Genomic DNA, 107602 nt, shown 5'->3' on the forward strand with positions numbered 1-107602 from the left:
CTGTTGGCCAGCAAGTGGGAGGATTTTCAGCGGTTGAATAAAATGTATTCAGACTGTGGAAGGGAACCTTGCCTGCAAAGCCAGTTAGAGCCTGCATAAAGTCAATCTGAATACCAACGACTGAGAAGTGCAAGGTTAGGTCATGCGTTGGAAAAGCGTACATTTCCTAAATCTAAATCTACTCCATTATGCATAAAACGGACAACATACCCCATGGACATTGGCTCAAGGTTACCCCAAGGCAAACATTGACTATATTAGCCCACACAGCTACAAGGATGCACTTTCATGCTAGGTTTAGGACCTCTTCCTAAATATTTAGTCACATTATTCATTTTGTGTATGGTTTCCTCGAAACAAGTGGTGGTTCAACGAACCCTTTGGCTCAACTTCACCCACTATCCCCTACAGTTTAGCTAGCATAAGGCCTGGGCAGCAATTTTTCAAACAACCTTTACCTTCAACTAACATTACTTCCTCTCAACCTGGAAGTTACCGGTGTCTTCATCTCCCATCAATAGTTACAGGTGGAAAGTAAGAATTTGGAAAATTATCTTAATAAATGAAATCAATTTTTGCTCCATGAGGTAATCCAATTCATGTAAATACATTATAGTGAGTGAGAAGCGGAAACTCTCTGATTGGATAAGATGTCTGCCGATGTCATCAGTGCGGGTTTGTTTGCATGACCACCATGGTAACAGCACACAGTAACATGTCTCATAGCCTATATGACTGACTATGCACTGATTTCTGCAGATGAGCATATGCTCTTAACCTCTCAACCAGGCCCAACATGATTGATTGTTCTCTATCGTAAAGGGCCTGTGTGGTTGCAAGCTTTTATTCCACCCCAGTAGCATGACGAGTCTGAAGGACTTTTAACATGATCATGTAGACCCCTCCCACAGTATCACATCCTACATCCACTCTATCCCTAATGTATCAAGCTAGAAATGGGAGACCACTAGGGCCAACACAACAGCATGCCTGCCAGTGGTGTTCTGACATATTATTTAAAGGGTAATTCTACCACTTTTCAACCTCATATTCATTATCTCCACCAAGAAACGATGTATTATTGTCGATATATAAGAAATAAAATAATATTCTATAAAGAGCTAGGCACAGAGGATGTATGAGTGGAGTGACTAGCAGGACTCTACTGCCATCTGGTGGCAGCATGCTGCAGGGCTATAGAACCCTCTTCAGGATACAGTCTTGTCTGTCGATATGCATAGTGTCACGAGATGGCAGACCAGTCTGCATCAACACACAGCGAAATGAGCAGGTCCTGGGGGCAGTGGCAATGTCAATCTTGGTGGGGCAAACTCCCCCCCCAAAATGTTGATGCATGCCAGCAAAGCCACTACACAACACTAAACAATACATTCATGGCACTATAATGGTGACAAACAGTGCCCACAAACCTGTAGAGTCTACATAAATCTGTCCCAACAGCAGAGCTTTCTTTTCAGAACCATGGAGTGAATCCTTACCACCGCTACACCTGGCTATCAGCAGAGCCTTGTCTGGCAGCGAAACAGTTCATTCAGACTCATTTCCTTCCTTTAAAAATACATAGCTGATATGGCTGACTTGCTTAAACAAATGTGGTTTCTACTGACAATTGAGATGTACAAACTATGGCATAAGGGAACGATGAGTGGATCAGATGCAATCCGTAATTTCAATGAAGACATTACTGAGAGAGCTAAGACGGATGCAGGCAATATCACTATTTGTTCAGCACTTTTGAAATGAGCAGCGACAGAATTCAGAACATGGACCGTTCTTCCAGTATTCTCCCTGTACACCAAGTCAGAATCATATTATTAATAAAGGGGGCATATACGCAGACAATAAAAGCTCTTACAATATTCGATAATTACATTTCTCTAAAACAGGCTACATGTGCACCACCAAGTCAGAACAGTAGGCTAAGTTATGAGAGGGAAAGGGACCAAATTATTAGGGTGAGGCACATACACTTAGTATTGCTTTCTTAGCTACAGCATAAAATACATTTTTGGACTCACCTTGATATGCTGTGCTCACTTGAACAAGAAGGTGGAGCGGCAGTCCTTCTTGTGGGCAAACTTTGTCACCAAAGTCTGCCATTCTCTGGATTTATGGTGCTTTCAAGACAACTGGGAACTCGGAAAAACTTGTTTACATGCTGCTGTGTGGTTTGTTGCTAACCTTACTTTAATACCTGCCAACTTTACGGTTTTTACTTTTTAATTACCGTTTATATTTTTAGTTTATCCCTCGCTCAACTTTTTTCATTACATTTTTTCACCCTGGACGCTTTATCTGGACGTGGTTCGTCAGGACCTCCACCAGCCGAAGCTAGGTAGTAACATTAACATGATGCCTTCTAATTGCAGTCGCTGTACTCATACTATACAGGAGAACGATCGCCTGTATATAGGATATAGTATAGCTGTGCTGCAAGCCCAGCTTCAGACGCAATCGTTAGGCAAGGGTAATTTATGTGTAGGAAAGGATGAAACAGTGTCTGTGCCACCAGTAAGTACAGGTAGTAGTATAAATCCACTCGCACAGTTTTCTCATGGCTTCTGGAAGGAAATGCTGTAGGAATGCTCAACCGGTGTCGCTCATTCAGCCAACAGAATCTTTCAATCGGTTCTCTCCATTAAGCAACGGGTCAGAGTTAGAGGCAGAGCCTTCTCTGGTCTCTACTCCTCCCGTTACGGGGTCTGAAACGCTGAAGCCTCCCACCATTAGCTCTGACAGATTGAAAATCCTAGTCATTGGTGACTCCATTACCCACACTATTAGACTTAAAATGAATCACCCAGCAATCATACACTGTTTACCAGTGGGCAGGGCTACCGATGTTAAGGTTAATCTGAAGATAGTGCTGGCTAAAGCTAAAACTGGTGAGTGTAGAGAGTATAGGGATATTGTTATCCATGTCGGCACAAACGATGTTAGGAGGAAATAGTCAGAGGTCACCAAGCACAACATAGCTTCAGCGTGTAAATCAGCTAGGAAGATGTGTCGGCATTGAGTAATTGTCTCTGGCCCCCTCCCAGTTAGGGGGAGTGATGAGCTGTTAGCCAGCCTGCCAGCATAGTGGAGCCTGCCACTAGCACAGTCAGTGTAGTTAGCTCAGCTATCCCCATTGAGGCCGTGTCTGTGCCTCGATCTGGGTTGGGCAAAACTAAACATGGCGGTGTTCGCCTTAACAATCTCACTGGAATAAAGACCTCCTCCATTCCTGCCATGATTGAAAGAGATTGTGATATCTCAAAATAGGGCTACTTAATGTAGGGCTACTTAATATAGGGCTACTTAATGAACTAATAACTGATCATAATGTTGATGTGATTGGCATGACTGAAACATGGCTTAAGCCTGATGAATTTACTGTGTTAAATGAGGCCTCACCTCCTGGTTACACTAGTGACCATATCCCCCACGCATCCCGCAAAGGCTCCGTGTTGCTAACATTTACGATAGCAAATTTCAATTTACAAAAAAGAATGACGTTTTCGTCTTTTGAGCGTCTAGTCATGAAATCTATGCAGCCTACTCACTTTTTTATAGCTACTGTTTACAGGCCTCCTGGGCCATATATAGCGTTCCTGACCGAGTTCCCTGAATTCCTATCGGACCTTGTAGTCATGGCAGATAATATTAACATTTTTGGTGACTTTAATATTCACATGGAAAAGTCCACAGGCCCACTCCAAAAGGCTTTCGGAGCCATCATCGACTCAGTGGGTTTTGTCAAACATATCTCTGGACCTACTCACTGCCACAGTCATACTCTGGACCTAGTTTTGTCCAGTGGAATAAATGTTGTGGATCTTAATGTTTTTCCTCAATCCTGGACTATCGGACCACCATTTTATTACGTTTGCAATCGAATAAATAAACTGCTCAGACCCCAACCAAGGATCATCAAAAGCAGTGCTATAAATTCTCAGACAACCCAAAGATTCCTAGATGCCCTTCCAGACACCCACCTACCCACGTCAGAGTACACAAATCAGTTAACCACCTAACTGAGGAACTCAATTTAACCTTGCGCAATACCCTAGACGCAGTCACACCCCTAAAAACATTTGTCATATGAAACTAGTTCCCTGGTATACAGAAAATACCCGAGCTCTGAAGCAGGCTTCCAGAAAATTGGAACGGAAATGGCGCCACACCAAACTGGAAGTCTTCCGACTAGCTTGGAAAGACAGTACCTTGCAGTATTGAAGAGCACTCACTGCTGCTTGATCATCCTATTTTTTCAACTTAATTGAGGAAAATACAGTGCCTTGCGAAAGTATTCGGCCCCCTTGAACTTTGCAACCTTTTGCCACATTTCAGGCTTCAAACATAATGATATAAAACTGTATTTTTTTGTGAAGAATCAACAACAAGTGGGACACAATCATGAAGTGGAACGACATTTATTGGATATTTCAAACTTTTTGAACAAATCAAAAACTGAAAAATTGGGCGTGCAAAATTATTCAGCCCCTTTACTTTCAGTGCAGCAAACTCTCTCCAGAAGTTCAGTGAGGATCTCTGAATGATCCAATGTTGACCTAAATGACTAATGATGATAAATACAATCCACCTGTGTGTAATCAAGTCTCCGTATAAATGCACCTGCACTGTGATAGTCTCAGAGGTCCGTTAAAGGCGCAGAGAGCATCATGAAGAACAAGGAACACACCAGGCAGGTCCGAGATACTGTTGTGAAGAAGTTTAAAGCCGGCTTTGGATACAAAAAGATTTCCCAAGCTTTAAACATCCGAAGGAGCACTGTGCAAGCGATAATATTGAAATGTAAGGAGTATCAGACCACTGCAAATCTACCAAGACCTGGCCGTCCCTCTAAACTTTCAGCTCATACAAGGAGAAGACTGATCAGAGATGCAGCCAAGAGGCCCATGATCACTCTGGATGAACTGCAGAGATCTACAGCTGAGGTGGGAGACTCTGTCCATAGGACAACAATCAGTCGTATATTGCACAAATCTGGCCTTTATGGAAGAGTGGCAAGAAGAAAGCCATTTCTTAAAGATATCCATAAAAAGTGTTGTTTAAAGTTTGCCACAAGCCACCTGGGAGACACACCAAACATGTGGAAGAAGGTGCTCTGGTCAGATGAAACCAAAATTGAACTTTTTGGCAACAATGCAAAACGTTATGTTTGGCGTAAAAGCAACACAGCTCATCACCCTGAACACACCATACCCACTGTCAAACATGGTGGTGGTGGCAGCATCATGGTTTGGGCCTGCTTTTCTTCAGCAGGGACAGGGAAGAAGGTTAAAATTGATGGGAAGATGGATGGAGCCAAATACAGGACCATTCTGGAAGAAAACCTGATGGAGTCTGCAAAAGACCTGAGACTGGGACGGAGATTTGTCTTCCAACAAGACAATGATCCTAAACATAAAGCAAAATCTACAATGGAATGGTTCAAAAATAAACATATCCAGGTGTTAGAATGGCCAAGTCAAAGTCCAGACCTGAATCCAATCGAGAATCTGTGGAAAGAACTGAAAACTGCTGTTCACAAATGCTCTCCATCCAACCTCACTGAGCTCGAGCTGTTTTGCAAGGAGGAATGGGAAAACATTTCAGTCTCTCGATGTGCAAAACTGATAGAGACATACCCCAAGCGACTTACAGCTGTAATCGCAGCAAAAGGTGGCGCTACAAAGTATTAACTTAAGGGGTCTGAATAATTTTGCACGCCCAATTTTCAGTTTTTGATTTGTTAAAAAAGTTTGAAATATCCAATAAATGTCGTTCCACTTCATGATTGTGTCCCACTTGTTGTTGATTCTTCACAAAAAATACAGTTTTATATCTTTATGTTTGAAGCCTGAAATGTGGCAAAAGGTCGCAAAGTTCAAGGGGACCGAATACTTTCGCAAGGCACTGTAAGAACAATCCAAAATGTATTTTTGATACTGTCGCAAAGCTAACCAAAAAGCAACATTTTCCAAGAGAGGATGGCTTTCACTTCAGCAGTGATACATTCATGAACTTCTTTGAGGAAAAGATCATTAGAAAGCAAATTACGGACTCCTCTTTAAATCTGCGTATTCCTCCAAAGCTGTTGTCCTGAGTCGGCACAACTCTGCCAGGACCTAGGATCAAGGGAGAGACTCAGGTTTTTTAATACTATATCTCTTGACACATTGATGAATGTAATCATGGCCTCTAAAACTTCAAGCTGCATACTGGACCCTATTCCAACTAAACTACTGAAAGAGCTACTTGCTGTGCTTGGCCCTCCTATGTTGAACATAATAAACGGCTCTCTATCCACCGGATGTGTACCAAACTCACTAAAAGGGGCAGTAATAAAGGCTCTCTTGAAAAAGCCAAACCTTGAACCAGAATATATAAAAAAACAGCCGATATCGAATCTTCCATTCCTCTCTCAAATGTTAGAAAAAGCTGTTGCGCAGCCACTCGCTGCCTTCCTGCAAAGAAACAATGTATATGAAACGCTTCAGTCTGGTTTTAGACCCATCATAGCACTGAGACTGCACTTGTGAAGGTGGTAAATTACCTTTTAATGGCGTCAGACCAAGGCTCTGCATCTCCTCGTGCTCCTAGACTTTAGTGCTGCTTTTGATACCATCGATCACCACATTCTTTTGGAGAGATTGGAAACGCTAATTGGTCTACACTGACAAGTTCTGGCCTGGTTTCGATCTTATCTTTCGGAAAGATATCAGTTTGTCTCTGTGGATTGTTTGTCCTCTGACAAATCAACTGTACATTTCGGTGTTTTAGTCATTTTCATAATTTTGGTGTCTTCACTATTATTCTACATTTTTTTTTTAAATAAAGAAAAACCCATGAATGAGTAGGTGTGTCCAAACTTTTGATTGTGGTACTGTGTGTGTGTGTGTGTGTGTGTGTGTGTGTGTGTGTATATATATATATATATATTTAGCTAAACAGGTGGGGCTCAAAACAGGCGGGGCTCAAAACAGGCCCCACCTGCCCTGAACAAATAACTCCCATTCCAAAACTAACCAAGTTCATAACCAAGTGAGAAGATGGTTTTTACCACATACGACTTGGAAAAATCCACATGCTGACCTCTGACGTCAGCTCTGACTTCTCCCACATGCTGACCTCTGACGTCAGCTCCGACTTCTCCCACATACTAACCTCTGACTTCAGCAACAACAAAACAGTATTTATAAAAAGCAATCTATTAATATGGTTTTCTAACACTATAATTTGTTTACAAGCATGATAGCTGTTTAAGTTTATGGTTGACATAGCTTGTTGCCATTAGCCAATCAAATCAAATACAATTTTATTTGTAACATGCCGTGAATGCAACAGGTGTAGACTTCACCTTGAAATGCTTACGTATGAGCTCTTCCCCAACGATGCCGAGATCAAATTAAGAAAATAAAAACACGAGGAATGTACTGTGAGTACCTGTGCCATATCAATGTGCTGGGATATGACAATTCTATGTACAGTTGTATGTACATATGTACAGTGCCTTCAAAGTATTCATACCCCTTCACTTATTCCACATGTTGTGTTACAGCCTGAATTCAGCCTGAATTCAAAATATTTCATTGAAAATGAAATACAGAAATATCTCATTTCATTCAAACCCCTGAGTCAATACATGTTAGAATCACCTTTGGTAGTGATTATAGCGGTGAGTCTTTCTGGGTAAGTCTTTAATTTGCCCCAAACCTAACGTTTTGTATCCAGGACATGAAGTTAATTTCTTTGCTACATTTTTTGCAGTTTTACTTTAGGGCAAACAGGATGCATGTTTTGGAACATTTTTATTCTGTACAGGCTTCCTTCTTTTCACTCTGTTGTTTAGGTTGCTATTGTGGATTAAATACAATGTTGTTGATCCATCCTCAGTTCTCGTATCACAGCCATTAAAGTCTAACTGTTTTATAGTCACCATTGGCCTCATGGTGAAATTCCTAAGCGATTTCCTTCCTCTCTGGGTTAGGGACGACACCTGTATCTTTGTAGTGACTGGTTGTATTGACCCACCATCGAAAGTGTAATTAATAACTTCACCATGCTCAAAAACTTCACCGTGCCCTTCTTTGCGAGACATTGGGAAACCTCCTTGGTCTTTGTGGTTGAATCTGTGTTTGAAATTCACTGTTCACCTGAGGTACCTTTCAGATAATTGTATGTGTTAGATCCAGAGATAAGGTAGTCATTCAAAAAATCACTATTATTACACACAGAGTGAGTCCATACAACTTATGTGACTTGTTAAGCACGTTTACTCCTTTACTTATTTAGGCTTGCCATAGCAAAGGGGTTTCATTTTTGACACAAGGCAATTCAGCTTTTCATTTTTGATTAATTTGTAAACATTTCTAAAAACAGAATTCCACTTTGACATTATGGGATATTGTGTGTAGGCCAGTCACACAAAATCTCCATTTAATCAATTTGAAATTCAGGCTGTAAAAAGTAAAGGACTAGAAATTACAGAGATGTAGTCTGTTCCTAGGTCAAGGGGAATGAATACTTTCTGAAGGCTCTGTACATGTAGTCAGGGGTATATTGAAACAATCCGCGTTTCTCAACCAGTTCAAAGCATGTGAATGCATCCAACTGGTAAATACCACTTTCCCACATGGTTATGAACATGGTAAGTTAAAATGGCCAACTAGGACTATTTGAGGTACTCCAGATATATCTAGCTATATTTATGACAATATTCCATAGAATAATTATTGGTAGATTTCAGTTAATTGGTTGCCTTTCTAATTAATGCTTGGCTAGAGTTAAATCCAGTACTGTGTCCTCAGAATAAGAATTCAATAAGCAACATTGTGTTCTTTTGCCACAAATTGGTCTTTAGTCCAATCAGATATTTTGCCAATAAAAGATCAGAATTGTGCTGCCTGTGTAAACGCAGCTATTATGGCTTGTAATTTTCTCTATTTCATGCAAGCTTCTAGAACCCCTTTCAACTATAGCCAGTCTTTCTCTGTTAGCACTTACATCAAAGAGTTGAAATGTGTCTCCTCCATACTGTTGAAAACAAGTTATTTTAGTCTACCTGCAGGCACGCACCTGTGTTGCACTGCTGACCCAAACCCCCTCTAAATGAATCTCACAAATGACCTAATTAGGATTTTAATAACTGACCTATTAGTCATCCGTGGCGACCTGTCATTCAGGGCCTTTTGAGCCCCATCTGTTTTGAGCCCCACATTTTTAGCAAAACATTTTTGGACTTGCCTGTTTTGCATGTTATTTTGGCATTAATACCTGTCACATATCAGTTTGCAAACACTATAAAAAATATAATTGAGATTAACAAAGCCACATACAAACATGGTCTCTTTTTTTGTTTTCTTGAGTAAGGCAGCTCCAAAATGCAGGTGTTTCAGCCTAGCTCAGTGCTTTTTGTGGTGGGGCAAGCCAACAGAAATTACAGAGTGTTGTGCAGTGATTGGCTCAGTGTTGTCACTCATGGGGACTCTACAGTATGTCACCGCCAAGTCTAAGGGTATAGAGCTCTAAAATTCTAGCCCCTTGGGTGCTGGCATTGAGCCCATCCATGAAGGCTCAAGGTGATTGGCCACAGATAATGACATCAAATCACGTTATGTCTACAGTAGCTTTGATTGGCCTCCCCTGAGTTCCCAGTTGTCTTGAAAGCAGCATTAATCCAGAGAATGCCAGACTTTGATGACAAAATTTGGCCACTGTGGTGCAGAGAGTCGAGAAGTAGGCGCAGGTGATACGTTTAATTTTAAAAAAGGAACATGGAACGATACAACATGTTTCTTGACATGAAACACAGAAACAATACTGCCTGGGGAATGAACCTAAGGGAGTGTCAGATAAAGGGAAGGCAATGGAGTCCAGGTGTGCCTCATGATGATGTCAGGTGTGTGTAATGATGGTTGCCAGGACCGGTGGTTAGTAAACTAGCGACGTCGAACGCCTGAGGGGAGTAGCCACAGGACTATGCCGGCCAGAGTAACGGGCCGGTCGGCGAAGATGGAAGTCACGGATGATGTTGGGATCCAGAATGTCATCCACCGGAACCCAACACTGTTCCTCTGGGCCGTACCCCTCCCTGTCCACAAGGTATTGGAGCCCACTCCCCGTCGGGAGTCCATTAGGCATCGGAACGAGCTGCAACAAACACTCAAAGTGGAAAGTTTTATCTCAATCTCTTCATTCAAAGACTCAATCATGGACACACTTAGTGATAGTTGTGGCTGCTTTGCGTGATGTATTGTTGTCTCTACCTTCTTGCTGTTGTCTGTGCTCAATAATATTTGTACCCTGTTTTGTGCTGCTGCCATGCTGTTGTATTAGGTCTCTCTTTATGTCGAGTTGTCTCTCCTGTCATGTGTTTTTGTCCTATATTTTCATTTATTTTTAATCCCAGCCCCCTTCCCCTCAGGAGGCCTTTCGGTAGGCTGTCATTGTAAATAATAATTTGTTCTAAATAACTGACTTGCCTGGTTAAATAAAAACATCTGATTCCATGTGCTTTTTGCCTGTTATGACTGCAGCTAAAAAGAACGGGCTCGAATCGAAAAAAGATTTGAGTCACTTCAAACTGCCAATGTGAACAAGGCTTAAGTGGTCACTGTCGGTTTAACTGTCAATCATCTCTGGGTACACGCCCCCGAGTTTCACCCTTTCCCATGGCATTGAGCAGCATGCAGTTTAGCGTAGCTCATAGTTTGTGTGAAAGGTTGCTACAGGGTTAGGTCACAGACATAACTAAAACAGTACACACACTCACGCAAACACCCCGGGAGAAACTCCGGCGAACGAGACGGACCAGTGTTCCGCTGGATTACCTAGTGGGCGTGCACCCCTCTCTTACCGCAGCCCAGTGTGTGTAGGCTTCTGCCGCGCTCATTGAGCTTGCTAATGGGAATTTGTTACTACCTGCTTCCCAGTTGACAGCTCACAGAACCCGTAGCATGGCTCAGGCGGTCACGGACGTCTCTATGGAAAGGTTGATTCTGGATGATTGAGCGTTGTATCCGCCATCCCTTGGGGAGGAATAATACATTCTGTTGTTGCGGCATTGGAGTGGATCTATTCCCTAGTATGTAACCTGTGGTTTGCGATAGTGCCTCGGGCATCGTGGACGCGCGGTGGAACGGAATAATCAATATTTGGACCGTTATCTGATTGACCATCGTTAGTGCGCCGACATGTCGAACCTGGTCAGGAGCAAGAAGGACAAGGAGATAATTGCAGAGTATGAGAGCCAGGTGAAAGGTATGTTTTTCTATGAAACTATCACTAACGCGTCACACATCCACACCCACGCGAACCCGCGCACATGCACACACCGATATGTACGCACACATATACACCCCTCATACACACCCTCATGTTTATACATCCCCCTCTCTCATAGGCACATTCATATACACACACACACACACCTGTCCATGTACACTACACCTGCCTATTATGTCTGATCAACCGCCTCTCACACATGGCTTGTTTGGAAAATGGATGTGTAGTGGGGATGACACCTCATAATGAGAAGTTAGTATCTCTGGGTTCATCCTGAGTGCTGTAAGGTGCCTGGTGGGGAGAGGATGAGGGGTGGATTCTGCAGCACCCTTGATCATTCTCAGCCATGTGGAAGTGAGGGTGTTTGCCAGTAGTAGGCTACACTACAGTCAGTGGGTATAGAGTGGAGTAGTAGTGGGTATTTGTCATAGCTGGGAGCTCTGAATGTCTCTGTCTGTGTTGGTTCTGTTCCACTAATGGTTTGCATGTATTGGTTTACTTCAGAGGCTGTGACTGCAGCGGGCCCCCTCCCCCAGTGTGTCTGACAAACTGTATATAATGAGCACTGCACTCTGCGTATGGTGGGAGTGGGACATGGCGTAGGTTTCATCGTCTTGTCAACCCCACTGATGTCCCCAAGGAGAGAGGCGTGTTATGGTTACTGTGACAGTCGGACCTCTGCACAGTGCTGTAACTATGGAACTGCACCGTCTCCCCACCACGATGTCCTGTGGTACGGTATGAGATGAGGGAAGCATCTGGCGAGAGCACTGACTGACTGTACAGGTGTTCCACGTGAGACTGATTCTGTTAAATGTCACATCTTACAATAGCACTGAACTAAATACATCCTCAGTCATGGATGGATGTTGAATACAGACTTGTAATCACGGGTGACCTGGCTACTTTGTGTGGTGAGCGTTCTGGCGCCCGGAGCTGCTGAGGCATCAGCATCCTCCACTGTGTTACACAGAGTGGCAGAGGAGAAGTGCAGTGGCTATAATCAAATCAAATGTTATTTGTCACATACGCCGAGTACAACAGGTACTCGGCGTAGACGTTACAGTGAAATGTTTACTTACAAGCCCTTACCAACAATGCAGTTTTAAGTAAAAAATAACCCTAGCGAGGCTTTATATAGGAGGTACTGGTACAGAGTCAATGTGTGGGGCACAGGTTAGTCGAGGTAATTGAGGTAATATGTACATGTAAGTGGAGTTGGTGTCCACATCACCATCAAACTATCCAAACACACCAAGACAAGCTTCCTGCCATCCAGGACCTCTATACCAGGCAGTGTCAAAGGAAGGCCCCAAAAAATGTTAGACTCCAGCCACCTTGCCCAAGTGATGTACTGGGCAGTACACACTACCCTGTAGTACTAGGACTAGTAACCGGAAGGTTGCAAGTTCAAACCCCCGAGCTGACAAGGTACAAATCTGTCGTTCTGCCTCTGAACAGGCAGTTAACCCACTGTTCCTAGGCCGTCATTGAAAATAAGAATTTGTTCTTAACTGACTTGCCTAGTTAAATAAAGGTAAAATAAAATAAAAATGCTCTCGATGGTGCAGCTGTAGAACATTTTGAGGATCTGAGGACCCATGCCAAATCTTTTCAGTCTCCTGAGGGGGAATAGGCTTAGTCGTGACCTCTTCACGACAGTCTTGGTGTGTTTGGACCATGATAGTTTGATGGTGATGTGGACACCAAGGAACTTGAAGCTCTTAACCTGCACCACTACAGTCCCGTAGATGAGAATGGGGGTGTGCTCGGTCCTCCTTTTCCTGTAGTCCGCAATCATCTCCTTTGTCTTGATCACATTGAGGGAGAGGTTGTTATCCTGGCACCACACAGCCAGGTCTCTGACCTCCTCTCTATAGGCTGTTTCATCGTTGTCAGTGTTGTGTTGTCGGGAAAAACTTCATGATGGTATTGGAGTCGTGCCTGGCAATGCAGTCATGGATGAACAGGGAGTAAATCAAATCAAATTGTATTGGTCACATACACATGTTTAGCAGATGTTTATGCGAGTGTAGCGAAATGCTTATGCTTCTAGTTCTGACAGTGCAGTAATAACTAACAAGTAATCTAACAATTCCCCAACAACTACCTAATACACACAAATCGAAATAAGAATATGTACATATAAATATATGGATTAGCGATGGCCGAGCGGCATAGGCAAGGTGCAATAGATGGTATAAAATACAATATATAAACTCAGCAAAAAAAGAAACTGCCCTTTTTCAGGACCCTGTCTTTCAAAGATAATTTGTAAAAATCCAAATAACTTCACAGATCCTCATTGTAAAGGGTTTAAACACAGTTTCCCATGCTTATTCAATGAACCATAAACAATTAATGAACATGCACCTGTGGAACGGTCGTTAAGACACTAACAGCTTACAGACGGTAGGCAATTAAGGTCACAGATATGAAAACTTAGGACACTTAAGAGGCCTTTCTACTAACTCTGAAAAACACAAAGAAATATGCCCAAGTTCCCTGCTCATCTGCACGAAAGTGCCTTGCTGCAAGGAGGCATGAGGACTGCAGATGTGGCCAGGGCAATAAATTGCTATGTCTGTACTGTGAGACACCTAAGACAGCGCTACAGGGAGACAGGACGGACAGCTGATCGTCCTCGCAGTGGCAGACCACAGACCTACAGCTGCAACATCGAGAGCATGGTTGCATCACTGCCTGGTATGGCAATTGCTCGGCCTCCGACCACAAGGCACTACAGAGGATAGTGCGTACGCCCAGTACATCACTGGGGCTAAGCTGCCTGCCATCCAGGACCTCTACACCAGGCGGTGTCAGAGGAAGGCCCTACAAATGGTCAAACACCCCAGCCACCCCAATTATAGACTATTCTCTCTACTACCGCATGGCAAGCGGTACCGGAGTGCCAAGTCTAGGACAAAAAGGCTTCTCAACAATTTTTATCCCCAAGCCATAAGACTCCTGAACAGGTAATCAAATGGCTACCCGGACTATTTGCATTGTGTGCCACCCCCAACCCCTCTTTTATGCTGCTGCTACTCTCTGTTTATCATATATGCACAGTCACTTTAACTATACATTCATGTACATATGTACATACTATCTCAATTGACCCAACCAACCAGTGCTCCCGCACATTGGCTAATCTCCTTTGTGTCCCGCCAACCACCAACCCCACTTTACGCTACTGCTACTCTCTGTTCATCATATATGCATAGTCACTTTAACCATATCTACATGTACATACTACCTCAATCAGCCTGACTAACCGGTGTCTGTATGTAGCCTCGCCACTTTTATAGCCTCGCTACTGTTTTTCCACTGTCTTTTTACTGTTTTTATTTCTTTACTTACCTATTGTTCACCTAATACCTTTTTTGCACTATTGGTTAGAGCCTGTAAGTAAGCATTTCACTGTAAGGTACCTGTTGCACGGTGCACGTGACAAATAAACTTTGATTTGATTTGAGACCATGTGTAACAACACCTGCACAGGATCGGTACATCCAAACATCACACCTGCGGGACTGGTACAGGATGGCAACAACAACTACCCGAGTTACACCAGGAACGTACAATCCCTCCATCAGTGCACAGACTGTCCCCGAAAGGCTGGACTGAGGGCTTGTAGGCCTGTTGTAAGGCAGGTCCTCACCAGACATCACCGGCAACAACGTCGCCTATGGGCACAAGCTCACTGTTGCTGGGCCAGACAGAACTGGCAAAAAGTTCTCTTCACTGACGAGTCGCGGTTTTGTCTCACCAGGGGTGATGGTTGGATTCGCGTTTATCATCGAAGGAATGAGCATTACACTGAGGCCTGTACTCTGGAGTGGGATCGATTTGGAGGTGGAGGGTCCGTCATGGTCTGGGGCGGTGTGTCACAGCATCATCGAACTGAGCTTGATGTCATTTCAGGCAACCTCAATGCTGTGCGTTACAGGGAAGACATCCTCCTCCCTCATGTGGTACCCTTCAGGCTGATCCTGACATGACCCTCAAGCATGACAATGCCACCAGCCATACTGCTCATTCTGTGTGTGATTTCCTGCAAGACAGGAATGTCAGTGTTCTGCCATGGCCACTGAAGAGCCCGGATCTCAATCCCATTGAGCATGTCTGGGACCTGTTGGATCGGAGGGTGAGGGCTAGGAAATGTCCCAGAAATGTCCAGGAACTTGCAGGTGCCTTGGCGGAAGAGTGGGGTAACATCTCACGAGGAGATGCACTGGAGTACTTAATGCAGCTGGTTGCCACACCAGATACTGACTGTTACTTTTGATTTTGACCCTCCCCCCTTAGTTCAGGGACACATTATTCCATTTCGGTTAGTCACATGTCTGTGGAACTTGTTCAGTTTATGTCTTTGTTCAGTTTATCTCTCAGTTGTTGAGTCTTATGTTCATACAAATATTTACACATGTTTGCTGAAAATAAACACAGTTGACAGTGAGAGGATGTTTCTTTTTTTTGTTGAGTTTACATATGATATGAGTAATGTTATATTTGAAAACATTATTAAAGTGGCATTATTTAAAATGACTAGTGATCCATTTATTAAAGAGGCCAGTGATTTGGGTCTCAATATAGGCAACAGCCTCTCTGAGTTAGTGATTGCTGTTTAGCAGTCTGATGGCCTTGAGATAGAAGCTGTTTTTCAGTCTCTCGGTCCCAGCTTTGATGCACCTGTACTGACCTCTCCTTCTGGATGGTAGCGGGGGGAACAGGCAATGGCTCGGGTGGTGGTTGTCCTTGATGGTCTTTTTGGCCAGCCTGTGACATTGGGTGCTCTAGGTGTCATAGAGGGCAGGTAGTTTGCGTTGTGCAGACCGCACCACCCTCTGGATAGCCTTGCTGTTGAGGGCAGTGCAGTTCCCGTACCAGGCTGTGATACAGCCCGACAGGATGCTCTCGATGGTGCATCTGGAAAAGTTCGTCAGGGTATTGGGTGACAAGCCAAATTTCATCAGCCTCCTGAAGTTGAAGAGGCACTGTTGCCCCTTCTTCACCACACTGTCTGTGTGGGTGGACCATTTCAGTTTGTCTGTGATGTGTATGCCGTGGAACTTAAAACTTTCCACCTTCTCCACTACTGTCCCTTCGATGTGGATAGGGGGGTGCTCCCTCTGCTGTTTCCTGAAGTCCACGATCATCTCCTTTGTTTTGTTGACGTTGAGTGAGAGGTTGTTTTCCTGATACCACACTTCGAGTGCCATCACCTCTTTCCTGTAGGCTGTCTCATTGTTGTTGGTAATCAAGCCCACTACTGTTGTGTCATCTGCAAACTTGATGATTGAGTTGGAGGCGTGCATGGCCACGCTGTCGTGGGTAAACAGGGAGTACAGGAGGGGGCTGAGCACGCACCCTTGTGGGGCCCCGGTGTTGAGGGTCAGCGAAGTAGAGATGTTGTTTCCTACCTTCACCACCGGGGGCGGCCCGTCAAAGTCCAGGACCCAATTGCACAGGGCGGGGTTGAGACCCAGGGCCTCCAGCTTGGAGGGTTATATGCTGTTGAATGCTGAGCTCTTGTAAATGAACAGCATTCTTACAAAAGTATTCCTCTTGTCCAGATGGGATAGGGCAGTGTGATGGTGAATGCATCGTCTGTGGATCTGTTGGGGGGGTATGCAAACTGAAGTGGGTCTAGGGTGGCCGGTAAGGTGGTGATATGATCCTTGCCCAGCCCCTCAAAGCACTTCATGATGACAGAAGTGAGTGCTACAGGGCGGTAGACATTTAGTTCAGTTATCTTTGCCTTCTTGGGTACAAGAAAAATGGTGGACATCTTGAAGCATGTGGAGACGGCAGACTAGGATAGGGAGCGATTGAATATGTCAGTAAACACACCAGCCAGCTGGTCTGCGCATGCTCTGAGGACACGACTAGGGATGCCATCTGGGCTAGCAGCCTTGCAAGGATTAACACGTTTTAAGTGTCTTACTCACGTCGGCCATGGAGAAGGAGAGGGGGGTGGCACAGTCCTTGTAAGCTGGCCGCGATGGTGGCACTGTATTATCCTAAAAGCGGGAGGGGACTGAGCACGTGTTGAGGATCTGCGTCGCAGGTGTGTTGATACCTACCCTTACCACCTGGGGCGTCCCGTCAGGAAGTCCAGGATCCAGTTGCAGAGGGAGGTGTTTATTCCAAGGGTCTTTAACTTAGTGATGAGCTTTGAAGGAACTATGGTGTTGAACGCTGAGCTGTAGTCAATGAATAGTATTCTCACGTAGGTGTTCCTTTTGTCCAGGTGGGAAAGGGCAGTGTGCAGTGCAGTAGAGATTGCATCATCTGTGGATCTGTTGGGCAGGTTTTCAAATTGGAGTCGGTCTAGGGTTTCTGGGATAAGGGTGTTGATGTGAGCCATGACCAGCCTTTCAAAGCACTTCATGGCTACAGACGTGAATGCTACGGGTCGTCATTTAGGCAGGTTACCTTCGTGTTCTTGAGCACAGGGACTATGGTGGTCTGCTTGAAACATGTTGGTATTACAGACTCAGTCAGGGACAGGTTGAAAATGTCAGTGAAGACACTTGCCAGTTGGTCAGTGCATGCTCGGAGTACACATCCTGGCAATCCGTCTAGCCCTGAGGCCTTGTGAATGTTGACCTGTTTTTAAAGGTCTTATTCACATCGGCTATGGAGAGCGTGATCACACAGTCGTCCGGAACAGCTGATGCTCTCATGCATACTTCAGTGTTGCTTGCCTCGAAGTGAGCATAGAAGTAATTTAGCTTGTCTGGTAGGCATGTGTCACTGGGCACTGTGCTTCCCTTTGTATTCTGTAATACAGTTGTTTGCAAGCCCTGCCACATCCGACGAGCATTGGAGCCGATGTAGTATGATTCAATCTTAGTGCCGTATTAACGCTTTGCCTGTTTGATGGTTTGTCTCATGGCATAGCGGGATTTCTCATAAGCGATCGGGTTAGAGTCCTGCTCCTTGAAAGTGGCAGCTCTACCCTTAAACTGCTGCCTGTAATCCATGGCTTCTGGTTGGGGTATGTACGTACGGTCATTTTGGGGACAACGTCACCGATACACTTATTGATGAAGCCAGTGATTGATGTGGTCACTGCCATCGGAAGAATCCCGGAACATATTTCAGTCTGTGCTAGCAAAACAGTCCTGTAACTTAGCATCTGCATCATCTGACCACTTCTTTATTGACCGAGTCACTGGTGCTTCCTGCTTTAGTTTTTGCTTGTAAGCAGGAATCAGGAGGACAGAAATATGTTCAGATTTGCCAAATGGAGGGTGAGGGAGAGCTTTGTGCGTGTCTCTGTGTGTGGAGTAAAGGTGGCCTAGAGTTAGTTTTTTTCCTCTGGTTGCACATTTAACATGCTGGTAGAAATTAGGTAAAACTCGTTTAATTTTCCCTGCATTAAAGTCCCCGGCTACTAGGAGCACTGCCTCTGGATGAGCGTTTTCCTGTTTGCTTATGGCCTTATACAACTCATTGAATGCGGACTTTGTGCCAGTATCGGTTTGTGGTGGTAAATGGATAGCTATGAAAAATATACCAACTCTCTTGGTAAATAGTGTGGTCTACAGCTTATCATGAGATACTCTACCTCAGGCCAAACCTCGAGACTTCCTTAATATTAGATTTCGTGCACCAGCTGTTGTTTAAAAATATACACAGACCCACACCCCTTGTCTTTAACGGAGGCAATAGTTCTATCTTGCCGATGCAGCGTAAACCCCAACAGCTGTATTTTATCAATGTCGTTGTTCAGCCATAACTCGGTAAAACATATAAGATATTATAGTTTTTAATGTCCTGTTGGTAGGATATTCATGATCGTAGCTTGTCTATTTTGTTATCCAATGATTGTACGTTAGCTAATAGGACTGATGGTAGAGGCAGATCACCCACTTGCCGTCGGATCCTTACAAGGCACCCCGCCCTACGTCCCCAATGTCTCTTTCTCCTGCAAATGACTGGGATGTGGGCCTTGTCGGGTGTCTGAAGTAAATCCTTCGTGTCCGAATCGTTAAAGAAAAAATCTTTGTCCAGTACAAGGTGAGTAATTGCTGTCCTGATATCCAGAAGTTATTTTCGGTCATAAGAGATGGTGGCAGAAACATTATGTTCAAAATAAGTTACAAATAATGCGAAAAAACACTCAATAGCACAATTGTTAAGAGCCCGTAAAATCTCCTCCAGCGCCATTCAGGTCCAAGTGTAAGACGCCCTCTACAAGATGATCAGCGGACTCCATAACAATGATCTACCACCCTCTGACCAGCTCTCTCCATTCACCCATGAACGGACACTCACCATCTTTGTAGGATGCAGCTTTCAAAGACTTGGCCTCTATTGGTTGACCTGAAATGATATACAGTGGGGCAAAAAAGTATTTAGTCAGCCACCAATTGTGCAAGTTCTCCCACTTAAAAAGACGAGGCCTGTAATTTTCATCATAGGTACACTTCAACTATGACAGACAAAATTAGAAACAAAATCCAGAAAATCACATTGTAGGATTTTTAATGAATTTATTTGCAAATTATGGTGGAAAATAAGTATTTGGTCACCTACAAACAAGCAAGATTTCTGGCTCTCACAGACCTGTAACTTCTTCTTTAAGAGGCTTCTCTGTCCTGCACTCGTTACCTGTATTAATGGCACCTGTTAGAACTTGTTATCAGTATAAAAGACACCTGTCCACAACCTCAAACAGTCACTCTCCAAACTCCACTATGGCCAAGACCAAAGATCTGTCAAAGGACACCAGAAACACAATTGTAGACCTGCACCAGGCTGGGAAGACTGAATCTGCAATAGGTAAGCAGCTTGGTTTGAAGAAATCAACTGTGGGAGCAATTATTAGGAAATGGAAGACATACAAGACCACTGATAATCTCCCTCGATCTGGGGCTCCATGCAAGATCTCACCCCGTGGGGTCAAAATGATCACAAGAATGGTGAGCAAAAATCCCAGAACCACACGGGGGGACCTAGTGAATGACCTGCAGGGAGCTGGGACCAATGTAACTAAGCCTACCATCAGTAACACACTACGGCTCCAGGGACTCAAATCATGCAGTGCCAGACGTGTCCCCCTGCTTAAGCCAGTACATGTCCAGGCCCGTCTGAAGTTTGCTAAAGAGCATTTGGATGATCTAGAAGAATATTGGGAGAATGTCATATGGTCAGATGAAACCAAAATAGAACTTGTTGGTAAAAACTCAACTCGTCGTGTTTGGAGGACAAAGAATGCGGAGTTGCATCCAAAGAACACCATACCTACTGTGAAGCATGGGGGTGGAAACATCATGCTTTGGGGCTGTTTTTCTGCAAAGGGACCAGGACGACTGATCCGTGTAAAGGAAAGAATGAATGGGGCCATGTATCGTGAGATTTTGAGTGAAAACCTTCTTCCATCAGCAAGGGCATTGAAGATGAAACGTGGCTGGGTCTTTCAGCATGATCCCAAACACACCGCCCGGGCAACGAAGGAGTGGCTTCGTAAGAAGCATTTCAAGGTCCTGGAGTTGCCTAGCCAGTCTCCAGATCTCAACCCCATAGAAAATCTTTGGAGGGAGTTGAACGTCTGTGTTGCCCAGCAACAGCCCCCAAACATCACTGCTCTAGAGGAGATCTGCATGGAGGAATGGGCCAAAATACCAGCAACAGTGTGTGAAAACCTTGTGAAGACTTACAGAAAACATTTGACCTCTGTCATTGCCAACAAAGGGTATATAACAAAGTATTGAGAAACTTTTGTTATTGACCAAATACTTATTTTCCAACATCATTTGCAAATAAATTCATAAAAAATCCTACAATGTGATTTTCTGGATTTTTTTTCTCATTTTGTCTGTCATAGTTGAAGTGTACCTATGATGAAAATTAAGTGGGAGAACTTGCACAATTGGTGGCTGACTAAATACTTTTTTTGCCCCACTGTATTGCTCGTTTGTTTTTTGCTTTTGAAGTGCTTTGAGATTCTATGAAAAACACTATACAAATGTAATGTATGATTATTATACTGAGGACTGCACACATAACAGTAGGATATTCCAACCAAGATGGTTGCCAGGCCACATACACTGAACATGGCTCTACACCCATCATAAATGTTGTAGGGCTGTGTGGGATGAACTCTCTTACTCTCTCGCCCCCACATGCTCTCTCACAGCACCACAGAGCACATAAAACATATTCTGACTTTATCACCTGCACTGCAGTGCCTTCATGCCCACATGATCACTTATCTCAGAAAAGGAAATGGCTTTCACTTTTCACAGGAAAGAACTCCACATTGTTGTGAAAAAGCCTGATGTCCCTGCAGGTTGATATCAAAGAGAAAGGAGGAAATGGAGATGACTGTTAGAGTTTGGACTGAAATGGCATTGTGTGTGTGTGTTCTGATCAGGAAAGGTCACGAATCATCCTCCGCTCAGCCACGCACACACAGACACACATTGCTGAGTGGATCTCAAGAGTATATAGAAGAGAATTTCCTCCTTGCTTCTTTACTCATCTCTTTCTCTCCCTGTCTCTCCCTCCTGTTGTGCTCTTTCTGTCACTGATGAACTCTGAATGCACAGGCTCTTCCCTGGGCACACAAATCAAATCAAAGTTTATTTGTTACGTGCGCCGAATACACAGGTGTAGTAGACCTTCCAGTGAAATGCTTACGTACAGGCTCTAACCAACAGTGCAAAAAGGTAATAGATGAACAATAGGCAAATAAAGAAATATAAACAACAGTAAAAAGACAGTGAAAAATAACAGTAGCGAGGCTGTATACAGTAGCGAGGCTATACACAGGCACCGGTTAGTCGGGATGATTTGAGGTAGTATGTGCATGTAGATATGGTTAAATATGGTTATGCATATATGATAAACAGAGAGTAGCAGTAGTGTAAAAGAGGCGATGGCGGGTGGCGGGATGCGATGGGGGGTGGCCCGGTTAGCCAATGTGTGGGGGCACTGGTTGGTCGGGCCAATTGAGGTAGTATGTACATGAATGTATAATTAAAGTGACTATGCAATATGAGTGTATCCGGCGCCAACAGAGATGGCTGCCTCGTTTCGCGTTCTTAGGAAACTATGCAGTATTATGTTTTTTTTGTGTATTATTTCTTACACTGTTACCCCAGGAAATATAAAGTCTTATTACATACAACTGGGAGGAACTATTGGATATAAGAGCAACGTCGACTTAAAAACATTATGACCAGGAATACGACTTTCCCGAAGCAGATCCTCTGTTTGGTCCACCACCCAGGACAATGGATCGGATCAAAGCAGGCGACCCCAAACAACGGCGCCGCAGACGGAGCGTTTTTCTGGTCAGGCTCCGTTGACGGGCACATCGCCCACCGCTCCCGAGTATACTACTCGCCAATGTCCAGTCTCTTGACAACAAGGTAGACGAAATCCGAGCAAGGGTCCAAATCTCTCAAATCCAGAGAGACATCCGAGATTGTAACATTCTCTGTTTCATGTAAACATGGCTTACTTGGGATACGTTATCAGAGTCGGTACAGCCACCTGGTTTCTTCACGCATCGCGCCGACAGAAACAAACATCTCTCTGGTAAGAAGAAGGGTGGGGGTGTATGCCTTATGATTAACGAGTCGTGGTGTGATCATAACATCATACAGGAACTCAAGTCCTTTTGTTCACCTGACCTAGAATTCCTTACAATCAAATGCCGACCACATTATCTACCAGGAGAATTCTCTTCGATTAAAATCACAGTCGTGTATATCCCCTCCCAAGCAGACACCTCGACTGCCCTGAAAGAACTTCATTGGACTCTATGTAAACTAGAAAACTACATATCCTGAGTCTGTATTTATTGTAGCTGGGGATTTTAACAAGGCTAATCTTCCTACATTTTATCAGCGTAACGAATGCGCGACCCGGGCTGACAAAATTCTGGATTATTGTTACTCTAACTTCCGCGACACATACAAAGCCCCCCTTCACCCATTCCTTCAGCAAATCTGACCACGACTCCATTTTGTTGCTCCCAGCATATAGACAGAAACTAAAACAGGAAACACCTGTGCTCTGGTCTGTTCAACGCTGGTCCGACCAATCTGATTCTACGCTTCAAGGTTGCTTCGATCACATGGACTGGGATATGTTCCGGATAGCGTTGAACAACAACATTGATGTATACGCTGATTCTGTGAGGGAGTTTATTAGCAAGTGCATCGGTGATGTACCCACGGCGACTATTAAAACCTTCATCAATCCAGGGTTTCTGGTTGGGGGCAGCTTTCGCACAAAACTGAAAGCGCGAACCACTGCTTTTAATCAGGGCAAGGCGACCGGAAACATGACCGAATACAAACAGTGTAGCTATTCCCTCCGCAAGGCAATCAAACAAGCTAAGCATCAGTAGAGACAAAGTAGAGTCGCAATTCAATGGCTCAGACACGAGAGGTATGTGGCAGGGTCTACAGTCAATCACGGACTACAAATAGAAAACCAGCCCCCTCGCGGACCCCGATGTCTTGCTCCCAGACAAGCTAAACAACTTCTTTGCTCGCATTGAGGACAATACAGTGCCACCAACACGGTCCGCTACCAAAACCTGCGGGCTCTCCTTCACCGCAGCCAACATGAGTAAAACACTTAAATGTGTTAACCCTCGCAAGGCTGCAGGCCCAGATGGCATCCACAGCCACATCCTCAGAGCATGCGCAAACCAGCTGGCTGGTGTGTTTACAGACATATTCAATCAATCCCTATCCCAGTCTGCTGTTCCCACATGCTTCAAGAGGACCACCATTGTTCCTGTTCCCAAGAAAACGAAGGTATCTGAGCTAAACGACTATCGCCCCATAGCACTCACTTCCATCATCATGAAGTGCTTTGAGAGACTAGTCAAGGATCATATCACCTCCACCCTAGACCCACTCCAATTTCCTTACCACCCCAATAGGTCCACAGACGACGCAATCGCAATCACAATGTCCTAACCCATCTGGACAAGCGATATCTATGTAAGAATGCTGTTCATCGACTACTGTTCAGAATTTAACACCATAGTACCCTCCAAACTCATCCATGGGTCTCCATGGATCTCAACCACACCCTGTGCAACTGGGTCCCGGACTTTCTGACGGGACGCCCCCAGGTGGTGAGGGTAGGAAACATCTCCACCCTGCTGATCCTCAACACTGAGGTGTGTTCTCAGCCTACTCCTGTGCTTCCTGTTCACCCATGACTGCATGGCCACACATGCCTCCAACTCAATCATCAAGTTTGCAGACAACACTACAGTAGTAGGCTTGATTACCAACAACGACGAGACGGCCTACAGGGAGGAGGTGAGGGCCCTCGGAGCCAACAAAACAAAGGAAATGATCGTGGATTCAGGAAACAGCAGAGGGAGCATCCCCCTATCCACATCGACGGGACAGTAGTGGAGAAGGTGGCAAGTTCCTGGGCGTACACATCACAGACCAACTGAAATGTTCCACCCACACAGACAGCGTGGTGAAGAAGGCGCAACACTTGTGTGTGAAAGGTAGTTGTTGTGAAATTGTTAGATTACGTGTTAGATATTACTGCACGGTCGGAACTAGAAGCACAAGCATTTCGCTACACTCGCATTAACATCTGCTAACCATGTGTATGTGACCAATCAAATTTGATATGATGATAAACAGAGAGTAGCAGCAGCATAAAAGAGGGGTTGTGGTGGGTGGCACACAATGCAAATAGTCCAGGTAGCCATTTGATTACCTGTTCAGGAGTCTTATGGTTTGGGGGCAAAACCGTTGAGAAGCCTTTTTGTCCTAGACTTGGCACTCCGGTACCGCTTGCCATGCGGTATAAAGAGAGAACAGTCTATGACTAGGGTGGCTGGGGTCTTTGACAATTTTTAGGGCCTTCCTCTGACACCGCCTGGTATAGAGGAACACACACACTGGATCGACATCGACACAGTGAATTTGAGTGATTAGATTTAATGAGAGCACCAGAGAGAGAGGGAGTGTGCGCTTGTGTGTGCGCCCATCCCAGTCTGGCAGCTGGCCAAAACACACTTGGGGATGCCCTGCATTACAATGACCACTTAAAGATACAGCACTGCTTTGCTGCTGCTCTCTCCTGTCTTAGTGGAGGTACATGTATGTATCGGAATTGTCGCTATGTGGATTTGCAGTCTGCCTTCCCTACCCATCCTGTGATTGGTCAGGAGCAACTGTGTTTATGAGGGGGGGCTGTTCTACTGACGTGATGATGTGACAGTGAGTGTTGAGTATTGATCTGAAGCCCAGGTATGCCCAGGTATTCTGACCTCTATGTATTTCACAGTGCTTATGTCTGGCTGGCGGTCTCTGTGTGCAAAGATATGAGGCATTTTTTAAATGTTTGGTAACATCAAGTGATGGCGTGGATCATATAAGCCTGAATGATAAGTGCAAAAGAGGGAAGGGGAAAGAGAAATGGAAGGGGAGTGGAAGAGAGAGGGAAGGAGGGGGACCCTGTGAAAGTGAGCTCTTCTGCAAGCAGTTCTGCTTTTGCCTGCGTCTGCATGTGTGTGATTACTGACCACACATGTGCATGCCTGGGAGGGTAGGAGGGAGAGAATGAAGGGAATGGAAGGAGAGAGGGAGGAGGGAAGATATGGAGGAAGCAAAGTTGGAGAGATGGAGAGAGAGCACTCACAGCAGTGTGTGGTTGTGAGACTGAAGGAAGAAGAAATTGGTGGCCAATGCCAACACTTACGTGTGCGTTCTGCCCTTGTGTCCTTGGACCTGTTTGTCATGGAAATGAGCCAGGATGAGCTTCCTCTTCCTGTTCAGCTGTGACATCACACATTCACACACACTCCAGGTGTCTAAGCCTCGAAAGGTAGTGTCAGATTGGTGAAATTAATTGTTCTTGGTTTGTGTGGAGTTGTATTATTCACAATCATACATTCATATCAAAGACACCCTCCACTCCTCCTGGAAACAACAAAGAAGAGCAACAACATGGATGGAAGAACAAGAGAAGGGAAACGTTTCTACAGCATCCAACAGAAGTCTGTATCTCACTCACTCCTCAGGCCCGCTGTCTCTCTATCCCTCCCCTGTATCACAACCGTGATTGGGTGGCGCACAATTGGTCCAGGTTTGGCCGGGGTAGGCCGTCATTGTAAATAAGAATTTGTTCTTAACTGACTTTCCTAGTTAAATAAGGGTTAAATAAAATAAATACAAATCCCCCTCTCTTTCCCTCCCTCCATCTCTCTCATAGCGCGGCTGTTTCTAAGGAGTCATCTTGGACCGCATCCTTTGCCCACAATAACATTAAAGAACACACACATTAAATATACACACACACACACACCAATCCCAGTCAGCATGGCAGTGCACACTTCAGTGGTTGTGCTGTTTCAGAGCGAGGGATCAGAAGTTTACATACACTTAGATTGTAGTCATTAAAACTCGTTTTTCAACCACTCCACAAATGTCTTGTTAACAAACTATAGTTTTGGCAAGTCGGTTAGGACATCTACTTTGTGCATGACACAAGCAATTTTTCCAACAATTGTTTACAGACAGATTATTTCACTTATAATTCACTGTATCACAATTCCAGTGGGTCAGAAGTTTACATACAGTAAGTTGACTGTGCCTTTAAATTTCTTGGACAATTCCCGAAAATGATGTAATGGCTTTAGAAGCTTCTGATAGGCTAATTGACATCATTTGAGTCAATTGGAGGTGTACCTGTGGATGTATTTCAAGGCCTACCTTCAAACTCAGTGCCTCTTTGTTTGACATCATGGAAAAATCTAAAGAAATCAGCCAAGACCTCAGAAAACAAATTGTAGACCTCCACAATTCTGGTACATCCTTGGGAGCAATTTCCAAATGCCTGAAGGTACCACGTTCAACTGGACAAACAATAGTATGTAAGTATAAACACCATTTGACCACGCAGCCGTCATACCGCTCAGGAAGGAGACGTGTTCGGTCTCCTAGAGATGAACGTACTATGGTGCGAAAAGTGCAAATCAATCCCAGAACAACATTAAAGGACCTTGTGAAGATGCTGGAGGAAACGGGTACAAAAGTATCTATATCCACAGTAAAATTTGTCCTATATCGACATAACCTGAAAGGCCGCTCAGCAAGGAAGAAGCCACTGCTCCAAAACCGCCATAAAAAAGCCAGACTACGGTTTGCAACTGCACATGGGGACAAAGATCGTACTTTTTTGAGAAATGTCCTTTGGTCTGATGAAACAAAAATAGAACTGTTTGGCCATAATGACCATCTTTATGTTTGGAGGAAAAAGGGGATGCTTGCAAGCCGAAGAACACCATCCCAACCGTGAAGCATGGGGGTGGCAGCATCATGTTGTGGGAGTGCTTTGCTGCAGGAGGGACTGATGCACTTCACAAAATAGATGGCATCATGAGGATGGAAAATTATGTGGATATATTGAAGCAACATCTCAAGACCTCAGTCAGGAAGTTAAAGCTTGGTCGCAAATGGGTCTTCCAAATGGACAATGACCCCAAGCACACTTCCAAGGTTTTGGCAAAATGGCTTAAGGACATCAAAGTCAAGGTTATGGAGTGGCCATCACAAAGCCCTGACCTCAATCCTATATAATTCTTTGGGGGCAGAACTGAAAAAGGAGGCCTACATACCTGACTCAGTTACACCAGCTCGGTCAGGAGGAATGGGCCAAAATTCACCCAACTAATTGTGGGAAGCTTGTGGAAGGCTACCTGAAACATTTCACCCAAGTAAAAATTTTTAGGCAGTGCTAAATACTGAGTGTATGTAAACTTCTGACTCATGGGAATGTGATGAAAGAAATAAAAGCTGAAATACATTATTCACTCTACTATTATTCTGACATTTCGCATTCTTAAAATAAAGTGGTGATCCTAACTGACCTAAAACAGGATTTTTTTACTAGGATTAAATTTCAGGAATTGTGAAAAACTGAGTTTAAATGTATTTGGCTAAGGTGTATGTAAACTTCCGACTTCAACTGCATCTGACACAGGAAGGAGAGGACTGGCAGAGAATACACAACGATAACCCCCCCACCTCTCCCACTCTCCCTCTCTCTTACACATACACACATTCTATATTTCTCCCTTCCTCATTTTCTTTCTCTCTCCTTATCTTGGTCTCTCCCTTTCACACGGTCTCTCTCACACACACATGGACACGCAGACACACCAATCTCCAGGGGACCCTCTCCACTCCACTACCTGTTGTCTTGGCAACCACACACTGTGTGTGGACCATGTGACGAAGAAGGTGAAGACCGAGCTCATATCTGCCGCATCGAGATTGACACACACACACACACACACACACACACACACACACACACACACATACTGGTGTGCATGCACAGATATGCTTCATAAAGATCCCAATAGAATAATGTCATGGCCTTTAGCCTGAAGAATCTGATTTCTAGTCACGCATGCTCGTGTGTGTGTTTGCACACCCATGCACGAAAGTGTGCAGAGACATGCACTTTCCCCACTGTGATAGTGGATTATCTAGTGAGCATGTGTTCTAACGCAAAATGGCTGCCGTGTGCATTACCCAGGTGGGTGCCTAGCTACACATTAGTGGGTGATGAAGAGCGGTGTTCCCATCATCTGTAAAGGGCTTTGAGACCTGGTGAAAAACACAATATGAATACAATTCATTAGTATATGGGCCAGTACTCTGCAAAGGTGTTATGTTTGCATCTGTTAGTGAGTGTGTATTACTAGAGGTGTCTGTGTAACTGAATGATTGTGTTTGTCTGTGGAGGTCTGGTTTAGGGTGTGTGCATGCAGTTCTGTGTCCATGTCAGTGCAGGGAAGTGTGTAAACATGTCTGATTGTGTTTACAGTATGTCTCTGAGGGTGTGTGGTGTGTATTTCTATAATCATATGTTTATATATTCCTGATTGTGTGTATACCGTATATATCTGATTATAAGTGTATCTGTGTGTAGATGTGCGTGCCCAGCTGGTGGAGCAGCAGCGGTGTTTGGAACAGCAGACAGAGATGAGGGTGCAGCTGCTGCAGGACCTGCAGGACTTCTTCAGGAAGAAGGCTGAGATCGAGACGGAGTACTCCAGGAACCTGGAGAAACTAGCAGAGCGGTTCATGGCCAAGACACGCAGCACCAAGGACCACCAGCAGTACAAGTAAGAGGGTGTGTGTGTGTGTGGTGTGTGTGTGTGTGTGTGCATAGCTCATATGTGTTTAAGTGTAAACAGTGGCTTTATGTTTGTGTTGATTCGAGTACAACCTCCCCGATGTTTCTCTCTCCTACAGAAAGGACCAGAACTTGCTGTCTCCAGTTAACTGCTGGTACCTGCTGCTGAACCAGGTAATGAATCTGTTTGTTTGCATGTGTGCTCAATCCTGAAGGCACATATTGCTGACATGTTGGTTCTCTTCATTAAAAAGTTGCCTGTGTTCAGGCAATATAAGCACATGATCTATCTCGCTCTTCAGGTGAGGAGAGAGAGTAAGGACCACGCCACACTCAGTGACCTCTACCTGAACAACGTCATCACCCGCCTCACGCACATCAGCGACGACTCCGCCCGCCTGCTCAAAAGAGTGAGCCAATCACAGCCTCTTCTCATACACGTGTCACAGAACATCAGGAGTCAGCGTTCAAAGTTGACTTTCCCAAGGGAATAGAGGGTTTAATAGCTTTGACGACATGTCTGTTAGTATGAGAGGGAGCAAGAAGAGGACTAGAAGAGTTAATGTTTTCTAAGGAAAAGTAAAGGCTCATATTTCCCCCTGTGTATTTTCCCAGAAGCCTCTTGGTTTGAGAGGGCACTATAAAAGGAGCCACAAAGAATTCAAATCAAATCAAAATCAAATGTATTTATATAGCCCTTCGTACATCAGCTGATATCTCAAAGTGCTGTACAGAAACCCAGCCTAAAACCCCAAACAGCAAGCAATGCAGGTGTAGAAGCACCTTAACCTGATGGGTTTTAATCAAAAGTACAGAAGCGGTCCACATTTCCCCCCGTGTATTTTCAGAGAAGCCTGCCTCCGAGTGCTGTAGAACAAGTTAAACACACACACCCTTTCCGAATTCAGCTCATCATGTTCATTATTCATCTCTATGTGGCTCCTGTTTTATTAATGAGAGCTAAAGTGCTGAGAGACCTGCTAGCTTGTAGCTATATACAGTACGCCTAGACATAGAGGCTTCGTAACTGTGTTATAACTGCTTATGAAGCCAGGGGCGCAACTTTGGTTTTAAAAGTGGGGGGACATAGTTATTTACATTTTTATATATATATTTTTTTTTACAGTCGGATAAACACTCAACTGCCTACCCAACCGCTCGGAGGCGTCCGCATGGTCCTAAAGCACATTATTGCCTCGTTTTGTATATCATTCCAATGATAAAACTGACTGCTGGCCCCCGTTCCCCAGTCCCTAGTGAAAGTTGCGCCCCTGTATGAAGCTCTAGCACACAGATGACACTTGTCAGTCACTGTGAGTGAGCCGAGGATGACACCGGCTGGTGACCATGACAACGCTGAGTTTCTGACAGCCTGGTGTCCATGGTGACCGGCTCAGCTGGTCCACCTCACAGTGAGAAGGCTCGTGGAATGGGATTCATCCATTCTTGGATTTTAGAGTCATTTGGCTTAATGCAATATTAATGCTGTACAGAATGCTATAACTCAAACTCCCAAACTGGAAGGAGCTGTTTAATACATGAGGACTCAGACACACACACACAGGAGCTAGGAGCTACAGCCCGGCTCCTGCCACTATATGTTTTATTTATGGATTCATCTGTTTATGGATGGATTTATTTATTCATATGCCCTCCTTATCGGATTATGAAACGTTTCTCATTTGCAGTGATGACCTCCCTTCTCCACTGTGTTGATGAAATGTCTCTCTCCTCCTCCTCCCCTCCCCTCCCCTCCCCTCCCCTCCCCTCCCCTCCCCTCCCCTCCCCTCCCCTCCCCTCCCCTCCCCTCCCCTCCCCTCCCCTCCCCTCCCCTCCCCTCCCCTCCCCTCCCCTCTCAGAGTAAAGAGATCACCTTTCAGCTGCAGGAGGACTTGATGAAACTCCTTAATGAACTCTACACCGTAAGTGACATCTATAACTGCCCCACACACAGTCTCCATTAAACATATCACTTTAGGGAGTTGAAATATTTAAAAAATATATATATATTACGGTCACTTTTCCTGTTCTTAAACAATACATCATCAAAAACTGCCACACTTTAATTTTAAACATTGCAACATGAACTTTGAGGAATGAGCCACTTTTTCTGTGCTCTACCAATACTTGTAATTTCAGCAAAATGCTGCAAAGGATAGTTGCTGAGCGTTAAGTTTAGTTAAGTGAAGGCTTGGCAGCCTTAAAAGCTTCTGGTGTAAATAAATAAACACATGAGCTAGAAAGAACTTAGAGGGGACAGGTCTGTTCCTAACCTCACAGGGTGAAGGGAGGTTTCGGTTGGGTGCAACTCTGCCAATGATGGGCAACATTTGTCAGGTGCATTCCTATAGGTGACTGTGGTATGAGCAGTAAGGTCATGTTGAGTAGGCCCGAAACAGGAGAAAACACATTCAAACGGAGGAGGTACTACCTGAACTCGTTCAATGAGGAGGATTCTTTCTGCTTTCCATGTCAAAACCTTTCCGTCTATTAGTGCCTTCTGAACACGACCCAAACGATTTGCCCTGGGCAGAGTTGTTGACAGATGGATGCATTGTGGGCTGTGATTGCTAGGTGATGAAGACATACCACATGTACCATGGGGAGACGCTGAACGCGGAGACCAAGCTGAGGGATGCCGAACGTCAGGTCGGGGTTGGCAAAGTGGGGCCTGGCGGAGGGGTGGAGCCGCTATTCGGCATGCGTATAGAGGAACGCCACCAGAGACGCAACGCCGCCCGCAAGATGGAGAAGATGAGGGAGAAGGTACAGAAACCCATGAGGGACAACCTTTCCTTTCCTGTATTAATTTAGATATATATTTTTTTCAGTCTAACTTTTACTTTCTCCTCACCCTTCTCTCTCGCTCTCTCCTCCCTCTCTCTGCTCTCACGCTTTCTCTCTCTCTCTGTCGCTCTCTCACCAGAGGAAGGCTAAGTACTCTGAGAACAAGCTGAAGTCTCTGAAGGCCAGGAACGAGTACCTTCTGACGATGGAAGCCACCAACTCCTCCGTGTTCAAATACTACATCCACGACCTGCCCGATATCATAGACGTGAGTTCACACACACACACACAAACAAGCCGGTTTCAGTAGATTTCACTTTTACCTAAGCAGTTGACAAAAAGTGTGTGTCTTTCTTTCTCTAACACATTAACATCTCCTCCCTCACTCCCTCAGTGTTGTGACCTGGGGTACCATTCCAGTCTGAGTCGTGCGTTGAAGACCTACCTGTCTGCAGAGCTGAGTCTGGAGGCCTCCAGGCAGACAGGGTTGGAGGTACTGGAGGGGGCCGTAGAGGGCCTGGATCCTGCCCGAGACAGGCAGCGCCTGCTGGGCCTCTACCCCACTGCCTTCTGCCCCCCGCCACGCTTCAGCTTCCAGCCCCACATGGGGGACCCCGTGAGTGCGCAAAAGTGCAAAAACACACAAGCACGGATTCACACACAGACGTACGCCCCCCCCCCCCCCCCCCCCCCCCCCCGGTAGGTGCCCGGTCATGCTGTGTGTTGTTCCTGTTTCCTGTCAGGTGACCCAGATAGCCGCCCAGCCACAGGTGCAGGCAGAGCTCACATCTAGGCTGCAGCAGCTCCAGTCACGCCTCTCCACCCTGAAGATAGAGAACGAGGAGGTGAGAGACAGACATTTATCACACAGTCAAATGTACTTCAGTTTCCCAGTGTGCTTTGCTGGAGAGGTGATACCAGACATGTACAGTTTCCCAGTGTGCTGTGTTGTAGTTTGGTTGATTCTCTGACCACATGCTGTGGGACGGAGGAGAGGGAGATTGGGTTGGAGTGATTTTGTGACAGAGGTAGACTTATAAATCAACCATTTTCGTGCCCTGAAGCTAGAGTTTTTTGTTGTTGTTATTTATAGTGTGTTTTTGGAGTGTGTATTACGGTTGAGAAGATTATATATGCAATTGCTGTGGAATGGGAGGGCAGCTGTTATCTAACCCTGAAGGGCACAGAAGTGCTGATGAAGACTGGAGTAATGAGCTGCATCTGCATGTCTCAGCACACACCGTAATTACCATACACAAATAAACACTCTCACACACCACCTGCACCATACAGATTTAAGATGTGCACACACGCTCGCTCAAACCTCATATCCACAAGTACATGAACACACACATACACCACACATCCTCTGTGAGCGACTACTTTGGTCTAACTCTATTTACCCGCAGGTGAAGAAGACGTCGGGGGCCACTCTCACCACCCTCCAGGACATGTCAGTGCTGGATGACTATGACGTTTCCCAGAGTTTCACCCACAGTCCCTCTTCAGAGTCGGTCAAGTCCAGCGTGTCGGACGGCTACCTAAACAAACCCAGCCTCGCCAAGCGCCGTGCCAACCAACAGGAGACGGAGCTCTTCTACTTCACGGTGAGACACGCACTCAGAGGCAGACACACACACACACAGGCTAGTTGATGTCGACAGTTAGGTAGATGTACTGTTAATAAACACCCCATGTGCTTCTGTCTGGGGTCCACAGAAGTTCCGTGAGTATCTGGAGGGCAGTAATCTGATCTCCAAACTACAGGCCAAACACGACCTGCTGAAGAAAGCCATGGCCGAGGGTAAGAGACCTCACGCTCTCTCTTGCTTTCTCGATTCTTTCTCGCGGCCTACCCTCTTTCTTTCTCTGTCTCTCTCGTTCTCTTTGTTAGCCTGATTCACGCTGGGCTCTCGTTTTTGCTTCACTTGAACCCGTGTAGTGAAACAGAATGTGAGCTTGCGATATCAGGGTGGTCAAACAAGGCTATCTTTTTGTAACTACTATCTCTCTCACTGCCTCTTTTATGGCTGAGAAATATACCTTATGTGCTAATGCCCTCCCTGTCTGACAATAAAAAAAAACTGCCCTCTCTCTGTCTGCCTGTGTCTCTCATGTCTCTCCAGGGCATATAGCAGACACGCTGACTACCAGGTATAGCTCTTAAACATGTTATTGACTGAAGCACTGTTCTATCCGTTTCTATACTTTAAATTGTCTCACCTCTCGTCTTAGTTTTAATTTGCAGAGCTCTGAGTCACTGTTGTCTCTGTTTCTCTCCTTCTAGCCGTGGACGAAAGAACTCCCATAGCAATCACCAGGTAATGTTTCCACTGTTCCTTCCACTGTCTGTGTGTGGTTGGCCACTGGTGGCTGCTTAATTGCCTGGATATGTTTTTTAGGACTCGACTAAAGCCATTCCTCTGCTGGTGGAGAGCTGCATCCGTTACATCAACCTCCATGGTGAGTCCTTCTGTTGAAAACAACATGGTGGATCCTCCCCTTAGCCAATTTGGAGGCTAGGGGTTAGGAGCCAAGTCCTTTTCAAGTCCCTCTGATGTGTACTGACACATGATTAGACTCTCATAACCGCCTCCCATCTCCTTCAGGTCTTCAGCACCAGGGCATATTCCGTGTGTCGGGGTCGCAGGTGGAGGTCAACGACATCAAGAACTCATTTGAGAGAGGTGAGCGGTCACTGAGGTCATCATACTTGTGCTTCCAGGTCAGGGGAAAGGAAACTAACCATGTCCGTCTCTCTGTTGCCAAGGTAACGACCCCCTGATTGACGAGGAGAATAACCATGACATCAACTCGGTGGCCGGTGTGCTGAAGCTCTACTTCCGGGGGCTGGAGAACCCCCTCTTTCCCAAGGAAAGGTTCAACGACCTCATTTCCTGTGTCCGTGAGTAGCAATTCTTTCCTCTAGGGTGTGGGAGGTGGCTGGACAGGAGGACAGGGGTCACTGTTTTAAAGGTGGGAGTGGTGTTTTTTTTGTGTGTATGCAATTAGTGTGTGTTTGTAAAAAGCATCAGCTGTGAAGGTTTTGTGATTTACCATGAATGCAGCTGACATTTGGACAGCTCTAACACGCAATGTGTTGTAAAAATGACCTTTTCACCAGTCGATACGGCCCTTAATTCAAAACGTATTTAAAATGCAACAGATTCCAATTGCTTTACATGCTTCACATAAATGCACTGTTAGTTTTAGGTCTCCATAAATGATCAGCGCCTGTTCATTGACAAAAATTGTCGTTTTGAAATGCAGTAATAAAAAGTCTTATGAGTAATACATTCCATTTTGGCACTGTCAAAATGGGTCCCGCTATCTCTCTCTCTCTGTATCTCTCTATCTCTCTCTTCCTCCCACACACGTCTCCAATGCCATGTCTCTTTCTGTCTTTCTGAAACGCACACAGAGAGCTAGCTGCCTCTCTCTGGGCTGCTTATATTTCAGGATGTTTCAGGATTACACCTCATGAGTTCCTGGGAATATTACTGACAGCTTGTGTGTGTGTGTGTGTGTGTGTGTGTGTGTGTGTGTGTGTGTGTGTGTGTGTGTGTGTTCCCACAGGTATAGAGAGCCTGTATGACAGAGCTCAGTGTATTCGTAAGATTCTACTGGGTGTTCCACGGGCGACTCTGGTCGTGAATAGATACCTGTTCGCCTTCCTCAACCAGTGAGTGTCTGTACGCTAACACAGAACCACACATGAACCACGTCTGGGCTAGTCTAGAACCCACAGATACACACAGAAGCAGTACTGGGTTCGACTAGAACACATATAACCACACAGAACCAGGTCTGGGTTAGTCTAGAACATAAAGAACCAAGCTGAACTAGATCTGGGCTCGTTAAGAGCACACAGAACCAGGTCTGGGCTAGTATAGAACCCAGAGAACCACACAGAACCAGTACTGGGTTAGTCTAGAGCACACTGAACCACACAGAACCAGTACTGGGTTAGTCGAGAACACACAGAACCAGGTCTGGGCTAGTGTTGAACACACAGAACCAGTACTGGGTTAGTCGAGAACATGTAGGTCTGCGGTAGTCTAGATCACACAGAACCACATACAACACGGTCTGTCTATTTGGCTGAACACGATGTCTCATCTCTGCAGCTCCAAATGGAGATGGAGCAGGAAGTGTGAACGGGAGGAGAGAGGGAGAAGTGTGAGGTGCAGGTGTGATCTACCACAGCAGAGTCTGAATGTTAGATTGCAGAGTGTTAGATTGCAGTATTCGGTATGAGTATGATGAACATTCCGTATACTTCTGTTTGTATCCTGGAGTTAGTGTTTTACTTCCTGCCTGGTCATGTGATGTGGTGTTTAAGTAGTAACATTTTGCCCTGTGCCCCCTGCCCAGCTTATCCCAGTACAGCGATGAGAACATGATGGATGCTGGGAATCTGGCCATAGTCTTCGGCCCCACCCTGCTGCCCACGCCCGACGCCCTGGACCAGGTGGCCTGCCAGGCGCATGTTAATGAGGTCATCAAGACGGTCATCCTGCACCATGACAACATCTTCCCCGACCCCCCGGAGCTGCCTGGGCCCATCTATGAGAAGTGCATGACCGGAGACCAGTACTGGTGAGACAGATGGACTATACTGTATACTCCAGCCTTGCAACCAACCATCTGTGCTTTTATCCTTCTGTTCATCCATTTTGTGAAGTACCAAGGGGGCCCGGTTCTAGAAAGTCTGTCTAATATTGCTGACTGCTGCAGTTATGGTGCTTACACTCCCTTTTTTTACCCTTTCCCTCCCTTCACACCCAAACTCTATTTCTCTCCCTTTATCCTTTCCAGCGAGAGTCCGTTCAGCGAGCCGGGTGGGGAGGCGGAGCCTGATGGCGGCACAGAGACTCAGACCAGTGAGGAGGGTACGCTCTGACCTCTGCACAATCACCCAGTGGGCTTCTCTCTCTTATCCACCAATGGATAGAGAGCTGTCTCCATGGCAACAGCTAGCATAGAGACTCCGCTCTCTCCCTCAGTCGTCTTTCGCTGTGTGCAGTGTGTGATTCCCATTGTAAGGGGGAGGCGGTGGGGTGATGGCTAGCTAAGACTCTTATGCTCTGATTTCTCTTTCGCGTCCCCCTCGTTCCTCATTGGCTGAGCTCGGAAGGTCAAGCCGGGGACATTAGTGATTGACAGGTCGATCATACGATTTGGCTCTTATCTCTCTGTCCTTCTGCCTTCCGCTTCCCGCCCCCTCTCTCTCCATTTCTCTCTTCCTCTCTCTCTCTATCTCTCAGAGGGGGAAGCAGTAGAGGCAGTGGCCAGGTTTGACTATACGGGCCGGTCGGGGCGGGAGCTCTCCTTTAAGAAGGGAGTGACCCTGCAGCTGTTCCAGCGTGCATCACATGACTGGTGGGAGGGGCGACTCAACGGCACCCATGGCCTGGTGCCTCACCAGTACATAACACTGAAGGACAGGCGAGTACACGGCTACAGCATAGCTAGCACATTGCATACACGCTAAGTGACACGGCCATGCCAAGAGAACATGTCTGTAAAATATGCCTACAGCGGCATCCCTTTGTGGATTGTTATCAAATTAACTGTTGAATGAAAATGTACGTGCTCAACTCCTTTTTACTGTATCAAAGGAACTGACCCTTTTTGACTCTTTAAAAATGTTTTGGGGGATTGATTGACTGACTGGATTGATTGATGACCTAAGTTATTAATTGATTGGTTGGGTAACAGGTTCTGTTTAACACTGATTAGTTGGTAAGAGGTGCTGTGTGGTGTTTCAGGCCTGACTCTGCATCAACAGTGGACAGCGACAGTGGGAGCACTAGTAATGATGACAAGAGAGCCAGAAGTGAGCTGAGCTCTCCTACTGACAGACAGCCTGAGACCTACAACAGGTCAGTAGTCAGATCGCCAAAGACCTACAACAGGTCAGTAGTTAGATCGCCAGAGACCAACAACAGGTCAGTAGTTCGATCGCCAGAGACCTACAACAGTTTTGTAGTTAGATCGCCAGAGACCTACAACAGGTCAGTAGTTAGATCGCCAGAGACCTACAACAGTTTAGTAGTTAGATCGCCAGAGACCTACAACAGTTTAGTAGTTAATACACCACAGACCACCACACACCTATAAAATGCACAAAGCTAACAAACTAAGCTAGCGGTTTGTGGAGTGTATTGATTTAGTCAAGCTCTAATCTTAGCTAACGTTCCATATTGTACGTCTCTCAACAGCAGCCACCGCAGGAAGCGGACTGACATTTTCCGTCGCCCCCTCGGTCGCTCTAAAGACCATGGTAACGGGAGTGTGTTGGAGAGGAACTCGCCGCCCGTCACTGGTCACTTCAGCCCGCGGGAGCTCCTTCTGGGGCGGGGCACTGGCTTAACCCCGCCTCTCGACAGCCCTGAGCGTCGTCGCCGTTCCACTGCCGCGGTAACGGTTACCGTGAGCCGCCACGATTCACTGCGTCGGCCTGAAGACACGCCCATCCGGCGCTCCAGCAGCGGGCAGCACGGCTTCAGCTCCAGAACCCTGGACCCAGACACACTGGCACAGGTACACACTCTCATACTTTCACACACACACAAGTACATACAGTAATTATACAAAAAACAAAACATACTTCATCTTATATTTTCTCTCTGCCACTCTCTCTTTCCTCGTTCCCTTTTCTCTGTAGGACATAGAGGAGAGTGTGAGTGTGGCTCTGGGGCAGCTGAGGCAGTTGGAGCGTGGGGGCTGCAGACCGGCTCCTGACGTGGTCCTGGACACTCTGGAGCAGGTTAAGAACAGCCCAATCACTGCCTGCTCCTCCGAGTCGCCCAGCCCCCACAGCACCCCCTCCACCCCAGGGACTCCTGGTACCCCTAGTCCCCTCAGCCCTCTGAGCCCCCTCATTCCCCTCCCTGGCCCGCCTCCCGCACCCATCCGATCCACCAACCCCTCCCCCGACACCCTGGGCTCCTTCAAGCCCGTAGTGGGGGCTCCTCTCCGTATGGGAGCACCGCTTCGCCCCCCAGCCTTGAGGCCGAAACCCCTGGTGCCGCCCAAGAGCAACACCCCCCCTCTGCCCCCGCTGCTGGACAAGTCCTGCACCATGTGATGAGCCAAACCGGGCCAAAATAAAGAGTGGGAGAACAGGGTACCTGCTTACTGTTTAGAAACCTGAACAAGGGTAGAAAGTGGTAGGACAGATCTGAAACTAAAACGGTTTTTATGTAGTAATACAAAATAATATATGATCTATGATATGCCATGATATTTATGTGTGTCGTCAGGTTGGTGTGTACTCTCTTCTTGGTGTGTAGGAGTTAACATACTCCATGTATCAAAGCATTTATCAAAGGGTAGCTGTGTAAAATGGGAAAGCTAAAGAAAGCAGAAACCCTATCCTGTAAAAGAGATGTAGTCACAGATGTGTGGGAAGTGTAGTTCTCCTCCAGTGAAATGTAGTTTCAGTGATGTGAACGTTGACTATGTAATGACAAAAGGCTCCTCAGCTAATGAAGGTCTATCACCAAAAGGCTGCTGTGTTCTTAGTGTATTTCGATTGGCTGCTGCATCTACGAGCGATTTTCATTGGCGACGCGAAAGAAAAGGACAATGCGGAGTGAAGATGTGCCTGATGGGTAAAGGGAGGCTCACACAGAGTGAAAACATAAGGGCGGATGTCTGTGTGATCTTTTTTAAAATTATTTTCTATTTCACTTCGTTCCGCTGCTAAGCTCACTAATGCCTCAACCGAAGCCTCTCGAGGCATTGGTGACAAAACTCACATTCTATTTAACCAATGTTCAGCTATTTAATGAATGTTCCAGTATTTAACGACTGTTCAGCTCTCTATTGAATGTTCAGTGGGCAATAATGTCACAGGGGCCGGCAGCGGCGTTAACCCTCACTACTAGAAAACCGCCTTCTCGTGTTCAACCGATACACATACACAGGCCAGGTACACACACACAGGCCAGGGGAAATAGTTTGGAGGTACAGTGGTGGAGGGGGTTAGGAGTTTGTAGAGTACGTTTCCCTCGGCCTGTGTGTGTGTGTGTGACTTCTTTCCCCATTGCCCTGTTTGTCTGTGTGTGTTTCCTCTGCCTGCCCTCGTTCTGTTCCTTTGTAAGTGCGATGGTGGATAAAATGATGGATTATTCATGTCTGCCTTTAGTAACAGAACATGTGCAGGACAGGGGTGCGTGTTGCTGGCAGTTGGTGTGTGTGGGAATATGGTGTATCTGGTTGTGTTAGACTGAAGTCACTAAATAACCTTAAGTTCACAGTAAGCAAACAGGCTGTGGGGCTTTTGAGTGTAAATGCCCAAAATACACTTGGAACAGCAGCACACTGAATGTGTCCTCTTTACTGGGTTGGGAACTGTTGCAAGTGTGTTTGAGCAGTACTGGGGATGTGTGTCTTTAAGAATGGGCTATGGGCGTGCATCGGTTTGTGTGTGTCAATGTGAAAGTGCCTTTTTTTTTTACCCTCGTCTTTGTGGGGAGTTTAATCCACTCGCGCATGTCCCGAACAGAGAGCAGCAGCACTTAGAATGAAATAATCAAAGTGTTTAGTAGAAGACTGAATTATGAATCCTAGAGTTAATCTATTGTGACATTGCACTTTGATGTATTGGGAAAAATTGTGTACTTGGCATGTAGCATTATAACATGTGAACGGGTGCATTTTAAGGGACGTTGGTTTCTCTCTGAATGTGTCTGATAATTAAAGGAAATGGTTTAGTCTGTTGCTGTATCTGAAACTCCTGAGCTTCCTAAAGACAAGCTCTTATACCCAAGTGGATAGTATTGATGTTGTATTTATACTATAAATAAAAGGGAAGAAATTAACAAGTGCGTTTTGGTTCGTCGAGCCTTCATTATTGCCTTATCACCTGCGGCGTGTGAGTGGGGTCGGAAAAGGGGATGGGACGTGCTACAGTTGGCTGTCTGAACACTCACTAATGTCCGTATTATTATATATTTTTTTACCTTTATTTAACTAGCCACGTCAGTTAAGAACAAATTCTTATTTTCAATGACGGCCTAGGAACAGTGGGTTCCTAGGCCGGTTGCCTGTTCAGGGGCAGAACGACAGATTTGTACCTTATCAGCTCAGGGGTTTGAACTTGCAACCTTCCGGTTACTAGTCCAACACTCTAACCACTAGGCTACCCTGCCGTCTTAAGTAGCTTCCGAAACATGTGAAAGCACCACACACTGCTTTTTTTCTACAGTCGTCTCAAAACTTTATTTGGGAATTAAACGGCAAAATAAGTACAACTACATAAGATGACATACAGTGAAACCAAATTAAGCGCTTTTGTTAAAACGGTAAACAAACAAATGTTAAAAAGTATACATAAATTAAGCAAAATACTTTTCAGTACATAGCATCATTATATCCCTGAGAGGGATAGGAAGTTGGCTATCCTGTGTTGGAATAGAAGCAGAGCAAACGTTCACTGTGAGAAGGCCACACTGCGTCTAAGAGTCAGTGACGCACATCTTTGGTCTGGAACTGATTTGGCAAAACAAACTAAAGGATTCAAAGCACGATGCTCAACAGAACCAACAGTTGGACCACGGGTTCAAGCCATTCTCTGATTTAAAACAAGCTAATGCTGAGGTTCTAATTATATTTTAAATATCAAGTCCTAAAGCAAAAGGTCCTGGCCACCCATTTTTAAGAAGCTAAAACCAAATCAGAATATTGCAACAATGTTACTCAATAAGCTTTCCTAATGATTAGACAACTTCGTCCATCCTGTCTTTCTACGGAACTGGAACAATCCCTCGTCTCTCTTATGATACACACATGCAGAGTGCCCCTTTATGGGGACAGTCAGTTTACGATGTATATGAAGTAGGGCATCCCTCTCTCAGCCTTTGGAGCCAGGTTTGAGGGTGCTGAATGGTTTGGAGTTCCTCAGCGAGCCAGAGATCTCCTGCAGGAAGGCGGTGATGTGCGAGTCCTTCTCGGACTTCCTGCCATCGAAGATGACCACCAGGGTGAAGTGTGATTCTGGTCGGGTCAAGTAGTAAGTGCTCTGGACTTTGTCGTCGTAGAAGTGTACCACCTTGTCTAGTGTGTTGAGCTCCGCCTCGCGGTCGCCCATCATCATGATGACGTTGGGCCAGTGCGTGAGTGGCCGCTCGCCCCCGGGAAGGGACACCACGGCGGGGAACTGCTCCACACCCTTGGGCGCCTCGCGGTACGAGTGCGGGTGGTGGTAGCCGTGGCCCTGGAAGCTGTCCAAGCCGCGGTTGTCGAACACCAGCGACACGTTGTTGGCATCGTGTTTGCGGATAAACGAACAGATCTTGCCGTGGTAATCGGGAGCCGTGCGTGCTGTCAGGGCCTTCATGTCTGCGGACACCGTCTGCCTGCTCAGCGCCTCATGGAAGTAGAAGCTGAATTTTGCCAGGAGCGCCCCCTGGAGGCGCTGCAGCCACACGTACAGGTGGGGTGGCTGCACGGCCTTCTGGGACTGGCCTCCGAACAGGTGCTTTCGGGTTTCCCTCTGGCGCTGGAAGAGCTGTCCCCAGGCAGTGAGCTTAGAGCTAGCCCCGTGCAGGCTGAGCAGGGCGGGCAGGAAGTGCCACTCTGACACCTGGGCCTGGCAGCGCAGGAGCTGTGTCACCACATCCACTTCTGTCTGGAAGCCCCCTTCCAAGCGGCCCAGGATGGGGTGGTGGAACCTGGGAGGAGATGGAGGGGTCATTGGAGAGAAAGCTATATCTAATATAAGGGAGAAATGCTGATGGTGTCAAGATGGTAGCCTTAACTGATCACACTCCACTACGAATCAATCGTTCACTATTCTGTAAGAGCAATTATCCTAATGATAAATAGCCTCATTAGCACTAATGCTAATTAATATACTGCAAGAGATGGACTGTGGCCGTAGAACAGAATTGGATGTCTCTGGTGTTCTGTGCTGCTAAGGGTGTGTGCACTATTCACATTTGTGTGTGTGTGAGACTGGGTGTGGAGGTTCTGGCCCTGATTAGCAGTTAATATCCTGTGTATTCTCAGTGCTGATTACGTTTCCTGGCAGTGTCGACTGCTGTGCGAGAAAGTCACCTTCAACCCTGACTGCACAACCACCCATGTGTGCCAGATTGTGACTTGCTGCAGTGTGAACTGCGACTCCGCCGCACAGTGGGCAATTCTGTGTTGGGCTTGCTTTGGTTCCGGCTGAGCTCAATTTTACATCTGCTGATTTCAGCAGAAATCTCCCCACCCGCCCCTCCCTCCCCATACTCTCGTTTCTGCAATTTCTCAGCCACTCACACACTATCACAGCCTGCACACACAGCTGAGCTAACACACATGGCACATCCCACCCACCTGGAGCTGTACTTCTGCAGCACTGCCTCGAGGGTGGTGACCAGCTCCTCTGAGTTGATGTTCTTCTGGCTGCCCAGCGCGTGCATCTTCTCATACAGGTCAGCCATCTCCATGCGAGCCTGGGTGAAGTGGCACAGCTGCTCCGACAGGTGAGACAGCAGGTCCTCCAGGTAGGGTACGGAGCCTGGCTGGGCGTGGCGCCCCATGGTCACCACCTTCCTCAGCGCGTTGAACAGGGAGGTGTAGATGGTGCGGATGGAGTCCTTGCGGCTGAAGAACGACTGGCCACCTGCAAGAGTGGGTTATGATCCTGATTAACATATTGGAGCAACTTAGAGAAAACAGTCCATTTTGGAAATTGTTGTTTGGGGAGCTATAACCTAACGTAGCTGATGTTTTAAAGTCCCAACAACCGAATTTTCAGGGGAAATGGAAACTGGGTTAAATACGGTAAACATCCACTTCCAGCCGACCCCGTCAGTGTGGGGTAGACGTGATGTGCTGTCTTCTGTGGGTTTTATCGACGGTTGGCATCTAACATTATGGTGCATTACCTCCACCCTCGTACTAGATCTCATTCTCCCTCTTTCCCTCTGATTCTGCCCACACTGTGGCAATACATGCTCAACTGTCTGTTTCCTGGCAATAATCACACTTTCCTATCACATTTAAAGTCTTATTTAACCGGCGGTGTCCCATCCTTAATCTTGTTAAAAAATAGCACCCTCTCTTCTGTTCCTTCCTGCCATCCTCCACTCCCAGACGTTCATTTGTACTTCCAATAAACACCTGCCCTCAGTATCTCTATTCCACTGTTCCTGCCATCTCTGCACCATCACTGTCCATATCAGGCTTTTTGCCTCTGCCTTGCTCATTGAAACGACAACATCCCCACTACTAAGTGTTTGTTTAGACAGTACATCAACTGCCTCACTCCCCTCCACCCACACATGGGCTGAGACCCAAGTAAATCGTATCCTGCCATGGGTTTGTAGTACCTCAAAGCAGGTATTGCGTGCTACGTAAGCTAAAGGACCGAAAACTCATCAACACTGAATGAATCAAAGCAAATAACTATTCTGGCTGGCTTGACTTCTTCCACCCACATCCAGACCAACAGTATGCCCATCAGCTCCGCCGTATATACAGCCAGATGATCTGTAATACGTTTCCTGGCTGCCACCCCACATTCCTGCACCACAAATGCTGACCCAGTGCATCCTGTCCTTGAATCAGTTTTGAACCATCTGTGTAAATGGCCACAAAATCCTAATACACAGTATCCAGATGTCTATTAAACAAATCCGATGGATTGACACCCTATCTTTCTGTCGTCTCTCCAACACTTCTCAATCAACTAGGCAGGAGTAGCCATGGTGGATTTACAGGAAGCTACCATTCGACTAAACTCCAATGCATTTCAATTAACAGGTGTACCTTGTTAATTTGTGGAATTTCTTTCCTTAATGCATTTGAGTCAATCAGTTGTGCTGTGTGATGAGAATTTGGTGGTAGACAGAAAATAGCCCTATTTGGTAAAAGACAAAGTCCATATAATGGCAAGAATAGCTCAAATAAGTAAAGAGAAATGACAGTCCATCATTCCTTTAAAACAAAGGTCAGTCAATTCAGAAAATGTCAAGAACTTATAAAGTTTATTCAAGTGCAGTTACAAAAACCTTCAAGCACTATAATGAAACTAGCTCTCATGAGGACTGCCACAGGAAAGGAAGACCCAGAGTTACCTCTGCTGCAGAGGATAAGCTCATTAGAGTTTCCAGCCTCAGAAAGTGCAGCCCAAATAAATGCTTCACAAAGTTCAAATAACACATCTCAACATCAACTATTCAGAGGAGACTACGTGTATTAGGCCATCATGGTCAAATTGCTGCAAAGAAACCACTACTAAAGGACACCAATGAGAAGAGACTTGCTTGGGCCAAGAAACACGAGCAATGGACATTAGACCGGTGGAAATCTGTCCTTTGGTCTGATTAGTCCAAATTCAAGATTTATGGTTCCACTCGCCGTGTCTTTGTTAGATGTAGACTAGTTCAACGGATGATCTCCCCATGTGTGGTTCCCACCGTGAAGCATGGAGGAGGTGTGATGGTACTTTGCTGGTGACACTGTCAGTGATTTATTTAGCGATCTGCCATCCCATCTGGTTTGGGCTTAGTGGGACCATCATTTGTGTTTCAACAGGACAATGACCCAACACACCTCCAGTCTGTGTAAGGGCTATTTGACCAAGAAGGAGAGTGATGGAGTGCTGCATCAGATGACCTGGCTTCTACAATCACCGACCTAAACCCAATTAAGATGATTTGGGATAAGTTGGACCGCAGTGCTCAGCATATGTGGGAACTCCTTCAAGACTGTTGGAAAAGCATTCCAGGTGAAGCTAGTTGAGAGAATGCCAAGAGTGTGCAAAGCTGTCATTAAGGTAAAGGAAAGCTTCTTTGAAGAGTAAAACATATTTTGATTAGTTTAACTTTGTTACTACATGATTCCATGTGTTATTTAATAGTTGTGATGTCTTCACTATTATTCTACAATGTAGAAAATAGTACAAATAAAGAAAAACCATTGAATGAGTTTGTCTGGTATTGTACATGGTCCTCAATGAGGAATGCCCAGCCCCCCACTCCTTCCCCATCAGACAGCACATCACATTTAGCACCTTCTTACACCTTACACCCTCCCATCACTCAATCAATCAATGGCTTCTGCCCAGGTCAGGCTAGTGTCAAAGTACACCACAAGGAACTGGAAGGACCCCACCCTCTCCAGGTTTCTTCCATATAACCTCAAGCATATATCATCTCCCACCTGGTAAAGAACACAGAGTTCTCTACAGAGAACCTGAATCCCCACATTAATGCCCACCGCTCTACCTCATCAATCGCTTCCTGTACCTTCCTGACTATGTATGTCACATTTCTTCCCCTCTTCCATAAGGCCCCATAATCTGCAAATAATGACCTCCCCATATCCTGCCATAACTGCAAGTAAACATCATTGATTATGATTGAGAACAACAGAGGTCTAATCACGCTCCCCTGTGGTGTACCGTTGTCCACCATTTAGCTGCCTGAGACTTCCTTACCCGGATAGACCTTCCAAATAGGAAATCATTTATCCAGTTGTACGTTCTTCCTCCTACCCCCATAATATCAACGTTATGTGCTGCTGAATACATAAATCGTAAAAATCTGGGCTTGTATCGCCACCTGCTGTTAGAAACATACACTTCAACTTTCTATTATGGAATGTGACTTTCTCGTCTGGATAATAACATCATGGTGATACTTGTCCCACTTGTGATAGTGCAATTAATGTGACCTGAGGGGTGTCATTTTGCCACACCAATGAGTTTTGCAGTGCAACAAAAAAAATGAATTTTCTGTCGGTGCGTGTTTACATGGGGTGCTTCTTACCCAGTTTTTGTCCCAGGAACGTCATGTTGTGATAGGTCTTCTCCGCTGCGGCAAGGTGTGCGAAGGCGGCGAGGAGAGCGGCCCAGATGGCCCCTGCGCTCTTGCTGCTGTCCTTCTCTTTCTCCACATAATCCTTCGCCCGGTCGAACGAGAACATTCCGAGCTGCGTGAAGAAACTCTCCAGAATCGCCCTCTCACGAGGCACCGGCCGCAGTTCCTCCTCACGCGGAGCCTCCATCATGCTTTAGGATAGCTAACGTTAATACAGCAATACAACTTGTGAATAGAACATTTATTGCGGTACTAAACTGGTCGCATACTTGCTCGATACTACTGCTATCATGCTAGCTAAAGATCTAGGTAAAACAATTTAGCAACACCTCTCTCGGCTCAAACTGAATTTGTCAGAAGGTATTGTTAATCTAGCACTGGCATAGAACAAACGAAATGTATAAAACATTATGCGGTAAATAAAATATTGTATACCAATTTAACTTGCTATTCCGTCGCCGCCATCTTGGTTTCAATTCACATCACAACACTACGGCAAAGCAGAAGTGTCTGGCGGAATCGTTGCAATCTGAACGTCTAGCGCCTTCTTCTGACTTGGAGGGGTTAAAAAACAGTTACAGAAATACACTTGAATGGAAATATGAAAACAATGTGTTTAATTACATAATTTTCGTTGGATAGAGCTGTGTTAATATTTAAGTACTTACCAAGTTGTAGGGAGAGTCATGCCACCCCTATGCCATGGGAACGAAAAACCATCTTGATTTACCTTACAAGACCTGCAAACGAACACTCAATGTGATTTAATTTGTCTGTTAAAGTATCCTTGAACACTCTTCAGATTTTCTGGGGTGAGTGTTAGCAGCATTTGACGTCAAACATAAACGACTGTTTTCAATAATCTGCTAAAACCTGACACCGCACATTTTTGCCACACAGCAAGAAGAGGTTAGGGTTAGGTAAGGGTTATTGTTAAGGTTAACAAGGGTACTGGATAGCACTAAGCACTTTTTCATCTCACACTGTTAATCATTCACAGATGGATGAAATAATCCGTGACCACAGACCCAAAGAGAGGGGGAAATTATACCACAACTACCAATAATTTTTATCAACAGTATAATATTGGGGGCAAATCTAATTAATGTGTGGTTTATTGGTAACAGATTATTGAAATTAGAATGTTTGATATTTAGAACACTTTCCACTTTTATTTCTGTGATGCTCTGAATTGAACGCGATCGCCCCTGCGTTGAGAAAGTAGAACTACTAGCACTGCCAATCTGTTGCTGGTTTTCTACTTCCGCCTTCTCATCCGCAAGTGAGTGGCACCAAAAATGTCCAGTTACTCCAGAGTAATTAATCATGCCACCAGTATATTATGCAGCAACAAAGGTTCCCTGTCCTTCCAGCAATTGCACAGGAAAGTATTCCAGCGTGTTGAAATAACCGAGGACGATTTTTGGTACATTGTAAAGAAGTGTTCTCGGTTTGTTGTGGTGCGGAACCGAGAGAGAACGGACGAATGGGGAACTGACTGTGTGATTGTCGCCAAAACGTCGCTGCGACTATGCAAAAATTACACAAAACAAGATTGCAGAGATTGCCAGGAGCTTCACCTTTGCAAATATTTTGTTTATGGAAACTGTAGATTTGGGAAAGGCAGGTAAGAGAAACCTCGACCGTGGTGAGTATTTTTTTTTACAAGGTTGGGGAGTGGCTAGCTAGCAGCAGCATGGATGAGATGGCTATCACGCCCCTTTTATTCTGTATTGCTCAATTTGGACGAATAACACCTGCATCCTCTAGTCTAGTACACTAATGTGTGTAAGGTAGTGGTAGCACATTTATTATTATTATCATCAGAATGACCTATGTTTCCTTAAAGTCCTTGATTTGGAACAAGGCATATAATGATAATGAGTTTTCAGTAGCCTACACAAAAGCAAAATGATGCTTGATGTCTTTATGGTACGTTCCTGTCTGTTTACATACTCTACTCCGGTCTGTCTGTGTGTGCTGTTCTCTCTGTAGGAAGCAATGCAAGTTCTCACATGACGTGCGTTCAGAGCATAACTACACACTCCTGAGGGAGTGCACTCTGCATGAGCTGCACGAGGATGACTTGTTCCTGTTACTGCTGCAGAATGATCCCACCCTGCTGCCGGAGGTAAAACACATACGCACAGAAACAAACACACAGAGAATATACAGCACAGGCCGCTCCACTACTGACTAGAGCCCCACTACACACCTGGATGGAGCCTTACCAAGGCCTGGCGGTCTCCATTAAGAAATGAGCCCAGCTCAAATCCCTAGCATCTCTCCCTAAGCCCCTGTAGACTTTCATATACCCTTTCTCCCTTAGATTAATACAGTAGAAATGCAATGCTGTGTCTCATGCTCTCTTTGTTTATAAATTTGTCTCTCTTGATCCATGAAGTCTTGCTCCCTTAAGTAAAATGTGGGACGTCTCTGCATTACAGGTTTCTGCCCTCAGGGAGTGTAGCAGTGTTCTGGGTGCTCTTTGTCTACCAGCTCATGGGTAGAAGGCGTAGACCTCCTCAATCTTTCTCTTTTTCTCTTACTCTTTTATCTCTTACTCATTCTATCTCCCCAAAGAGGGAAGGACAGGAGTAGCTTACATCCTGGCATTCCAGGGAAGGGAATTCTGGATGAGTTTATAGGCAGGTTCAGTGAGAAGTGAATCCTGCACACTGATTGGACGATACCTCTCCGAACCAGATGCACCTGGAATCTGATTGGACAACTATATGGAGGCCTCGGAGCCACAAACAAGTTTCTCAACAGAAAAAGGAAAAAACATGTGTTCAGTTGTCCGAGAGTAATGTTGGCTCATCCAGTCTAAACAAATATCACAGTAAATTCATGAAAATGTTTAAAAGACTAAATAAAAAAACGCTACAAATACCACCACGTCCAGCCTAAAGCCCAATGTCGGAGAAGAGTGATCTGAGATGAAGACACCTTGGACCTGTGGGACTTCCTGTGTGCAACAAAAAAAAGCAACAAAAAAAAAGCTAATAAAGATTTTTATATTTTTTTTAAGAATACAAAAAAAAGGAAATATAAAAACTTACGCTGTTGATGTGGGGTTTGTCCCCGGGAAGTATTCGTTACCCAAAGAGGTAAAGTAGAACTTCTTGGTGTGAGAGGTTAGATAATTTTGACGATGGCCATGTATTCTAAAGGCAACTGCTTGGCCACTCTCTGGTTGGCTATGAGTGACTGCATTGCCACACTGATTGTCTCTGACATTGTTGCTGTGTGTTCCTGACATCAGGTGTGCTCTCACTACAACAAGGGCTCCGGGCCCCATGGAGCATGTACCTTCAGGGATGGCTGCACCAAGATGCACATGTGCATGCACTTTGTGCAGGACGACTGCATGTTCGGGTCTAAGTGCAAGAGGCAGCACGTCATCGACCAGCATGGTCTTCGCATGCTGGAGGAGAGGGGCCTCAGCGGTGACATCATCAAAGACCTGCCTTTCGTTTACCAGAACCTCCACCGCCTCAACACACCCACTACACCTTACAATGCTAAAGGTACGGAATCCCTCACCTGGAGCGTATGTGTTCTTTTGGCTTGATCTGCAGTATTTATGCAACTGAGCTGTTCTCTTGGCCTGGTCTGCAGTATGTGTATAATCCCTCTGTATATGTGTGTATCAGAGCATGTAGGTGAGCTGGTCTCCAGGCCTGTGATCAAGAAAGAGGACAGGAAGGAGATTTGTCTGCATTTCATACGCAGGAACTGTAGATTCCAGGGTGAGCTCTCTTCTACTTGTTTTTATGTATTTTTGCCTGTTCAAATCAAATTTTATTTGTCACATGTGCAGAATACAACAGCCTTACCCTGAAATGCTTACTTACTAGCCGTTAACCAACAATGCAGTTCATGAAAAGCAGTTAAAAAACATTTACTAAATAAACTAAAGTCAAAAACAAAATTAAAAGCAACACAAAATTACATAATAATAAGGAGGCTATATACAGAGGGTACCGGTACCGAGTCAATGTGCATGGGTACAGGTTAGTCGAGGTAAGTTGTACATGTACAGTACTAGTCAAAAGTTTGGACACCTATTCATTCCAGGATTTTTCTTTTCTTTTTACTATTTTCTACATTGTAGAATAATAGTGAAGACATAAAAACTATGAAATAACACATATGGAATCATGTAGTAACCAAAAAAGTGTTAAACAAATCAAAATATATTTTATATTTGAGATTGTTAAAAGTAGTCACCGTTTGCCTTGATGACAACTTTGCACACTTGGCATTCTTTCAACCGCCTTCATGAGGTAGTCAACTGGAATGCATTTCAATTAACAGGTGTACCTTGTTAATTTGTGGAATTTCTTTCTTTCCTTAATGAATTTGAGCCAATCAGATGTGTTGTGACAAGGTAGGGGTGGTATAAAGAAGATCGCCCTATTTGGTAAAACACCAAGTCCATATTATGGCAAGCACAGCTCAAATGGGGCGGCAGGGTAGCCTAGTGGTTAGAGCGTTGGACTAGTAACCGAAAGGTTGCAAGTTCAAATCCCCGAGCTGACAAGGTACAAATCTGTCGTTCTGCCCCTGAACAGGCAGTTAACCCACTGTTCCTAGGCCGTCATTGAAAATAAGAATGTGTTCTTAACTGACTTGCCTAGTTAAATTTAAAATAAGCAAAGAGAAACGACAGTCCATCATTACTTTGACATGAAGGTCAGTTAATCCAGAAAAGTCAAGAAAGTTTCTTCAAGGCAGTCACAAAAACCATCAAGCACTATGATGAAAATGGCTCTCATGAGGGCCGCCACAGGTATGCCAGCAGCATATCACTGCTGGCTTGCTTCTGAAGCTAGGCAGGGTTGGTCCTGGTCAGTCCCTGGATGGGAGACCAGATGCTGCTGGAAGTGGTGTTGGAGGCACTCTTTCCTCTGGTCTTAAAAATATCCCAATGCCCAGTGCCGTCTTTCGGATGGGACGTTAAACAGGTGTCCTGACTCTCTGAGGTCATTTAAAGATCTCATGGCACTTATCGTAAGAGTAGGGGTGTTAACCCCGGTGTCCTGGCTAAATTCCCAATCTGGCCCTCAAACCATCATGGTCACCTAATAATCCCCAGTTTACAATTGGCTCATTCATCCCCTTCCTCTCCCCTGTAACTATCCCCCAGGTCATTGCTGTAAACTTACCTGGTAAAATAACGGATAAATAAAATAGGAACACCCGGAGTTACTTCTGCTGCAGAGGATTAACGTTAACTGCACCTCACATTGCACCCCAAATAAATGCTTCACAGAGTTCAAGTAACAGACACATCTCAACATCAACTGTTCAGAGGAGACTGCGTGAATCAGTCCTTCATGGTTGAATTGCTGCAAAAAAACACTACTAAAGGACACAAATGAGAAGAAGAGACTTGCTTGGGCCAATAAACACGAGCAATGGACATTAGACCAGTGGAAAGCTGTCCTTTGGTCTGATGAGTCCAAATTTGAGATTTTTTGTTCCAACCGCAATGTCTTAGTGACACGTGGAGTAGGTGAACGGATCATCTCCGCATGTGTGGTTCCCACCGTGAAGCATGGAGTAGGAGGTGTGATGGTGTGGGGGTGCTTTGCTGGTGACACTTCAAAACTCTTGGAAAAGCATTCCTCGTGAAGCTGGTTGAGAGAATGCAAAGTGTGCAAAGCTGTCAAGAGAAAGGGTGGCTACTTTGAAGAATCTAAAATATATTTTGATTTGTTTAACACTTTGTTTGGTTACTACATGATTCCATATGTGTTATTTCATAGTTTTGATGTCTTCACTATTATTCTAATAAACACTGAGTAGCAGCAGTGTAAAAACAAAGGGTGGGGGGAGGTCAATGTAAATAGTCCAGGTGGCCATTTGATTAATTGTTCAGCAGTCTTATAACTTGGGTGTGGAAGCTGTTAAGGAGCCTTTTGGACCCAGACTTGATGCTCCGCTGTTGGTATATTTCTATGCTTTTGGTTGTTGTTCTCGCATTCTTGTTTGTGTAATGCATTTGTGTGCCCAGACCAGTGTATCCGTGTGCATTTTAACCTGCCTTATAAGTGGGAGGTGTTTGATGGGAACGAGTGGATACACCTGCATCACACTGAGGACATCGAGAGAGCCTTCTGTGATCCCCGGAACACACACAGGTCAGGGGTCACCACTGCCCACTAAATATATGTTTATATATGTTTTCCCGCCAACTTTATCATCCTTCGAACTTTTATTTACGCGAACCGACCTAGTCATGATTGAGGTAAAGTTCTGCCTATAGCTTAGTATGAAATGTAGCCGTAATGCTGAGGCGGCATTGGCGCTCACTATGCTCTTAAAGGAAAATCCCACTCAAAATACTGTCTGTATTTTTCTATTATGAAAGTTATGTAACTTGAAAATTTGATTGCTGACATGCAAAACATTTTGGGACTATGTCAACAATGGACCAATGATAGTTGCTAGGCAGCACCCTTTCTACTTTCCTCCTGGCAGTTCTAAACTTTGCGAGGCATGTCACTTCACCCATCTCTTCGCATAACCCACTACATTAACTGTTTTCTTAACCACAACTGGATGGATCTATATATCATTTCTTTGGGAATAAACATCACTGAATTGAAAGGCATTAAATTGTTGCTTACTGAAACTCCGACAGTCATCAAATTGTTATACTACATTTGAAGCATAGCCTACCCGTTATAATATTCATATGTGTAAACATACTGAATTATAATTGGATGCATTTTACCGCCGTATCATACTGTGCTATGATTGGTGAAGACCACCCAGGTGGTTAGGTCATGGCAGTTGATCATGGTTGGAGATAAGTGAACATGCAAGTTGTAGCTAGCTAATAAAGAGCTACGTTAAGAAATATCCTGTAGTACTGCATTTTATTATTTTGTACAAAGCGTGCAAAACAAGACACCCGTGTGTAGTCAACTATTTCAGCACCGTTTTGCGCGGCTTTGAGACGAGCGTGGGGACTCTTGATAAATCAATCAATGTCAGATTTTTATTTTCACTGAATCTCCATTTGGATATGGGTTAGGCTACAATTAGGCTGTGGAAACGTTAGCTAAGTTTAGGTGAGTGCTGCTCGTGATCATTTTGTTTAGTTGACTCATTCATTAGCACTGATCAAAACATTTTGCCAGTATGTGATGTAGCTTAACAAGTGGATTATTTTGCTCCTGCAGTCATTTAGTAGCCTTGTCCTACCTGACCAAAATATTGTGACTTGTCTTAATCAGTGTGATTTTCTGTAGGATATATTTGGTTAATGCTCATAAAATAAAAAATCGTCCTCCCTCATCTTAAACGGCATCGACCACCACTGACCGCCCACATGTATTCTCTCTTAAACTTGCCGGCATGTGCACAGGATATACAAAAGGCTTATCCAAGCAAGAATGTGGTACAAATTTGACGGTTTTAATTGGGTTCTAAAAAACATTTGCAGATTTTTTTTTTTTTTACAGGCAACATACCATAAAGTCTGACTGTAAAAGGAAAAATAATCCATGAACATCTCTCTCTCTCAGTCCAGGATCTCGGCCAGTAGACTTCCTAACGATGACACAGGAGTCGGACCCCGTGCGGCGCCTCTCCACGGTTTCCTCGGTGACAAAGCCGGCTCACTACATCCTGACCACTGAGTGGCTGTGGTACTACAAGGGCGACCACGAGAACTGGATTGAGTTTGGAAGACCTGTGAGTCTGGAGGGAAAATGGGCGGCATTGAGTTTTGCGGTTGTTGTTTTGTTGTTGATATGGTTGTGAGGATTCTGTGATGTTAAGTAGTGGTGCTGTTCTGGTTGAGTTCCGGTTTAAGAGAATTCGGTATTGATAAGAGCTTGGATTCAATGCCAGGCGCTCTATAGAGCAGCGCATTACTCTTGAGTTTTAATTTAGCATGAGCCCACATGCGCAGCGTTTACCGTTAATTCTATCTCCTGCGAACGTCGGGAAATTACCATTAAAAGTTGCATTGTCGGCTGTTCGGTGTGCTACTCTATAAAATGCCTTGGATTGAATCCCGGCCTAAGTATGTGGTGGTGTTGCGGTTGTCTTGCGGTCAGGACGATAAACAGCGTATGACATCCCTCTCGTCCCGGGAGCTGGAGGAAGCGTACCTGGCAGACGGATCTGCTGAGGTCACCATTATGAAAGGTCACCGCAACTACTACCTCAGTTTTCAAGGTAAAGCCCTTAGTACATCCCCAACATACACCTGCACTAAAATAGCTGAAATAAACCCGATCAATATGTTTATATCAAAACATACAGTGACCAGGACGAGGTGTCATTCATCTTTAAACTCTTTTTTTTCCTACCCTTCCTTTCTCTTCCCTACCCTCATTGCCTCTGCCCCTCTCCTCATCAACTTGTCCTCCACTTTCACACCTTCCTGCAGACATGTACCAGCGGAACCCCAAACACAACACCAAGAGGAGGGTGCGTCGCCGACCACGCTTCATCTCCATCATGGAAGTGGAGAACAAGACTGCACCGTAGAGAGAGAGAAGGGAGAGAGAGAAAATAAAGAGGAGGAATAAATGGGCAGATCTGTTCCTCTCTGAATGAATGGAGTACCTTTACTCTGGATCTGGTGAGTGGGGATAAATTGGACTGGCTGACAGTCACCCTAATACAACACGGTATGTAAGTCACTCAATACCACAGGGATGACTACCTGGTACAGCCATGAAGAGCCAGCAACAGGAAATCACAGTGTGTTGCTAATTTCAAATAATGTTACTGATGTAATATGCATTTCGTTAGCAATTACTTTCTTTTTTTTTGCTCATTGGAAAACCCGGTGCTCTCAGATGGTGTCTGTTTTTACGTTTCCTGTAATCAAGTATCAATACCTAAATTACAACTCGTCTTTTATGTACAAACTGTCTGACTGTAGACAAATGAGGAAGTATTTAAATGTTTCTGTATATTTTAACAATTTGAATATCTATCACGTTTTGAGTTCATCACAGTCTAGTATATAACTCTATTTCCCAGCATGCATCTCTATATTTATGTAAAGATGAAGATGTGATAATAAAACTATAGACTGGTCTGGCATGTTTATTTGTGGAATCATTTTTCTACATGTCTATTTTCTGTTACTCAAGACCATACTCAGACTCATTTTCATGTCTCCCCATATTTAACATAATTATTTACACAAAAGCCTTATTATGAACATCATTTGGCCCTAATATTCTAAATGAAAACCATATCGATCAGCGTTTCTTAAAGTATGGATCGCGGACCTGTTAATGGTGGGTCGCGACGTAAATGTATAATTATGTCATTAATTGAATTAATTTGGCCAAGTGCAACTGCGCTCTCTTATCCACAGTCTGCTCAGTTTGGGGAGAGGTTGTAGAGGGAGATGCCCATGTGCTTCGCGGTTTAACGGATCTTTTTTCTGCAGTTTTCTTGAAGATCACTCCGCGACCCACACCCTGCAGCGCTGTAGTTCAAACCACTGACTTGTTATTCACACTCGCCATCACTCACCGCTGTCATGAAATGGATTCCAGCTAGCCACCAGTTCTGACTGAGCTCAATTGTCATGAAACGCAAATACAGTGATGACTATTTGTCTCTTTCATACAAACTTTGAGAAATAAAGAGGAGCACCCACAATGTGTTTTGTGTGGGGAAGTACTTAGTAATGAGGCTCTCGAAACGAACTAATTATTAAAACGACACGTCCTGACCAAACATCTAGGCACAACATGACAGTAAACCCAAGGAGTTATTTCAGAACAGGGCAGAATGCTTCAGGAAACCGTGCTTCGAAAGTGGAAAAGTCAACTAGAAAGGCTTTGTCATTTTATAACTGGTGATGAAAAGCAGAAATAAGGGAGCACTATCTCTCATAGCAGTAGATATGAGTTTCTCTTTCAAAAAATCCCGTCCCTTGTAACGTTACACAGCTAATAGCTAACGTTAGCCAAAGCAAACTAACTAGCTACTGAAAGTACAACCCTAAAAAACAGTACAGATGAAGATGAAAAATTATCAGGCCTACTGTACAATCTACTGTATTGTTGAAAACAAGTCTAGGTTGTAACTGTTGCTCTTACAAGTAATCATTTTTATTCTGAACTGGAATAAACTGAGGCAAGATGCTTTTTGAGACGAACAATCTGGGTTGGGTTGCTCATCTGCAGCAAGAAGCGGTCTCCTGCCCGACTGAGTAAGCAGTAGATGTTCTGATCCAGTTTGGCCCCACATAACTATGCAAGTCAGGCTTCTCAAGTACAGAAACAGTGTCAATGTTGAGCATGACCTCAGTGTTGCACTGTCAAAAACTGAGCCCAGAATAGAGATGCTTGTTGAAAACTTCAGCCAGCCACACACCTCTCATTACCACTGTGTGTGTTTTCTGGTCTAAATCTGTGTTAGGTGATAAATCAGTTTATTCCAGTTCAGAATGTATTTTAAGAACTAGAGTTCCAACCTAGACTTTCTATCAACAATAATTTATACAGTAAGATGTACAGCAGGACATACTTTTTAAAATATGTACTGCTACTTAGGGTTGCACGATCAAAAAGCCTGTGTGTATGTTCTGTTATACATCTGTGTGATGTGATCAATCCGTTTATTCCCGTTCAGAATGAAATCATTTATTGTACTTTAACAGCAACAGTTCCAACCTAGACAGGTATGTAAGAGTGTTTTTAATGGGGAAAAAGAAACATTAAAATATATGTATGGGTATTTCATTGTTATTTGTTTTTGTCTATATTGCATTTTTGAGCCATAATCGCAATTACATTTTCCGATATTTACGTATAGTTGCATATTTTCCTAAGCTTGGGTCCCAGGAAAACACAGAATATAAAAAAAACCCTGATATAAATCCATGATTCACAAGGGCCTATGCCTTGCATCAATAAGGACAAGTTAACCGGTATTTTGAGTGGCATTCTCCCAGCCAATGACCAGGTATGTTGGCACATGCATTGAGGAACGCCAGGGGTGTTGCAGGGAAGACTGCTGCAAAATCATCCAAGCGATGCGCGTCTCCCAAGAATAAACCCAATTATGGCGTGCTCATGATTTGTGTGTAGAATCGAATGTCATGTTTGGGTATTATGGACTGTGAATTACAGGCGCAAAGACAAATTCCTATTTGATGCGGACAGTATGATACTCAGACGTGTCTAGAATCTCAGGTTCTCCAGTGATGGGCGCTCGAGTGTGTGACGTTTCACCGGGAGACGATCACAATGTATGAACACGGCGCGGTTTACGTTCAAGTCGTCGGCCGCGAACAGATTCAATAATTACTGGCGACATTGGGAGTTATTTTTCTAACGGAACAAAATGGTTTTTAGGTTCTGCATTTTGCAACATAGTAAATTTGTTCGTTCTCTCTCCTTGCCGGTGAGCGCGCGGCCGCATGGGCCTGGGAGATGCGTGACGCGCCTGTACCGCGTCTCCTGGATGGCAGGTAGGCTCCAACACATCTCTGTGAAAAAAATAGGCTATGGAAAGAAAGAAATGCGGCGACTGCTATAAGCTAACTGTTTGTGTGTTTGAGAGATTTCGATTAGGCTTTTTCCTTTTCTTTCAGTTACACGTAGGTTAGTTTAATATTGTCGGCCGATTGTCAGCATTCAGTCTTAAAAAGGCTTCAGAATTTGAGCTATTAACAGCTCGCGCTTGCCGCCCTTTTTATCACTAAAATGTATCAATTTGTCTATTTCTGCGAAAGTGTAGGCATTTTGACACCAAACGAGGTGTCATAATGATAAAGATGGGATAATAAGCTGGGAATTGTGTCATGACCGACGGTATTATAGGTTAATTAGGATACAGCAACTAAATCCGTTGTCGCCTATCGTTTCATGGGCTATTTTAAATTGGCTTAATAAAAAATAAAAATAAATTAACCGTACCATGGCTGTGAGATTTGTTGGCAAACGTGGCCTAGTATAAGCTCCCCAATAATGGGGTCAGCCAGCCAGCCAGCTATCAAATGTGACAGGACACTGGTAAGGCAGCCCGTCTACTGCTTTAATAGCCTAGTTAAAAATAGGCTTAACCCATTAAATGTTTCTATACGATGAAGATATTTTTTATTACAAGGCCTTAATCTAAATAGATTTGTATTTTTAGATATTTGCATATAGGGCCTCCTGGTCGCCAGAAAGCATGCAATGATGATGCTATAGAGGAGAGATGGCATCGCACGTGTGTGATGTGACTACTCCCGTGCCATGGAAAGTCTGATCCTGATGAGCACGGGTTCGAGGATGTGCCACGGAGCCTCTCAGGGCCTCCGCACCTATTGCGCGCATCTGCTGGTAGCTTCCTTGCTGGTGTCCATGACGATGTCAAGCTCACCTGTTGCAGGTAACCGGAATTTAATTTTCTTACCCTCATAGGCATTGATGGCTGGTGGCTTTGACTCTGAATGATAATAATTACTGTTCCACACCTGGTTTCATCAAGGTACACTGAGAGATGTGGCCAGTATTTGACTTGTCCTTGACTTTTGGAGCTGTCCTTGGTGCTGAATGCACCAACTTCCATATTCACCCCCATCTCCTCGCCTCGTGTCTTTCCATCCTTTTAGCTCTGTCTGTCCATTCATCCTCCTCCATCTCTCAGTAGCTCGGTTATGTCGTCAGGGACAGCTGGACAGTGGATGACTACACACACAGTCACCCCTCAGTCAGTCCCACTCACTGGCCTTGAGGCATCACACACACATACGGCGCATACAAGCACCCACTCAAAGTCAAATATATCCTGACTTAAAATAAAGAAATCTGTGGGCGGCTGCGTGACAGGGGCAGACGGACTACTTCCTGGTGATGAAGGATGTTTAGCACTGCTGATTGGATCATTGTCATCAAAGCCATGTGGATCGACCGAAGGGTGCTGCATGCTATTCTTAGAAACGCAAGTCTTTACTCTCATCTATCTTCATTCCTGCAGTCTCGCTCTTTCTTTCTCTTCCCTCTGCATTACTCTTCCCCTCTCTAATTCTATTTCTTTGTATTTTTTCTTCTCCCTTGCTCTCTCCATCACTATCTCCCTGTCTGAATCAATGTGTGTGTGTGTGTGTGTGCGTGCATGTGCGCGTGATTTGATCCTGCTGTTGGCTGGGATGCCTCTGAGCTGTGTGCTGTGTCTGCAGCATACCAATGAGCTCGCCGCCACACAGCACGTGACACTGCCGCAAAGCACGGCAGCGCCTAGTCAAGGCTAGGAGAAGGAGGAGGCAGGGTGCTTGCTGTAATGTAACTTACTGTACTGCCGTGTGTGTGTGTGTGAGTGAGAGGGGATGGATGAGGAGCAGGGAGAGCAAGGAGATTGTTAATTTATTCTGTTTTAGTTAAGGTAACAATCTTAGAGTGACCTGGTTATTGTTATCATACATCTGCATTATAGCGCTTTGTGTTACAGTATATTGTACTTAAAATTATGATAAATGAACTGGGTGTTTCTCTATGCCTTTGTGCGTGTACGACTCTTCATTGTCATGTTGAGTGAGGATTGTGTGTGCAGGGCCGACCCTACAAATAAGCAACAGTCGGGGTCTCAATTTACTGTTGAGAGTTAGAATAATAATACACAAGGTGCCATTTTGAAATTTGGTAGTGCATCAGCAGTTTTCCTCTTATGTCAGTCACTCAGTTAGCCCATGTCAGCTAACATTTTATAAATTGCTAGGTAAGTTAGTTAGCCAGCTGTCTAAACATTGTAGTAGTCATGGACAAATTACCGACCGAAATGCAGGGCATGTGCCCAGGGGCCCTGACCTCCAGGGGGCCCCCCATTAATTTTGTTAGTCACTCACCCAGAAATTGTGTTAATATATCATAAGTGATGGCAGAATGTGTAGAATTGCTGGAAATTGGCTTTAAAACAGAATACAAATTAATTAACTTTTTATTAAAATGTGTATAAATTGCAGGAAACTTGGTTTAAAACTGCACAGTTTCTCCCTACCCCATGACAAAATGTGTAAAATTGCAGAAAGATGTATTTAAAACTGTAGAACTGTCTCTACTCATGTCAAAAGGGGCAGAGATAGGCAGACGCATGTTTTGCCCATGAGATGGTCACACAACCAAATCTCGCTTAGGGGCCCCTAAAAGTCTAAAATCGTCTCTCTCTCTCTGTGTGTGTGTGTGTGAGATCAGTGCTGGGCTCTATCCTCTGCTCGTTGTATTCTCTAGATGGAGCTCAGCTTTAACTAGGTCTCTCAGCCACCAGCAGGGATTCTACTCAGCCTGCTGTGTTCATACATTAATTTTAACCACGCACACATGTACACGGCCCTGCGAAAGACTAGTGTCCTTTCCAGGGGGCGTACTTGTACATCAAGCTGCCTCACACTACAGAAACAGGAGAGGCTCCTGCACTATGGGCCATTATGGACATGTGTTGTGACTGTAGTTTATCTCTCCACAGGCGGTGTAGACTCCAACGGAACGACAGCAGCACGGTCATCATCGTCACCCTCTTCCAGATGGCCAGTTGCCAGTCCACCCAAAGACACTGGTCACCCTGGTAACACTGACGCTGCCTCAGTGGATGATGAAGCTCAGGGCATACACCTCCTCCTGAGACCCCCGGACCTGCTGTCCCCCAGTCAGCCCCCTCCTCTTTCCCCCCACAGCCAGCCCACCCTCACCCCTCCTCCGCCCTGGGAGCACGCCCCCTCCCTAGAGGAGGCCTGGGGCTCCGGAGACTACCTGGAGACGCTCTCCTTCATGGACCCAGAGGGGGAGGAACTGGCCCTGGCCACAACCTTACCCAGCCACACCTATGACCCTGACGACGGGACCTCCTACGACACCTCCTTCCCCTCTCGCCCAACACTCCCCCTGTCTTCCAGCCTCCTCCGACCCTCTACGTCCCTCACCTCCCCCCTCCAGGAGGGCCTCCCCTTCACCCACCCTGCTGAACCTGAGGGATACCCTCCCTGGGATGAAGAAGACTACGACCTGGGGGACATGTTTCCTCTGGAGCCCACGGAGCTGCTGCTGCCGGATATGAACAGTATGGAGTACTACACCAATCTGCTGGCCAGAGAGAGAGATGAGGAGAGGAACAGGGAGAGGGAACGGGAGAGAGAGAGGGAAAGGGAGCAAGAGCGAGAGAGAGAGAGGGAAAGGGAGCGAAAACGGGAGAGAGAGAGGGAAAAGGAGCAAGAACAGGAGAGAGAGAGGGAAAAGGAGCAAGAACGGGAGAGAGAGAGGGAAAAGGAGCAAGAACGGGAGAGAGAGAGGGAAAAGGAGCGAGAACAGGAGAGAGAGAGGGAAAAGGAGCAAGAACAGGAGAGAGAGAGGGATAGGGGGAGGGATAAAGATTGGGAAAGAGACAGAGATGGAGAAATTGTCATCCCACCCCCAAAGACCACTCCCAAACTCGGCATCGCACCCACCGCTACCACAAAAACACACACCCACACACACACTCATGCCCCGTCCCCCTCCCCTAGCACAGGGCCCCCTCCAGCCCGGGATCACAAGCACACCCTTGTCCCCTCAGCGGGTCCCACCCCTCCCCTGACCCTCTCACCCACTCCCTGGGATGGTCAGGGTACCCTCACACCTGGAGTTAGACCCACCTCCAGAGTACCCCCCTCAGCCTCCTGTTCCGCGGCCCAGAGTCCCCCCATCTACTCCTGGCAGACACCCTCCACTGCCCCCCTCGAACACCACCAGCCTGGCTCGCCCCCCCATGCTGCGACCTCCAGGGAGGGACCCCATAAAACCACCACCACCCGTGACCTATGTCCCCGGCAACCGACCGACGACCACTACCAAGGCAACCACTGTTACCACGACAACCACTGGCACCCTGGTGAGCGTCACCTGGACTCCCCCAGTCCAGGCCCCTCCAGGACGCCAGTACCTGTGTAACGTCACCAAGCCTGACATGTACCTGGTCAGAGTGGGTAAGACAACACCAGTAGAACTCGTAGTAGACTAGAGATGGAGGCACATATGAGAGGCAATAGTATTTCAATATTGTAGATGGGGATGCACTGTGCTCTACTGTTCTGGCCCGTCAATGTGTTGTGCTGGGATCTCATGGTCACCTGTTTAAACGGAGCACATCCCTTGGTTAGCCTATAGCTTAGGAGTGTGTTTTCAGGGAATGCGTTGGCAATGGTTGAATGCAGGTTGTTTGAGGTTAACCCTGTCTCTTCCTAGTCCTGCCTAAGTCTGCCTCCACTGTGGGCTTTGGCCAGGTCAGGGACATCTTGAAGAGGGAGTTCAACTGCTCAGTGGAGCTACAGGTAGGTCTACTATCAATACTCACAGGGGAAGCTTTGGGGAAAGAGCATGTTTGTAGCCATGAGATGCATTGCAGGAATGTGCAAATTTGCCCTTCACAAATGTCTTGAAAGCCAATCATGCCTGCCATCCCTATCCCCCTCTCCTCCTCTCTCTCCCTCTGCTCTCTTCTCCCTCCCAATCCTCTCTCTCTCCCTCTGCTCTCTTTTCCCTCCCAACCCCCCCCTCTCTCTCCCTCCGCCAGGTCCTGAGAACTCCGTCTAGCTTTGCGTTCCGTGCTGTGGCGGGACCTCTGATCTTCACCGCCATGTCTGTCATCAACGCTCTGCGCCAGTCAACACCAGGCTCCTCCTCGTTACCCACTGTCTCACCCCTCTACAGCATACCTGATCACAAGTACCAGATACACTCTGGTAGGAATCGCTCTCTCTCGCTCTCTCTTCTCTCTCTCTATCTCTTTTCGTCTCTCTGTCTCTCTCTCTCTTCTTGTCTCTGGTCTCTGTATGTCTCTCTCTGTCTGTTATCTCTCTCTGTCTTGTTCTGTCTGTCTCTCTTTCTCTGTTCTTCTTCTTCTCTTGTCTCTGTTCTCTGGTTCTCTTGTCTATCTCTCTCTATGTTCTCATGTCTCTGTTCTCTTTGCTTATGTCTCCTTTCTCTCTCTGTATCTCTGTTTCTCTGACTGTCTTTCTCTCTTCTCTGTCTCTTGTTCTCTCTCTTTTCTCTCTCTTGTTCTCTCTCTCTCTCTTTGTCTTCTTGTCTCTTCTCTGTCTCTCTCTGTCTATCTCTCTGTCTCTCTCTGTCTCTCTTCTGTCTCTATCTCTCTCTCTGTGTCTATGTCTCTCTTTGTTCTCTCTCTGTCTCTCTCTCTCTGTCTCTCTCTCTCTCTGTCGTCTTCTCCATTCTAGTTCTCTCTTGTCTCTCTCTCTCTCTGTCTCTCTCTATCTCTCTCTTGTCTTCTCTCTGTCTCTGTCTATTGTCTCTATCTCTCTCTGTATCTCTCTCCTCTCTTCTCTGTCTCTCTCCTCTCTCTGTCTCTCTCTCCATCTCTCTGTCTCTCTGTCTATCTCTGTCTCTGTCTCTCTCTATCTCTCTGTCTCTCTCTCTCTCGTTCTGTTCTATGTCCTCTGTCTCTCTGTTCTCTCTCTGTCTCTCTCTCTGTTCTACTCTCTGTCTCTCTCTGTCTCTCTCTCTGTCTCTCTCTGTTCTCTCTCTGTCTCTCTCTCTCTGTCTCTCTCTCTCTGTCTCTCTCTCTGTCTCTGTCTCTGTCTCTCTCTCTCTCTCTCTCTCTCTCTCTCTCTCTCTCTCTCTCTCTCTCTCTTCTCGTCTCTGTCCTCTCTCTCCTCTCTCTCTGGTCTCTCTCTGCTCTCTCTGTCTCTCTCTCTGTCTCTCTCCTCTTGTCTCTGTCTCTCTCTGTCTCTCTGTCTCTCTCTCTCTCTGTCTCTCTCTCTTCTCTCTGTCTCTCTCTCTCTCTCTCTCTCTCTGTCTCTCCTCTCTGTCTCTCTCCTCTCTCTGTCTCCTCTCTCTGTCTCTCTCTCTCTGTCTCTCTCTGTCTCTCTCTGGTCTCTCTCTGTCTCTCTCTCTGACTGTCTCTCTCTCTCTGTCGTACTCTCTCTCTCTCATCTTGTCTCTCTCCTCTGTCTCTCTCTCTCTCTGGTCCTTCTCCTCTCTCTCTCTCTCTCTGTGCAGTTTGTAATGTTTTTTTTCTTTTTGAACAACTCTTTTTACTGATTGTCTAGATTGGTTTTTTCTGAGTGACTCTTTCGTTTTAGTCGTTCATTGACTTGCTGGTCGCAATGAAGTCCTTATAGCAGGATTAATACACGCTCCTCCTGCTCAGAGGTTCCAGAGACGTGGTAAGACCAATAACTGTCATTTATGCGCACATGGGAATAGATCATATGTTGCAGGCAGCATAGAGAAGCAAAATACACGTTTGGAACTGATAATTGATGCCTAGCAATCTACAAATGTACATTGTTTAAATCAAACTTTTACAAGTCTGTCACAAATGGAAGCTCCAATTAGCCCCCTATGGTGAACTGCGAAATAGAGGCTTGTAGAATCATGACTTTTCAGTTCATTGTTGGCCGGTAGGGGGTCCTGCGTGCTCTGGGCATTAATGACTGAAATGAACTAAATGAGTCGAAAGATTTGTTCTTTTGACTTGAACGAGTCGAAAAGTTCTGAGCCGAACTTCCCATCACTAGTGTGTGTGTGTGTGTGTGTGTGTGTGTGTGTGTGCGCGCGCATTTTAGTGCTGCATTAGACTGTGTGTGTGTGTACTGTCAGTGTGATAATCTATAATGTGTGTGTTTTTCAGTGCTGCAGTTCGTGCCCAGTCATGTGGATGTGCGTGTGTGTAACTTCAGTGAGCGAGTAGAGAGAGGATTGCTGATGGCCTACACAGAGACACGCCGACGTGCACATGAATTTGGCAATGTTACTGTACAGGTGAGAGTCGTAGCCGTGAAAGTGTGTGCATTAGCCATTCACTTGGGCAGGTTCAGCGGAGCTGAGGAAAGGGATTCAGATCAATGAAAAAGTGAGTCAATTTGTAACGTGTGTGTTTGTGTGTGTGTGTGTGTTTACCTCCAGCTTCTGAACATCACCATGGGTCAGGCCAAGCCACAGGGTGACCAGAAGGTTCCTGTGGACATCATGTTTGCGTTGCGTGATGGACGGGGCTACCTGTTAGGGTCAGAGGTCAGCGGTCACCTGAGACACCTAAGCACGGTGGAGTTCAGCTTCTACCTGGGCTTCCCCGCGCTGCAGATCGCTGAACGTAAGTCACACACACACATCTCATCTACCCCTCACTGACACCCCACACACACCCCCCATCTATACACCAGTTACTATCCCACACACACACAGATAACAGCACACACAGACACATGTGCACACACACACACACACACTTATAGACTCTCACACCTGGGTGCCGTTTGTAGCATCCTGACCATATGCATATATTGTACTCCTACACACACGCATTCTAAATGAGTTACTCGCCCCACAGACAACAGTGACTAACCTGATCTTCCCTATCCTGTGTTTATCTCCCCAGCCTTCCACTACCCCGAACTGAACGTTTCTCACCATCTACGCTCCTCCTGGGTCCGCACAGGTATGAATTTCAGCTTCGGGACTTTCAGCCTTAAGCTCAATATTGAGAGAGCGACCGTGCTAGAGCAGCACGCGTGTGTTTATGTGTTGCAGTCATGACGGCCGTTTTTGAGAAGTGCATTAGTGTTGCTGGTGTGTGTTGCAGTGTTACTGGGTGTCCAGGAGCAGACGGTAACTGAGCGGAGCTTCAAGGCTTGTCTGGAGCGCCGTCTGGCCCTGCTGCTGGAGGAGGGGCTGGGGGAGGGGCTGGGGGACGGGAGTCAACGGCGCCGCTGGAAGAGATCCACGGCCGTGGGTAACAACAGCTTACAGGTAAACGGCACACTTATACACTCTCGCACCCACTATGGGTGCTGTTTGTAGCATTCTTACCCCATGCACATGCTGTACTCGCACACACACACACACACACACACTTACTCCATGCTGTTATCTCCAGGTGGTGCGTGTGTCGAGACTGGCAGGTTCAGGGCGTTCTCTGGAAGTGGTGTATTTTGTGGAGGGACCAGGGGGGGAGAGAGTTCCTGCTGATGCCACCGCTGCCACCCTCAACCGCCTGGAGCTGCAACGGGCTGCCATCGTACTGGGGCACCGCGTCCAGAGACCCCTTGCCCAGCGTGAGTCTATGCATGCGGCCGCGCAAGTGTGTTCGCGCACCAGCGCGTGGCCGCATGCACACTTGTGTATGTGTGTATTTCAATAAGTGGTACTTATGTTATTCAGTGATTCGCAACGTAAGCCCATGTAGGTTGGCTGCACTCATTTCCTAATGTACAGTAGCATATTGCTTAGATAAAAGTGTAAGCTGATTGTATATGTACATAATGTATTTGTCTTCTGTAGCTGTGGAGACGCTGACAGTGCCCCCGTCTGAGACTCCGAGCAGCAGTGTCTGGCTGATTGTGGGGGTGGTGGTGCCTGTCCTGCTGGCTATCTTCATCATCATCATCCTCTACTGGAAACTGTGCGGCTCGGAGAAGCTGGAGTTCCAGCCTGACGCCATCAACACCATCCAGCAGAGACAAAAGGTCAGGGGCAGGGGTGAAGGGTTAGAGGGTCGACCTCCATGGGTGACTGTGGATTTGTGATCTGACTGGAATTGCATTAAAATGAGAATGCCATAAGGCTGTAGTCATGCATACTTACATGTCTTGATGTGCTTGTTCCACCCTTACCTCTTCCCTCCCCATCTCTTACTCTCATTCTCCCCTCTTTCTCTCTCTTTCTCCCCTCTCTCTCTTTCTTTCTATATCTTCCCCTCTCTTCCCCCCTCTCTCCAGCTGCAGGCTCCCAGTGTGAAAGGGTTTGACTTTGCCAAGCTCCACCTGGGGCAGCATAGTAAGGATGACATCATGGTGATCCAGGAGCCTGGTGCCCTCCCTATGCCCATCAAAGAGGCCACCCCCTCTGAGGGAGGGGATGTCAACACTCCCAAATCCAAGGGCTCCTCCACCAAGGCTGCCCGCGCTAACCGCCGTAGGGGGAGGTTGGTAACACATCCACAAGCAGGGATACATCCACACTAATCCACAAACCCACATTAACCTTTTTCTCTGATTGGCCAGACTGTCCCCGTCAGACGGTGACTCGTTAGGTAGCGACCAATCGAGTGGCAGAGAGTCTGCAGAGGAGACCACCAGACATGTGGCCACGCCCCACGAGGGGAAACAGCACCGAAACAAAACGCCCAAGAATGGCAAGAGACACGCCCCTTTCTCTTTACCTAAAGCCTTATTCATAACATTCTGATAGAAATGTACCATGATGGAACAAACTTGATTCTTTGTCATGTAGATTAGAATGAGGAATCCGGTCATCTCTACATGTATACTGTTCTATCTACAACGGCCATGCTGAAACACAGAGGAGAATAAGTGGTAGAGGGAGAGATTGCGAGAGTGTGTATATGCTCATGTGTGTTGTGTCCTAAAGAGCTATGCACTGACTCAGCAGGAGAGAAACTGATTAAAGGAGTTGCATCAAAGAGAAAAACCGAGGGAGAAAGAGCGAGCGAGAGAAACCACAGGAGAGAAAGAGGTAGTGAGAGGGAACAGGGAAAGAGGAGTGCTGGAAAGAATGCCGGATGGAGAGAGTGGAGGAGCAGGAGGGCGCAGAAGAGGAGGGGAGAAAAAGCTTGCAATGTGAACATGAATCTCTGACCACCAAGTGATAATGCTTCTCGCCCCCTCCCCTCTCTGTCTTCCTCTCTGTCTGCCTCTCTCTGTCTTCCTCTCTCTCGCCCTCCTTTCTTTTTGTTCTGGCCTGGATCATAGGGAGGAATAAGATGAGTAAGTCCTCCCTTCGTGTTGAGTGGTTCAGTAAAGCTGCAGCTTGCCAGAAATAACCCAGTTTACTGCTACAGTATTACTACAGTTTACCTTACTAGCTCTTTCTCCCTCTCTCCACTCTCCCCTCCCCCTCTCCCTCTCCCCAGTCCCTCCCACAGGCAGTGGTCCAGATGAGCTGCTCTCCTCTTCCTCCATCTTCGACCACGTGGACCGTCTGTCCCGAGGCTCTTCTGACGGCAGGGGTCGCCAGGCCAACAAGGTCCAGTTGATTGCCATGCAGCCCCGGCCCAGCCCACCACAATGCTCACACAGCCCCACCCTCACAGAGAGGGTCAGCGCAGAGGTGAGAATACACACACACACACATCTTGCTCACACAGGCGAATACACTCAGACGCACAGACAAACACTCACAGCTTAAAACTCCTTAAAATCTTGGTGTGTGTGTGTGTGTATGTAGGTGGCTCTGAGACATAAGTCAGAGATCGAGCACCACAGGAACAAGCTGCGTCAGCGGGCTAAGAGGCGGGGCCAGTGTGAGTTCCCCTCTATGGATGACATCCTGGATGCCTTCGGGCAGGCGCAGGAGGAGGCGGGGCAGGGAGGATGTCCCCAGCGCCTCTACAGCTCAGCCCATGACCACATGGACAGCATCCTGCACACCGACCCCCCCTCGCCCCCCACCCCAGGGGAATCCAGGAAGAGGTGATGGTCAATACATACTCAGGCTGAATTCTGTGACTGAATTAGATGAGTGTGTGAGACTGTATGAATGAGACTAATCTTTGCCAATGTGTTTCCCTGCCCTGCCAGGGGGAGGCGCTCTCCCCTGGGCCGGCGGAGGCAGCAGGGGAACGGCAGTCTGCCAGACACAGACAGACTGACGGACAGAGACCGCCTGCTCACAGACCACAGCGCCACCTACAGGAAATACCCTGGACTCAACAATGTGGCCTACATGGTGAGACACACATACTATGCGCATACTGTGTGTTTGTGCTGGTGTGAATAGTGTGTGTGTTTGTGTGTGTGTAGGTGCGCATAGTATGTGTGCCTCACCATGTAGGCAACACACACACCATATACACGCTCACTCACACTTATTCCTCCTCTTCTCTCTCCTCCAGTCGGACCCGGATCTACCTCCAGACCACGGCAGCCCCTCCCCTAACGATGAGGTGTTTGACCACGCCCCTCCCCCGCCCGCCCTACGTGCCCCCCCAGCCGTCCATCGAGGAGGCGCGGCAACAGATGCACTCCCTATTGGACGATGCCTTCGCCCTGGTGTCACCCTCCTCCCAGGGCAGCGTCAGTGTCGGGGTCACGCAGGTCAGCCCCGCCCTGCCGAGCCCCTCTCCCTCCCCACAGACACGCCCATCACGCCAGTGGGGCTCCTACCCCGCAGCCCCCACACACAGCCCCTTCTCTGCGGTAAGAGTGTGGGTGTATGTGTTTGCGTGAACTCCCAGGGTCTCTTCTATGAAATATGAATCATACTGTCTCTCTCAACCTCTCACCTTCCCTCTCTCCCCTTATTACTATTTTGCATCCACATGTTTCTCCTCTCGATATCTCACCTTCTCTCTCTCTCTCTATGTTCTCTCCCCTCTTCCTGTCTAGAGGTATGCAGAGTTGGGGATGTCTCCCTCGTCAGTACAAGGCCTGTTGCAGAGGTGAGACAGACGTTACTATACTACCCAAGCTGAAGTACATTCAGTGAATGTCAGCATTTCCAAGGTCTGGTGTATGTGTGTGTTTCAGGCAGGGCCTGGGTTCAGGGGCCTATGTTACTGCAGAGGAGCAGCTGCAAGAGTCTGTCTATGCCAACAGGGGGCAGTATGAAGAGCCTCCCTCCTCCTCCAGACCTCGGCCTGTTGGGGGGAGCACAGGTAAAGGTGCCACATGTGCGTGTGTGTGTGTTAATTGGGATTGATGTGTGTATGGTAAGTGTATACTGTGTGTATCTAATGATTACTTACACATGGTGTGTTGTTTGTGTTCTCAGGGGCTCAGCTGCATCACCTGACTCAGGTGGGGTTGTCGAGCCGGATCAGTGCGTACCCTGGGGTGGGCCGCAGTGTCTCTGGTCCAACAGGCTCCAGCTGGAACCAGCAGCCTTTAGACCAGGACCTCTCCAGACCTGGAGCCAGCAGAGAGAGTGTGAGTCAGACCACATGATGACCGACAGGGACAGCATGACATGCTGACCACACCGCTCGCGTCGCAAATTAAACGTACACATACATGTTATTCAATCATTGCACCCACACTGCTGGCGTGCGTCAACCAGTTTTCTAGAGGTGTAATAGTAATCTAGTTTACAGAGGAGTAATTTGATCTCTGACTCTTGCCTTCTCTCTCATCCTATCTCTCGAGCTCTTACCCTGTCTCTCTCTCTCTCTCTCTCTCTCTCTCTCTCTAGGTGCTGTCGTTCCCTGAGTTCTCCTCCCCCGCTGTGTTTCAGATGCCCAGCTCCTCTCTGGGAGACCATTCTGTCCCCCCGATGCTCCTGGCCCCTCCCACTCCAGAGTTCCCCCTAGACGAGTCCTCCCCCTCAGCCCAAAGCTCCGCCTCCCTCATCAAGGCCATCAGGGAGGAGCTACGACGACTCGCCCAGAAACAGGTTGCTGTGGCCGGCACCTACTCCTAGACCAGTGTGAGCCCCTACCCCATAACTGGTCTGAACCAGTTTGAACTACTACCTAAACAAGTATGGACCGATCAGAACCACTACCCCAAACTAGTTTGAAACAGTCAGAACCACTTGCCCTAAACTGGTCTAAAGAGATTTACACTGCTATTCATAAGCTGGTCTGAACAAGACTCAGCCAGTCTGCAACAGATACGATTTCCTTACAACAATAACATCACTGTTCTTTAAAGGGTTCTTCTCTCTGTAAAGGTTCCTCATTCTACAGCACAGTGTTTCCACTGGACGGGAGGATCGAGTTTGTTTTCTTCAGAGTTCCATAGAAGTGCTTCCGTGAGAGGGGCCGTCTCTGCCCTTCCTGACCTCCTGTATGTGGTGCTAAACCTCAGCGTAATGTCTCCTGTCATTAAGTTAACCACGCATTGCCTTCAACATACATTCATCATCAGCCATGTCGGTGAGGTCTTCTCCATTCATCAGCCATATTGGTGAGGTCTTGCACTGTAGAGAGAGTTGAAGACTTGGAGTATAGTGTACTTTGCGCATGGGGGATTTGAATATATAGATGAAAAAAGTATATAAAAATGAAAATATTATATGTGAAGAGATGTAAAAATCCCAAGTGAGCACAATATGAATTAATAAGAGTGACCAATGGAGTATTGAAATTGTATTTATTTTTTATTGCTCTGAAAGTATACTTTTAAATCCTTTATTTTGACCAAAGACCAATACTGTTTGGATGTTCTATGGCTGTATTCTCCCTGTGTTGGCGCTCACTTTTGCCGTGGAGCTGATCATAACATTGTTTATCGCAATGGAGACGTTGCTTAGCATAGTTGCTGCTCGTGTGTTCATGTGTTGCTGGTACAAAAATGGAGAGAAAAAAAATGGATTATGCGTTGCAGACATATAACGTGTGTATATATAGTGCTTTTCAGTAGGTGTCAAAAGACTTGACATGGGGCTAACCTATCCCATCCACCACCAATGTGACTTTCTGCGGCAGAACTCTCACAGAACAAAGGCATTTCTGTGGTGACGAATGACTGTGTCGAATTGTGATAGTGTTTCTCTTGGTGGGAAGAGCTGGAAAACCACTCATGCTTGACAACCACAGAAAATAGGCTACCTGTGAAATTTAAGATTGAAATGGGAATGATTTTACACCACATCGACATAAGGTAATGCAAAGGTGATTTGGGGAATTTTGATAGGATGGTTTATAGCGACTGAAAAACACCTACATGTCCAATTTCCCCCAAATAGCTTCCTCTCCTTATCTCCTTTCCTTAGTCAACTATTATCCAAATGGATGTAAAGGTGAACCTCACGAAGAGGTGAATTTAGGAAACAAAGTCATTTTGGACAAATGGACATACTATACTGTAGCAGTTGGTGGGTTTGGTGGTGGTTGCGTGCTCTTTGTCTCCATCTGCTGGTGGTATGGCTGCATGGCTGGCTTCCATCTTTGCTTCAGGTTGTTTTCTCTGAGGTCTTATTGTATTGGGTTTGGTCAATGGTCAGTAATGTGTGGGTTTGTGCAGGCAAGAGAAGGCTTGCCCATCCAGCTCTGTGCTCTAGCTATCTACAGCATGTTGACTATGTTTGAGGCTTGGCTAGCTAGCTATTAGTGATGTGACTGTTGCTGTTGTCTTCTCTCAGGCATTCTGCTAAAATCAGTACAAAAAAATGTTTAAAACAGAAGTTAAACTGAAGAGTTGTAACACACAAGTAAAGAGTGAGGAGTGTTATACAGTGCCATCCGAACCTGATCCATCCAAGCACATAATACATCATGATAATCAAGCAGTAGAAAAGATGCACTATGTAAGTGTCATTCTGTTATACTCTTGTTTTGCCTTTTCTAATCATTTTTTAAAACCTACATGAAAATTGATATAACAATAAATGCAGTATATAAAATAAATATAAGCGTAAAATATGTCAAACTATTTCATCTGTGATTGCTCAATTATATGGACAACCTTTCAACGGAAGGACTAACACATCTTCCCTGTGGACCAATCCTGATTCATAACTCTTCATCTGCTGGGACTTATAAACGTTCCTGATTGGACCTGGCACCTGTCAATAAGGCTGTGGGACTATACACAGAGTGGAGTCACAGAGATGTGTGTGTGCGGACGACAAACCGATTCACCTGGTGCTACTAAGTAACTTACAGTAACAGACCCTTCACTCCCTCTGTACAGGGGGTTGGAGTGTGTTGATGTCTCCTCAGTCTAACAGCATCTCACACACAGCCTATACCGACATGGGGAGCACAGACACACACTGCCAACATGGAAAACACACACCCTCAGAATTTGATATTCCTGTCTAAAAAGATAGGCTTCACTTCAAACTCTGGATTTCAAACTCTGCAGCGCCTCCTGAATGTTTCATAGTTCTGTGTTTTATAGATCTGTGATTCTCTGAGACACCAGAGTGTCGGAGCAGGCTTGTTATTGGCCCTAATGCCCTGAGATCATACCCCTATACTCTCTCTCTGTCCCCAGAGGGTATGTGTTTTGTCTACTCTTGAGACTGGGGCGGCCCATCTATAGGCCACACCCTGGGGCGTATCTTCGACAGTGTAGTAGATGCTCAGGTGTGTTAAATGTCAGACAAGGGTGGGGTTCCTGCCCGACTAGATTCACAGACGTTGCATTGCATCAACGACTGCCCAGTGGGGCATCAAATTTCTATATCACATGTTGTGATTAACTGACATGTTAAACACCTATCCAGCTGTTGTGAGGTCTGGCATGTGTCTGCAATGTTGTCGGGCAGGAACACCACCAATACCTGTTTTCTAGCTCTCTCTCGCCCTCGCTCTCTCCCCTCCTTTCCCTTCTCTCTCTCTATCCCTCTCTTTCTCCTCTCTCCTCCCTCTGAGCTGCATCCCTGTGGTGTATAGAGTCTGAATGATGTGTAAATCAAAGATTAAAGAATTATGTGTTTAAAGTCAGCCTTTGCTGTCTTAGTTTTTTTCTCTCCAAAAGTCGAATCATTGTATTTTAGTTGCTGGTCCCCCTGTTTAGTTTTGCACCTCCTTCCCCAATCTGATAACTGATACCTAACCCTTCAGTCCCGTCATCTTCCAACAAACACACAGAGACGGAGAGAAACAACAGGATAAACCTGACTGAATAATACCTCAACTATTGTCAACCCATAATCTGCAACAACCCAACCTCTCCCCTGTAGTTCTGCTCTCACATCTCAACAATACCCGGTAGGCTAAAATATATTTATGTCCAAGGCAAGTAGTAATTCTCATTTGGTAGTCCTGTTTGAATATAATATATCGTGGACAGAAAAGGGAGTGACAAACTGTCTTGATCATTTTACTTCTGGGTAACCGATATTATTTTGAGTAGGGTTGTTTATTTACTTTTACAGTATTTCAATATAGATTAGCATATGTAGGTTACAGACGTTGTTAGGCGGGACCTAAAAAAACTGTTGTCTAACCTTTTTCAGCGGTGTTGTCAACAACTTCCTGATTCACCTGTCTCAAGGTGTGCAGAACTGGCCGAGTTTCTGCATTGAAATTCATTCTCAAGATGGCCAATATATGAAAAGTTTTTCTTCATGACAAAGATAACCTTCTTCAAAAAAAGTTGCGATTTTATCACAAAAAGCAGGTAAACAGTGAATCACCGCAGGGGTGTCATTTGCTGCATAGTTTACTTTGTGCATTATTATTGATGTGCGGTTAACTTCGCATAATAAATCAATGCGCTGCTCAATGTATGATAACGTTCTGTAGATTTTGTTTAGCATTTAAAACTTTGCCGAATAGTTGTAGTTGTGGATTTATTTTAACGTTTCTAAACGTTATAACACAGTGTCGGGATTGTATTTAACGTGGAGTCAGCTGTGGTCCTTATGTTATGAGAATCCAGGAGAGGGGAGCTGTAAACCCACTTGGGCCCCCTTGGGTTCTTGAGAGCTAGTTGACCGGTAGACTTAATGTTGTTGGCGGTGATACAGCATGGGCAGGTGACGATGTTATGTTGCGGTAGGTTTTTGGCAGGACATATTTTGTGTAATATTAAAGGGCCAATTTGTGATTTATACTTCTATTTTTGAATTTTAAAGCCCATTGATTGTTAAAGAGCATAACTTGGACATGCTTCATGAGCTTAGTTCAACTGACCCCCTCAGAATTCAAAGTTAACTTGTTTAACTCCATTGTTTGTAAACAATGTAATTGTGAAACAACTGTATAGCCTCAAAACATGATTACAACTATAAATTTGATATCATGGGCGGTCAGTCCTTGCATCCATATCTCTGTCCATGAATTTAAGTGGTTCCATTTTTCTAGCCCCACCCTGCAACTGAAACAGTGGCCAGTTTGTTGATTGTTGAGGTAACGTTACAGTATGGGCATCAGATATTATATTAATAGTATGGTGATGGTGTAGACTGCAGTGCCTATGGGCAGTGTAGGGAGACTGAGGAGGTCCTCCATGATGACTCAGCTGGTTAGCGCCATCCAGCTAGATGAAGTGGAGATGGAGGTCAACAACCCTCACCAAGAGGTCAAAGGTGAGCGCCACTCATAAACCACCCAGTAGGTAGAGTGTTTGGTCATGTGCTGGGAAGTGATAATGTGAGGGGGAAGTGTGTATGTGGGATTTGGACTTTGACCTCTTGTTTCAGAGCCACAGACGTACAGTGTGGAGGAAGAGGTGGAGACCATCGGCTTTGATCGTTTCCATGTTCTGTTGTTCATCATCATTTTAAAATGTATCTGAAGTTCTCATTTACAACTGCGTCCTGGCCAAGATAAAGCAAAGCTGTGCGGCAAAAACAACAACAGAGTTACACATGGGATTAACAAATGTACAGTCAATAACACAATAGAAAAATCTATGTAGAGTGTGTGCAAATGTAGTAAGATTAGGGAGGTAAAGGCAATAAATCGGCCATAGTGGCAAAATAATTACAGTTTAGCTTTAACACTGGAGTGACAGGTGTATAGATGATGATGTGCAAGTAGAGATACTGGGGTGCAAAATAGCTACAAAATAAAATACAAATAACAATATGGGGATGAGGTAGTTGGGTGGGCTATGGTCAGTGCCAGCGTGAGTGTCAGTGTGTGTGTCTATCTTTCTAGCTGTCTATCTGTCTGTCCGTATGTTAGTGAAAAAGCTCTTGCTAAAGGATGTGCAGAAGCATATAAGCATGCATGTATATATTGTAGATAGCGGAGGCAATGGAGTTCATGTTGCTGGCCGTGGTGTCTTCTGAGATCCACTGTGACTGGCATCTGGACGACTGGGAGGTGGCTCTGGTGTCCACGGTGAGGATTGCAGCATGCAGCTCGGTTTTAAATATCTAGTAGACCTATTACACATGTATATGATACACCTTTCTATCTGTCTGTCTCTGTCTGTCTCTGACTCAGATGGGTGTTTGCGGGGTTCATGGTGTGTGGGTTGTTGAGTGGATACGTGGCTGATAGATGTGGACACTGGAAGGTCTGTCCCTTTACAGGTTTCTGGGATGAAATATACATGAAACCTTCTGGAACTGTTTTTATTGGTTGTAAACAGTCTGTGTCGGAATGAGTGTGTAGATGTGTCTGATGGTCTATCAATCTATCTAGGTCAAGGGGGGCCGGCCCACGAGAAAAAATAACATGTCAAATAAGTATATATATACACTACTGTTCAAAAGTTTGGGATCACTAAGACATTTCCTTGTTTTTGAAAGAAAAGCACATTTTTTGGTCCATTAAAATAACGTCAATTTGATCAGAAATACAGTGTAGACATTGTTAATCTTGTAAATGACTATTGTAGCCAGAAACGGCTGATTGTTAATGGAATATCTACATAGGCGTACAGAGGCCTATTATCAGCAACCATCACTCCTGTGTTCCAATGACACGTTGTGTTCGCTAATCCAAGTTTATCATTTTAAAAGGCTCATCATTAGAAAACCAATTACATTAGCACAGCTGAAAACTGTCCTGAATGAAGAAGCAATAAAACTGGCTTTTAGACTAGTTGAGTATCTAGAGCATCAGCAATTTTGGGTTCGATTAGAGGCTCAAAATGTCCAGAAATAAATAACTTTCTTCTGAAACTCGTAAGTCTATTCTTGTTCTGAGAAATGAAGGCTATTCCATGCGAGAAATTGCCAAGAAACTGAAGATCTCGTACAACGCTCTGTACTACTCCCTTCACAGAACTGTGCAAACTGGCTCTAACCAGAATATAAATAGGAGTGAGATGCCCTGGTGCATAACTGAGCAAGAGGACAAGTACATTAGAGTGTCTAGTTTGAGAAAAAGATGCCTCACAAGTCCTCAACTGGCAGCTTCATTAAATAGTACCCGCAAAACACGTCAACAGTGAAGCGACTCCGGGATGCTGGCCTTATAGATATATATATCTCACACACACACATCAGGACATGTACATAGTGAACTCGTAAATATGAAAGTAGAATATAGTACGTCAGAACATGACCTACCACTTGCAAGTCAATATCAGACTGGAAGGAATTCTCATTCGCAATCTCTGCATGCATAACCAAGGGCATAATTGGTATGTAAATTCAACCAACCAGTAGAAATACATATTTCTGCAGTGTCAAGTGGAAACCCTGTTACACGTGTGTGTGTGTGTGTGTGTGTGTGTACAGTGGGGGTCAGATTCACATGAGGTCAGATTCACACTCTTTTGTTTTACTATCTGAATAATGGTACTGTTCGTGTACAAGTCTGATTTGTTTTTGTGCTCGCTCTCTTTCTCACTCTGTCTCCAGTCATCCCTCTGAATATATGCCTGTTGAACGTGTTTGGGAGGACATTGAGCATGGTTCTCCTGAAGCTCATGGCAGCCCTGTTCTTCATGCTGGTTAACCTCTGCTCTACTATGTATAAACTGTAAACACTCTGTGGGGTTTGATTGTTTTATTTCGTCACCAATTTCAAATACAGTATCAATACTTTTGCTCATGAGATTCTCTCTCTGTCACTCTCTTGCTCTCTCTCTTTCAAGGTTTGGTTTTTACCATTCTGCTGTTCTGGATCAGGTCTCTGGTCTCAATGATTTTCAATGTGGTTTCTATTTATACTGCAGAGGTATGTGGACACAACTTTACATTCCATCCACATATATACTGTTAGTGTATAACAATGTATTGTATAGGCCTCTCTCAGGTGTATACTGTGTGTGTCTGGTGACTCCTTCTGTCTCTCAGCTGTACCCGACTGCAGTGCGTTCTCTTGGAATGGGTTTCTGCACTTCTTTCAGCCGCATCGGAGGCATGATCGCCCCACTTCATAGCACAGGTCTGTGACTGTGTGTTGTTCATGTTGGCTGATGCTTGTGTATGTGTGTATTAATATGTGAATGTGTGTTACAGCTGTTTATTCTTAAATGTGTGTGTGTGTGTGTGTGTGTGTGTGTGTGTGTGTGTGTGTGTGTGTGTGTGTGTGTGTGTGTGTGTGTGTGTGTGTGTGTGTGTGTGTGTGTGTGTGTGTGTGTGTGTGTGTGTGTTGTCACATTCAGTGATTTTAGATATGCTGCCATTTACTGTGGCCTGTGTGCTTTGTGCTGTTGGAGCCTTTCTACTGCCTATCGAGACAAAGGGACGAGCACTACTGGTACGACACTGTCTGTGTTCCTGTGTGAAATTAAGATAATACTCTATATGTGATATACAAGTCTTGGTTTATTACTTTATTTAATTCGATTCACTTTTTCTCTTCACAGCAAAATTCCTGACTGTGTACACGTGATTCTCAACACATTCATGCAATTGTACATTTACACATTACACGTTTTATACTTTGACAGCTGTCTTTGTGTTGTAAATGATCTAGATATTTATATTTCAGAAAGTGTGTGCGCTTGAGCGGAAAATAACTGGTCAGGCGGGGGAATTCAGTCTCACTTCCCAACCACTAGATGGTGACATTACCCTGTAGGGAGATTTTAGCTGTCGTCTATATATAAGACAAAGTTCTAATCCAAATGGGGTTCTGTGAAATCTTAAGCAAACAGAGCGAGACTTGGAAACATTGAGAAGCCCCGTCATGGAGAGGTTAACGTTAAAATTAGACTGTAACACCACCCACACACAAACACCACGGGGCAGCTTAGTTGGGTGTGTGTTAGTGCGCATGTGTGTGTGGGGTGTGGCGCGGGCATTATACTGAAGTAGCTACTGGGAATATAGTATGGATCAGTGAAGGTGATCAGGTATTAGCTGCAGTGTAAGCCATGGGGTCAGGGGTTAGCCACAATGTTTAGCTATAGATTAAGCCCTGCCCTCTCAGGCTTGGGTTTTCAGCTATGAAAAAAATTGCTAATTTGGGGTTAGTAAAGAGAGCAGAGCAGATCTCCATATGACCATAAGTTGAAAATTGTGGGTAGGCCTATAAACGTGTATTTGCACTGTCATGTGTACGCCTCACCTGGCATGTGCAGGTACCTCTACACCGACAGAATGTATAACCCAAACCCTTCTCTCTGACAGCACTGAAGGGTTTGGGTCTCAGCCATATGCACAAATAGGCCTCTGTCTGTGTGTTCTGTTCACACATACCCACTCTGTTTTTGTGTGCCTACGAGCGGCATCTCTCTCCCTCAGCACCACTTTCTTACAGAATGATCTCTCTCTTCTGATCCCTCTCCTCTTTAAGCTTGTTAGAGCCCAGTCTGTTCCCCAGGGACACCATGAGATTAGGTGTGTGTGTGGGCGTGCCCGTGTGTGTGTGTGTGTGTGTGTGTGCCTGTGTGTGTGTGTGTACTGTAGCCTATGTGAACATGCTGTGTGGGAGGAGTCTGTACTTGGCTGTTCCCTGACCTTGGACGAGAAAAGCGTCTGGATGTGAGAGAGCGAGAAAGACAGACTTGGAGAGTTTGGTATCAACATAATGCACAGCACACTATAAGGAAGGGAGCGGGACAGGCTGAGACAATGGAGGCTGCGGTATAGGCTACTGCAGTGCAGGTTTGTGGGTTGTTGTTTCTGTGGCTGAAGATAGATTTAACATTTGAATTCTGAGAGACACCTGGCAACCCATAGCTGAGCTGGAGAGTGATAATGTCTGTACAGGCCAGATGACAACACAGCATACAGTAAGTCCTACACTGTTTGTGTGTGTTCTTCTGTCAATGTGTGTACTTGAATGTGTTATCTAGAAAGTGTAGTGTGGACATAATGGACAGACAATACTGAAAGAATGGAAGCTCTTTGATGTGCAAGGTAATTATGTAGAATGTCCGAGGCACTTAGACTCATCTAAAATGGATACTATATTATTTATGTATGGTTTTTAGTCTTGTGTGGTTACTTGGTGCTGTTTATTTCCGTTTGGAAGATTAATAGAGTATCTATCAAATTTTCTAATTCAATCTAATAAACTACTATACTATCTCCCCCTGCTATGCTGACACTGGAGTGTGTGTGTGTGGGTGATGGAGTATGTGTGTGGGTTTCTCTTGGTGCTTGGTGCGGATGGATCCACTATGTATGAGGTGCATTGTCTCTCCCCCCCCCCCCCCCCCCCCCCCCCAACCACACACATTCCCTCCATCTTTCTCTTTGTATTGTCTGGTGACTGCCTTGGTTATTGTCCCAGTCTTGGGATGTGGGCACATATTCTACCTCCTCCCCCCAAGTCCTTATACACCCTATGTTTTTATTGTGTAAAAAAGTAATATGTTGATAATGTATTCTAATTATATGAGATAATTAGGGCTGATTATACCATACAGAAATACACTGTATAATGCACTTTATGTTCACACACCTAAGAGCACTGAATATAATACAATAGCAGGATATAGTACACTTTTCTGAGGGCTTTGATTGTGTGACAACCAGAGTCTCAGCAGTGGATATACTACATTACCCATAAGCCCAGTTCACAGCATGGAGAGCTGGTTTATCTGGGCTCTAACAGTATAAGAACATCTATGGCCCTACCTCCCAGCAGGGGACCTTAACCTCTGATATGCAGCCAGCTCAGACAGAGAACACCTTAATCCTCTCCTCTCCTCTCCTCTCCTCTCCTCTCCTCTCCTCTCCTCTCCTCTCCTCTCCTCTCCTCTCCTCTCCTCTCCTCTCCTCTCCTCTCCTCTCCTCTCCTCTCCTCTCCTCTCCTCTCCTCTCCTCTCCTCTCCTCTCCTCTCCTCTCCTCTCCTCTCCTCTCCTCTCCTCTCCACTCCACTCCACTCCTCTCCTCTCCTCTCCTCTCCTCTCCTCTCCTCTCCTCTCCTCTCCTCTCCTCTCCTCTCCTCTCCTCTCCTCTCCTCTCCTCTCCTCTCCTCTCCTCTCCTCTCCACTCCACTCCACTCCTCTCCTCTCCTCTCCTCTCCTCTCCTCTCCTCTCCTCTCCTCTCCTCTCCTCTCCTCTCCTCTCCTCTCCTCTCCTCTCCTCTCCTCTCCTCTCCTCTCCTCTCCTCTCCTCTCCTCTCCTCTCCTCTCCACTCCACTCCACTCCACTCCACTCCACTCACTCACTCACTCACACAGTAGGCTGCTTGCAAACTTAGAAATGTTTCATAAGCAATTTATTACACATGTAGCCTGGTCCCATATATGTTTGTGCTTTTGCAAATGCCAACTCGATTGCTGTCATTGGCGCGACAAGGAATTGGAATGATAACTCAACACAGTTCCCATGGATTCTACATGGTAAGTCAGTATGGAATATTCTCTGTCTTTTCTCTCTTTCCAGGCAGCCAATGAAAGAGCCCGGAACAGGAAGCTGAGATGGAGTTCCCAGGGTGCCCTGCTGCTGCCGGCGTTGCCGTGGGCGACGAGGCGGAGAAGGAGGGCCATGCCCAGGTTCTATTTGATGAGTTTGTCCAGGCGTCTACCTGCAGAACGACACTCCGTGCCTTCAACCTGCTGTGTGAGCACCTTCAGCTCACACACACACACACACAGCCACAGACATACTCCCCGACGCAGCCGCAGAGGCCTTTCTACCACAGCCTCAAAGAACGCCTCAGCTACTGGAAGGCAAACGCACTGTGGGCCAAACTGGACAAACGGGCGGCCCACCACGAATACGGGAAGGGTCGTGTCTGTGCCAACACCACGGTACTTAATAGTAGTAATTTAGAATCTGGTATTTAACATTTTCAAATACACAGGCTGCACAGTGCGTGTACGTTTCTAGCTTCTCATCCCAGCTGTCCCCTCTCCCAGTGTGTGATCATCGGGGCGGGGCCGTGTGGTCTGCGTACAGCAGTAGAGCTGGGGTTCCTGGGGGCCAGAGTGGTGCTGCTGGAGAAGAGAGATGCCTTCTCCAGGAACAACGTCCTTCACCTCTGGCCTTTCACCATCCACGACCTCAGGGGCCTCGGGGCCAAGAAGTTCTACGGCAAGTTCTGTGCTGGAGCCATTGACCACATCAGTGAGTATGGAATGATCACTGACACTTGACCCCTGAGTCTCCATGGTTACAGCGATGGGGCTTCAATGTTCATTAGAGAATCCTCTCTCTCATTATACCATGTTTCTCCCCCCCCCCCCCCCCCCCTCTCTCTCTCTCTCGCCCCCCTGCCCTCTGTAGGTATACGGCAGTTACAGTTGGTGTTATTAAAGGTGGCTCTGTTGCTGGGGGTGGAAGTCCATGTCAACGTAGAGTTCAAGGGACTGGTGGAGCCACCAGTGGACCAGGAGCAACAGAGTAAGTCCTTCTGTGTGTGTGTGTGTGTGTGTGTGTGTGTGTGTGTGTGTGTGTGTGTGTGTGTGTGTGTGTGTGTGTGTGTGTGTGTGTGTGTGTGTGTGTGTGTGTGTGTGTGTGTGTGTTGTGTGTGTGTGTGTGTGTGTGTGTGTGTGTGTGTGTGTGTGTGTTTGTGTGTAATGCCTTTATGTGTTTGTGTGTGTGTGCCTCAGAGGTAGGCTGGAGGGTGGAGGTGAAACCCAAGTCTCACCCTATTAACCAACTGCAGTGTGACGTGGTGATCGGAGCTGATGGACGACGGAACACACTGCCAGGTAAATCATCTAGTAGCGCCTATCGAAACACTGAAACAGCAACAGATCTCAGGCAGCATCAGTCAGACCTCCCATCACTGAAAGAACACATTTCTTAGTAAATGCGTTTCTGGGAAGGGAATTATTCTTGCCCTCTGATCCCAGAATTCCTGTTTGCAATCACATCCTGTCTCCCATGTGTTCAATCAGGGTTCAGGCGTAAGGAGTTCCGTGGCAAGCTGGCCATTGCCATCACAGCTAACTTCATGAACCGTAACACCACAGCTGAGGCCAAGGTGGAGGAGATCAGCGGAGTGGCCTTCATCTTCAACCAGAGGTTCTTTCAGGAGCTACGGGACACCACAGGAGTGGACCTGGAGAATATAGTGTACTACAAGGACGACACACACTACTTTGTGATGACGGCTAAGAAGCAGAGTCTGCTGGAGAAAGGAGTCATTCTGCGGGTAACAACGCACACAGACGGGCCACCCGAGTGGCGCAACAATCTATGGCACTTCATCACAGTGCTTGAGGCATCATTACAGACCCGGGTTCGATCCCAGGCTGTGTTGCAGCCAGCCGCAACCGGGAGACCCATGAGGCGGCGCACAATTGGCCCAGCGTCGTCCGGGTTAGGGGAGGGTTTGACCAGCTGCGTTGTCCTTGTCCCGTCGCGCTCTAGCGACTCCTTGTGGCGGGCCGGGCGCATGCACGCTGACTTCAGTCGCCAGTTGTACGGAGTTTCCTCCATCACATTGGTACGGCTGGCTTCCGAGTTAAGCGAGCAGTGTGTCAAGGAGCAGTGCGGCTTGGCTGGGTCGTGTTTCGGAGGATGTATTGGCTCTCGACCTTCGCCTCTCCTGAGTCCATACGAGAGTTGCAGCGATAGGACAAGACTGTAACTACCAATTGGATATCATGAAATTGGGGAGAAAAAGGGCAATTCTTAAAAATGTTATGTTAAACATGAAACAATGCATACACACATATACATACTTTATGACACACTGATACAGCTGCATTGACTGTATTGTTATTTTACTCATGTTGATCTCACTGCTCTCTACTGCCCTGATATACTGTAAAACTGTGTTATTGTTCAAACATACTGTGTCATACCTATCAGGACTATGCAGACACAGAAACACTTCTCTCACGGGGAAACGTGGACCAGAATGCACTGCTGGCCTACGCCCGCGAGGCGGCGGACTTCTCCACCAATCACCAGCTGCCGTCCCTGGACTTTGCCATGAACCACTACGGGCAGCCTGATGTTGCCTTGTTTGACTTCACCTGTATGTACGCGTCGGAGAACGCTGCACTGGTCAGACAGAGACATGGACACCATCTACTGGTCACGCTGGTGGGAGACAGCCTTCTGGAGGTGAGGAGAGGGAGAGGAAGAGAGGAGCAGAGTTGAGGGAGAGTAGAAGAGTGTTAATGTCAGCAATACTCTGAAAGTAATTCTGTTGTAAGTAGCATATGGTAGTAATGTGTGAGTGTGTGTGTGTGTGTGTGTGTGTCTGCTTTTGTGTGTGTTAGCCGTTCTGGCCCATGGGGACAGGTATAGCACGGGGGTTCCTGGCAGCATTGGATTCTGCCTGGATGGTACGGAGCTGGGCTCAAGGCCTCGCCCCCCTGGACATACTTGCTGAAAGGTGAGAGGGCAGGTCTGCGGTTAGGAGAACACACACACCAGCAATCAGGGAATGGGCATTGTAAAACCTACAGACAAACACACTGCCAAAACCACACAAATGCACCTAGGCTAGGAAACCAAATGATCGTTCACCTGATTCCCTAACTAAATAATCCTCTCTCTCTCACTCCTCTCTTTCTCTCTCTCTCTACTCGCTTTCTTTTTTTCAGAGAGAGTCTGTATCGTCTCCTTCCTCAGGCCTCTCCAGAAAATGTCAACAAGAACTTTGGTCAATACACTGTAGACCCAGCTACCCGCTACCCTAACATCAACCACCAACTCATCACCCCCGCACAGGTAAGCACAGGCACACACACACACACACACACACACACACACACACACACACACACACACACACACACACACACACACACACACACACACACACACACACACACACACACACAGGACTGATGATGATGAGAATGACAATCTCTGTAGGTGGGGCATCTAATATACACAGAAGAGAGTGGAGGTTCGGGTGCGGACCAGGAACCACGACTCCGATCCCCCTTGCCGAAGCTACTACGACAGGGTGAGTCTGACCCTCTGAGTACTGAACGGCTACACGAACATAACTCTAACCAATCGTCATCTTCACTCATATTTGTTTTCTTCCTCTCTGGTTCCCCAGAGTCCTTCTCTCGCTCCAGTAAGCTTTTGTCATGGTGCCAGCAACAGACACAGGGTTACCGTGGCGTTGCGGTTAGCGACCTCACTACTTCCTGGAAGAATGGCCTAGCTTTGTGTGCCCTCATCCACCACTACCGACCTGACCTCATGTGAGTCACCTCTGACCTCTAGCCTCACGCTCTTCACAAATAACCTTACCTTATACACCTCATCCCAAAGGTAGCATTCAGGCGCAATGTAGTTTGTCTCACTTCCTTTTCACGCAAGCTCAGGTGCATGTTTGTGTGAGAGTGGTGAGGCTGATGAGTCAGAAGACCATGGTCCTGATTAGTGCCCTTTTAATTGCCTGATTGGATCAATGCCTCTCTTTGTCCACTTGCTCTGGTGTGTGTGTGTGTTTGTGTGCGCGTGCTTAAGTCTGTAAAGTGTGTCTATTTGCACGTGTGTGACTCTCTTACTTTGACCCTCTCATCCCATCTCCCTGCAGCGACTTTGACTCTCTAAAGGAGGATGAGGGGGAGGAGAATATGAGGTTGGGGTTGGAGGTGGCAGAGAAGGAGTTTGGCATCTCTCCTGTGATGACTGTCGAGGAGATGTCGTCTGTCAGTGAAACGGACACTCTCTGTATGGTCATGTACCTCAGCCAGTTTCACCAGCTCTTCAAGGACGCACTGCCCCCAAGCGGTGAGTTTCTCAACCACAGTAGTCAGTGGTAAGAACGGTTAATGCTCAATTCTCCTCATCACCCTCTATTCTTATCCTATCCTCTCTTTCCAGAATGCTGAATAGTCTTCCTCGTCTCCGGCCCTCTCATAACCACTTACCTATAATACCTTACTAAGCAAAAGCAAAGTGGTGAAACTGTGTCTATTCCCTATTACCTGTCAGTGGTTATGAAGGAAAGGAGATGAGGAATGGCGTGACCGTTCTTCTCCTCTTTTCTTTAGAATCCCAGACCGAGAGCCTAGATGGGAGGGCTGCTGTGATTGGTCCTGCCTCTCTCCTCAGCCGCCTGGGCCACAGCCCATCCCGCAAGCGCAACCCCAAGGTACACACCCCTATTTGCTTATGTAGGGACTCTGTTTGTCTGTGTGTAGGTGTATAGGTGCATGTGTGTTTACATATATTTGTCTGTGTCCCTCCCATCAGGAGCAGAAGGAGAAGGATGCGGTGGGGAAGAGGAGGAAGACCAGTCGGCCATGTCTGGAGGACGTGAGACAAGATCTCAGATTAGTGGACAGTTATGAGGTGAGGGGTGTAACCTGTATCCCTGGTTAAGGTAAGATAAATTGTAACTGCCGGTAGTTCTGTGACTAAAGTAATGAGATGACATGCAATGATGTCAAGTATTTTAATTGTGAGAACAGCTATACAAAACCTTTGGCCTTAAAGTGACACGGGTCAAACTCTCCACCATTCTGCCTTGCACAGGAAGAGGCTGCCTTGTGCTCTGTGGGTGGAGCAAGCCAGAGCAGAGTGCGCTCGATGGCCAATCAGCTGCTGGCCAAGTTTGAGGAGAATGCCCCTTGCCCCTCCTCCACGCCAGCTGCAGCTCTCCGCAGACAGGTGAGAGGGGATGGAATTCAGAGCTCCTAGCTGCTAAGAGTTTTCAGGTGTTACTAAGATAGTTTTCCATCGCTCAAAGCCTCAACAGTTTTCAAAAATATTTTTATTGAAAATCTGTGCTTTTAATCTGAATAAAGGAACTTCTACAGCACGGTCTGTCATCCATAGCTGTGGGTAGTTTAGATCCTTCAGGTGCGAGCCGACTGACTGACTTCCTCTTGAGGTTTCAAGAGGATAAGCCAGATTAGCTGCACTGATGGGCATTTTGGGTCAGGGCCAATGGGACTCACTGAGCCTTGGAGCAGTAAGTAAGGGTTCATTTGGTTGAAGGGAACAGCTGTGGTTGCAGCAATATGGCTTAAGATTAACTGGTGGTTAGGGTTAGGTTAGGGTTAGGGTTAGGTTAGGGTTAGCAGTGGTAGCTCTTAGCCTAGGCCCTAGAGTCTTAAGCCCTCACTCCCTCTACTAACTGACCACCAGGGGGACTCCATGCCCATGCTTCCACCTCCTCCAGCATCCCCTGACCCCCAGGAACCAGCCTTTGTGGCCTCCGCTGCCACCTGGAAACAGGTAAAAATAGTAAGTCCCACACCTGCTCCACCTGTGGTTCTTAGAGGACCGTAGAGTTAATATAGCTAATATCTCTCTGTGTCACCACATGGGGGTTGGATGCTTGTGTGTTGTGTAGTTCAGTCATGTGGCCTTTTTTCCTGGCTCTTTCTTAGCTTTAGTTCCCATCGATATCAGTGTTTCGCTATTTCGCTACCTCAAACCACCCACTCACATGATGCCGTCTAAACCCATCTCACCCCAGAAGAAGCGCACGCAGCAGCAGGAGCAGATGAGTTTCAAGTACAAGGAAAAGGTCAAATGTCACACTCTGCCCAGCAGGGGAGAGCAGGTACGCCACCCCCAATCTGGGTAATGTAGTTGTGTGTAGACTAGATGGCATGTAGACTAATAATGATGTCCCATGCCCCACATAATTGTTCATAGATTTCCCAAGTTCCCATTACCCATCTGCAGACTAATGTGTGTCACTGGTGTGATGACTTTTGAGGTCTCTTCTCGGCTACCTCAGTGGTTCCCTGAAATATATTCAGGACAGAAAAGACCAATTGTCTTTTCCAGAATTGTCTTTCGACAGGTGGCCGTCAAATCCTACGCAACTCGCAGTCCGTCAACCGACAGACGAATGTTGCGCCATCTGGCGCATGGCAATGAATTGTTCTCTCAGTGTAGTGGATCTTGACAGATACATGGTGAACGTTGGCAGTAAGAGTTGCCCACGGTCAAAGCTTTAACCAAACACCTAGTGTGTACCTACCCCATTCATAGACAATTCATAACTACCTTTAGCGTCAATTGGCAATAGTATAGTCCCGAGGCGTGCTCTATACATTAACACTCATCGCTTGCGGTATGGTTTTGGAAACGTATGGAACCCGTCTTTCATGGAAGCAATAAATCATTTTCAAAAGCATACTACAATTGGGAATTGATTCACATTTTGATGGAGTATTTGGCTTATTTTGGCTTCCAGACCCAATTCACCTTAAAACAGAACATGTAAGATCCTTGAGTAACGTTGGGCTCCATCAGTCCGTTATTGGGCTAGTGTGGACCATGAGTGGGCTACAACTTGAGTTCAATCTATGGGCCTCAGGGCAGTGTCAGAGTGCTAAATGATACTGTTATTCATATAAACAACTGTTGTTTCTGAGAAAGAGGAGTACACTGGAATGAACTGGATTCAGAGTACATCTTGTTTGGTCTTTTAAGAAAGTATATTTGTATAACTTACCGCAGGGCATGTGGCATGTGACAATACTGCAACTGAAATTTTCCCTTTTAAGATTTAAAAAATCCGAGGCCTGTGAATGGTTTTTGTTCATGTTTGCACGGCCTTCTTTCCTCAGACTCCTCTCTGATTTGCCTACAAATTAAGTTTGATTGGTGTGAGATAAGGGCCTAGTGATGATAACATTTATATTCATGATTTTGGACAATGATTACACTGCAACAGCAAGATAGTTAAATTAGTATAACGACAGAATCCAATAGCTTTGTGTTCCATTTCCACATAAACAACATGTTTATGGCTCCGATTGTGTCATCCCTAGTGAGTGTGTCTGTGTGTGTTTTACTGTTTGTTCTGTCCTTCGTCCTCATCTCTTGTCTCTCTTTTCTCCTGTTGTCTTTTAGAAATACGTTCAGATGTACACAGGGGGAGTAAGCTCATTGGCTGAACAGATTTCCTGTCAGCTTCAAAGTCAGGAGTCACCGTCACCCCAGCACACTCCTGATAGGAAGGAATCAGTAAGAATTGATTTGAATGAATCGACTCGCTCACACTAATACTGTCAATAGGCTGAAACTCATTCAGCATTGGATTATACCCTATCTCGGCTGGTTCTGAAGTAGGCCCTTTCCATGTTAAAGTACCCATGAGCACCAAGGTGAGGTTTATAGGAGCATGTCAAATTGGATGTCAAATGAAAGCTAGGAGTCTATTTCTTTATTTTATACTGGCATATATACATTTTTCAACCATTTTCATCCCAGAAATGAGGAATAAACAAAGGCTATGATGTCTGGACAAACAGATAGAAATGGGGTCTGAGAAAACATCTACCAGAAAAAGTCTTAAAAGGTATTATAAATGTATCAAAACACAATAAGGTTGAAGTAATGACCCCTGACAACTAATATCAACACTTCGTTTTGGAGACATTTCTGTAAGTTTAAGAAACATTGCCTTGTACTGTGAAATTCTGCACCAAAAACCCACATATATTTAAGATATCTTTGAATTTCTCTACCTCATGAGGAGTGAGGACAATGAAAGTTCACAGAAGTAACAAGTAAAGGTATACCAATCATTTAGTTATCGTGTTTTTACCAGTAGTGTAACATACTTACTTTAAACATACTTTAAAGTACTACTTAAATCGTTTTTGGGGGTATCTGTACGTTACTTTACTATTTGAAAACTTTTACTTTTACTTCTACATTCCTAAAGAAAATGTACTCGTTGCATTTTGAATGCTTAGCAGGACAGAAAAAAATGGTCAAATTTGTACACTTTTAAGAAAACATCTCTTGTCATCCCTACGGCCTCTGATCTGGTGGACTCACTAAACACAAATGCTTTGTTTGTAAATGATGAGTGTTGGAGTGTGCCCTTAGCTATCAGTAAATAGAAGAACAAGAAAATAGTGTGATCTGGTTTGCTTAGTATAAGGAATTAAAAATGCTTTCAATGCATTTTTCTGAAAATTGTGGGTCAACGACGTTCACTTGCGTTTACCCTCCACTTGGCCTACCCTCTCAGCCAAGGCCATTTTAAACACATGAACATACACAGAATAGGTAGCATACATTCAATATCATGCATGAGTTGAATCAAAACATGTTTCACACCCTAAGTTGTCATAATTCATGAGGTAATGCTTCGAGTCTTCACAGATCGGGTGTCATACCACCTTTCTTTCCTTACATTAACGACAGTGTTATTTGTCATTATTAAGCTTTTCAAATGTTTATTAGAACAGTGAACTTCCACCCTGTACAAATCATGGCTCTTCGAGATCTCGAAAAAATACATGTGTAACCATCTCTACGTAGCATTTCATTATGTTTCGCCTTGAAAACAATCCTCATGGACACACAAATCCAAAATAACGTAGTCCTATGCCATTGCAAAATCGAATGCTTCTAACGGAAAGAATCAACTATAGGCCTCCTGTCAGTAATGTATAGGCCTACTTGTTGGATTCATTGAATTCGCATTGGTGTCTAGCTGTAGGCTAGTTGTCTAGTGATATTGTCAACCATCATCAGCTGATACAGGAAAGAAAATGATTATTGATAGAAAATAATCAAGTTCAATAAATGGTGTACTACTGGCCACGGACGGCAGGGAGAACCAACAGGCGCACCTGAAAATCAAAGCAATGAGTCCTCTAAACAGCTGACGGACAATATCAAACAATTATAAATCAACGGAGAATTCTAATGCATTGGAATAAAGGCATTTAAAAAAAAATAAAGGACACATGGCAAATAAATAGCGAAAATGAGGAACTACAAAGGAAAGTCTATGCGTAAAGGAGCTCAGCTGAGACTGAACTTCAGCCCTACTGAGTGGACAGCGCAGCCACAGTGAAATACATGGTTTAAACTACGACAGAAACCTGTATGTCATTGGAAGTTTTTAACTCCATGTTTACCACTGTAAGACATATTTACCACTACATTTTAAACCAATAGGAAAATAGTTAATTTACTATTACTTAGAGACCCCCTCTGTTACTGGGTGTAAATCCATTTTTAAAGTCAATGTGTCATGTCATAGCTGACACCTGATGGTTGAACCTTATTTGAACAGGCATTGAATCTTTTGGAAAAAGGTGGACACAAAAACTTGAGAGATTCTGTTAACAAACTTGATTGGCTAACTCTGAAGTGAGGTGATCCATGTATCACAGCTTATTCTCTTTTTCTCCCCCCCCTCTCAGGCTGGCGTTCACTCTGTTTTGGCGGGGCCAGGGCCAGGAGGGGCCAGTGACGTGTGTTTCTTCTGCAGTAGGCGTGTGTACGTGATGGAGAGACTCAGTGCTGAGGGACTGTTCTTCCACCGGAGCTGCTTCCAGTGTGACCACTGCAGCTCCACCCTTCGCCTGGCCTCTTACGCCTACGACCGACCTAACGGTGAGGGGAGGGGGGGTCACTGAGCTCCATAGGGTTAGAGAGTAATGTTAAAAGTGGGTATCTCCGGGGCCTCCCAGGTGGCGCAGTGGTCTAAGGCTCTGCGCCGCTAGGCCAATTGTGTGTTGCCCCATGGACCACCCAGAGACTCTGGGTTCGAGCCCAGGCTCTGTCACAGCCGGCCGCGACCGGGAGGTCCATGGGGCGATGCACAATTGGCCTAGCGTCGTCCGGGTTAGGGAGGGTTTGGCTTGTAGGGATATCCTTGTCTCATCGCGCACTAGCGACTCATGTGGTGGGCCGGGCGCAGTGCACGCTGACCAGGTCGCTAGGTGCACGGTGTTTCCTCCGACACATTGGTGCGGCTGGCTTCCAGGGTTGGATGCGCGCTGTGTTAAGAAGCAGTGCGGCTTGGTTGGGTTGTGTTTCGGAGGACGAGCCCATATGGGAGTTGTAGCGATGAGACAAGATAGTAACTACTAACAATTGGATACCACAAAATTGGGGGGAAAAAGGGGGTAGAAATTCAAAATCAAAGTGACTAACTCCAATGAATGACAAGGGCTGCCCTACCACACACACACTGAAAATACCACTACCAGCCCAGCATGGTCTTGGCACTGAAACACTGCCTCAAATTGTTTTACATGCTTTACCACACCTTGCTGTTTTATCTTGAATGCAGCTCTGACCTGCAGTCTATGAGGGTCAGTGACACTCAATCACACTGATTGATTTTACACTGATTTTACACTGATTGCTCCAATCTGCCCTCAGGGTTGATGTTACACTGCATGATCACTTTGTAAGGCTCCCAGGTTATCAGCAGACCAGAGACCAACTAAGTTAACACATGAAGAACACAAACTCAGTGTGTTGCTTACTGCACAGTTGGGGCCTGGGGCTCCCTGGACTGACTGTGTGGTTGTGTATCTTTGATTGGGTGTGTGTGTGTGTGTGGGGGGGGGGGGGGGGGGGGTGGCTGAGTAGGGGATTCAAATGACTGTAGAATAAACAAGGTGCAAGTAAAAAAATGTGTTTGTGCATCAGCATGTTTTTCTCTTGTTATGTCAGTCACTGACAGTCACTCAATTAGCCATGTCAGCTAACCATTTTTAGATTGGTAAGTCAGCTAGCTAAACTATCTGAATTTCTAGGCCGAATACCGACCGTGCATGCAGGACACGTCCACAGGGTCTCCCCTGACCTCCACGGGGGCCCCCATTGATTTTGTTAGTCACTCTCACTCAGATATCATTAACATGGCAAAAGTCATGGCAAGATGTGTAGAACTGCAGGAAGTAAACTTTAAAACTGCAAAAATGTCTCTCCACCCCATGGCAAAATGGTTAGAATTGCAAGACATTTCCTGTAAATTTGCAACATTTTCTCTCTGCCCCATCGCGAAATGTGTATAACTGCAGGAAATTAAATGTTAAACGTAAATGTTTTTCTTTGCCGTGAATAGAAGGGCCACCAAAATGTTTTGGGGGGTGAACCCCCCACCCACCAACCAAATCTCACTTAGGGCCCACAAAAGGCTTCTGGTGGTGCGTGTGTGCATGCCTGCTTGCGTGTGTGTGACTGTGTGTGTGTTGTACCTCTTAGAGATGTGATACAAAAGATGTCAGTGTTGTCATGTCAGGAGCTAATCTCGAAGTTGAATTCAAAACCGTTCAACCAATCGGGGATGAGGTGTCACATGATAACCGTTTGAGTGTGAGGGGAGAGTGTGTAGGGTCGACTATATATGAAGTGGTCTGTCAGTGGAAGGACCAGATCGAGTGTGTCTTCCTGTCAATTCTGTCAATTCTGTCGACCGCCGCTGTTTTCTATGGAGGAGTCACACTGTAAGACACAACTCTATTTCATTATTTTCCGGGAAGCTGAGAGACGTTTCCTCAAGGTCCAGGGACACTGTTTTCTTTGTGTGGAAATGTAAACAGATTTAGCTGAGGACGAGACTTGTAAGATTTATTACACTGCTTTCCCTGTAGTACTACTGTCGTTAGAAAACACTTCGGTTTTTGTTTAAAGTTCTCCTGTAAGATGCATGGGAGCTGCAGATCTCTCTGTAGTGCGGTTCTCAAGCTGCAATTCTCAGTGTAGTGAGGTTCTAAAACTGCTGTGTGTAGGGCGGTTCTATGTATAGTGTTCTAACACATTGGTTCTGTGTGTAGGGAAGTTCTACTGTAAGCCGCACTATGACCTCCGTCTGGTTGGGCCGGTCCAGAGGAAGAGACCTGCTCCTCCTACCTCCGACCAGCATCCAACCCCCTACGAACGGACCCCCTCTCAGCAGACCCTCCTGGTAAGGACTTCTGCCTTTCCCCTCGTACTCTGGCTAAATGGAAGCTCTTGGCTGACCTGGGTTTTAACTCCTGATATTTGTATAGACATAGCAATTACGGTTTCATTTGATGACGAGCTCTCTCTCTCTCTCTCTCTGTATAGTATATTGTTTTGAGGAGAATACGTCATGTATGTATGAGCTTTTCTGTAGATCGATACACTGATCCTTGGAATTTTGGGGGGTAAAATACTGTTTTTTCTTTGTCCCCTCCTTTGCTGCTTCCTCCCAGGAGTCCCCAGCTGCTCTGTCCACTAACCCTCGCTCCTCAGTAACTGTGGTGACAGCAGATCGCAGGTCCTCAGGTAAGCCAAGCGGTTCATGTATCTGTGTCATGTGTGTGTTTTCAGTCGTAATGCTTGTGATGTGTGTTTGTGCACAGAATGTGTTTCTTAGTGACGCCGCTGAGTGTGTAAAGAATGTCCAGAGTGCGCAAAGAATGTGACATTGACTTTGGCTAAGTGTATGTCTGTGTGTGTGTGTTTCTCAGTGGCGTCTCTGATTGGGAGTGGGTCCGGCTTGGTAAAGCTTCTATGTGTATGTGTGTGTGTGTATGTGTGCGTGTGTGCACTCAGTGGCATCTCTGATTGAGAGGGAGTGTGGCTTGGCTAAGCGCGTGCGCGGCACGCCAGAACGTATAGAGCTGGAGAACTACTGTGGGAGCCTGGGGAGCCTGGAGACTGAGCAGCTAACAGATGAGCCGGAGGAGGTGCCAGAGGAGACACTGGCCAATTACAACCTCAGTCTGCTGGTGACAGAGGTGAAGAAGGCCAATCACAAGCGCATCTCGTTGCGGGACAACGAGGGCTCCAGGTCAGCATTACAAAAACAAACATTTATCTGTCCTCTTTCTCTCCCCCTTTTTCTCTCTCGCTATCCATCTCCCATGTCCTCTCCCTCTGTCTCTTCCCCTCTTTCTCCCCCCTCTTTCTCTCTCCCCCTTTTCTCTTGTATACACACGAACACACACACACACACACAGTAATTGCCTTCCTCTCTCCTCATAGTTCAGAATCAGAGACGGAGGAGGAGGGGGAGAGGCAGCGAGCTCTAACCAATGACCTGGCTAGAGACTCATGGAGGAAGGCCATGGAACTACACGCACGCCTCCGAGGAGAGAGAGGAGATGACGAAGAAGAGACAGAAGAAGGAGAGGAGGAAGGAGAGGTTGATGAAGATGATGATGATGATGAGGAGGAGTTATCTAGTGATGGTAATTGGCCATTTTTCTCTGTTTTCCTGTGTGTGTCTCTCTAAGTGCTGTTAGTTAGGAAGATTTGTTTTTAGACTAGTTTCCTTTCCTCACCTTTCCCCTCCTTTCCTCTCTTTTGTTCTCTGTTCTGTTCTCTCAACCCTCTTTCTCTCTGTGTCTGTGTGTGCCCTCCCTCCCTGCTCGTCTCTCTATTTGGTGTGTTTCCCCCTGCTGGTAGAAGGGGAGTACTGTCCGTGGGAGAGGGAGCGTCACTCAGGTCTGTGGCTCCTCCCTCTAGAAGAGGTGCAGGAGACAGGTGGCACCGCCACAGGAGGGAAAGCTAACAAAACATGTTTATCATTTTTATTATGGGAATTGATTTGTTTACTAAGCATTTTTCATGTTTTGCTGTGTCCTTGAGCATAATGACACACTATTAGGCCAAAGTTACAGTAACTTCCCCACCTATTGCACCCCATGGACTTAGACAAGTGATTCTTGCACCACTGTCCAATGGCTTTGGTGGCTGTGGTTGCCCAAACCTTATTACTAATATCCTTTGCCTCATCAAGTCTACAGTGTTGCTAAACAGCGACAAAAAAAACAACCTAATACCTACTCTCGCTCATTACCAACTGTGGCTCACAAGCAATATGTTTTGTACGACACAGGAGGTTGATATCTGGTTTTCTCTGTAGGGATTTTGACTTTCTCTTTACTTCCCCTCTCTCTCTCTCTCTCTCTCTCTCTCTCTCTCTCTCTCTCTCTCTCTCCCTCCCTCTCCCTTACTCCGCCTGCAACTCTCTCTCCTCATCTCTCTCTTCCCCCCCCCCTTTTCTCTCTCTCTCTCTCTCTCTCTCTCTCTCTCTCTCTCTCGCTCTCTCTCTTTCTCTTTCTTTCTCTCTCTATCTCTCTCTCTCTCAGGGGAAGGAGCATCTCCACTTACCGCTGAGGAGGTAGCCTCGTTGGACGAGTGGCAGCAGAGCACACACTCTCCAGACACATACACACCTGACACACACACGCATGGCACAAACACGCCTGACACGCACTCTCCAGACACACACACGCCTGACATACAACTGCCTGACTCGACAACACCCGACACACACGGTCCACACAGCCCCACCAGTGTACCCAATATCACCTTCTCCACTCCGGCCACTGCCTCAACACCCTTCACACCCACACCTTTAACGTCGCATGCACCCACACCCACGTCCTCAGTATCAATTCCAGACTCCTCTGTCTTTACCTACTCCTCCCCCAACTCCTCCACAACCTCTGGCTGCTCCCCGGGTCCAGACGAGGGAGAGGAGGATGGGGAGAAGAAAGAGATGAAGGAGAGAAAAGAGCGAGAGGAGAGGGAGAGAGGGGGGAAGGAGAGGGAGAGGGTGCGTGACTCCAGCAGTAGTTCGGGGATCGGTGTGGGAGGGAGCTCCACCACCTCTACCTCGGACCCTCTCACCCCTCCCGGCATCCCTCCCCCCGCCCAGCTCAAGGCATGCTGGGATAGCCTGCCCCACCCTTCTGTGGAGGCAGAGTCACTGGAAAGCCCCGTCTCTCGCCCTGCCCCTCGATTTGCCCCCGCACCTATCATGGCGTCGGCTGTTGTGCGGGGGGTCGGGGGCAAGAAGCTGAAACCGTGGGACGTGGATGGGGGAAGGGGATTTGTTGCGGGGGGGTCTGTTGGGGCAGGGTCTCTTGGGGAGAAGCTGTGTAAGGGTGTAGTAATAGACCCCTTAGAGGACATCAACCCCCCCTTGTCTCCCCTGAAGCCCCTTAAGGCAGTGCCCAGAGACGAGAGAGAGATCGGGAGGAAGAGGGAGATGGAGAGGAGGAGGGAGATAGAGAGAGCAGCCATGGGAGTGGGGTGGGAGGACACGAAAATCCCCCTAGGAAGGGAGCCTCTCCCAAGGAAGAGCAGAGGTGGTCTAGACCCCCGCAGACTCACAGAGAGCTTGCCCCCCCTCCTCCTCACACAACTCCAGGGGGGCTCCCTCTTCCCTTCACGTAAGTGCTGCAGGGACAACCAGCCCTCCAGCCAGAGTGTGTCTGAAGCGGGCATAGGAGAGGGTGGACCCCTGGGCCTGTGGAGAGCTGTCATCTCTGGCTATAAGAGGGACAGGAAGAAGAAGGGCAGGACTTCCCTTTCCAAAGTGGCAACAGCCCCAGCCCCCAAAGAGCAGGGCAGGAGGAAACCTTCTGCGGAGAGAAGAGGTAATACACACACACAATCTGGTGATCTGGTATAGTGATTTCCTATGGTGAACCTCTGTGTTTGTGCAGGTGTGAAGTTCAGGGAGCGCCAGAGCTGGTCGGAGCCGGAGGAGTCAGACATCACCTGCTCTGTTGTGATGGAGAGGTGTTCCATGAACCCCAAGGCCAACGTAAGGACATCACTACTAACACTACCACTGATCTTAGAGCAGCAGGCTTGACATTCCACTACAGCTCTGACTGTGAGAGTCAGCGATGTCACTACAGACCTCTGTTCAGCTCTACAGCTCTGTGTATGCCAGCAGTCTTTACAGTGATTGTTTGGAGGAAATGCATTCGCACTATAGGAGGCTGATGTCATATGTGTTAGGGGATATCTGGTCTTTGTTGGTTACCATATCTCCTCTCTTCAGAGGCTCAGGTAAATGTTTTAACGGATCAATGTTTTTAGCTTCGTCTGGAGCTGTTTGACCTAGCGTCAGACCTTCAGAAGGACACCATTGAGGAGGAGGAGGAAGAGGAGAATGAGGAAGGGGAGGTATACTACTTTGTGGCAGTAGGATGAAGGCTGCTATGTACTAGTCCGGTTAGAGAGCGTTACAGCAGAGTTACTGAGAGAAGTTACGTTTCTCCCGTTGTGTAGATGGTTACGTTTCTCCCGTTGTGTAGATGGTTATGTTTCTCCCGTTGTGTAGATGGTTACGTTTCTCCCGTTGTGTAGATGGTTACGTTTCTCCCGTTGTGTAGATGGTTATGTTTCTCCCGTTGTGTAGATGGTTACGTTTCTCCCGTTGTGTAGATGGTTACGTTTCTCCCGTTGTGTAGATGGTTACGTTTCTCCCATTGTGTACAGGGGTCGTTTATAGCTGTAATAAATAGTTTGTAAGTTCCGATTTAGAGTACGTTTTGTCTGAACTAGACATACTATATATTGTGTGCCCGATTTTGATTGTTTTTTGGTCTTCGTCTTTCCAAGTCTGCATATGTGCCTCATGCCCTGGCCTTTAAGAGGGCGTATGCCATTAAGGTAGTGTGAACATTCTTATTGGTTGCATCAAGCCTTTCTGATCTCTGTGCTGCGTCCTTATCGTCCCTAACCCTCAGTAGTGTGTATACTCAGTAGTGTGTAGTGTGTATGTATTTGTTGCTGTGGTCAAATCTTAATGGTGTGTGTGTCTGTGTGCAGCCTGCTGATTCTCTCTCTCTCTCTCTCTCTCTCTCTCTCTCTCTCTCCTACAGAGGCACGTGGGGAAGGAGAGGGAGCGGGACAGCTCCCCCCGTATGGATACACAGCGTAAGTCATCGTGCCCTACGGAAGTTGTCGGGGTACTGGTGCACATGATGGACCTGAAGGACCCGTCCAGCCTGGATGTGTCAGAGGCCATGTTCCACAGAGACCGAGACCCAGAGGAGGAGCAGCTAGATGCCAGGTTAACACGCAGAGTACAGAGGGCGGCGCGCAAACAGGCCAAACAAGAGCAACTCAAGAGACTGCACAGGGCCCAGGTAAGATGCAGGTTTATAATGTATGTGTGAGTGTGTGTATAATTTGTGTGGGTGCGTATGATTTGTTTAAAGCCTCGTTGGTATTGTAGATGGCACTAACATGCATCTTTTGTCTTGATCTTGTCCACATTCTGATTGTGCCCACAGTTTCAGAAATATGTCTCGTATTAAAATATCTTCTATCCGTCCACTGTGTCTGCGTTCACAGGTCCCTCCCTGTATGCAAATCATTTGACAGCTATTCTTTATTTATTTATTTTAAGACACATATTGATTGTAAGCTATAAAAACAAAGAGTCACACACTTTATGTATGAACTCCCAGTAATAATTGGTTTACCTAATAAATAACTGGGAGATTATACATTGAGCTTGAGACTCTCTTTGTTTTTATAGGTTACAGTTTATTCACTGTTAGTCAGCACCTCCACACTAAATAATTTCCTCTGGGTCTGCACCAGCTCATGCATTTTACAAGACACATATTGATGCCATAAGTCAATGGGTGCCACCTGTCAGTGATTTTAGAATGCGGGATAATAGTTATTTAAATGGATTTACTTTTTGGATTTGTCTGCACTTGTAAGATATCCAGACACCTTTGCTGCATTTACGTAGGCAGACCCATTCTGATCTCAATTATTGGCTAAAGAGCTGATCTGATTGGTCAAAATACAAATTAAAGGAAAAATATCAGAATTGGGCTGCCTGTGTAAACACAGCCGATGTGTGCCTGACCACCTCCGTAGGGATCAGGAAGATCGGTTCACAATCAGATCAAATGCGTATTTTAGTCGTCTACACCTGTCTGAAAATGTGAATGTGGACAAGATCAGGACAAATAATGCATGTTTGAATCAGGTATAAACAGGGCTTGAGTGTATAAAATGTGCCTTGTCAGATGATCCAAAGGCAGTTGGAGCAGGTGGAGGAGAAGCAGAGGCAGCTGGAGGAGAGGGGTGTGGCTGTGGAGAAGGCCTTGAGAGGGGAAGCAGGTAAACACACACACTTTTTACACGCTTGTTTGACATCATGGTTTGTTTTGACCTATACTACTCTTAGTTAGTTTGACTAAGCAAATGATCAGTGTACGTGTGGTCATGTGGTCAACTCCATTGCATGTTCTCATTATAGACTACTGGGGAGAGTCGAATGACAGTGAAGAGCTGGACTTACACCTGGGAGGTATGTACCTCACACACTATGCTGTATTCCCCTCTAACTATTCATTACCCTCCAATCTAACCCCTGGTTCCTTACACTCCTCTCTCTCTCTCTCTCTCTCTCTCTTTCTCTCTCCCCTACCCCTCCCTCCCTCTGTCCATCTTCCTCTCTCTCCTTTAGTCATGGGCAGGCAGGATGACCCAGCTCTGATGCAGCAGTGGTTCAAGCTGGTCCAGCAGAAGAACTGTCTGATGCGCTATGAGTCAGAACTCATGATATTGTGAGTATCTATCTGACCTTTGACCCCCTATGTCAAATCAAATCAAACTTTATTTGTCACATGTGCCCCGACTACAACGAGTGTAGACCTTACGGTGAAATGCTTACTTACAAGCCCTTAACCAACAGTGCAGTTCAAGAAAGAGTTAAGAAAATATTTACCAAATAAACTAAATTATAAAGTAACACAATAAAATAACAATAACGACGCTATATACAGGGAGACCGGTACTATGTGCGGGGGTACAGGCTAGTTGAGGTCATTTGTACATGTAGGGGTGAAGTGACTATGCATAAATAATAAACAGTGAGTAGCAGTAGGGTACAAAACAAATGGGGGGGGGGGGGGGAGTAAATAGTCTGGTGGCCCCTTTATTAAAGGTTCAGGAGTCTTATGGCTTGGGGGTAGAAGCTGTTAAGGAGCCTTTTGATCCTAGACTTGGCGCTCTGGTACCGCTTGCCATGCGGTAGCAGAGAAAACAGTCAATGACTTCGGTGACTGAAATCTCAGATAATTTTTGGGGCTTTCCTCTGACACCGCCTAGCATATAGGTCCTGGATGGCTGGAAGCTTGGTCCCAGCGACATACTGGGCCGTACGAACTACCCTCTGTAGCTCCTTACAATCAGATGCCGAGCAGTTGCCATACTAGGAGGTGATGCAACCGGTCAGGATGCTCTCGATGGTGCAGCTGTTGAACTTTTTGAGGATCTGGGGACCCATGCCAAATCTTTTCAGTCTCCTGAGGGGGAAAAATGTTGTTGTGCCATCTTCACGACTGTCTTGGTGTGTTTGAACCGTGATAGTTCGTTGTTGATGTGGACACCAAGAAACTTGAAACTCTCAACCCGCTCGATGTTAATCGGGGCCTGTTCAGCCCGCCTTTTCCTGTAGTCCACGATCAGCTCCTTTTGTCTTACTCACATTGAGGGAGAGGTTGTTGTCCTCGCACCACACTGCCAGGACTCTGACCTCCTCTCTATAGGCTGTCTCATCGTTGTCGGTGATCAGGCCTACCACTGGTGTGTCGTCAGCAAACTTAATGATTAATGGCTTCTGGTTGGAATATGTACGTATGGTCACTGTGGGGATGACGTCGTCGATGCACTTATTGATGAAGCCGATGACTGAGGTGGTATACTCCTCATTACCATTGGATGAATCCCGGGAACATATTCCAGTCTGTGCTAGCAAAACAGTCCTGTAGCTTAGCATCCACGTCATCTGACCACTTCCGTATTGAGCGAATCACTGGTACTTCCTGCTTTAGTTTTTGCTTGTAAGCAGGAATCAGAGAGCCTAGGGGGATAGAATTATGGTCAGATTTGCCAAATGGAGGGCGGGGAGAGCTTTGTATGCATTTCTGTGTGTGGAGTGAAGGTGGTCTAGTTTTTTGTTTTTTCCCCCTCTGGTTGCACATGTGACATGCTGGTAGAAATGAGGTAAAACAGATTTAAGTTTGCCTGCATTAAAGTCCCCGGCCACTAGGGATGCCACTTCTGGATGAGCATTTTCTTGTTTGCTTATGGCCTTATAGAGTTGGTTGAGTGCGGTCTTAGTGCCAGCATCGGTTTGTGGTGGTAAATAGATGGCTACGAATAATATAGATGAGAACTCTCTTGGTAGATAGTGTGAGCTTACCATAAGGTACTCTACCTCAGGTGAGCAATACCTCGAGAATTCTTTAATATTAGACATCTCGCACCAGCTGTTATTGACAAATAGACGCACAACCCCACCCCTCATCTTCCCCAGTCACCACTGGATTCTGTGCTTTGTGCTGCCCAAATGTATGAGCACTTATGTCGGAATGGCAGTATGTACAGTCATGGCCAAAAGTATTGAGAATGACACAAATATTAATTTTCACAAAGTTTGCTGCTTCAGTGTCTTTAGATATTTTTGTCAGGTGTTACTATGGAATACTGAAGTATAATTACAAGCATTCCATAAGTGTCAAAGGCTTTTATTGACAATTACATGAAGTTGATGCAGAGTCAATATTTGCAGTGTTGACCCTTCTTTTTCAAGACCTCTGCAATCTGCGCTACCATGCTGTCAATTAACTTCTGCGCCACATCCTGACTGATGGCAGCCCATTCTTGCATGATCAAGGCTTGGAGTTTGTCAGAATTTGTGGGTTTTTGTTTGTCCACCTGCCTCTTGAGGATTGACCACAAGTTCATAATGGGATTAAGGTCTGGGGAGTTTCCTGGCCATGAACCCAAAATATCGATGTTTTGTTCCCCGAGCCACTTAGTTATCACTTTCGCCTTATGGCAAGGTGCTCCATCATGCTGGAAAAGGCATTGATTGTCACCAAACTGTTCCTGGATGTTTGGGAGAAGTTGCTCTCGGAGAATGTGTTGGTAACATTCTTTATTCATGGCTGTGTTCTTAGACAAAATTGTGAGTGAGCCCACTCCCTTGGCTGAGAAGCAACCCCACACATGAATGGTCTCAGGATGCTTTACTGTTGGCATGACACAGGACTGATGGTAGCGCTCACCTTGTCTTCTCCGGAGAAGCTTTTTTCCGGATGCCCCAAAAAATCGGAAAGGGGATTCATCAGAGAAAATGACTTTACCCCAGTCCTCAGCAGTCCAATCCCTGTACCTTTTTCAGAATATCAATCTGTCCCTGATGTTTTTCCTGGAGAGAAGTGGCTTCTTTTCTGCCCTTGTTTGACACCAGGCCATCCTCCAAAAGTCTTCACCTCACTGTGCGTGCAGATGCACTCACACCTGCCTGCTGCCATTCCTGAGCAAGCTCTGTACTGGTGGTGCCCCGATCCCGCAGCTGAATGAACTTTAGGAGACGGTCCTGGCGCTTGCTGGACTTTCTTGGGCGTCCTGAAGCCTTCTTCACAACAATTGAACCACTCTCCTAGAAGTTATTGATGAACCGAAAAATGGTTGATTTAGGTGCAATCTTACTGGCAGCAATATCCTTGCCTGTGAAGCCCTTTTTGTGCAAAGCATTGATGACGGCACGTGTTTCCTTGCAGGTAACCATGGTTGACAGAGAAAGAACAATGATTCCAAGCACCACCCTCCTTTTGAAGCTTCCAGTCTGTTATTCGAACTCAATCAGCATGACAGAGTGATCTCCAGCCTTGTCCTCGGCAACACTCACACCTGTGTTAACGAGAGAATCACTGACATGATGTCAGCTGGTCCTTTTGTGGCAGGGCTGAAATGCAGTGAAAATGTTTTTGGGGATTCAGTTCATTTGCATGGCAAAGAGAGACTTTTCAATTAATTGCAATTCATCTGATCACTCTTCATAACATTCTGGAGTATATGCAAATTGCCATCATACAAACTGAGGCAGCAGACTTTGTGAAAATGAATATACAGTGCCTTGCGAAAGTATTCGGCCCCCTTGAACTTTGCGACCTTTTGCCACATTTCTGTATTCTGTAAAAAAACTGTATTTTTGTGTGAAGAATCAACAACAAAGTGGGACACAATCATGAAGTGTAACGACATTTATTGGATATTTCAAACTTTTTTAACAAATCAAAAACTGAAGAATTGGGCGTGCAAAATTATTCAGCCCCCTTAAGTTAATACTTTGTAGCGCCACCTTTTGCTGCGATTACAGCTGTAAGTCGCTTGGGGTATGTCTCTATCAGTTTTGCACATCGAGAGACTGACATTTTTTCCCATTCCTCCTTGCAAAACAGCTCGAGCTCAGTGAGGTTGGATGGAGAGCATTTGTGAACAGCAGTTTTCAGTTCTTTCCACAGATTCTCGATTGGATTCAGGTCTGGACTTTGACTTGGCCATTCTAACACCTGGATATGTTTATTTTTGAAACATTCCATTGTAGATTTTGCTTTATGTTTTGGATCATTGTCTTGTTGGAAGACAAATCTCCGTCCCAGTCTCAGGTCTTTTGCAGACTCCATCAGGTTTTCTTCCAGAATGGTCCTGTATTTGGCTCCATCCATCTTCCCATCATTTTTAACCATCTTCCCTGTCCCTGCTGAAGAAAAGCAGGCCCAAACCATGATGCTGCCACCACCATGTTTGACAGTGGGGATGGTGTGTTCAGGGTGATGAGCTGTGTTGCTTTTACGCCAAACATAACGTTTTGCATTGTTGCCAAAAAGTTCAATTTTGGTTTCATCTGACCAGAGCACCTTCTTCCACATGTTTGGTGTGTCTCCCAGGTGGCTTGTGGCAAACTTTAAACGACACTTTTTATGGATATCTTTAAGAAATGGCTTTCTTCTTGCCACTCTTCCATAAAGGCCAGATTTGTGCAATATACAACTGATTGTTGTCCTATGGACAGAGTCTCCCACCACAGCTGTAGATCTCTGCAGTTGATCCAGAGTGATCATGGGCCTCTTGGCTGCATCTCTGATCAGTCTTCTCCTTGTATGAGCTGAAAGTTTAGAGGGACGGCCAGGTCTTGGTAGATTTGCAGTGGTCTGATACTCCTTCCATTTCAATATTATCGCTTGCACAGTGCTCCTTGGGATGTTTAAAGCTTGGGAGATCCTCACTGAACTTCTGGAGAGAGTTTGCTGCACTGAAAGTAAAGGGGCTGAATAATTTTGCACGCCCAATTTTTCAGTTTTTGATTTGTTAAAAAAGTTTGAAATATCCAATAAATGTCGTTCCACTTCATGATTGTGTCCCACTTGTTGTTGATTCTTCACAAAAAAATACAGTTTTATATCTTTATGTTTGAAGCCTGAAATGTGGCAAAAGGTCGCAAAGTTCAAGGGGGCCGAATACTTTCGCAAGGCACTGTATGTGTCATTCTCAAAACTTTCCGCCACAACTGTAGAATGGCTCGGTGCAGTATGCAATTATCTGAGTCAATCAGTGTGACATGGTCTCCATGACAACTGTCTCTCCCTCAGTGCTCGGGAGCTGGAGTTGGAGGACAGACAGAGCCGTCTTCAACAAGAGCTCAGAGAGCGGATGGCCGTGGATGGTAAGTACACTCATACACACACACGCCATACTGTACCATAATGCTCTTAATATATTCTCTGTTTTCATTCTTCTCTCACTCTCTCTCTCCCTCTCTTTAAGACCACCTGAAGGGTGAGGCAGAGCTGGCTGAGGAGAAGCTAATCCTGGGGGAGATGTTGGAGGTGGTGGAGCAGAGAGATGCTCTGGTGTCTCTGCTGGAGGAGCAGCGGCTGCAGGAGAGCCAGGAGGACAGAGACCTGGAGGCCATCATGCTGTCCCGGGGACTGGGCCTGCACAACTGGGCCTGAGCTCTATTCCGGGGACTGGGCCTGCACAACTGGGCCTGAGCTCTATTCCTGGGACTGGGCCTGCACAACTAGGCCTGAACTCTATCCCTGGGCCTGGGCCTGCACAACTGGGCCTGAGCTCTATTCCTGGGACTGCACAACTGGGCCTGAACTCTATCCCTGGGCCTGGGCCTGCACAACTGGGCCTGAGCTCTCTTCCTGGGACTGGGCCTGCACAACTGGGCCTGAACTCTATCCCTGGGCCTGGGCCTGCACAACTGGGCCTGAGCTCTATTCAGGGGACTGGGCCTGCACAACTGGGCCTGAGCTCTATTCCGGGGACTGGGCCAGCACAACTGGGCCTGAGCAAAAGACACTCACGTCACTTTCCCTCTAAATCTGCGATCAGGGTCATGGTTGTGAGGTCACTTCACCTCTGATACAACGTTATGACCAGGATCAAGGCGGGACTGTCTGGATGATCCATTTTTAGGATTGGATATGTTTCCCCATCCTGCTACACCCATCCTGCTGCTACACCTATCCTGTTGCTACACCCATCCTGCTACACCCCTGACTCACTGACTGATGGGCCTTTGAGATGGCTCGATATTCTATGCTCACTATACTCACCCAGTCTGTTGTTATGGCAATATATGCCATGTTTGAATTATTTGTTATTCATTAACAATTTAGAGAAATGTATATTATGTAAAAAGAAACAATACATTTTTTTTTTAACTCTTTAAAAAAATATATATACTAATTATGTTTTACTTCATACATTGGATAATAAAGACATTCTGACATCATATTGTCATGTTTGAACATTTTAAGATGAGGGGGACTCTTGTAGGGGAGTGGAAGGGAGGGAGACCTGGGGGTGGGGATTCCAGTGAGCTTGGGAGGGACATTGTTTTTTAAATCCACAGGTGTGGATATTGTGTGCAGTCAGAAATAGCTGCTGAGATTACTCTCAACTCTCAGTTCACTACTTTCTAATCCTGCCACTTGTATAAATGGGTGACAATATAGCATCTGAAGGAGTTTGTGGCTCTGGGGTTAAATATTTGCCATGAAGCCATGAGGTTGTGGGTTTAAGTCTCATTACCTGTGCTTTCCTTTCTGCTAATGTCAAATATATGGAAATAACTATTCCAGGGTTGAGTCTGGGGTCAAATCCCTGCCTTGTAGCCAAAGAGTTGTAGGTTCAAAATACCTGTTTTGTGTGGCTTTCTTCAATTCTCAATGCAAAAGAGTCTGTGGCTCTGGCCCCAGAAGCACAGGGTTGTAGGCATGAATCCAGGTGCCTGTTCTGGAGCATGGTTGGATATTGAGGACTTCACTGGTCAGTGAGTCAAGGCTACCTGAGGGAGTGGCTGCCGCACAATGATGGCTGATTGGATGGGAGTAATAAGCGGAGGCGGAGGGATACATTCCTTGGGTTCGGAAATGTGGACAGCAGCAGTTATGGAGAAAAACTTCTTGAAAAAGTGGCCTCTTTTTTAATCGAGATCAACGCTTATCACGGTAGTTCAGCGCTAAAGCCCAATTGTAATTTAAAGGCAATGTTTCCGCGTTGGCGGAGACTGCATTTAAAGCTGCATATTTTGGCCTTAATTGGAAGTTGCTTTAGAATGTACCGTATATTGCGCAATCTGTAACACGTCAGCGATACAGATT

The 107602-nt window shown here is 46.0% G+C and overlaps 7 protein-coding genes across 16 annotated transcripts; 6 read left to right on the top strand and 1 right to left on the bottom strand.

The window, feature by feature from the left end:
* The first annotated feature begins 10660 nt into the window (after positions 1-10660).
* Positions 10661-41067, top strand: LOC109896792 (SLIT-ROBO Rho GTPase-activating protein 1). The gene is made up of 23 exons (XM_031831952.1): positions 10661-11268; positions 29242-29437; positions 29568-29622; positions 29751-29858; positions 31308-31370; positions 32023-32214; positions 32375-32503; positions 32630-32851; positions 32979-33080; positions 33645-33842; positions 33955-34039; positions 34362-34389; positions 34523-34556; positions 34638-34698; positions 34845-34922; positions 35006-35140; positions 35812-35917; positions 36610-36834; positions 37054-37127; positions 37503-37683; positions 38007-38120; positions 38460-38781; positions 38906-41067. Exons 1-23 carry the CDS (start codon positions 11202-11204, stop codon positions 39326-39328), a joined length of 3198 nt encoding a protein of 1065 aa, XP_031687812.1. The 5' UTR covers positions 10661-11201; the 3' UTR covers positions 39329-41067.
* Positions 41068-41447: 380 nt separating this feature from the next.
* On the bottom strand, positions 41448-48002 carry LOC109896793 (KICSTOR complex protein C12orf66 homolog). 2 transcript variants are annotated; one of them, XM_020491150.2, is made up of 5 exons: positions 47729-48002; positions 47496-47614; positions 47010-47262; positions 43570-43858; positions 41448-42917 (listed from the first exon to the last, which is right to left on the bottom strand). In XM_020491150.2, the coding sequence occupies exons 3-5, from the start codon at positions 47248-47250 to the stop codon at positions 42098-42100; spliced, it is 1350 nt and encodes a 449-aa protein (XP_020346739.1). In that variant the 5' UTR covers positions 47251-47262; positions 47496-47614; positions 47729-48002; the 3' UTR covers positions 41448-42097. The 2 variants fall into 2 exon arrangements, with proteins under 2 accessions (XP_020346739.1, XP_020346738.1); XM_020491149.2 differs by having other exon boundaries at positions 47010-47251; positions 47729-47986.
* A 61-nt stretch (positions 48003-48063) lies between these two features.
* On the top strand, positions 48064-56135 carry LOC109896794 (protein mono-ADP-ribosyltransferase PARP12-like). Its single transcript, XM_020491151.2, has 8 exons — positions 48064-48687; positions 49056-49191; positions 50326-50590; positions 50717-50812; positions 53083-53209; positions 54602-54770; positions 55139-55259; positions 55474-56135. The coding sequence occupies exons 1-8, from the start codon at positions 48359-48361 to the stop codon at positions 55572-55574; spliced, it is 1344 nt and encodes a 447-aa protein (XP_020346740.1). The 5' UTR covers positions 48064-48358; the 3' UTR covers positions 55575-56135.
* Positions 56136-58025: 1890 nt separating this feature from the next.
* On the top strand, positions 58026-68243 carry LOC109896795 (UPF0606 protein KIAA1549). Of its 2 annotated transcripts, none has more exons than XM_020491153.2 (13): positions 58026-58527; positions 59196-59432; positions 61503-62994; positions 63254-63339; positions 63582-63750; positions 65658-65788; positions 65933-66119; positions 66405-66464; positions 66609-66775; positions 66903-67080; positions 67307-67491; positions 67744-67949; positions 68029-68243. In XM_020491153.2, the coding sequence occupies exons 3-13, from the start codon at positions 62628-62630 to the stop codon at positions 68210-68212; spliced, it is 1920 nt and encodes a 639-aa protein (XP_020346742.2). In that variant the 5' UTR covers positions 58026-58527; positions 59196-59432; positions 61503-62627; the 3' UTR covers positions 68213-68243. The 2 variants fall into 2 exon arrangements, with proteins under 2 accessions (XP_020346742.2, XP_031687814.1); XM_031831954.1 differs by having other exon boundaries at positions 67750-67949.
* Positions 68244-68345: 102 nt separating this feature from the next.
* On the top strand, positions 68346-74375 carry LOC109896796 (UPF0606 protein KIAA1549). 2 transcript variants are annotated; one of them, XM_031831956.1, is made up of 9 exons: positions 68346-68751; positions 68898-69094; positions 69212-69456; positions 69565-69712; positions 69879-70080; positions 70372-70424; positions 70513-70640; positions 70757-70911; positions 71174-74375. In XM_031831956.1, the coding sequence occupies exons 1-7, from the start codon at positions 68748-68750 to the stop codon at positions 70591-70593; spliced, it is 930 nt and encodes a 309-aa protein (XP_031687816.1). In that variant the 5' UTR covers positions 68346-68747; the 3' UTR covers positions 70594-70640; positions 70757-70911; positions 71174-74375. The 2 variants fall into 2 exon arrangements, with proteins under 2 accessions (XP_031687816.1, XP_031687815.1); XM_031831955.1 differs by having other exon boundaries at positions 68653-68751; positions 69879-70182.
* Positions 74376-75888: 1513 nt separating this feature from the next.
* LOC109896323 (putative transporter SVOPL) lies at positions 75889-79079 on the top strand. The gene is made up of 8 exons (XM_031831338.1): positions 75889-75964; positions 76079-76155; positions 76247-76261; positions 76626-76726; positions 76833-76990; positions 78394-78519; positions 78561-78725; positions 78946-79079. Exons 1-8 carry the CDS (start codon positions 75889-75891, stop codon positions 79077-79079), a joined length of 852 nt encoding a protein of 283 aa, XP_031687198.1.
* Positions 79080-79221: 142 nt separating this feature from the next.
* On the top strand, positions 79222-106733 carry LOC109896324 (protein-methionine sulfoxide oxidase mical3a-like). Of its 7 annotated transcripts, none has more exons than XM_031831957.1 (33): positions 79231-80520; positions 82125-82492; positions 82601-82808; positions 82968-83084; positions 83294-83395; positions 83585-83841; positions 84504-84761; positions 84920-85035; positions 85247-85373; positions 85521-85614; positions 85714-85861; positions 86200-86396; positions 86660-86760; positions 86862-86960; positions 87144-87278; positions 87759-87857; positions 88093-88179; positions 89484-89597; positions 91799-91991; positions 94169-94299; positions 94571-94643; positions 94914-95151; positions 95346-95551; positions 96455-97750; positions 97820-97920; positions 98202-98288; positions 98727-98777; positions 98990-99256; positions 100157-100250; positions 100390-100440; positions 100600-100699; positions 105578-105651; positions 105753-106733. In XM_031831957.1, the coding sequence occupies exons 2-33, from the start codon at positions 82160-82162 to the stop codon at positions 105938-105940; spliced, it is 5742 nt and encodes a 1913-aa protein (XP_031687817.1). In that variant the 5' UTR covers positions 79231-80520; positions 82125-82159; the 3' UTR covers positions 105941-106733. The 7 variants fall into 7 exon arrangements, with proteins under 7 accessions (XP_031687822.1, XP_031687823.1, XP_031687817.1 ...); XM_031831959.1 differs by having other exon boundaries at positions 87759-87848; XM_031831958.1 differs by having other exon boundaries at positions 79231-80392.
* The last annotated feature ends 869 nt before the right edge of the window (positions 106734-107602 follow it).

This window comes from Oncorhynchus kisutch, linkage group LG9, assembly GCF_002021735.2.
Source record: "Oncorhynchus kisutch isolate 150728-3 linkage group LG9, Okis_V2, whole genome shotgun sequence".
NCBI classification, from domain to species: domain Eukaryota; kingdom Metazoa; phylum Chordata; class Actinopteri; order Salmoniformes; family Salmonidae; genus Oncorhynchus; species Oncorhynchus kisutch.

What these genes read in the sequence shown, in the direction of transcription:
- LOC109896792 (XM_031831952.1), top strand. Translation starts at nt 11,202, where the DNA reads ATGTCGAACCTGGTCAGGAGCAAGAAGGACAAGGAGATAATTGCAGAG. An exon ending in CCGCCCGCCTGCTCAAAAGA is followed by an intron (nt 29,859 to 31,307) that starts GTGAGCCAATCA and finishes CTCCCCTCTCAG; the next exon opens with AGTAAAGAGATCACCTTTCA. An exon ending in TACATAACACTGAAGGACAG is followed by an intron (nt 37,684 to 38,006) that starts GCGAGTACACGG and finishes GTGGTGTTTCAG; the next exon opens with GCCTGACTCTGCATCAACAG.
- LOC109896793 (XM_020491150.2), bottom strand. Translation starts at nt 47,250, where the DNA reads ATGATGGAGGCTCCGCGTGAGGAGGAACTGCGGCCGGTGCCTCGTGAG. An exon ending in GTTCCTGGGACAAAAACTGG is followed by an intron (nt 43,859 to 47,009) that starts GTAAGAAGCACC and finishes CCACTCTTGCAG; the next exon opens with GTGGCCAGTCGTTCTTCAGC. An exon ending in CTGCAGAAGTACAGCTCCAG is followed by an intron (nt 42,918 to 43,569) that starts GTGGGTGGGATG and finishes ATCTCCTCCCAG; the next exon opens with GTTCCACCACCCCATCCTGG.
- LOC109896794 (XM_020491151.2), top strand. Translation starts at nt 48,359, where the DNA reads ATGTCCAGTTACTCCAGAGTAATTAATCATGCCACCAGTATATTATGC. An exon ending in ATCCCACCCTGCTGCCGGAG is followed by an intron (nt 49,192 to 50,325) that starts GTAAAACACATA and finishes TCCTGACATCAG; the next exon opens with GTGTGCTCTCACTACAACAA. An exon ending in GATCCCCGGAACACACACAG is followed by an intron (nt 53,210 to 54,601) that starts GTCAGGGGTCAC and finishes TCTCTCTCTCAG; the next exon opens with TCCAGGATCTCGGCCAGTAG.
- LOC109896795 (XM_020491153.2), top strand. Translation starts at nt 62,628, where the DNA reads ATGGTCAGGGTACCCTCACACCTGGAGTTAGACCCACCTCCAGAGTAC. An exon ending in CGCGCTGCAGATCGCTGAAC is followed by an intron (nt 66,120 to 66,404) that starts GTAAGTCACACA and finishes TTATCTCCCCAG; the next exon opens with CCTTCCACTACCCCGAACTG. An exon ending in CCATCCAGCAGAGACAAAAG is followed by an intron (nt 67,492 to 67,743) that starts GTCAGGGGCAGG and finishes CCCTCTCTCCAG; the next exon opens with CTGCAGGCTCCCAGTGTGAA.
- LOC109896796 (XM_031831955.1), top strand. An exon ending in CAGAGAGGGTCAGCGCAGAG is followed by an intron (nt 69,095 to 69,211) that starts GTGAGAATACAC and finishes GTGTGTATGTAG; the next exon opens with GTGGCTCTGAGACATAAGTC. An exon ending in TCAACAATGTGGCCTACATG is followed by an intron (nt 69,713 to 69,878) that starts GTGAGACACACA and finishes TCTCTCCTCCAG; the next exon opens with TCGGACCCGGATCTACCTCC.
- LOC109896323 (XM_031831338.1), top strand. Translation starts at nt 75,889, where the DNA reads ATGACTCAGCTGGTTAGCGCCATCCAGCTAGATGAAGTGGAGATGGAG. An exon ending in GTGGCTCTGGTGTCCACGGT is followed by an intron (nt 76,727 to 76,832) that starts GAGGATTGCAGC and finishes CTGACTCAGATG; the next exon opens with GGTGTTTGCGGGGTTCATGG. An exon ending in TATTTATACTGCAGAGGTAT is followed by an intron (nt 78,520 to 78,560) that starts GTGGACACAACT and finishes ATATACTGTTAG; the next exon opens with TGTATAACAATGTATTGTAT.
- LOC109896324 (XM_031831957.1), top strand. Translation starts at nt 82,160, where the DNA reads ATGGAGTTCCCAGGGTGCCCTGCTGCTGCCGGCGTTGCCGTGGGCGAC. An exon ending in TGGAGCCATTGACCACATCA is followed by an intron (nt 82,809 to 82,967) that starts GTGAGTATGGAA and finishes TGCCCTCTGTAG; the next exon opens with GTATACGGCAGTTACAGTTG. An exon ending in CGCCTACGACCGACCTAACG is followed by an intron (nt 91,992 to 94,168) that starts GTGAGGGGAGGG and finishes TTCTGTGTGTAG; the next exon opens with GGAAGTTCTACTGTAAGCCG.